The sequence below is a fragment of the Panthera onca genome, chromosome E3, assembly GCF_046562875.1.
Source record: "Panthera onca isolate mPanOnc1 chromosome E3, mPanOnc1 haplotype 2, whole genome shotgun sequence".
Lineage (NCBI taxonomy): Eukaryota > Metazoa > Chordata > Mammalia > Carnivora > Felidae > Panthera > Panthera onca.
In genome coordinates, this window is record NC_138354.1 from 17,263,432 (window position 1) to 17,407,610 (window position 144,179).

A 144,179-nucleotide genomic window follows, 5' to 3' on the forward strand; every position below is an offset into this window, starting at 1 on the left:
GTGGGGTGGCGTGGCCCGTCTGGGGTACTTGCACACTGCCAGGCTTGTGGTGCTGGGGATCTGGCGTATGAGCTGGGGTGGGTAGGCAAGGTGCACGGGGGGCAGGAGGGGCAGGCTTAGCTCGCTTCTCCTTAGGTGATCCACTTCAGGAGGGGCCCTGTGGCAGCGGGAGGGAGTCAGATCTGCTGCTGGAGGTTTGGCTCTGCAGAAGCACAGCGTTGGGTGTTTGCGCTGAGGGAGCAAGCTCCCTGGCAGGAAATGGTTCCCTTTGGGATTTTGGCTGGGGGATGGGCGGGGGAGATGGCGCTGGCGAGCGCCTTTGTTCCCCGTCAAACTGAGCTCTGTTGTCGCGGGGCTCGGCAACTCTCCCTCCCTTTGTCCTCCAGCCTTCCCAATTTCTGAGCAGAGCTGTTAACTTATGACGTCCCAGATGCTAAGTCATGCTTGCTGTCGGAACACACTTCGTCCGGCCCCTCCGCTTTTGCCAGCCAGACTCGGGGGCTCTGCTTGGCCGGCAGGCTGCCCCTCCGCCCCGGCTCCCCCCCCCACCAGTCCGTGGAGCGCGCACCGCCTCGCAGCCCTTCCTACCCTCTTCAGGGGGCCTCTAGTCTGCGCCTGGCTCCAGAGACTCCCCATTCTGCTAGTCTTCTGGTGGTTTTCTGGGTTATTTAGGCAGGTGTAGGTGGAATCGAAGTGATCAGCAGGACGTGCGGTGAGCCCAGCGTCCTCCTACACCGCCATCTTCTTTCCCTCTCAGGAAACAGACTCTTAAGAGAGTACAATGAGATAGTATCCGATGGGAGGTGGATGGGAGCATGGTTGGTTAAATAGGTGATGAGAATTTAGAGATGTACGTGTCATAAAGAGCACAGGGTGATACATGGAATTGTATACCTGCAAGTAATATAACTCTGCATATTAACGAACTGGAATTAAAGAAACAAAAACTAAGATACAGTGTAAAAAAAGGAAAAATTAAGTGAGGACCTAGCCAATTGTTTACTAGGTGAATTACATACAACTGACTTAAGGCACTCTTGCCATGCCTGCAGTGGGTTAATAGCTACCTTAAAGGAAGTTACAAGGTCCTCCAAGGCACAGAGCACAGAGATTCCTCCTCATGTAGCCTCCTCCTGCTACCTTGCATTCAGAAATACTTAGCAGTCGTTTTTCAGGCATTGAAGAAAAATTAGGATTAAAATATTTTAAAGATAAAGGAGGCTTAACAATGGAATATCAGTGGGAAATACTCTGTGCATGCCATCCTGGGCCTGTACTTGTGACATTCTTGATCCACCTCAAATACAGGTTCGTCTGTATGAATTCCTTGAACCACCACCCATCCTTTCTCTGTGCCCAGCACTATATCTTTATTAGTGACCATGGCAAAACATGATCTATGCCCACGTGGAGATCACTTCTAATGAGGAATACAGAAGTGAAAATGGGGGTCCATGTGGTTAGCAGGGATGGTGGGTAACAGCAACGGAGCATTTAAGAGACCTGAACTTCAAAGGAAACTTCTTCCAAAAGGAAAATTTGGTACATAGGTTTTGTAAAAGTAATTCATTAGAGCTTTTGGAAGTGTATTTTTATATTGAACAAAAGGTGTGTTATAATTTCCCTTGTGTGTTCATTCATAGACCAAAGAAATAAACTGGAGTGGACCAGGTATATGTCTGGCAATTTGTCTCACCAATTTATAGCACTTTGGCAGAAATCTTCTAGGCCTCTTTATTTTTTTAAGGGCTTCTGTAATCCTGTGGAAATCAAATCATTCTCTTTGGAAACCTGCATTGTGTCATCTTCTTTATCATCTTTCCTTTCTTTGATTAGGGACCAGCTTAACCAAACCAGGTGACATTTGGCACCAGCTTTCTGTGTTATTGGGAAAGACAAAATCAGGGTAGTGAAGGAAATAAAAATCCTGGTATTCAAAGACAATCGCAGCCTGTACTATTTTTCTACATATGACCATTATTTTCACAGAGTGGAATCACAATGTGAATTTGGATATTTGGTTTGGTTAGCTGTTGGTTTGTTGGTTTGTTTGTTTGTTTGTTTGTTTGTTTCATTTTAACAGGGAAACCCTGGTCCATATCCTTAAATATCCATTTATGTTGTTTTCCAATTTGCTTACTCATCATAGGGAATAAACTTCACGTGATGACAGTGCCGTAAATAGTACACAGAAATGAGAACAAGTAAGCATAGAAGGAGTGCTCTCTCACATTTTCCTTAAAAAAAATCATAACATAGGCACTGCACTAGTTTGCATTTCAGCCAGAAGTGCAAGAGTGTTCCCCTTTCTCCATAACCTCACCAACAACTGGTGTTTCATGTGTTGTTAATTTTACCCATTCTAACAGGTGTGAGGTGGTATGGCATCATGGTTTTGCTTTGCATTCCCTAATGATGAGTGATGTTGACCATCTTTCCACGTGTCTGTTGGCTGTGTAGAAGTCTTCTTTGGAAAAGTGTCTCTTCATGTCTTTTCCCAGTTCATAAGTGGGCTGTTTGGTTTTTTGGGTGTTGAGTTTGATATGTTGTTTCTAGATTTTGGATACTAACACTTTATCATATGCCATTTTCAAATATCTTCTCCCATTCCATAGGCAGGTTTAGTTCTTTTGATTGTTTCCTTCACTGTGCAAAAGCTTTTTATCTTGATAAGAATATCACTTAGACATCAAAATGCATGGAGTCTAGCCATTTGTAGCTATTTAGCTTTAACTAGAATGTATTATGCTAAGCAAAACGAGTCCATCTGAGAAAGACAAGTATACATTTTCATGCATATGTGAAATTTAACTTTCAGACTTTCAGCTTGGAAGTCTGGTGGTTTCCTTGTGATGGTGAGATATGTATTGCATTGGGCCCTTTTCAATTGGCTTTCACAATTATGTGGCAACCTCCAAACCTAGGGTGTGTCAAGGTGCCCACAGAGAATGCCCTTGGGTAGGCTACGCCAAAGTTTATAGGAGGATCCCACTTCCTGATGGGACAAGAGGACAGTAGGATAGATATAGCCATCCTCGATTTGACCCGTGCCCATTTGAATGCAGAACCTTGACTCACTTTGTTGTCATCCCTCACCGATGGATGTTTTTCTTACTTGGACTCAGTTCACACACTCTGCCTTCCAGCTGGGAGTCTGATCTAGTCCTTGTGACTGAGGGAGAGAATTTTACACAGGGCTCCTTATTGCTTACTTGAGTTTCAGAAGTATGTGGCCATCCTGGGGCCCAAGGCATTCGAAGGTGCTCAGGAGGCTTGTTTATGTGTAAGCTGAAGTAGACATTTGGGAGGGAACTGGTCTCCTTCTGGTCCAAGGGCAAATGAATTTAAGTTATCTCCTTTCCAGATTGATCCCAATTGCCATTGGAAAATCGAGTTTTGGCCTTCCTTGCACACATTCCCTTCCCCTTGCTGTTTTTCTGACAAAAATTCTGCCCTCCCCCCCCCCCCCCCTTGGAGCCATGGAGTCATAACCCACTAGGTGGCCGCAAATTCCCACTCTTGTCCTGTAATGAGTGAGAGCAACCAATATCTGCCATACCAAAGGATAGCTATCCTTTCATCCTTGAGGGCTTGCTGGTTAGCCTGCTGTTCTATGGAACATGAAGGAGAGCCAGCTTGCCTCACTGACCTGGATGAATGAGTGCCCTTCATTCTGAGAAGTAATTTGCACATGGGCATTATTGTCCAGAAGGTGGTCAACACAAGAAGGCCCCTTTCCAGGAATACAGAACAAAGTCCTTATTCTGGACTCCTGAGCAAGATCTGGCAGAACCCAATAGCTGCAGCTCACTGTTGCCTCCATAAACTGATGGAAAAACTGGGAGGGATAAAAACAGAAATCTCTGGCTTCTAAAGGAATTATGCAGGATTCCTTCTGCCTGGGCTCCCAGGTATATTCCTTCAGAGGGCTCTCATTGCCTAAGCCCATAGACATTTCATATTCTGGAAACAACCAGGTTGACAGGAGACTGTGCTGAGTTTTTCATTCTCAACATTCTCCAAATCCCATGTGTGTTGAAGAACTCATGCTGTCTGTGTCTCCATTTCTACAACTTAGCCCTTTCTTGGAAAAAATGGATTTGCATGGAATGTATTCAGAGCCAGTGTCTTAGAGTACTATCTTCTTTCAGCACAGGAGTCTGATGGTGTCCTTGAGGTGTTGAGATAGGTATTGCATTGGTCCCTTCTCAATTTGTTTTCAGAACTGTGTGCCAATTTTCAAAACTTGGCTGTGTGGAAGTGCCCAGCGAGAATGTTGTGATTAGGCTAAGCCTGGCGGTAGGGGAGTATACTGCCTCCTTTGTGGGACAAGAGGATGGAAGACAGCTATGAGCTTTATCAATTTGACACGTGGCCATTTGAATGCAGATCTTGGTACCAACTTGTCATTCCTAATCCACTGCTGCTTTTCTAACTTGGATGCAATTCACACTTCTAGACAATGGGCCTATCCACCCAGAAAACAGAGCTCAGCTCGGCGGGGAACAAAAGTACTGGCCAGCGCCATCTCCCTCGCCCATCCCCCAGCCAAAATTCCAAAGGGAACCAGTTGCCCTCATGGAACTTCTTGCCCCGGGCAAACGCCCAATGCTGTGCTCTTATGGATTCATCCCTCAGATGGGTCTGCCTGCCTCCCTCCCGGTGCTGCAGGGCCCCTACTGCAGGGGACCACTGACAGCAAAGCGAGCTAAGCCTGCCTCTCCTGCCGCTGTGAACTTTGTGGATCCACCCCGGCTAATACGCCAGATCCCATAGAAGCAGCATCACGAGACTGGCAGTGTGCAAGTAGCCCAGACAGAGGCCACATCACTCCACAGTGAGTCCCGCCCCTGGGAGAGGGGAAGAAAGGGACACACCAGTCTGACTGTGGCCCCAGTGGTGGGCTGGGGGCAGATATCAGGTCTGACTGCAGCCTCGCCCACCAACACAAGTTACTCCAGACAGCACAGTGCTGCAGTTCCGCACCACTCCAGGGACTATCCAAAATGACTAAACGGAAGAATTATCCTCAAAAGAAACTCCAGAAAGTAGCAACAGCTAACGAATTGACCAAAGAAGACTTAAGCAATATAACAGAACATGAATTTAAAATATTAGTCATAAAATTAACTGCTGGGCTTGAAAAAAGTATACAGGAGAGCAGAGAATCTATTGTTACAGAGATCAAGGGACTAAGAAATACTCAGGAGGAGCTGAAAAATGCCATAAGTGAGGTGCAAAATAAAATGGAGGTGACCACAGCTTGGATTGAAGAGGCAGAGGAGAGAATAGGTGAATTAGAAGATAAAATTATGGAAAAAGAGAGATAAAAAAATCCAGGAGTATGAGTGGAGAAGTAGAGAACTAAGTGATGCTATGAAACGCAACAATATCCGTATAATAGGGATTCCAGAGGAGGGAGAGAGAGAGAAAGGGGCTGAAGATGTACTTGAACAAATCATAGCTGAGAACTTCCTTGATCTGGGGAAGGAAAAAGGCATTGAAATCCAACAGGCACAGAGAACTCCCTTCAGACGTAACTTGAATCGATCTTCTGCATCACAAGTCATAGTGAAACTGGAGAAATACAAGGATAAAGAGAACATTCTGAAAGCAGCTACGGATAAACACGCTCTAACCTATAAAGGGAGACTGATAAGTCTAGTGACAGATCTATCTACTGAAACTTGGCACGCCAGAAAAGAATGGCAGGAAATCTTCAATGTGATGAACAGGAACAATATGCATCCAAGAATCCTTTATGCAGCAAGCCATCATTCAGATGGAAGGAGAGATAAAGGTCTTTCCAAACAAACAAAAACTGAAGGAAATCATCACCACTAAAACCAACCCTACAAGGAATCCTAAGGGGGATTCTGTAAGTGAAACGTTGCAAGGACCACAAAGTACCAGAGATATCACTACAAGCATGAAACCTACAGACATCACAATGACTCTAAACCCATATCTTTCTATAATAACACTGAATGTAAACAGACGAAATACTCCAACCAAAAGACATAGGGTATCAGAATGGATAAAAAAAAAAACATGACCCATCTATCTGCTGTCTACAAGAGACTTGTTTTAGACCTGAGAACACCCTCAGATTGAAAGTGAGGGGATGGAGAACTATCATGCTACTGGAAGCCAAAAGAAAGCTGGAGCAGCCATATCTATATCAAACTTGACTTTAAATTAAAGGCTGTAACAGATGAAGAAGGGCATTATATAATAACTGCAGGCTCTATCCATCAGGAAGAGCTAACAATTATAAATGTCTATGCGCCGAATACCGGAGCCCCCAAATATATAAAGCAATTGATCACAATCATAAACAACCTTATTGATAAGAATGTGGTAATTGCAGGGGACTTTAACACTCCACTTACAACAATGGATAGATCATCTAGACACAGGGTCAATAAGGAGACAAGGGCCCTGAATGCTACATTGGATCAGATGGACTTGACAGATATATTTAGAGCTCTTCATCCCAAAGTAACGGAATATACTTTCTACTCGAGTGCACATGGAACATTCTCCAAGAGAGATCACATACTGATAACCAACAAAGAAACTAATGGATAATAATACAATACTAATAGGAGACTTTAACACCCCAGTTACATGTCATCTAAACTGAAAACAAACAAGGAAACATGGCTTCGAATGACACACTGGTCCAGGTGGACTTAACAGGTATATTCAGATTGTTCCATCCTAAACACATTCTCTATAAGTGCACATGGGACATTCTCAGAACACGTCACATGTTAGGTCACAAAATAATCCCAAAACACTGAAGTCATTCCATGCACCTTTTCTGCCAACAGCACTATGAAACTAGAAGTCAGCCCAAGAAAAAAATCTGGAAAGACCACAAATATATGGAATAACATGTTACTAAACAATGAATATGTCAGTCAGGAGAAAAAAAGGAAAAAGGAAATTTAAAAGTGCATTGAAAAATCCAAAATCCATAAAGAACTTATGAAGCTCAACACCCCAAAACCAAATAATATAGTGAAGAAATGGGCAAAATACATGAATAGACACGTCTCCAGAGAAGACATCCAGATGGCCAACCGACACATGAAAAAATGCACAACATCACTCATCATCAGGAAAATGCAAATCAAAACGAAAGGAGATAGCATTTCACACCTGTCAGAATGGCTAACATTAGCAACTCAGGCGACAACAGATGTTGGCGTGGATGTGGAGAAAGAGGAACTCTCTTGCACTGTTGGTGGGAATGCAAACTGGTGCAGCCATTCTGTAGAACAGTATGGAGGTTCCTCATAAAATAAAAAATAGAACTACCCTACTACCCAGCAATTGCACTACTAGGTATTTATCCAAAGGATATAGGAGTGGTGATTCGAAGGGGAACATGCACCCCAATGTTTATAGAAGCACTATCAACAATAGCCAAAGTATAGAAAAAGCTTGAATGTCCATTGACTGGTGAATGGGTAAAGAAGATGTAGTGTATACTTACACAATGGAATACTACTGGGCGATCAAGAATAATGAAATTGTGCCACTTGCAACACCACGGATGGAATTAGAGTATACTGTGTTAAGCGAAATAAGTCAGTCAGAGAAAGAAAATATTATAGGCTATCACTCATACGTGGAATTTGAGAAGCACAAGAGGTGAACATAGGGGAAGGGAAGGAAAATATAAGACAAAAACACAGAGGGAGGCAAACCATAAGAGACTCTTAAGTACAGAGAATAAACTGAGGACTGCTGCAGGGGTGTTGGGTCAATAAGGGCGGATGGGCTAAATGGGTGATGGTCACTAAGGAAGGCACTTGTAAGGATGAGCACTGGGTGTTACATATAAGTGATGAATCACTGGGTTCTACTCCTGAAACCAATACAACACTGTACGTTAACTTCAATTTAATTGAATAAATTTTAAAAATAAAACAGAATAGAAAGCACAGAGATCCACACATACAAATTCAATTAATCTTCAACTAAGCAGGAAAGAATATCCATTGGGAAAAGACAGTCTCTTCAAAGAAGGGTGTTGGGAAAAGTGCACAGTATCATGCAAAAGAATGAATGTAAACCACTTCCTTACACCATACACTTAAATAAACAAAACATAGATTAAGGACCTAGATGTGAGACCCAAAGCCATAAAAATCCTAGAACACAGCACAGGTAGTAACTTCTTTGACATCAGCCATGAAAACTTCTTTCAATATATGTCCCCTGAGGCCAGAGAAACTAAAGCAAAAATAAATCTTGGGACTATATCGAGTAAAAAGCTTCTGCACAGTGAAGTAAAGAGTGAACAGTAAAAAGCAACTTATGGAATGGGAGAAGATATTTGCAAATGACCTATCTAATAAAGAGCTAATATCCAAAATACATAGAGAACTGATATATCATAAGGCCCAAACAACAAATAATCAAATTAAAAACTGGAAAGAAAACATGAACAGACATTTCTCCAAAGAAGACATACAGATGGTAACAGACACAGGAAAAATGCTTATCATCACTTACCATCAAGGAAATGCAAAACAAAACCACAATGAGAAACTACCTCACACCTGTCAGAATGGCAAAAATCAAAAATACAAGAAGCAATAAGTGTTGGCAAGGATGTGGAGAAAAGGAAACTGTTCTTGGAAATGCAAAGTGGTGAGGCCACCGTGTAAAACTATGTGGAATTTCCTCTAAAAGTTAAAAATACAATTACCTCATGATCCAGCATAGCACAACTGGGTATTTATCCAAGGAATAAAAGAACACAAATTCAAGAGGATGCATGCACATTGGCGCTCCTGGGCAGCTCAGTAAGTGAAGCGCCCAACTTCCCCCCAGGTCATGATCTCATGGTGTGTGAATTCAAGCCCCGCGTCAGGCTCTGTTCTGACAGCTCAGCGCCTGGAGCCTGCTTCAGATTCTGTGTCTCCCTCTCTCTCTGCCCCTCACCTGCTCTCTCACTCTATCTCTCTCTTTCAAAAATAAATAAACCTTAAATTTTTTAATGCACACCTGAACCAGTGTGTTTATAGCAGCATTGTTTACAATAACCAAGATATGGAAGCAGCCCAAGTATCCATAAATGGATGAATGGATAAAGAGGATGTGACATACATATGATGGAATACTATTCAGCCATAAGAAGGAATGCAATCTTTCCTTTTGCAAGGACCTGGATGGAGCTAGAGAGTATGATTCTAAGTGAAATATACCAGTCAAAAAAAGACAAATACCATATAATTCTACTCATACATGGGTTTAAGAAACAAACAAGCAAAGGGAAAAAATAAGAGAGAGAGAGAGAGAGAGAGTATAGACAATCAGGAAACAGACTCTTTTTTTTTAAGTTCATTTATTTTTTTTAATTTAACTTTATCTTTTTAAATTTTTTCAATATATGAAATATTGTCAAATTGGTTTCCTACAACACCCAGTGCTCATCCCAAAAGGTGCCCTCCTCAATACCCATCGCCCACCCTACCCTCCCTCCCACCCCCCATCAACCCTCCGTTTTTTTCTCAGTTTTTAACAGTCTCTTATGCTTTGGCTCCTTCCCACTCTAACCTCTTTTGTTTTTTCCTTCCCCTCCCCCATGGGTTTCTGTTAAGTTTCTCAGGATCCGCATAAGAGTGAAAATATATGGTATCTGTCTTTCTCTTTATGGCTTATTTCACTTAGCATCACACCCTCCAGTCCCATCCATGTTGCTACAAAGAGACATATTTCGTTCTTCCTCATTGCCACGTAGTACTCCATTGTGTATATAAACCACCCTTTCTTGATCCATTCATCAGTTGATGGACATTTCGGCTCTTTCCATAATTTGGCTATTGTTGAGAGTGCTGCTATAAACATTGGGGTACAAGTGCCCCTATGCATCAGTACTCCTGTATCCCTTGGGTAAATTCCTAGCAGTGCTATTGCTGGGTCATAGGGTAGGTCTATTTTTAATTTTCTGAGGAACCTCCACACTGCTTTCCAGAGCAGCTGCACCAAGTTGCATTCCCCCCAACAGTGCAAGAGGGTTTCCGTTTCTCCACATCTTCTCCAGCATCTACCGTCTCCTGATTTGTTCATTTTGGCCACTCTGACTGGCGTGAGGTGATATCTGAGTGTGGTTTTGATTTGTATTTTCCTGATAAGGAGCGACGGTGAGCATCTTTCCATGTGCCTGTTGGCCATCTGGATGTCTTCTTTAGAGAAGTGTCTATTCATGTTTTCTGCCCAAATCTTCACTGGGTTATTTGTTTTTCGGGTGTGGAGTTTGGTGAGCTCTTTATAGATTTTGGATACTAGCCCTTTGTCCGATATGGCATTTGCGAAGATCTTTTCCCGTTCCGTTGGTTGCCTTTTAGTTTTGTTGGTTGTTTCCTTTGCTGTGCAGAAGCTTTTTATCTTCATAAGGTGCCAGTGATTCACTTTTGCTTTTAATTCCCTTGCCTTTGGGGATGTGTCGAGTAAGAGATTGCTACGGCTGAGGTCAGAGAGGTCTTTTCCTGCTTTCTCCTCTAGGGTTTGGATGGTTTCCTGTCTCAAATTCAGGTCCTTTATCCATTTTGAGTTTATTTTTGTGAATGGTGTGAGAAAATGGCCTATTTTCAACCTTCTGCCTGTTGCTGTCAAGTTCTCCCAGCACCATTTGTAAAAGAGACTGTCTTTTATCCACTGGATGTTCTTTCCTGCTTTGTCAAAGATTAGTCGGCCATACGTTTGTGGGTCTAGTTCTGGGGTTTCTATTCTATTCCATTGGTCTATGTGTCTCTTTTTGTGCCAATACCATGCGGTCTGGATGATTACAGCTTTGTAGTAGAGGCGAAAGTCTGGGATTGTGATGTCTCCTGCTTTGGTCTTCTTCTTCAAAATGACTTTGGCTATTCGGGGCCTTTTGTGGTCCCATATGAATTTTAGGATTGCCTGTTCTAGTTTCGAGAAGAATGCTGGTGCAATTTTGATTGGGATTGCTTTGAATGTGTACATAGCTTTGGGTAATATTGACATTTTGACAATATTTATTCTTCCAATCCATGAGCAGGGAATGTCTTTCCATTTCTTTATATCTTCTTCAATTACCTTCATAAGCTTTCTATAGTTTTCAGCATACAGATCTTTTACATCTTTGGTTAGATTTATTTGTAGGTATTTTATGCTTCTTGGTGCAATTGTGAATGGGATCAGTTTCTTTATTTGTCTTTCTGTTGCTTCAATGTTAGTGTATAAGGATGCAACTGATTTTTGTACATTGATTTTGTATCCTGCAACTTTGCTGAATTCGTGTATCAGTTCCAGCAGACTTTTGGTGGAGTCTATTGGATTTTCCATGTATAATATGTCATCTGAAAAAAGCGAAAGCTTGACTTCATCTTTGCCAATTTTGATACCTTTGATTTCCTTTTGTTGTCTGATTGCTGATGCTAGAACTTCCAACACTATGTTAAACAACACTGGTGAGAGTGGGCATCCCTGTCGTGTTCCTGATCTCAGGGAAAAAGCTCTCAGTTTTTCCCCATTGAGGATGATGTTAGCTGTGGGCTTTTCATAAATGGCTTTTATGATCTTCAAGTATGTTCCTTCTATCCCGACTTTCTCAAGGGTTTTTATTAAGAAAAGGTGCTGGGAGGCGCCTGGGTGGCTCAGTCGGTTAAGCGGCCGACTTCGGCTCAGGTCACGATCTCGCGGTTCGTGAGTTCAAGCCCCGCGTCGGGCTCTGTGCTAACAGCTCAGAGCCTGGAGCCTGTTTCAGATTCCGTGCCTCCTGCTCTCTCTCTGACCCTCCCTTGTTCATGCTCTGTCTCTGTCTCAAAAATAAACGTTGAAAAAAAAAAAAAAAAAGAAAGGGTGCTGGATTTTGTCAAAGGCCTTTTCTGCATCGATTGACAGGATCATATGGTTCTTATCTTTTCTTTTATTGATGTGATGTATCACGTTGATTGATTTGCGAATGTTGAACCAGCCCTGCATCCCAGGAATGAATCCCAGTTGATCATGGTGAATAATTCTTTTTATATGCTGTTGAATTCTATTTGCTAGTATCTTATTGAGAATTTTTGCATCTATATTCATCAGGAATATTGGCCTGTAGTTCTCTTTTTTTACTGCGTCTCTGTCTGGTTTAGGAATCAAAGTAATACTGGCTTCGTAGAATGAGTCTGGAAGTTTTCCTTCCCTTTCTATTTCTTGGAATAGCTTGAGAAGGATAGGTATTATCTCTGCTTTAAACGTCTGGTAGAACTCCCCTGGGAAGCCATCTGGTCCTGGACTCTTATTTGTTGGGAGATTTTTGATAACCGATTCAATTTCTTCGCCGGTGATGGGTCTGTTCAAGCTTTCTATTTCCTCCTGATTGACTGTTGGAAGAGTGTGGGTGTTTAGGAATTTGTCCATTTCTTCCAGGTTGTCCAGTTCGTTGGCATACAATTTTTCATAGTATTCCCCGATAATTGCTTGTATCTCTGAGGGATTGGTTGTAATCATTCCATTTTCATTCCTGATTTTATCTATTTGGGTCATCTCCCTTTTCTTTTTGAGAAGCCTGGCTAGAGTTTTTTCGATTTTGTTTATTTTTTCAAAAAAACCAACTCTTGGTTTCGTTGATCTGCTCTACCGTTTCTTTAGATTCTATATTGTTTATTTGTGCTATGATCGTTATTATTTCTCTTCTGCTGGGTTTAGGCTGCCTTTGCTGTTCTGCTTCTATTTCCTTTAGGTGTGCTGTTAGATTTTGTATTTGGGATGTTTCTTGTTTCTTGAGATAGGCCTGGATTGCGAATGTATTTTCCTCTCAGGACTGCCTTCGCTGAATCCCAAAGCATTTGGATGGTTGTATTTTCATTTTCATTTGTTTCCACATATATTTTTAAATTTCTTCTCTAATTGCCCGGTTGACCCACTCATTCTTTAGTAGGGTGATCTTTAACCTGCATGCTTTTGGAGGTTTTCCAGACTTTTTCCTGTGGTTGATTTCAAGCTTCATAGCATTGTGGTCTGAAAGTTTGCATGGTATAATTTCAATTCTTGTATACTTATGAAGGGCTGTTTTGTGACCCAGTATATGATCTATCTTGGAGAATGTTCCATGTGCACTCGAGTAGAAAGTATATTCTGTTGCTTTGGGATGCAGAGTTCTAAATATATCTGTCAAGTCCATCTGATCCAATGTAGCCTTCAGGGCCCTTGTTCCTTTATTGACCGTGTGTCTAGATGATCTATCCTTTTCTGTAAGTGGGGTGTTAAAGTCCCCTGCAATTACCACATTCTTATCAATAAGGTTGCTTATGTTTATGAGTAATTGTTTTATATATTTGGGGGCTCCGGTATTCAGCGCATAGACATTTATAGTTGTTAGCTCTTCCTGATGGATAGACCCTGTCATTATTATATAATGCCCTTCTTCATCTCTTGTTACAGCCTTTCATTTAAAGTCTAGTTTGTCTGATATAAGTATGGCTACTCCAGCTTTCTTTTGGCTTCCAGTAGCATGAAAGATAGTTCTCCATCGCCTCACTCTCAATCTAAAGGTGTCCTCGGATCTAAAATGAGTCTCTTGTAGACAGCAAATAGATGGGTCTTGTTTTTTATCCATTCTGATACCCTATGTCTTTTGGTTGGCGCATGTAATCCATTTACATTCAGTGTTATTATAGAAAGATACGGGTTTAGAGTCACTGTGATGTCTGTATGTTTTATGCTTGTCTATGCTTTTATGTCTCTGGTACTTTGTCTCACAGGATCCCCCTTAGGATTTCTTGTAGGGCTGGTTTAGTGGTGACAAATTCCTTCAGTTTTTGTTTGGGAAGACCTTGATCTCTCCTTCTAGTCTAAATGACAGACTTGCTGGATAAAGGATTTTCGGCTGCATATTTTTTCTGTTCAGCACACTGAAGATCTCGTGCCAATTCTTTCTGGCCTGCCAAGTTTCAAAAGAGAGATCAGTCACGAGTCTTATAGGTCTCCCTTTATATGTGAGGGCACGTTTATCCCTTGCTGCTTTCAGAATTTTCTCTTTATCCTTGTATTTTGCCAGTTTCACTATGATATGTCGTGCAGAAGATCGATTCAAGTTACGTCTGAAGGGAGTTCTGTGTGCTTCTTGGATTTCAATGCCTTTTTCCTTCCCCAGTTCAGGGACGTTCTCGGCTATAATTTCTTCAAGTACCCCTTCAGCACCTTTCCCTCTCTCTTCCTCCTCTGGGATACCAATTATGCGTATATTATTTCTTTTTAGTGTCTCACTTAGTTCTCTAATTTTCCCCTCATACCTCATACTCCTGGATTTTTTTATCTCTCTTTTTCTCAGCTTCTTCTTTTTCCATAACTTTATCTTCTAGTTCACCTATTCTCTCCTCTGCCTCTTCAATCCGAGCCGTCGTCATTTCCATTTTGTTTTGCATTTCGTTTAAAGTGTTTTTCAGCTCCTCCTGACTGTTCTTTAGTCCCTTGATCTCTGTAGCAAGAGATTGTCTGCTGTCCTCTATACTGTTTTCAAGCCCAGCGATTAATTTTATGACTATTATTCTAAATTCACTTTCCGTTATATTATTTAAATCCTTTTTGATCAGTTCATTAGCTGTTATTTCCTGGAGATTCTTCTGAGGGGCATTCTTCCGTTTGGTCATTTTGGATAGTCCCTGGAGTGGTGCGGACCTGCAGGGCACTTCCCCTGTGCTGTGGTGTATAACTGGAGTTGGTGGGCGGGGCCGCAGTCAGACCTGATGTCTGCCCCCAGCCCACCACTGGGGCCCCAGTCAGACTGGTGTGTGCCTTCTCTTCCCCTCTCCTAGGTGCAGGATTCACTGTGGGGTGGCGTGGCCCGTCTGGGGTACTTGCACACTGCCAGGCTTGTGGTGCTGGGGATCTGGCGTATGAGCTGGGGTGGGTAGGCAAGGTGCACGGGGGGCAGGAGGGGCAGGCTTAGCTCGCTTCTCCTTAGGTGATCCACTTCAGGAGGGGCCCTGTGGCAGCGGGAGGGAGTCAGATCTGCTGCTGGAGGTTTGGCTCTGCAGAAGCACAGCGTTGGGTGTTTGCGCTGAGGGAGCAAGTTCCCTGGCAGGAAATGGTTCCCTTTGGGATTTTGGCTGGGGGATGGGCGGGGGAGATGGCGCTGGCGAGCGCCTTTGTTCCCCGTCAAACTGAGCTCTGTTGTCGCGGGGCTCGGCAACTCTCCCTCCCTTTGTCCTCCAGCCTTCCCAATTTCTGAGCAGAGCTGTTAACTTATGACGTCCCAGATGCTAAGTCATGCTTGCTGTCGGAACACACTTCGTCCGGCCCCTCCGCTTTTGCCAGCCAGACTCGGGGGCTCTGCTTGGCCGGCAGGCTGCCCCTCCGCCCCGGCTCCCCCCCCCACCAGTCCGTGGAGCGCGCACCGCCTCGCAGCCCTTCCTACCCTCTTCAGGGGGCCTCTAGTCTGCGCCTGGCTCCAGAGACTCCCCATTCTGCTAGTCTTCTGGTGGTTTTCTGGGTTATTTAGGCAGGTGTAGGTGGAATCGAAGTGATCAGCAGGACGTGCGGTGAGCCCAGCGTCCTCCTACACCGCCATCTTCTTTCCCTCTCAGGAAACAGACTCTTAAGAGAGTACAATGAGATAGTATCCGATGGGAGGTGGATGGGAGCATGGTTGGTTAAATAGGTGATGAGAATTTAGAGATGTACGTGTCATAAAGAGCACAGGGTGATACATGGAATTGTATACCTGCAAGTAATATAACTCTGCATATTAACGAACTGGAATTAAAGAAACAAAAACTAAGATACAGTGTAAAAAAAGGAAAAATTAAGTGAGGACCTAGCCAATTGTTTACTAGGTGAATTACATACAACTGACTTAAGGCACTCTTGCCATGCCTGCAGTGGGTTAATAGCTACCTTAAAGGAAGTTACAAGGTCCTCCAAGGCACAGAGCACAGAGATTCCTCCTCATGTAGCCTCCTCCTGCTACCTTGCATTCAGAAATACTTAGCAGTCGTTTTTCAGGCATTGAAGAAAAATTAGGATTAAAATATTTTAAAGATAAAGGAGGCTTAACAATGGAATATCAGTGGGAAATACTCTGTGCATGCCATCCTGGGCCTGTACTTGTGACATTCTTGATCCACCTCAAATACAGGTTCGTCTGTATGAATTCCTTGAACCACCACCCATCCTTTCTCTGTGCCCAGCACTATATCTTTATTAGTGACCATGGCAAAACATGATCTATGCCCACGTGGAGATCACTTCTAATGAGGAATACAGAAGTGAAAATGGGGGTCCATGTGGTTAGCAGGGATGGTGGGTAACAGCAACGGAGCATTTAAGAGACCTGAACTTCAAAGGAAACTTCTTCCAAAAGGAAAATTTGGTACATAGGTTTTGTAAAAGTAATTCATTAGAGCTTTTGGAAGTGTATTTTTATATTGAACAAAAGGTGTGTTATAATTTCCCTTGTGTGTTCATTCATAGACCAAAGAAATAAACTGGAGTGGACCAGGTATATGTCTGGCAATTTGTCTCACCAATTTATAGCACTTTGGCAGAAATCTTCTAGGCCTCTTTATTTTTTTAAGGGCTTCTGTAATCCTGTGGAAATCAAATCATTCTCTTTGGAAACCTGCATTGTGTCATCTTCTTTATCATCTTTCCTTTCTTTGATTAGGGACCAGCTTAACCAAACCAGGTGACATTTGGCACCAGCTTTCTGTGTTATTGGGAAAGACAAAATCAGGGTAGTGAAGGAAATAAAAATCCTGGTATTCAAAGACAATCGCAGCCTGTACTATTTTTCTACATATGACCATTATTTTCACAGAGTGGAATCACAATGTGAATTTGGATATTTGGTTTGGTTAGCTGTTGGTTTGTTGGTTTGTTTGTTTGTTTGTTTGTTTGTTTCATTTTAACAGGGAAACCCTGGTCCATATCCTTAAATATCCATTTATGTTGTTTTCCAATTTGCTTACTCATCATAGGGAATAAACTTCACGTGATGACAGTGCCGTAAATAGTACACAGAAATGAGAACAAGTAAGCATAGAAGGAGTGCTCTCTCACATTTTCCTTAAAAAAAATCATAACATAGGCACTGCACTAGTTTGCATTTCAGCCAGAAGTGCAAGAGTGTTCCCCTTTCTCCATAACCTCACCAACAACTGGTGTTTCATGTGTTGTTAATTTTACCCATTCTAACAGGTGTGAGGTGGTATGGCATCATGGTTTTGCTTTGCATTCCCTAATGATGAGTGATGTTGACCATCTTTCCACGTGTCTGTTGGCTGTGTAGAAGTCTTCTTTGGAAAAGTGTCTCTTCATGTCTTTTCCCAGTTCATAAGTGGGCTGTTTGGTTTTTTGGGTGTTGAGTTTGATATGTTGTTTCTAGATTTTGGATACTAACACTTTATCATATGCCATTTTCAAATATCTTCTCCCATTCCATAGGCAGGTTTAGTTCTTTTGATTGTTTCCTTCACTGTGCAAAAGCTTTTTATCTTGATAAGAATATCACTTAGACATCAAAATGCATGGAGTCTAGCCATTTGTAGCTATTTAGCTTTAACTAGAATGTATTATGCTAAGCAAAACGAGTCCATCTGAGAAAGACAAGTATACATTTTCATGCATATGTGAAATTTAACTTTCAGACTTTCAGCTTGGAAGTCTGGTGGTTTCCTTGTGATGGTGAGATATGTATTGCATTGGGCCCTTTTCAATTGGCTTTCACAATTATGTGGCAACCTCCAAACCTAGGGTGTGTCAAGGTGCCCACAGAGAATGCCCTTGGGTAGGCTACGCCAAAGTTTATAGGAGGATCCCACTTCCTGATGGGACAAGAGGACAGTAGGATAGATATAGCCATCCTCGATTTGACCCGTGCCCATTTGAATGCAGAACCTTGACTCACTTTGTTGTCATCCCTCACCGATGGATGTTTTTCTTACTTGGACTCAGTTCACACACTCTGCCTTCCAGCTGGGAGTCTGATCTAGTCCTTGTGACTGAGGGAGAGAATTTTACACAGGGCTCCTTATTGCTTACTTGAGTTTCAGAAGTATGTGGCCATCCTGGGGCCCAAGGCATTCGAAGGTGCTCAGGAGGCTTGTTTATGTGTAAGCTGAAGTAGACATTTGGGAGGGAACTGGTCTCCTTCTGGTCCAAGGGCAAATGAATTTAAGTTATCTCCTTTCCAGATTGATCCCAATTGCCATTGGAAAATCGAGTTTTGGCCTTCCTTGCACACATTCCCTTCCCCTTGCTGTTTTTCTGACAAAAATTCTGCCCTCCCCCCCCCCCCCCCCCTTGGAGCCATGGAGTCATAACCCACTAGGTGGCCGCAAATTCCCACTCTTGTCCTGTAATGAGTGAGAGCAACCAATATCTGCCATACCAAAGGATAGCTATCCTTTCATCCTTGAGGGCTTGCTGGTTAGCCTGCTGTTCTATGGAACATGAAGGAGAGCCAGCTTGCCTCACTGACCTGGATGAATGAGTGCCCTTCATTCTGAGAAGTAATTTGCACATGGGCATTATTGTCCAGAAGGTGGTCAACACAAGAAGGCCCCTTTCCAGGAATACAGAACAAAGTCCTTATTCTGGACTCCTGAGCAAGATCTGGCAGAACCCAATAGCTGCAGCTCACTGTTGCCTCCATAAACTGATGGAAAAACTGGGAGGGATAAAAACAGAAATCTCTGGCTTCTAAAGGAATTATGCAGGATTCCTTCTGCCTGGGCTCCCAGGTATATTCCTTCAGAGGGCTCTCATTGCCTAAGCCCATAGACATTTCATATTCTGGAAACAACCAGGTTGACAGGAGACTGTGCTGAGTTTTTCATTCTCAACATTCTCCAAATCCCATGTGTGTTGAAGAACTCATGCTGTCTGTGTCTCCATTTCTACAACTTAGCCCTTTCTTGGAAAAAATGGATTTGCATGGAATGTATTCAGAGCCAGTGTCTTAGAGTACTATCTTCTTTCAGCACAGGAGTCTGATGGTGTCCTTGAGGTGTTGAGATAGGTATTGCATTGGTCCCTTCTCAATTTGTTTTCAGAACTGTGTGCCAATTTTCAAAACTTGGCTGTGTGGAAGTGCCCAGCGAGAATGTTGTGATTAGGCTAAGCCTGGCGGTAGGGGAGTATACTGCCTCCTTTGTGGGACAAGAGGATGGAAGACAGCTATGAGCTTTATCAATTTGACACGTGGCCATTTGAATGCAGATCTTGGTACCAACTTGTCATTCCTAATCCACTGCTGCTTTTCTAACTTGGATGCAATTCACACTTCTAGACAATGGGCCTATCCACCCAGAAAACAGAGCTCAGCTCGGCGGGGAACAAAAGTACTGGCCAGCGCCATCTCCCTCGCCCATCCCCCAGCCAAAATTCCAAAGGGAACCAGTTGCCCTCATGGAACTTCTTGCCCCGGGCAAACGCCCAATGCTGTGCTCTTATGGATTCATCCCTCAGATGGGTCTGCCTGCCTCCCTCCCGGTGCTGCAGGGCCCCTACTGCAGGGGACCACTGACAGCAAAGCGAGCTAAGCCTGCCTCTCCTGCCGCTGTGAACTTTGTGGATCCACCCCGGCTAATACGCCAGATCCCATAGAAGCAGCATCACGAGACTGGCAGTGTGCAAGTAGCCCAGACAGAGGCCACATCACTCCACAGTGAGTCCCGCCCCTGGGAGAGGGGAAGAAAGGGACACACCAGTCTGACTGTGGCCCCAGTGGTGGGCTGGGGGCAGATATCAGGTCTGACTGCAGCCTCGCCCACCAACACAAGTTACTCCAGACAGCACAGTGCTGCAGTTCCGCACCACTCCAGGGACTATCCAAAATGACTAAACGGAAGAATTATCCTCAAAAGAAACTCCAGAAAGTAGCAACAGCTAACGAATTGACCAAAAAAGACTTAAGCAATATAACAGAACATGAATTTAAAATATTAGTCATAAAATTAACTGCTGGGCTTGAAAAAAGTATACAGGAGAGCAGAGAATCTATTGTTACAGAGATCAAGGGACTAAGAAATACTCAGGAGGAGCTGAAAAATGCCATAAGTGAGGTGCAAAATAAAATGGAGGTGACCACAGCTTGGATTGAAGAGGCAGAGGAGAGAATAGGTGAATTAGAAGATAAAATTATGGAAAAAGAGAGATAAAAAAATCCAGGAGTATGAGTGGAGAAGTAGAGAACTAAGTGATGCTATGAAACGCAACAATATCCGTATAATAGGGATTCCAGAGGAGGGAGAGAGAGAGAAAGGGGCTGAAGATGTACTTGAACAAATCATAGCTGAGAACTTCCTTGATCTGGGGAAGGAAAAAGGCATTGAAATCCAACAGGCACAGAGAACTCCCTTCAGACGTAACTTGAATCGATCTTCTGCATCACAAGTCATAGTGAAACTGGAGAAATACAAGGATAAAGAGAACATTCTGAAAGCAGCTACGGATAAACACGCTCTAACCTATAAAGGGAGACTGATAAGTCTAGTGACAGATCTATCTACTGAAACTTGGCACGCCAGAAAAGAATGGCAGGAAATCTTCAATGTGATGAACAGGAACAATATGCATCCAAGAATCCTTTATGCAGCAAGCCATCATTCAGATGGAAGGAGAGATAAAGGTCTTTCCAAACAAACAAAAACTGAAGGAAATCATCACCACTAAAACCAACCCTACAAGGAATCCTAAGGGGGATTCTGTAAGTGAAACGTTGCAAGGACCACAAAGTACCAGAGATATCACTACAAGCATGAAACCTACAGACATCACAATGACTCTAAACCCATATCTTTCTATAATAACACTGAATGTAAACAGACGAAATACTCCAACCAAAAGACATAGGGTATCAGAATGGATAAAAAAAAAAACATGACCCATCTATCTGCTGTCTACAAGAGACTTGTTTTAGACCTGAGAACACCCTCAGATTGAAAGTGAGGGGATGGAGAACTATCATGCTACTGGAAGCCAAAAGAAAGCTGGAGCAGCCATATCTATATCAAACTTGACTTTAAATTAAAGGCTGTAACAGATGAAGAAGGGCATTATATAATAACTGCAGGCTCTATCCATCAGGAAGAGCTAACAATTATAAATGTCTATGCGCCGAATACCGGAGCCCCCAAATATATAAAGCAATTGATCACAATCATAAACAACCTTATTGATAAGAATGTGGTAATTGCAGGGGACTTTAACACTCCACTTACAACAATGGATAGATCATCTAGACACAGGGTCAATAAGGAGACAAGGGCCCTGAATGCTACATTGGATCAGATGGACTTGACAGATATATTTAGAGCTCTTCATCCCAAAGTAACGGAATATACTTTCTACTCGAGTGCACATGGAACATTCTCCAAGAGAGATCACATACTGATAACCAACAAAGAAACTAATGGATAATAATACAATACTAATAGGAGACTTTAACACCCCAGTTACATGTCATCTAAACTGAAAACAAACAAGGAAACATGGCTTCGAATGACACACTGGTCCAGGTGGACTTAACAGGTATATTCAGATTGTTCCATCCTAAACACATTCTCTATAAGTGCACATGGGACATTCTCAGAACACGTCACATGTTAGGTCACAAAATAATCCCAAAACACTGAAGTCATTCCATGCACCTTTTCTGCCAACAGCACTATGAAACTAGAAGTCAGCCCAAGAAAAAAATCTGGAAAGACCACAAATATATGGAATAACATGTTACTAAACAATGAATATGTCAGTCAGGAGAAAAAAAGGAAAAAGGAAATTTAAAAGTGCATTGAAAAATCCAAAATCCATAAAGAACTTATGAAGCTCAACACCCCAAAACCAAATAATATAGTGAAGAAATGGGCAAAATACATGAATAGACACGTCTCCAGAGAAGACATCCAGATGGCCAACCGACACATGAAAAAATGCACAACATCACTCATCATCAGGAAAATGCAAATCAAAACGAAAGGAGATAGCATTTCACACCTGTCAGAATGGCTAACATTAGCAACTCAGGCGACAACAGATGTTGGCGTGGATGTGGAGAAAGAGGAACTCTCTTGCACTGTTGGTGGGAATGCAAACTGGTGCAGCCATTCTGTAGAACAGTATGGAGGTTCCTCATAAAATAAAAAATAGAACTACCCTACTACCCAGCAATTGCACTACTAGGTATTTATCCAAAGGATATAGGAGTGGTGATTCGAAGGGGAACATGCACCCCAATGTTTATAGAAGCACTATCAACAATAGCCAAAGTATAGAAAAAGCTTGAATGTCCATTGACTGGTGAATGGGTAAAGAAGATGTAGTGTATACTTACACAATGGAATACTACTGGGCGATCAAGAATAATGAAATTGTGCCACTTGCAACACCACGGATGGAATTAGAGTATACTGTGTTAAGCGAAATAAGTCAGTCAGAGAAAGAAAATATTATAGGCTATCACTCATACGTGGAATTTGAGAAGCACAAGAGGTGAACATAGGGGAAGGGAAGGAAAATATAAGACAAAAACACAGAGGGAGGCAAACCATAAGAGACTCTTAAGTACAGAGAATAAACTGAGGACTGCTGCAGGGGTGTTGGGTGGGCGGATGGGCTAAATGGGTGATGGTCACTAAGGAAGGCACTTGTAAGGATGAGCACTGGGTGTTACATATAAGTGATGAATCACTGGGTTCTACTCCTGAAACCAATACAACACTGTACGTTAACTTCAATTTAATTGAATAAATTTTAAAAATAAAACAGAATAGAAAGCACAGAGATCCACACATACAAATTCAATTAATCTTCAACTAAGCAGGAAAGAATATCCATTGGGAAAAGACAGTCTCTTCAAAGAAGGGTGTTGGGAAAAGTGCACAGTATCATGCAAAAGAATGAATGTAAACCACTTCCTTACACCATACACTTAAATAAACAAAACATAGATTAAGGACCTAGATGTGAGACCCAAAGCCATAAAAATCCTAGAACACAGCACAGGTAGTAACTTCTTTGACATCAGCCATGAAAACTTCTTTCAATATATGTCCCCTGAGGCCAGAGAAACTAAAGCAAAAATAAATCTTGGGACTATATCGAGTAAAAAGCTTCTGCACAGTGAAGTAAAGAGTGAACAGTAAAAAGCAACTTATGGAATGGGAGAAGATATTTGCAAATGACCTATCTAATAAAGAGCTAATATCCAAAATACATAGAGAACTGATATATCATAAGGCCCAAACAACAAATAATCAAATTAAAAACTGGAAAGAAAACATGAACAGACATTTCTCCAAAGAAGACATACAGATGGTAACAGACACAGGAAAAATGCTTATCATCACTTACCATCAAGGAAATGCAAAACAAAACCACAATGAGAAACTACCTCACACCTGTCAGAATGGCAAAAATCAAAAATACAAGAAGCAATAAGTGTTGGCAAGGATGTGGAGAAAAGGAAACTGTTCTTGGAAATGCAAAGTGGTGAGGCCACCGTGTAAAACTATGTGGAATTTCCTCTAAAAGTTAAAAATACAATTACCTCATGATCCAGCATAGCACAACTGGGTATTTATCCAAGGAATAAAAGAACACAAATTCAAGAGGATGCATGCACATTGGCGCTCCTGGGCAGCTCAGTAAGTGAAGCGCCCAACTTCCCCCCAGGTCATGATCTCATGGTGTGTGAATTCAAGCCCCGCGTCAGGCTCTGTTCTGACAGCTCAGCGCCTGGAGCCTGCTTCAGATTCTGTGTCTCCCTCTCTCTCTGCCCCTCACCTGCTCTCTCACTCTATCTCTCTCTTTCAAAAATAAATAAACCTTAAATTTTTTAATGCACACCTGAACCAGTGTGTTTATAGCAGCATTGTTTACAATAACCAAGATATGGAAGCAGCCCAAGTATCCATAAATGGATGAATGGATAAAGAGGATGTGACATACATATGATGGAATACTATTCAGCCATAAGAAGGAATGCAATCTTTCCTTTTGCAAGGACCTGGATGGAGCTAGAGAGTATGATTCTAAGTGAAATATACCAGTCAAAAAAAGACAAATACCATATAATTCTACTCATACATGGGTTTAAGAAACAAACAAGCAAAGGGAAAAAATAAGAGAGAGAGAGAGAGAGAGAGTATAGACAATCAGGAAACAGACTCTTTTTTTTTAAGTTCATTTATTTTTTTTAATTTAACTTTATCTTTTTAAATTTTTTCAATATATGAAATATTGTCAAATTGGTTTCCTACAACACCCAGTGCTCATCCCAAAAGGTGCCCTCCTCAATACCCATCGCCCACCCTACCCTCCCTCCCACCCCCCATCAACCCTCCGTTTTTTTCTCAGTTTTTAACAGTCTCTTATGCTTTGGCTCCTTCCCACTCTAACCTCTTTTGTTTTTTCCTTCCCCTCCCCCATGGGTTTCTGTTAAGTTTCTCAGGATCCGCATAAGAGTGAAAATATATGGTATCTGTCTTTCTCTTTATGGCTTATTTCACTTAGCATCACACCCTCCAGTCCCATCCATGTTGCTACAAAGAGACATATTTCGTTCTTCCTCATTGCCACGTAGTACTCCATTGTGTATATAAACCACCCTTTCTTGATCCATTCATCAGTTGATGGACATTTCGGCTCTTTCCATAATTTGGCTATTGTTGAGAGTGCTGCTATAAACATTGGGGTACAAGTGCCCCTATGCATCAGTACTCCTGTATCCCTTGGGTAAATTCCTAGCAGTGCTATTGCTGGGTCATAGGGTAGGTCTATTTTTAATTTTCTGAGGAACCTCCACACTGCTTTCCAGAGCAGCTGCACCAAGTTGCATTCCCCCCAACAGTGCAAGAGGGTTTCCGTTTCTCCACATCTTCTCCAGCATCTACCGTCTCCTGATTTGTTCATTTTGGCCACTCTGACTGGCGTGAGGTGATATCTGAGTGTGGTTTTGATTTGTATTTTCCTGATAAGGAGCGACGGTGAGCATCTTTCCATGTGCCTGTTGGCCATCTGGATGTCTTCTTTAGAGAAGTGTCTATTCATGTTTTCTGCCCAAATCTTCACTGGGTTATTTGTTTTTCGGGTGTGGAGTTTGGTGAGCTCTTTATAGATTTTGGATACTAGCCCTTTGTCCGATATGGCATTTGCGAAGATCTTTTCCCGTTCCGTTGGTTGCCTTTTAGTTTTGTTGGTTGTTTCCTTTGCTGTGCAGAAGCTTTTTATCTTCATAAGGTGCCAGTGATTCACTTTTGCTTTTAATTCCCTTGCCTTTGGGGATGTGTCGAGTAAGAGATTGCTACGGCTGAGGTCAGAGAGGTCTTTTCCTGCTTTCTCCTCTAGGGTTTGGATGGTTTCCTGTCTCAAATTCAGGTCCTTTATCCATTTTGAGTTTATTTTTGTGAATGGTGTGAGAAAATGGCCTATTTTCAACCTTCTGCCTGTTGCTGTCAAGTTCTCCCAGCACCATTTGTAAAAGAGACTGTCTTTTATCCACTGGATGTTCTTTCCTGCTTTGTCAAAGATTAGTCGGCCATACGTTTGTGGGTCTAGTTCTGGGGTTTCTATTCTATTCCATTGGTCTATGTGTCTCTTTTTGTGCCAATACCATGCGGTCTGGATGATTACAGCTTTGTAGTAGAGGCGAAAGTCTGGGATTGTGATGTCTCCTGCTTTGGTCTTCTTCTTCAAAATGACTTTGGCTATTCGGGGCCTTTTGTGGTCCCATATGAATTTTAGGATTGCCTGTTCTAGTTTCGAGAAGAATGCTGGTGCAATTTTGATTGGGATTGCTTTGAATGTGTACATAGCTTTGGGTAATATTGACATTTTGACAATATTTATTCTTCCAATCCATGAGCAGGGAATGTCTTTCCATTTCTTTATATCTTCTTCAATTACCTTCATAAGCTTTCTATAGTTTTCAGCATACAGATCTTTTACATCTTTGGTTAGATTTATTTGTAGGTATTTTATGCTTCTTGGTGCAATTGTGAATGGGATCAGTTTCTTTATTTGTCTTTCTGTTGCTTCAATGTTAGTGTATAAGGATGCAACTGATTTTTGTACATTGATTTTGTATCCTGCAACTTTGCTGAATTCGTGTATCAGTTCCAGCAGACTTTTGGTGGAGTCTATTGGATTTTCCATGTATAATATGTCATCTGAAAAAAGCGAAAGCTTGACTTCATCTTTGCCAATTTTGATACCTCTGATTTCCTTTTGTTGTCTGATTGCTGATGCTAGAACTTCCAACACTATGTTAAACAACACTGGTGAGAGTGGGCATCCCTGTCGTGTTCCTGATCTCAGGGAAAAAGCTCTCAGTTTTTCCCCATTGAGGATGATGTTAGCTGTGGGCTTTTCATAAATGGCTTTTATGATCTTCAAGTATGTTCCTTCTATCCCGACTTTCTCAAGGGTTTTTATTAAGAAAAGGTGCTGGGAGGCGCCTGGGTGGCTCAGTCGGTTAAGCGGCCGACTTCGGCTCAGGTCACGATCTCGCGGTTCGTGAGTTCAAGCCCCGCGTCGGGCTCTGTGCTAACAGCTCAGAGCCTGGAGCCTGTTTCAGATTCCGTGCCTCCTGCTCTCTCTCTGACCCTCCCTTGTTCATGCTCTGTCTCTGTCTCAAAAATAAACGTTGAAAAAAAAAAAAAAAAAAAAAGAAAGGGTGCTGGATTTTGTCAAAGGCCTTTTCTGCATCGATTGACAGGATCATATGGTTCTTATCTTTTCTTTTATTGATGTGATGTATCACGTTGATTGATTTGCGAATGTTGAACCAGCCCTGCATCCCAGGAATGAATCCCAGTTGATCATGGTGAATAATTCTTTTTATATGCTGTTGAATTCTATTTGCTAGTATCTTATTGAGAATTTTTGCATCTATATTCATCAGGAATATTGGCCTGTAGTTCTCTTTTTTTACTGCGTCTCTGTCTGGTTTAGGAATCAAAGTAATACTGGCTTCGTAGAATGAGTCTGGAAGTTTTCCTTCCCTTTCTATTTCTTGGAATAGCTTGAGAAGGATAGGTATTATCTCTGCTTTAAACGTCTGGTAGAACTCCCCTGGGAAGCCATCTGGTCCTGGACTCTTATTTGTTGGGAGATTTTTGATAACCGATTCAATTTCTTCGCCGGTGATGGGTCTGTTCAAGCTTTCTATTTCCTCCTGATTGACTGTTGGAAGAGTGTGGGTGTTTAGGAATTTGTCCATTTCTTCCAGGTTGTCCAGTTCGTTGGCATACAATTTTTCATAGTATTCCCCGATAATTGCTTGTATCTCTGAGGGATTGGTTGTAATCATTCCATTTTCATTCCTGATTTTATCTATTTGGGTCATCTCCCTTTTCTTTTTGAGAAGCCTGGCTAGAGTTTTTTCGATTTTGTTTATTTTTTCAAAAAAACCAACTCTTGGTTTCGTTGATCTGCTCTACCGTTTCTTTAGATTCTATATTGTTTATTTGTGCTATGATCGTTATTATTTCTCTTCTGCTGGGTTTAGGCTGCCTTTGCTGTTCTGCTTCTATTTCCTTTAGGTGTGCTGTTAGATTTTGTATTTGGGATGTTTCTTGTTTCTTGAGATAGGCCTGGATTGCGAATGTATTTTCCTCTCAGGACTGCCTTCGCTGAATCCCAAAGCATTTGGATGGTTGTATTTTCATTTTCATTTGTTTCCACATATATTTTTAAATTTCTTCTCTAATTGCCCGGTTGACCCACTCATTCTTTAGTAGGGTGATCTTTAACCTGCATGCTTTTGGAGGTTTTCCAGACTTTTTCCTGTGGTTGATTTCAAGCTTCATAGCATTGTGGTCTGAAAGTTTGCATGGTATAATTTCAATTCTTGTATACTTATGAAGGGCTGTTTTGTGACCCAGTATATGATCTATCTTGGAGAATGTTCCATGTGCACTCGAGTAGAAAGTATATTCTGTTGCTTTGGGATGCAGAGTTCTAAATATATCTGTCAAGTCCATCTGATCCAATGTAGCCTTCAGGGCCCTTGTTCCTTTATTGACCGTGTGTCTAGATGATCTATCCTTTTCTGTAAGTGGGGTGTTAAAGTCCCCTGCAATTACCACATTCTTATCAATAAGGTTGCTTATGTTTATGAGTAATTGTTTTATATATTTGGGGGCTCCGGTATTCAGCGCATAGACATTTATAGTTGTTAGCTCTTCCTGATGGATAGACCCTGTCATTATTATATAATGCCCTTCTTCATCTCTTGTTACAGCCTTTCATTTAAAGTCTAGTTTGTCTGATATAAGTATGGCTACTCCAGCTTTCTTTTGGCTTCCAGTAGCATGAAAGATAGTTCTCCATCGCCTCACTCTCAATCTAAAGGTGTCCTCGGATCTAAAATGAGTCTCTTGTAGACAGCAAATAGATGGGTCTTGTTTTTTATCCATTCTGATACCCTATGTCTTTTGGTTGGCGCATGTAATCCATTTACATTCAGTGTTATTATAGAAAGATACGGGTTTAGAGTCACTGTGATGTCTGTATGTTTTATGCTTGTCTATGCTTTTATGTCTCTGGTACTTTGTCTCACAGGATCCCCCTTAGGATTTCTTGTAGGGCTGGTTTAGTGGTGACAAATTCCTTCAGTTTTTGTTTGGGAAGACCTTGATCTCTCCTTCTAGTCTAAATGACAGACTTGCTGGATAAAGGATTTTCGGCTGCATATTTTTTCTGTTCAGCACACTGAAGATCTCGTGCCAATTCTTTCTGGCCTGCCAAGTTTCAAAAGAGAGATCAGTCACGAGTCTTATAGGTCTCCCTTTATATGTGAGGGCACGTTTATCCCTTGCTGCTTTCAGAATTTTCTCTTTATCCTTGTATTTTGCCAGTTTCACTATGATATGTCGTGCAGAAGATCGATTCAAGTTACGTCTGAAGGGAGTTCTGTGTGCTTCTTGGATTTCAATGCCTTTTTCCTTCCCCAGTTCAGGGACGTTCTCGGCTATAATTTCTTCAAGTACCCCTTCAGCACCTTTCCCTCTCTCTTCCTCCTCTGGGATACCAATTATGCGTATATTATTTCTTTTTAGTGTCTCACTTAGTTCTCTAATTTTCCCCTCATACCTCATACTCCTGGATTTTTTTATCTCTCTTTTTCTCAGCTTCTTCTTTTTCCATAACTTTATCTTCTAGTTCACCTATTCTCTCCTCTGCCTCTTCAATCCGAGCCGTCGTCATTTCCATTTTGTTTTGCATTTCGTTTAAAGTGTTTTTCAGCTCCTCCTGACTGTTCTTTAGTCCCTTGATCTCTGTAGCAAGAGATTGTCTGCTGTCCTCTATACTGTTTTCAAGCCCAGCGATTAATTTTATGACTATTATTCTAAATTCACTTTCCGTTATATTATTTAAATCCTTTTTGATCAGTTCATTAGCTGTTATTTCCTGGAGATTCTTCTGAGGGGCATTCTTCCGTTTGGTCATTTTGGATAGTCCCTGGAGTGGTGCGGACCTGCAGGGCACTTCCCCTGTGCTGTGGTGTATAACTGGAGTTGGTGGGCGGGGCCGCAGTCAGACCTGATGTCTGCCCCCAGCCCACCACTGGGGCCCCAGTCAGACTGGTGTGTGCCTTCTCTTCCCCTCTCCTAGGTGCAGGATTCACTGTGGGGTGGCGTGGCCCGTCTGGGGTACTTGCACACTGCCAGGCTTGTGGTGCTGGGGATCTGGCGTATGAGCTGGGGTGGGTAGGCAAGGTGCACGGGGGGCAGGAGGGGCAGGCTTAGCTCGCTTCTCCTTAGGTGATCCACTTCAGGAGGGGCCCTGTGGCAGCGGGAGGGAGTCAGATCTGCTGCTGGAGGTTTGGCTCTGCAGAAGCACAGCGTTGGGTGTTTGCGCTGAGGGAGCAAGTTCCCTGGCAGGAAATGGTTCCCTTTGGGATTTTGGCTGGGGGATGGGCGGGGGAGATGGCGCTGGCGAGCGCCTTTGTTCCCCGTCAAACTGAGCTCTGTTGTCGCGGGGCTCGGCAACTCTCCCTCCCTTTGTCCTCCAGCCTTCCCAATTTCTGAGCAGAGCTGTTAACTTATGACGTCCCAGATGCTAAGTCATGCTTGCTGTCGGAACACACTTCGTCCGGCCCCTCCGCTTTTGCCAGCCAGACTCGGGGGCTCTGCTTGGCCGGCAGGCTGCCCCTCCGCCCCGGCTCCCCCCCCCACCAGTCCGTGGAGCGCGCACCGCCTCGCAGCCCTTCCTACCCTCTTCAGGGGGCCTCTAGTCTGCGCCTGGCTCCAGAGACTCCCCATTCTGCTAGTCTTCTGGTGGTTTTCTGGGTTATTTAGGCAGGTGTAGGTGGAATCGAAGTGATCAGCAGGACGTGCGGTGAGCCCAGCGTCCTCCTACACCGCCATCTTCTTTCCCTCTCAGGAAACAGACTCTTAAGAGAGTACAATGAGATAGTATCCGATGGGAGGTGGATGGGAGCATGGTTGGTTAAATAGGTGATGAGAATTTAGAGATGTACGTGTCATAAAGAGCACAGGGTGATACATGGAATTGTATACCTGCAAGTAATATAACTCTGCATATTAACGAACTGGAATTAAAGAAACAAAAACTAAGATACAGTGTAAAAAAAGGAAAAATTAAGTGAGGACCTAGCCAATTGTTTACTAGGTGAATTACATACAACTGACTTAAGGCACTCTTGCCATGCCTGCAGTGGGTTAATAGCTACCTTAAAGGAAGTTACAAGGTCCTCCAAGGCACAGAGCACAGAGATTCCTCCTCATGTAGCCTCCTCCTGCTACCTTGCATTCAGAAATACTTAGCAGTCGTTTTTCAGGCATTGAAGAAAAATTAGGATTAAAATATTTTAAAGATAAAGGAGGCTTAACAATGGAATATCAGTGGGAAATACTCTGTGCATGCCATCCTGGGCCTGTACTTGTGACATTCTTGATCCACCTCAAATACAGGTTCGTCTGTATGAATTCCTTGAACCACCACCCATCCTTTCTCTGTGCCCAGCACTATATCTTTATTAGTGACCATGGCAAAACATGATCTATGCCCACGTGGAGATCACTTCTAATGAGGAATACAGAAGTGAAAATGGGGGTCCATGTGGTTAGCAGGGATGGTGGGTAACAGCAACGGAGCATTTAAGAGACCTGAACTTCAAAGGAAACTTCTTCCAAAAGGAAAATTTGGTACATAGGTTTTGTAAAAGTAATTCATTAGAGCTTTTGGAAGTGTATTTTTATATTGAACAAAAGGTGTGTTATAATTTCCCTTGTGTGTTCATTCATAGACCAAAGAAATAAACTGGAGTGGACCAGGTATATGTCTGGCAATTTGTCTCACCAATTTATAGCACTTTGGCAGAAATCTTCTAGGCCTCTTTATTTTTTTAAGGGCTTCTGTAATCCTGTGGAAATCAAATCATTCTCTTTGGAAACCTGCATTGTGTCATCTTCTTTATCATCTTTCCTTTCTTTGATTAGGGACCAGCTTAACCAAACCAGGTGACATTTGGCACCAGCTTTCTGTGTTATTGGGAAAGACAAAATCAGGGTAGTGAAGGAAATAAAAATCCTGGTATTCAAAGACAATCGCAGCCTGTACTATTTTTCTACATATGACCATTATTTTCACAGAGTGGAATCACAATGTGAATTTGGATATTTGGTTTGGTTAGCTGTTGGTTTGTTGGTTTGTTTGTTTGTTTGTTTGTTTGTTTCATTTTAACAGGGAAACCCTGGTCCATATCCTTAAATATCCATTTATGTTGTTTTCCAATTTGCTTACTCATCATAGGGAATAAACTTCACGTGATGACAGTGCCGTAAATAGTACACAGAAATGAGAACAAGTAAGCATAGAAGGAGTGCTCTCTCACATTTTCCTTAAAAAAAATCATAACATAGGCACTGCACTAGTTTGCATTTCAGCCAGAAGTGCAAGAGTGTTCCCCTTTCTCCATAACCTCACCAACAACTGGTGTTTCATGTGTTGTTAATTTTACCCATTCTAACAGGTGTGAGGTGGTATGGCATCATGGTTTTGCTTTGCATTCCCTAATGATGAGTGATGTTGACCATCTTTCCACGTGTCTGTTGGCTGTGTAGAAGTCTTCTTTGGAAAAGTGTCTCTTCATGTCTTTTCCCAGTTCATAAGTGGGCTGTTTGGTTTTTTGGGTGTTGAGTTTGATATGTTGTTTCTAGATTTTGGATACTAACACTTTATCATATGCCATTTTCAAATATCTTCTCCCATTCCATAGGCAGGTTTAGTTCTTTTGATTGTTTCCTTCACTGTGCAAAAGCTTTTTATCTTGATAAGAATATCACTTAGACATCAAAATGCATGGAGTCTAGCCATTTGTAGCTATTTAGCTTTAACTAGAATGTATTATGCTAAGCAAAACGAGTCCATCTGAGAAAGACAAGTATACATTTTCATGCATATGTGAAATTTAACTTTCAGACTTTCAGCTTGGAAGTCTGGTGGTTTCCTTGTGATGGTGAGATATGTATTGCATTGGGCCCTTTTCAATTGGCTTTCACAATTATGTGGCAACCTCCAAACCTAGGGTGTGTCAAGGTGCCCACAGAGAATGCCCTTGGGTAGGCTACGCCAAAGTTTATAGGAGGATCCCACTTCCTGATGGGACAAGAGGACAGTAGGATAGATATAGCCATCCTCGATTTGACCCGTGCCCATTTGAATGCAGAACCTTGACTCACTTTGTTGTCATCCCTCACCGATGGATGTTTTTCTTACTTGGACTCAGTTCACACACTCTGCCTTCCAGCTGGGAGTCTGATCTAGTCCTTGTGACTGAGGGAGAGAATTTTACACAGGGCTCCTTATTGCTTACTTGAGTTTCAGAAGTATGTGGCCATCCTGGGGCCCAAGGCATTCGAAGGTGCTCAGGAGGCTTGTTTATGTGTAAGCTGAAGTAGACATTTGGGAGGGAACTGGTCTCCTTCTGGTCCAAGGGCAAATGAATTTAAGTTATCTCCTTTCCAGATTGATCCCAATTGCCATTGGAAAATCGAGTTTTGGCCTTCCTTGCACACATTCCCTTCCCCTTGCTGTTTTTCTGACAAAAATTCTGCCCTCCCCCCCCCCCCCCCTTGGAGCCATGGAGTCATAACCCACTAGGTGGCCGCAAATTCCCACTCTTGTCCTGTAATGAGTGAGAGCAACCAATATCTGCCATACCAAAGGATAGCTATCCTTTCATCCTTGAGGGCTTGCTGGTTAGCCTGCTGTTCTATGGAACATGAAGGAGAGCCAGCTTGCCTCACTGACCTGGATGAATGAGTGCCCTTCATTCTGAGAAGTAATTTGCACATGGGCATTATTGTCCAGAAGGTGGTCAACACAAGAAGGCCCCTTTCCAGGAATACAGAACAAAGTCCTTATTCTGGACTCCTGAGCAAGATCTGGCAGAACCCAATAGCTGCAGCTCACTGTTGCCTCCATAAACTGATGGAAAAACTGGGAGGGATAAAAACAGAAATCTCTGGCTTCTAAAGGAATTATGCAGGATTCCTTCTGCCTGGGCTCCCAGGTATATTCCTTCAGAGGGCTCTCATTGCCTAAGCCCATAGACATTTCATATTCTGGAAACAACCAGGTTGACAGGAGACTGTGCTGAGTTTTTCATTCTCAACATTCTCCAAATCCCATGTGTGTTGAAGAACTCATGCTGTCTGTGTCTCCATTTCTACAACTTAGCCCTTTCTTGGAAAAAATGGATTTGCATGGAATGTATTCAGAGCCAGTGTCTTAGAGTACTATCTTCTTTCAGCACAGGAGTCTGATGGTGTCCTTGAGGTGTTGAGATAGGTATTGCATTGGTCCCTTCTCAATTTGTTTTCAGAACTGTGTGCCAATTTTCAAAACTTGGCTGTGTGGAAGTGCCCAGCGAGAATGTTGTGATTAGGCTAAGCCTGGCGGTAGGGGAGTATACTGCCTCCTTTGTGGGACAAGAGGATGGAAGACAGCTATGAGCTTTATCAATTTGACACGTGGCCATTTGAATGCAGATCTTGGTACCAACTTGTCATTCCTAATCCACTGCTGCTTTTCTAACTTGGATGCAATTCACACTTCTAGACAATGGGCCTATCCACCCAGAAAACAGAGCTCAGCTCGGCGGGGAACAAAAGTACTGGCCAGCGCCATCTCCCTCGCCCATCCCCCAGCCAAAATTCCAAAGGGAACCAGTTGCCCTCATGGAACTTCTTGCCCCGGGCAAACGCCCAATGCTGTGCTCTTATGGATTCATCCCTCAGATGGGTCTGCCTGCCTCCCTCCCGGTGCTGCAGGGCCCCTACTGCAGGGGACCACTGACAGCAAAGCGAGCTAAGCCTGCCTCTCCTGCCGCTGTGAACTTTGTGGATCCACCCCGGCTAATACGCCAGATCCCATAGAAGCAGCATCACGAGACTGGCAGTGTGCAAGTAGCCCAGACAGAGGCCACATCACTCCACAGTGAGTCCCGCCCCTGGGAGAGGGGAAGAAAGGGACACACCAGTCTGACTGTGGCCCCAGTGGTGGGCTGGGGGCAGATATCAGGTCTGACTGCAGCCTCGCCCACCAACACAAGTTACTCCAGACAGCACAGTGCTGCAGTTCCGCACCACTCCAGGGACTATCCAAAATGACTAAACGGAAGAATTATCCTCAAAAGAAACTCCAGAAAGTAGCAACAGCTAACGAATTGACCAAAAAAGACTTAAGCAATATAACAGAACATGAATTTAAAATATTAGTCATAAAATTAACTGCTGGGCTTGAAAAAAGTATACAGGAGAGCAGAGAATCTATTGTTACAGAGATCAAGGGACTAAGAAATACTCAGGAGGAGCTGAAAAATGCCATAAGTGAGGTGCAAAATAAAATGGAGGTGACCACAGCTTGGATTGAAGAGGCAGAGGAGAGAATAGGTGAATTAGAAGATAAAATTATGGAAAAAGAGAGATAAAAAAATCCAGGAGTATGAGTGGAGAAGTAGAGAACTAAGTGATGCTATGAAACGCAACAATATCCGTATAATAGGGATTCCAGAGGAGGGAGAGAGAGAGAAAGGGGCTGAAGATGTACTTGAACAAATCATAGCTGAGAACTTCCTTGATCTGGGGAAGGAAAAAGGCATTGAAATCCAACAGGCACAGAGAACTCCCTTCAGACGTAACTTGAATCGATCTTCTGCATCACAAGTCATAGTGAAACTGGAGAAATACAAGGATAAAGAGAACATTCTGAAAGCAGCTACGGATAAACACGCTCTAACCTATAAAGGGAGACTGATAAGTCTAGTGACAGATCTATCTACTGAAACTTGGCACGCCAGAAAAGAATGGCAGGAAATCTTCAATGTGATGAACAGGAACAATATGCATCCAAGAATCCTTTATGCAGCAAGCCATCATTCAGATGGAAGGAGAGATAAAGGTCTTTCCAAACAAACAAAAACTGAAGGAAATCATCACCACTAAAACCAACCCTACAAGGAATCCTAAGGGGGATTCTGTAAGTGAAACGTTGCAAGGACCACAAAGTACCAGAGATATCACTACAAGCATGAAACCTACAGACATCACAATGACTCTAAACCCATATCTTTCTATAATAACACTGAATGTAAACAGACGAAATACTCCAACCAAAAGACATAGGGTATCAGAATGGATAAAAAAAAAAACATGACCCATCTATCTGCTGTCTACAAGAGACTTGTTTTAGACCTGAGAACACCCTCAGATTGAAAGTGAGGGGATGGAGAACTATCATGCTACTGGAAGCCAAAAGAAAGCTGGAGCAGCCATATCTATATCAAACTTGACTTTAAATTAAAGGCTGTAACAGATGAAGAAGGGCATTATATAATAACTGCAGGCTCTATCCATCAGGAAGAGCTAACAATTATAAATGTCTATGCGCCGAATACCGGAGCCCCCAAATATATAAAGCAATTGATCACAATCATAAACAACCTTATTGATAAGAATGTGGTAATTGCAGGGGACTTTAACACTCCACTTACAACAATGGATAGATCATCTAGACACAGGGTCAATAAGGAGACAAGGGCCCTGAATGCTACATTGGATCAGATGGACTTGACAGATATATTTAGAGCTCTTCATCCCAAAGTAACGGAATATACTTTCTACTCGAGTGCACATGGAACATTCTCCAAGAGAGATCACATACTGATAACCAACAAAGAAACTAATGGATAATAATACAATACTAATAGGAGACTTTAACACCCCAGTTACATGTCATCTAAACTGAAAACAAACAAGGAAACATGGCTTCGAATGACACACTGGTCCAGGTGGACTTAACAGGTATATTCAGATTGTTCCATCCTAAACACATTCTCTATAAGTGCACATGGGACATTCTCAGAACACGTCACATGTTAGGTCACAAAATAATCCCAAAACACTGAAGTCATTCCATGCACCTTTTCTGCCAACAGCACTATGAAACTAGAAGTCAGCCCAAGAAAAAAATCTGGAAAGACCACAAATATATGGAATAACATGTTACTAAACAATGAATATGTCAGTCAGGAGAAAAAAAGGAAAAAGGAAATTTAAAAGTGCATTGAAAAATCCAAAATCCATAAAGAACTTATGAAGCTCAACACCCCAAAACCAAATAATATAGTGAAGAAATGGGCAAAATACATGAATAGACACGTCTCCAGAGAAGACATCCAGATGGCCAACCGACACATGAAAAAATGCACAACATCACTCATCATCAGGAAAATGCAAATCAAAACGAAAGGAGATAGCATTTCACACCTGTCAGAATGGCTAACATTAGCAACTCAGGCGACAACAGATGTTGGCGTGGATGTGGAGAAAGAGGAACTCTCTTGCACTGTTGGTGGGAATGCAAACTGGTGCAGCCATTCTGTAGAACAGTATGGAGGTTCCTCATAAAATAAAAAATAGAACTACCCTACTACCCAGCAATTGCACTACTAGGTATTTATCCAAAGGATATAGGAGTGGTGATTCGAAGGGGAACATGCACCCCAATGTTTATAGAAGCACTATCAACAATAGCCAAAGTATAGAAAAAGCTTGAATGTCCATTGACTGGTGAATGGGTAAAGAAGATGTAGTGTATACTTACACAATGGAATACTACTGGGCGATCAAGAATAATGAAATTGTGCCACTTGCAACACCACGGATGGAATTAGAGTATACTGTGTTAAGCGAAATAAGTCAGTCAGAGAAAGAAAATATTATAGGCTATCACTCATACGTGGAATTTGAGAAGCACAAGAGGTGAACATAGGGGAAGGGAAGGAAAATATAAGACAAAAACACAGAGGGAGGCAAACCATAAGAGACTCTTAAGTACAGAGAATAAACTGAGGACTGCTGCAGGGGTGTTGGGTGGGCGGATGGGCTAAATGGGTGATGGTCACTAAGGAAGGCACTTGTAAGGATGAGCACTGGGTGTTACATATAAGTGATGAATCACTGGGTTCTACTCCTGAAACCAATACAACACTGTACGTTAACTTCAATTTAATTGAATAAATTTTAAAAATAAAACAGAATAGAAAGCACAGAGATCCACACATACAAATTCAATTAATCTTCAACTAAGCAGGAAAGAATATCCATTGGGAAAAGACAGTCTCTTCAAAGAAGGGTGTTGGGAAAAGTGCACAGTATCATGCAAAAGAATGAATGTAAACCACTTCCTTACACCATACACTTAAATAAACAAAACATAGATTAAGGACCTAGATGTGAGACCCAAAGCCATAAAAATCCTAGAACACAGCACAGGTAGTAACTTCTTTGACATCAGCCATGAAAACTTCTTTCAATATATGTCCCCTGAGGCCAGAGAAACTAAAGCAAAAATAAATCTTGGGACTATATCGAGTAAAAAGCTTCTGCACAGTGAAGTAAAGAGTGAACAGTAAAAAGCAACTTATGGAATGGGAGAAGATATTTGCAAATGACCTATCTAATAAAGAGCTAATATCCAAAATACATAGAGAACTGATATATCATAAGGCCCAAACAACAAATAATCAAATTAAAAACTGGAAAGAAAACATGAACAGACATTTCTCCAAAGAAGACATACAGATGGTAACAGACACAGGAAAAATGCTTATCATCACTTACCATCAAGGAAATGCAAAACAAAACCACAATGAGAAACTACCTCACACCTGTCAGAATGGCAAAAATCAAAAATACAAGAAGCAATAAGTGTTGGCAAGGATGTGGAGAAAAGGAAACTGTTCTTGGAAATGCAAAGTGGTGAGGCCACCGTGTAAAACTATGTGGAATTTCCTCTAAAAGTTAAAAATACAATTACCTCATGATCCAGCATAGCACAACTGGGTATTTATCCAAGGAATAAAAGAACACAAATTCAAGAGGATGCATGCACATTGGCGCTCCTGGGCAGCTCAGTAAGTGAAGCGCCCAACTTCCCCCCAGGTCATGATCTCATGGTGTGTGAATTCAAGCCCCGCGTCAGGCTCTGTTCTGACAGCTCAGCGCCTGGAGCCTGCTTCAGATTCTGTGTCTCCCTCTCTCTCTGCCCCTCACCTGCTCTCTCACTCTATCTCTCTCTTTCAAAAATAAATAAACCTTAAATTTTTTAATGCACACCTGAACCAGTGTGTTTATAGCAGCATTGTTTACAATAACCAAGATATGGAAGCAGCCCAAGTATCCATAAATGGATGAATGGATAAAGAGGATGTGACATACATATGATGGAATACTATTCAGCCATAAGAAGGAATGCAATCTTTCCTTTTGCAAGGACCTGGATGGAGCTAGAGAGTATGATTCTAAGTGAAATATACCAGTCAAAAAAAGACAAATACCATATAATTCTACTCATACATGGGTTTAAGAAACAAACAAGCAAAGGGAAAAAATAAGAGAGAGAGAGAGAGAGAGAGAGAGAGAGAGAGTATAGACAATCAGGAAACAGACTCTTTTTTTTTAAGTTCATTTATTTTTTTTAATTTAACTTTATCTTTTTAAATTTTTTCAATATATGAAATATTGTCAAATTGGTTTCCTACAACACCCAGTGCTCATCCCAAAAGGTGCCCTCCTCAATACCCATCGCCCACCCTACCCTCCCTCCCACCCCCCATCAACCCTCCGTTTTTTTCTCAGTTTTTAACAGTCTCTTATGCTTTGGCTCCTTCCCACTCTAACCTCTTTTGTTTTTTCCTTCCCCTCCCCCATGGGTTTCTGTTAAGTTTCTCAGGATCCGCATAAGAGTGAAAATATATGGTATCTGTCTTTCTCTTTATGGCTTATTTCACTTAGCATCACACCCTCCAGTCCCATCCATGTTGCTACAAAGAGACATATTTCGTTCTTCCTCATTGCCACGTAGTACTCCATTGTGTATATAAACCACCCTTTCTTGATCCATTCATCAGTTGATGGACATTTCGGCTCTTTCCATAATTTGGCTATTGTTGAGAGTGCTGCTATAAACATTGGGGTACAAGTGCCCCTATGCATCAGTACTCCTGTATCCCTTGGGTAAATTCCTAGCAGTGCTATTGCTGGGTCATAGGGTAGGTCTATTTTTAATTTTCTGAGGAACCTCCACACTGCTTTCCAGAGCAGCTGCACCAAGTTGCATTCCCCCCAACAGTGCAAGAGGGTTTCCGTTTCTCCACATCTTCTCCAGCATCTACCGTCTCCTGATTTGTTCATTTTGGCCACTCTGACTGGCGTGAGGTGATATCTGAGTGTGGTTTTGATTTGTATTTTCCTGATAAGGAGCGACGGTGAGCATCTTTCCATGTGCCTGTTGGCCATCTGGATGTCTTCTTTAGAGAAGTGTCTATTCATGTTTTCTGCCCAAATCTTCACTGGGTTATTTGTTTTTCGGGTGTGGAGTTTGGTGAGCTCTTTATAGATTTTGGATACTAGCCCTTTGTCCGATATGGCATTTGCGAAGATCTTTTCCCGTTCCGTTGGTTGCCTTTTAGTTTTGTTGGTTGTTTCCTTTGCTGTGCAGAAGCTTTTTATCTTCATAAGGTGCCAGTGATTCACTTTTGCTTTTAATTCCCTTGCCTTTGGGGATGTGTCGAGTAAGAGATTGCTACGGCTGAGGTCAGAGAGGTCTTTTCCTGCTTTCTCCTCTAGGGTTTGGATGGTTTCCTGTCTCAAATTCAGGTCCTTTATCCATTTTGAGTTTATTTTTGTGAATGGTGTGAGAAAATGGCCTATTTTCAACCTTCTGCCTGTTGCTGTCAAGTTCTCCCAGCACCATTTGTAAAAGAGACTGTCTTTTATCCACTGGATGTTCTTTCCTGCTTTGTCAAAGATTAGTCGGCCATACGTTTGTGGGTCTAGTTCTGGGGTTTCTATTCTATTCCATTGGTCTATGTGTCTCTTTTTGTGCCAATACCATGCGGTCTGGATGATTACAGCTTTGTAGTAGAGGCGAAAGTCTGGGATTGTGATGTCTCCTGCTTTGGTCTTCTTCTTCAAAATGACTTTGGCTATTCGGGGCCTTTTGTGGTCCCATATGAATTTTAGGATTGCCTGTTCTAGTTTCGAGAAGAATGCTGGTGCAATTTTGATTGGGATTGCTTTGAATGTGTACATAGCTTTGGGTAATATTGACATTTTGACAATATTTATTCTTCCAATCCATGAGCAGGGAATGTCTTTCCATTTCTTTATATCTTCTTCAATTACCTTCATAAGCTTTCTATAGTTTTCAGCATACAGATCTTTTACATCTTTGGTTAGATTTATTTGTAGGTATTTTATGCTTCTTGGTGCAATTGTGAATGGGATCAGTTTCTTTATTTGTCTTTCTGTTGCTTCAATGTTAGTGTATAAGGATGCAACTGATTTTTGTACATTGATTTTGTATCCTGCAACTTTGCTGAATTCGTGTATCAGTTCCAGCAGACTTTTGGTGGAGTCTATTGGATTTTCCATGTATAATATGTCATCTGAAAAAAGCGAAAGCTTGACTTCATCTTTGCCAATTTTGATACCTTTGATTTCCTTTTGTTGTCTGATTGCTGATGCTAGAACTTCCAACACTATGTTAAACAACACTGGTGAGAGTGGGCATCCCTGTCGTGTTCCTGATCTCAGGGAAAAAGCTCTCAGTTTTTCCCCATTGAGGATGATGTTAGCTGTGGGCTTTTCATAAATGGCTTTTATGATCTTCAAGTATGTTCCTTCTATCCCGACTTTCTCAAGGGTTTTTATTAAGAAAAGGTGCTGGGAGGCGCCTGGGTGGCTCAGTCGGTTAAGCGGCCGACTTCGGCTCAGGTCACGATCTCGCGGTTCGTGAGTTCAAGCCCCGCGTCGGGCTCTGTGCTAACAGCTCAGAGCCTGGAGCCTGTTTCAGATTCCGTGCCTCCTGCTCTCTCTCTGACCCTCCCTTGTTCATGCTCTGTCTCTGTCTCAAAAATAAACGTTGAAAAAAAAAAAAAAAAAGAAAGGGTGCTGGATTTTGTCAAAGGCCTTTTCTGCATCGATTGACAGGATCATATGGTTCTTATCTTTTCTTTTATTGATGTGATGTATCACGTTGATTGATTTGCGAATGTTGAACCAGCCCTGCATCCCAGGAATGAATCCCAGTTGATCATGGTGAATAATTCTTTTTATATGCTGTTGAATTCTATTTGCTAGTATCTTATTGAGAATTTTTGCATCTATATTCATCAGGAATATTGGCCTGTAGTTCTCTTTTTTTACTGCGTCTCTGTCTGGTTTAGGAATCAAAGTAATACTGGCTTCGTAGAATGAGTCTGGAAGTTTTCCTTCCCTTTCTATTTCTTGGAATAGCTTGAGAAGGATAGGTATTATCTCTGCTTTAAACGTCTGGTAGAACTCCCCTGGGAAGCCATCTGGTCCTGGACTCTTATTTGTTGGGAGATTTTTGATAACCGATTCAATTTCTTCGCCGGTGATGGGTCTGTTCAAGCTTTCTATTTCCTCCTGATTGACTGTTGGAAGAGTGTGGGTGTTTAGGAATTTGTCCATTTCTTCCAGGTTGTCCAGTTCGTTGGCATACAATTTTTCATAGTATTCCCCGATAATTGCTTGTATCTCTGAGGGATTGGTTGTAATCATTCCATTTTCATTCCTGATTTTATCTATTTGGGTCATCTCCCTTTTCTTTTTGAGAAGCCTGGCTAGAGTTTTTTCGATTTTGTTTATTTTTTCAAAAAAACCAACTCTTGGTTTCGTTGATCTGCTCTACCGTTTCTTTAGATTCTATATTGTTTATTTGTGCTATGATCGTTATTATTTCTCTTCTGCTGGGTTTAGGCTGCCTTTGCTGTTCTGCTTCTATTTCCTTTAGGTGTGCTGTTAGATTTTGTATTTGGGATGTTTCTTGTTTCTTGAGATAGGCCTGGATTGCGAATGTATTTTCCTCTCAGGACTGCCTTCGCTGAATCCCAAAGCATTTGGATGGTTGTATTTTCATTTTCATTTCTTTCCACATATATTTTTAAATTTCTTCTCTAATTGCCCGGTTGACCCACTCATTCTTTAGTAGGGTGATCTTTAACCTGCATGCTTTTGGAGGTTTTCCAGACTTTTTCCTGTGGTTGATTTCAAGCTTCATAGCATTGTGGTCTGAAAGTTTGCATGGTATAATTTCAATTCTTGTATACTTATGAAGGGCTGTTTTGTGACCCAGTATATGATCTATCTTGGAGAATGTTCCATGTGCACTCGAGTAGAAAGTATATTCTGTTGCTTTGGGATGCAGAGTTCTAAATATATCTGTCAAGTCCATCTGATCCAATGTAGCCTTCAGGGCCCTTGTTCCTTTATTGACCGTGTGTCTAGATGATCTATCCTTTTCTGTAAGTGGGGTGTTAAAGTCCCCTGCAATTACCACATTCTTATCAATAAGGTTGCTTATGTTTATGAGTAATTGTTTTATATATTTGGGGGCTCCGGTATTCAGCGCATAGACATTTATAGTTGTTAGCTCTTCCTGATGGATAGACCCTGTCATTATTATATAATGCCCTTCTTCATCTCTTGTTACAGCCTTTCATTTAAAGTCTAGTTTGTCTGATATAAGTATGGCTACTCCAGCTTTCTTTTGGCTTCCAGTAGCATGAAAGATAGTTCTCCATCGCCTCACTCTCAATCTAAAGGTGTCCTCGGATCTAAAATGAGTCTCTTGTAGACAGCAAATAGATGGGTCTTGTTTTTTATCCATTCTGATACCCTATGTCTTTTGGTTGGCGCATGTAATCCATTTACATTCAGTGTTATTATAGAAAGATACGGGTTTAGAGTCACTGTGATGTCTGTATGTTTTATGCTTGTCTATGCTTTTATGTCTCTGGTACTTTGTCTCACAGGATCCCCCTTAGGATTTCTTGTAGGGCTGGTTTAGTGGTGACAAATTCCTTCAGTTTTTGTTTGGGAAGACCTTGATCTCTCCTTCTAGTCTAAATGACAGACTTGCTGGATAAAGGATTTTCGGCTGCATATTTTTTCTGTTCAGCACACTGAAGATCTCGTGCCAATTCTTTCTGGCCTGCCAAGTTTCAAAAGAGAGATCAGTCACGAGTCTTATAGGTCTCCCTTTATATGTGAGGGCACGTTTATCCCTTGCTGCTTTCAGAATTTTCTCTTTATCCTTGTATTTTGCCAGTTTCACTATGATATGTCGTGCAGAAGATCGATTCAAGTTACGTCTGAAGGGAGTTCTGTGTGCTTCTTGGATTTCAATGCCTTTTTCCTTCCCCAGTTCAGGGACGTTCTCGGCTATAATTTCTTCAAGTACCCCTTCAGCACCTTTCCCTCTCTCTTCCTCCTCTGGGATACCAATTATGCGTATATTATTTCTTTTTAGTGTCTCACTTAGTTCTCTAATTTTCCCCTCATACCTCATACTCCTGGATTTTTTTATCTCTCTTTTTCTCAGCTTCTTCTTTTTCCATAACTTTATCTTCTAGTTCACCTATTCTCTCCTCTGCCTCTTCAATCCGAGCCGTCGTCATTTCCATTTTGTTTTGCATTTCGTTTAAAGTGTTTTTCAGCTCCTCCTGACTGTTCTTTAGTCCCTTGATCTCTGTAGCAAGAGATTGTCTGCTGTCCTCTATACTGTTTTCAAGCCCAGCGATTAATTTTATGACTATTATTCTAAATTCACTTTCCGTTATATTATTTAAATCCTTTTTGATCAGTTCATTAGCTGTTATTTCCTGGAGATTCTTCTGAGGGGCATTCTTCCGTTTGGTCATTTTGGATAGTCCCTGGAGTGGTGCGGACCTGCAGGGCACTTCCCCTGTGCTGTGGTGTATAACTGGAGTTGGTGGGCGGGGCCGCAGTCAGACCTGATGTCTGCCCCCAGCCCACCACTGGGGCCCCAGTCAGACTGGTGTGTGCCTTCTCTTCCCCTCTCCTAGGTGCAGGATTCACTGTGGGGTGGCGTGGCCCGTCTGGGGTACTTGCACACTGCCAGGCTTGTGGTGCTGGGGATCTGGCGTATGAGCTGGGGTGGGTAGGCAAGGTGCACGGGGGGCAGGAGGGGCAGGCTTAGCTCGCTTCTCCTTAGGTGATCCACTTCAGGAGGGGCCCTGTGGCAGCGGGAGGGAGTCAGATCTGCTGCTGGAGGTTTGGCTCTGCAGAAGCACAGCGTTGGGTGTTTGCGCTGAGGGAGCAAGTTCCCTGGCAGGAAATGGTTCCCTTTGGGATTTTGGCTGGGGGATGGGCGGGGGAGATGGCGCTGGCGAGCGCCTTTGTTCCCCGTCAAACTGAGCTCTGTTGTCGCGGGGCTCGGCAACTCTCCCTCCCTTTGTCCTCCAGCCTTCCCAATTTCTGAGCAGAGCTGTTAACTTATGACGTCCCAGATGCTAAGTCATGCTTGCTGTCGGAACACACTTCGTCCGGCCCCTCCGCTTTTGCCAGCCAGACTCGGGGGCTCTGCTTGGCCGGCAGGCTGCCCCTCCGCCCCGGCTCCCCCCCCCACCAGTCCGTGGAGCGCGCACCGCCTCGCAGCCCTTCCTACCCTCTTCAGGGGGCCTCTAGTCTGCGCCTGGCTCCAGAGACTCCCCATTCTGCTAGTCTTCTGGTGGTTTTCTGGGTTATTTAGGCAGGTGTAGGTGGAATCGAAGTGATCAGCAGGACGTGCGGTGAGCCCAGCGTCCTCCTACACCGCCATCTTCTTTCCCTCTCAGGAAACAGACTCTTAAGAGAGTACAATGAGATAGTATCCGATGGGAGGTGGATGGGAGCATGGTTGGTTAAATAGGTGATGAGAATTTAGAGATGTACGTGTCATAAAGAGCACAGGGTGATACATGGAATTGTATACCTGCAAGTAATATAACTCTGCATATTAACGAACTGGAATTAAAGAAACAAAAACTAAGATACAGTGTAAAAAAAGGAAAAATTAAGTGAGGACCTAGCCAATTGTTTACTAGGTGAATTACATACAACTGACTTAAGGCACTCTTGCCATGCCTGCAGTGGGTTAATAGCTACCTTAAAGGAAGTTACAAGGTCCTCCAAGGCACAGAGCACAGAGATTCCTCCTCATGTAGCCTCCTCCTGCTACCTTGCATTCAGAAATACTTAGCAGTCGTTTTTCAGGCATTGAAGAAAAATTAGGATTAAAATATTTTAAAGATAAAGGAGGCTTAACAATGGAATATCAGTGGGAAATACTCTGTGCATGCCATCCTGGGCCTGTACTTGTGACATTCTTGATCCACCTCAAATACAGGTTCGTCTGTATGAATTCCTTGAACCACCACCCATCCTTTCTCTGTGCCCAGCACTATATCTTTATTAGTGACCATGGCAAAACATGATCTATGCCCACGTGGAGATCACTTCTAATGAGGAATACAGAAGTGAAAATGGGGGTCCATGTGGTTAGCAGGGATGGTGGGTAACAGCAACGGAGCATTTAAGAGACCTGAACTTCAAAGGAAACTTCTTCCAAAAGGAAAATTTGGTACATAGGTTTTGTAAAAGTAATTCATTAGAGCTTTTGGAAGTGTATTTTTATATTGAACAAAAGGTGTGTTATAATTTCCCTTGTGTGTTCATTCATAGACCAAAGAAATAAACTGGAGTGGACCAGGTATATGTCTGGCAATTTGTCTCACCAATTTATAGCACTTTGGCAGAAATCTTCTAGGCCTCTTTATTTTTTTAAGGGCTTCTGTAATCCTGTGGAAATCAAATCATTCTCTTTGGAAACCTGCATTGTGTCATCTTCTTTATCATCTTTCCTTTCTTTGATTAGGGACCAGCTTAACCAAACCAGGTGACATTTGGCACCAGCTTTCTGTGTTATTGGGAAAGACAAAATCAGGGTAGTGAAGGAAATAAAAATCCTGGTATTCAAAGACAATCGCAGCCTGTACTATTTTTCTACATATGACCATTATTTTCACAGAGTGGAATCACAATGTGAATTTGGATATTTGGTTTGGTTAGCTGTTGGTTTGTTGGTTTGTTTGTTTGTTTGTTTGTTTGTTTCATTTTAACAGGGAAACCCTGGTCCATATCCTTAAATATCCATTTATGTTGTTTTCCAATTTGCTTACTCATCATAGGGAATAAACTTCACGTGATGACAGTGCCGTAAATAGTACACAGAAATGAGAACAAGTAAGCATAGAAGGAGTGCTCTCTCACATTTTCCTTAAAAAAAATCATAACATAGGCACTGCACTAGTTTGCATTTCAGCCAGAAGTGCAAGAGTGTTCCCCTTTCTCCATAACCTCACCAACAACTGGTGTTTCATGTGTTGTTAATTTTACCCATTCTAACAGGTGTGAGGTGGTATGGCATCATGGTTTTGCTTTGCATTCCCTAATGATGAGTGATGTTGACCATCTTTCCACGTGTCTGTTGGCTGTGTAGAAGTCTTCTTTGGAAAAGTGTCTCTTCATGTCTTTTCCCAGTTCATAAGTGGGCTGTTTGGTTTTTTGGGTGTTGAGTTTGATATGTTGTTTCTAGATTTTGGATACTAACACTTTATCATATGCCATTTTCAAATATCTTCTCCCATTCCATAGGCAGGTTTAGTTCTTTTGATTGTTTCCTTCACTGTGCAAAAGCTTTTTATCTTGATAAGAATATCACTTAGACATCAAAATGCATGGAGTCTAGCCATTTGTAGCTATTTAGCTTTAACTAGAATGTATTATGCTAAGCAAAACGAGTCCATCTGAGAAAGACAAGTATACATTTTCATGCATATGTGAAATTTAACTTTCAGACTTTCAGCTTGGAAGTCTGGTGGTTTCCTTGTGATGGTGAGATATGTATTGCATTGGGCCCTTTTCAATTGGCTTTCACAATTATGTGGCAACCTCCAAACCTAGGGTGTGTCAAGGTGCCCACAGAGAATGCCCTTGGGTAGGCTACGCCAAAGTTTATAGGAGGATCCCACTTCCTGATGGGACAAGAGGACAGTAGGATAGATATAGCCATCCTCGATTTGACCCGTGCCCATTTGAATGCAGAACCTTGACTCACTTTGTTGTCATCCCTCACCGATGGATGTTTTTCTTACTTGGACTCAGTTCACACACTCTGCCTTCCAGCTGGGAGTCTGATCTAGTCCTTGTGACTGAGGGAGAGAATTTTACACAGGGCTCCTTATTGCTTACTTGAGTTTCAGAAGTATGTGGCCATCCTGGGGCCCAAGGCATTCGAAGGTGCTCAGGAGGCTTGTTTATGTGTAAGCTGAAGTAGACATTTGGGAGGGAACTGGTCTCCTTCTGGTCCAAGGGCAAATGAATTTAAGTTATCTCCTTTCCAGATTGATCCCAATTGCCATTGGAAAATCGAGTTTTGGCCTTCCTTGCACACATTCCCTTCCCCTTGCTGTTTTTCTGACAAAAATTCTGCCCTCCCCCCCCCCCCCCTTGGAGCCATGGAGTCATAACCCACTAGGTGGCCGCAAATTCCCACTCTTGTCCTGTAATGAGTGAGAGCAACCAATATCTGCCATACCAAAGGATAGCTATCCTTTCATCCTTGAGGGCTTGCTGGTTAGCCTGCTGTTCTATGGAACATGAAGGAGAGCCAGCTTGCCTCACTGACCTGGATGAATGAGTGCCCTTCATTCTGAGAAGTAATTTGCACATGGGCATTATTGTCCAGAAGGTGGTCAACACAAGAAGGCCCCTTTCCAGGAATACAGAACAAAGTCCTTATTCTGGACTCCTGAGCAAGATCTGGCAGAACCCAATAGCTGCAGCTCACTGTTGCCTCCATAAACTGATGGAAAAACTGGGAGGGATAAAAACAGAAATCTCTGGCTTCTAAAGGAATTATGCAGGATTCCTTCTGCCTGGGCTCCCAGGTATATTCCTTCAGAGGGCTCTCATTGCCTAAGCCCATAGACATTTCATATTCTGGAAACAACCAGGTTGACAGGAGACTGTGCTGAGTTTTTCATTCTCAACATTCTCCAAATCCCATGTGTGTTGAAGAACTCATGCTGTCTGTGTCTCCATTTCTACAACTTAGCCCTTTCTTGGAAAAAATGGATTTGCATGGAATGTATTCAGAGCCAGTGTCTTAGAGTACTATCTTCTTTCAGCACAGGAGTCTGATGGTGTCCTTGAGGTGTTGAGATAGGTATTGCATTGGTCCCTTCTCAATTTGTTTTCAGAACTGTGTGCCAATTTTCAAAACTTGGCTGTGTGGAAGTGCCCAGCGAGAATGTTGTGATTAGGCTAAGCCTGGCGGTAGGGGAGTATACTGCCTCCTTTGTGGGACAAGAGGATGGAAGACAGCTATGAGCTTTATCAATTTGACACGTGGCCATTTGAATGCAGATCTTGGTACCAACTTGTCATTCCTAATCCACTGCTGCTTTTCTAACTTGGATGCAATTCACACTTCTAGACAATGGGCCTATCCACCCAGAAAACAGAGCTCAGCTCGGCGGGGAACAAAAGTACTGGCCAGCGCCATCTCCCTCGCCCATCCCCCAGCCAAAATTCCAAAGGGAACCAGTTGCCCTCATGGAACTTCTTGCCCCGGGCAAACGCCCAATGCTGTGCTCTTATGGATTCATCCCTCAGATGGGTCTGCCTGCCTCCCTCCCGGTGCTGCAGGGCCCCTACTGCAGGGGACCACTGACAGCAAAGCGAGCTAAGCCTGCCTCTCCTGCCGCTGTGAACTTTGTGGATCCACCCCGGCTAATACGCCAGATCCCATAGAAGCAGCATCACGAGACTGGCAGTGTGCAAGTAGCCCAGACAGAGGCCACATCACTCCACAGTGAGTCCCGCCCCTGGGAGAGGGGAAGAAAGGGACACACCAGTCTGACTGTGGCCCCAGTGGTGGGCTGGGGGCAGATATCAGGTCTGACTGCAGCCTCGCCCACCAACACAAGTTACTCCAGACAGCACAGTGCTGCAGTTCCGCACCACTCCAGGGACTATCCAAAATGACTAAACGGAAGAATTATCCTCAAAAGAAACTCCAGAAAGTAGCAACAGCTAACGAATTGACCAAAAAAGACTTAAGCAATATAACAGAACATGAATTTAAAATATTAGTCATAAAATTAACTGCTGGGCTTGAAAAAAGTATACAGGAGAGCAGAGAATCTATTGTTACAGAGATCAAGGGACTAAGAAATACTCAGGAGGAGCTGAAAAATGCCATAAGTGAGGTGCAAAATAAAATGGAGGTGACCACAGCTTGGATTGAAGAGGCAGAGGAGAGAATAGGTGAATTAGAAGATAAAATTATGGAAAAAGAGAGATAAAAAAATCCAGGAGTATGAGTGGAGAAGTAGAGAACTAAGTGATGCTATGAAACGCAACAATATCCGTATAATAGGGATTCCAGAGGAGGGAGAGAGAGAGAAAGGGGCTGAAGATGTACTTGAACAAATCATAGCTGAGAACTTCCTTGATCTGGGGAAGGAAAAAGGCATTGAAATCCAACAGGCACAGAGAACTCCCTTCAGACGTAACTTGAATCGATCTTCTGCATCACAAGTCATAGTGAAACTGGAGAAATACAAGGATAAAGAGAACATTCTGAAAGCAGCTACGGATAAACACGCTCTAACCTATAAAGGGAGACTGATAAGTCTAGTGACAGATCTATCTACTGAAACTTGGCACGCCAGAAAAGAATGGCAGGAAATCTTCAATGTGATGAACAGGAACAATATGCATCCAAGAATCCTTTATGCAGCAAGCCATCATTCAGATGGAAGGAGAGATAAAGGTCTTTCCAAACAAACAAAAACTGAAGGAAATCATCACCACTAAAACCAACCCTACAAGGAATCCTAAGGGGGATTCTGTAAGTGAAACGTTGCAAGGACCACAAAGTACCAGAGATATCACTACAAGCATGAAACCTACAGACATCACAATGACTCTAAACCCATATCTTTCTATAATAACACTGAATGTAAACAGACGAAATACTCCAACCAAAAGACATAGGGTATCAGAATGGATAAAAAAAAAAACATGACCCATCTATCTGCTGTCTACAAGAGACTTGTTTTAGACCTGAGAACACCCTCAGATTGAAAGTGAGGGGATGGAGAACTATCATGCTACTGGAAGCCAAAAGAAAGCTGGAGCAGCCATATCTATATCAAACTTGACTTTAAATTAAAGGCTGTAACAGATGAAGAAGGGCATTATATAATAACTGCAGGCTCTATCCATCAGGAAGAGCTAACAATTATAAATGTCTATGCGCCGAATACCGGAGCCCCCAAATATATAAAGCAATTGATCACAATCATAAACAACCTTATTGATAAGAATGTGGTAATTGCAGGGGACTTTAACACTCCACTTACAACAATGGATAGATCATCTAGACACAGGGTCAATAAGGAGACAAGGGCCCTGAATGCTACATTGGATCAGATGGACTTGACAGATATATTTAGAGCTCTTCATCCCAAAGTAACGGAATATACTTTCTACTCGAGTGCACATGGAACATTCTCCAAGAGAGATCACATACTGATAACCAACAAAGAAACTAATGGATAATAATACAATACTAATAGGAGACTTTAACACCCCAGTTACATGTCATCTAAACTGAAAACAAACAAGGAAACATGGCTTCGAATGACACACTGGTCCAGGTGGACTTAACAGGTATATTCAGATTGTTCCATCCTAAACACATTCTCTATAAGTGCACATGGGACATTCTCAGAACACGTCACATGTTAGGTCACAAAATAATCCCAAAACACTGAAGTCATTCCATGCACCTTTTCTGCCAACAGCACTATGAAACTAGAAGTCAGCCCAAGAAAAAAATCTGGAAAGACCACAAATATATGGAATAACATGTTACTAAACAATGAATATGTCAGTCAGGAGAAAAAAAGGAAAAAGGAAATTTAAAAGTGCATTGAAAAATCCAAAATCCATAAAGAACTTATGAAGCTCAACACCCCAAAACCAAATAATATAGTGAAGAAATGGGCAAAATACATGAATAGACACGTCTCCAGAGAAGACATCCAGATGGCCAACCGACACATGAAAAAATGCACAACATCACTCATCATCAGGAAAATGCAAATCAAAACGAAAGGAGATAGCATTTCACACCTGTCAGAATGGCTAACATTAGCAACTCAGGCGACAACAGATGTTGGCGTGGATGTGGAGAAAGAGGAACTCTCTTGCACTGTTGGTGGGAATGCAAACTGGTGCAGCCATTCTGTAGAACAGTATGGAGGGTCCTCATAAAATAAAAAATAGAACTACCCTACTACCCAGCAATTGCACTACTAGGTATTTATCCAAAGGATATAGGAGTGGTGATTCGAAGGGGAACATGCACCCCAATGTTTATAGAAGCACTATCAACAATAGCCAAAGTATAGAAAAAGCTTGAATGTCCATTGACTGGTGAATGGGTAAAGAAGATGTAGTGTATACTTACACAATGGAATACTACTGGGCGATCAAGAATAATGAAATTGTGCCACTTGCAACACCACGGATGGAATTAGAGTATACTGTGTTAAGCGAAATAAGTCAGTCAGAGAAAGAAAATATTATAGGCTATCACTCATACGTGGAATTTGAGAAGCACAAGAGGTGAACATAGGGGAAGGGAAGGAAAATATAAGACAAAAACACAGAGGGAGGCAAACCATAAGAGACTCTTAAGTACAGAGAATAAACTGAGGACTGCTGCAGGGGTGTTGGGTGGGCGGATGGGCTAAATGGGTGATGGTCACTAAGGAAGGCACTTGTAAGGATGAGCACTGGGTGTTACATATAAGTGATGAATCACTGGGTTCTACTCCTGAAACCAATACAACACTGTACGTTAACTTCAATTTAATTGAATAAATTTTAAAAATAAAACAGAATAGAAAGCACAGAGATCCACACATACAAATTCAATTAATCTTCAACTAAGCAGGAAAGAATATCCATTGGGAAAAGACAGTCTCTTCAAAGAAGGGTGTTGGGAAAAGTGCACAGTATCATGCAAAAGAATGAATGTAAACCACTTCCTTACACCATACACTTAAATAAACAAAACATAGATTAAGGACCTAGATGTGAGACCCAAAGCCATAAAAATCCTAGAACACAGCACAGGTAGTAACTTCTTTGACATCAGCCATGAAAACTTCTTTCAATATATGTCCCCTGAGGCCAGAGAAACTAAAGCAAAAATAAATCTTGGGACTATATCGAGTAAAAAGCTTCTGCACAGTGAAGTAAAGAGTGAACAGTAAAAAGCAACTTATGGAATGGGAGAAGATATTTGCAAATGACCTATCTAATAAAGAGCTAATATCCAAAATACATAGAGAACTGATATATCATAAGGCCCAAACAACAAATAATCAAATTAAAAACTGGAAAGAAAACATGAACAGACATTTCTCCAAAGAAGACATACAGATGGTAACAGACACAGGAAAAATGCTTATCATCACTTACCATCAAGGAAATGCAAAACAAAACCACAATGAGAAACTACCTCACACCTGTCAGAATGGCAAAAATCAAAAATACAAGAAGCAATAAGTGTTGGCAAGGATGTGGAGAAAAGGAAACTGTTCTTGGAAATGCAAAGTGGTGAGGCCACCGTGTAAAACTATGTGGAATTTCCTCTAAAAGTTAAAAATACAATTACCTCATGATCCAGCATAGCACAACTGGGTATTTATCCAAGGAATAAAAGAACACAAATTCAAGAGGATGCATGCACATTGGCGCTCCTGGGCAGCTCAGTAAGTGAAGCGCCCAACTTCCCCCCAGGTCATGATCTCATGGTGTGTGAATTCAAGCCCCGCGTCAGGCTCTGTTCTGACAGCTCAGCGCCTGGAGCCTGCTTCAGATTCTGTGTCTCCCTCTCTCTCTGCCCCTCACCTGCTCTCTCACTCTATCTCTCTCTTTCAAAAATAAATAAACCTTAAATTTTTTAATGCACACATGAACCAGTGTGTTTATAGCAGCATTGTTTACAATAACCAAGATATGGAAGCAGCCCAAGTATCCATAAATGGATGAATGGATAAAGAGGATGTGACATACATATGATGGAATACTATTCAGCCATAAGAAGGAATGCAATCTTTCCTTTTGCAAGGACCTGGATGGAGCTAGAGAGTATGATTCTAAGTGAAATATACCAGTCAAAAAAAGACAAATACCATATAATTCTACTCATACATGGGTTTAAGAAACAAACAAGCAAAGGGAAAAAATAAGAGAGAGAGAGAGAGAGAGAGAGAGAGAGTATAGACAATCAGGAAACAGACTCTTTTTTTTTAAGTTCATTTATTTTTTTTAATTTAACTTTATCTTTTTAAATTTTTTCAATATATGAAATATTGTCAAATTGGTTTCCTACAACACCCAGTGCTCATCCCAAAAGGTGCCCTCCTCAATACCCATCGCCCACCCTACCCTCCCTCCCACCCCCCATCAACCCTCCGTTTTTTTCTCAGTTTTTAACAGTCTCTTATGCTTTGGCTCCTTCCCACTCTAACCTCTTTTGTTTTTTCCTTCCCCTCCCCCATGGGTTTCTGTTAAGTTTCTCAGGATCCGCATAAGAGTGAAAATATATGGTATCTGTCTTTCTCTTTATGGCTTATTTCACTTAGCATCACACCCTCCAGTCCCATCCATGTTGCTACAAAGAGACATATTTCGTTCTTCCTCATTGCCACGTAGTACTCCATTGTGTATATAAACCACCCTTTCTTGATCCATTCATCAGTTGATGGACATTTCGGCTCTTTCCATAATTTGGCTATTGTTGAGAGTGCTGCTATAAACATTGGGGTACAAGTGCCCCTATGCATCAGTACTCCTGTATCCCTTGGGTAAATTCCTAGCAGTGCTATTGCTGGGTCATAGGGTAGGTCTATTTTTAATTTTCTGAGGAACCTCCACACTGCTTTCCAGAGCAGCTGCACCAAGTTGCATTCCCCCCAACAGTGCAAGAGGGTTTCCGTTTCTCCACATCTTCTCCAGCATCTACCGTCTCCTGATTTGTTCATTTTGGCCACTCTGACTGGCGTGAGGTGATATCTGAGTGTGGTTTTGATTTGTATTTTCCTGATAAGGAGCGACGGTGAGCATCTTTCCATGTGCCTGTTGGCCATCTGGATGTCTTCTTTAGAGAAGTGTCTATTCATGTTTTCTGCCCAAATCTTCACTGGGTTATTTGTTTTTCGGGTGTGGAGTTTGGTGAGCTCTTTATAGATTTTGGATACTAGCCCTTTGTCCGATATGGCATTTGCGAAGATCTTTTCCCGTTCCGTTGGTTGCCTTTTAGTTTTGTTGGTTGTTTCCTTTGCTGTGCAGAAGCTTTTTATCTTCATAAGGTGCCAGTGATTCACTTTTGCTTTTAATTCCCTTGCCTTTGGGGATGTGTCGAGTAAGAGATTGCTACGGCTGAGGTCAGAGAGGTCTTTTCCTGCTTTCTCCTCTAGGGTTTGGATGGTTTCCTGTCTCAAATTCAGGTCCTTTATCCATTTTGAGTTTATTTTTGTGAATGGTGTGAGAAAATGGCCTATTTTCAACCTTCTGCCTGTTGCTGTCAAGTTCTCCCAGCACCATTTGTAAAAGAGACTGTCTTTTATCCACTGGATGTTCTTTCCTGCTTTGTCAAAGATTAGTCGGCCATACGTTTGTGGGTCTAGTTCTGGGGTTTCTATTCTATTCCATTGGTCTATGTGTCTCTTTTTGTGCCAATACCATGCGGTCTGGATGATTACAGCTTTGTAGTAGAGGCGAAAGTCTGGGATTGTGATGTCTCCTGCTTTGGTCTTCTTCTTCAAAATGACTTTGGCTATTCGGGGCCTTTTGTGGTCCCATATGAATTTTAGGATTGCCTGTTCTAGTTTCGAGAAGAATGCTGGTGCAATTTTGATTGGGATTGCTTTGAATGTGTACATAGCTTTGGGTAATATTGACATTTTGACAATATTTATTCTTCCAATCCATGAGCAGGGAATGTCTTTCCATTTCTTTATATCTTCTTCAATTACCTTCATAAGCTTTCTATAGTTTTCAGCATACAGATCTTTTACATCTTTGGTTAGATTTATTTGTAGGTATTTTATGCTTCTTGGTGCAATTGTGAATGGGATCAGTTTCTTTATTTGTCTTTCTGTTGCTTCAATGTTAGTGTATAAGGATGCAACTGATTTTTGTACATTGATTTTGTATCCTGCAACTTTGCTGAATTCATGTATCAGTTCCAGCAGACTTTTGGTGGAGTCTATTGGATTTTCCATGTATAATATGTCATCTGAAAAAAGCGAAAGCTTGACTTCATCTTTGCCAATTTTGATACCTTTGATTTCCTTTTGTTGTCTGATTGCTGATGCTAGAACTTCCAACACTATGTTAAACAACACTGGTGAGAGTGGGCATCCCTGTCGTGTTCCTGATCTCAGGGAAAAAGCTCTCAGTTTTTCCCCATTGAGGATGATGTTAGCTGTGGGCTTTTCATAAATGGCTTTTATGATCTTCAAGTATGTTCCTTCTATCCCGACTTTCTCAAGGGTTTTTATTAAGAAAAGGTGCTGGGAGGCGCCTGGGTGGCTCAGTCGGTTAAGCGGCCGACTTCGGCTCAGGTCACGATCTCGCGGTTCGTGAGTTCAAGCCCCGCGTCGGGCTCTGTGCTAACAGCTCAGAGCCTGGAGCCTGTTTCAGATTCCGTGCCTCCTGCTCTCTCTCTGACCCTCCCTTGTTCATGCTCTGTCTCTGTCTCAAAAATAAACGTTGAAAAAAAAAAAAAAAAAGAAAGGGTGCTGGATTTTGTCAAAGGCCTTTTCTGCATCGATTGACAGGATCATATGGTTCTTATCTTTTCTTTTATTGATGTGATGTATCACGTTGATTGATTTGCGAATGTTGAACCAGCCCTGCATCCCAGGAATGAATCCCAGTTGATCATGGTGAATAATTCTTTTTATATGCTGTTGAATTCTATTTGCTAGTATCTTATTGAGAATTTTTGCATCTATATTCATCAGGAATATTGGCCTGTAGTTCTCTTTTTTTACTGCGTCTCTGTCTGGTTTAGGAATCAAAGTAATACTGGCTTCGTAGAATGAGTCTGGAAGTTTTCCTTCCCTTTCTATTTCTTGGAATAGCTTGAGAAGGATAGGTATTATCTCTGCTTTAAACGTCTGGTAGAACTCCCCTGGGAAGCCATCTGGTCCTGGACTCTTATTTGTTGGGAGATTTTTGATAACCGATTCAATTTCTTCGCCGGTGATGGGTCTGTTCAAGCTTTCTATTTCCTCCTGATTGTTGGAAGAGTGTGGGTGTTTAGGAATTTGTCCATTTCTTCCAGGTTGTCCAGTTCGTTGGCATACAATTTTTCATAGTATTCCCCGATAATTGCTTGTATCTCTGAGGGATTGGTTGTAATCATTCCATTTTCATTCATGATTTTATCTATTTGGGTCATCTCCCTTTTCTTTTTGAGAAGCCTGGCTAGAGTTTTTTCGATTTTGTTTATTTTTTCAAAAAAACCAACTCTTGGTTTCGTTGATCTGCTCTACCGTTTCTTTAGATTCTATATTGTTTATTTGTGCTATGATCGTTATTATTTCTCTTCTGCTGGGTTTAGGCTGCCTTTGCTGTTCTGCTTCTATTTCCTTTAGGTGTGCTGTTAGATTTTGTATTTGGGATGTTTCTTGTTTCTTGAGATAGGCCTGGATTGCGAATGTATTTTCCTCTCAGGACTGCCTTCGCTGAATCCCAAAGCATTTGGATGGTTGTATTTTCATTTTCATTTGTTTCCACATATATTTTTAAATTTCTTCTCTAATTGCCCGGTTGACCCACTCATTCTTTAGTAGGGTGATCTTTAACCTGCATGCTTTTGGAGGTTTTCCAGACTTTTTCCTGTGGTTGATTTCAAGCTTCATAGCATTGTGGTCTGAAAGTTTGCATGGTATAATTTCAATTCTTGTATACTTATGAAGGGCTGTTTTGTGACCCAGTATATGATCTATCTTGGAGAATGTTCCATGTGCACTCGAGTAGAAAGTATATTCTGTTGCTTTGGGATGCAGAGTTCTAAATATATCTGTCAAGTCCATCTGATCCAATGTAGCCTTCAGGGCCCTTGTTCCTTTATTGACCGTGTGTCTAGATGATCTATCCTTTTCTGTAAGTGGGGTGTTAAAGTCCCCTGCAATTACCACATTCTTATCAATAAGGTTGCTTATGTTTATGAGTAATTGTTTTATATATTTGGGGGCTCCGGTATTCAGCGCATAGACATTTATAGTTGTTAGCTCTTCCTGATGGATAGACCCTGTCATTATTATATAATGCCCTTCTTCATCTCTTGTTACAGCCTTTCATTTAAAGTCTAGTTTGTCTGATATAAGTATGGCTACTCCAGCTTTCTTTTGGCTTCCAGTAGCATGAAAGATAGTTCTCCATCGCCTCACTCTCAATCTAAAGGTGTCCTCGGATCTAAAATGAGTCTCTTGTAGACAGCAAATAGATGGGTCTTGTTTTTTATCCATTCTGATACCCTATGTCTTTTGGTTGGCGCATGTAATCCATTTACATTCAGTGTTATTATAGAAAGATACGGGTTTAGAGTCACTGTGATGTCTGTATGTTTTATGCTTGTCTATGCTTTTATGTCTCTGGTACTTTGTCTCACAGGATCCCCCTTAGGATTTCTTGTAGGGCTGGTTTAGTGGTGACAAATTCCTTCAGTTTTTGTTTGGGAAGACCTTGATCTCTCCTTCTAGTCTAAATGACAGACTTGCTGGATAAAGGATTTTCGGCTGCATATTTTTTCTGTTCAGCACACTGAAGATCTCGTGCCAATTCTTTCTGGCCTGCCAAGTTTCAAAAGAGAGATCAGTCACGAGTCTTATAGGTCTCCCTTTATATGTGAGGGCACGTTTATCCCTTGCTGCTTTCAGAATTTTCTCTTTATCCTTGTATTTTGCCAGTTTCACTATGATATGTCGTGCAGAAGATCGATTCAAGTTACGTCTGAAGGGAGTTCTGTGTGCTTCTTGGATTTCAATGCCTTTTTCCTTCCCCAGTTCAGGGACGTTCTCGGCTATAATTTCTTCAAGTACCCCTTCAGCACCTTTCCCTCTCTCTTCCTCCTCTGGGATACCAATTATGCGTATATTATTTCTTTTTAGTGTCTCACTTAGTTCTCTAATTTTCCCCTCATACCTCATACTCCTGGATTTTTTTATCTCTCTTTTTCTCAGCTTCTTCTTTTTCCATAACTTTATCTTCTAGTTCACCTATTCTCTCCTCTGCCTCTTCAATCCGAGCCGTCGTCATTTCCATTTTGTTTTGCATTTCGTTTAAAGTGTTTTTCAGCTCCTCCTGACTGTTCTTTAGTCCCTTGATCTCTGTAGCAAGAGATTGTCTGCTGTCCTCTATACTGTTTTCAAGCCCAGCGATTAATTTTATGACTATTATTCTAAATTCACTTTCCGTTATATTATTTAAATCCTTTTTGATCAGTTCATTAGCTGTTATTTCCTGGAGATTCTTCTGAGGGGCATTCTTCCGTTTGGTCATTTTGGATAGTCCCTGGAGTGGTGCGGACCTGCAGGGCACTTCCCCTGTGCTGTGGTGTATAACTGGAGTTGGTGGGCGGGGCCGCAGTCAGACCTGATGTCTGCCCCCAGCCCACCACTGGGGCCCCAGTCAGACTGGTGTGTGCCTTCTCTTCCCCTCTCCTAGGTGCAGGATTCACTGTGGGGTGGCGTGGCCCGTCTGGGGTACTTGCACACTGCCAGGCTTGTGGTGCTGGGGATCTGGCGTATGAGCTGGGGTGGGTAGGCAAGGTGCACGGGGGGCAGGAGGGGCAGGCTTAGCTCGCTTCTCCTTAGGTGATCCACTTCAGGAGGGGCCCTGTGGCAGCGGGAGGGAGTCAGATCTGCTGCTGGAGGTTTGGCTCTGCAGAAGCACAGCGTTGGGTGTTTGCGCTGAGGGAGCAAGTTCCCTGGCAGGAAATGGTTCCCTTTGGGATTTTGGCTGGGGGATGGGCGGGGGAGATGGCGCTGGCGAGCGCCTTTGTTCCCCGTCAAACTGAGCTCTGTTGTCGCGGGGCTCGGCAACTCTCCCTCCCTTTGTCCTCCAGCCTTCCCAATTTCTGAGCAGAGCTGTTAACTTATGACCTCCCAGATGCTAAGTCATGCTTGCTGTCGGAACACACTTCGTCCGGCCCCTCCGCTTTTGCCAGCCAGACTCGGGGGCTCTGCTTGGCCGGCAGGCTGCCCCTCCGCCCCGGCTCCCCCCCCCACCAGTCCGTGGAGCGCGCACCGCCTCGCAGCCCTTCCTACCCTCTTCAGGGGGCCTCTAGTCTGCGCCTGGCTCCAGAGACTCCCCATTCTGCTAGTCTTCTGGTGGTTTTCTGGGTTATTTAGGCAGGTGTAGGTGGAATCGAAGTGATCAGCAGGACGTGCGGTGAGCCCAGCGTCCTCCTACACCGCCATCTTCTTTCCCTCTCAGGAAACAGACTCTTAAGAGAGTACAATGAGATAGTATCCGATGGGAGGTGGATGGGAGCATGGTTGGTTAAATAGGTGATGAGAATTTAGAGATGTACGTGTCATAAAGAGCACAGGGTGATACATGGAATTGTATACCTGCAAGTAATATAACTCTGCATATTAACGAACTGGAATTAAAGAAACAAAAACTAAGATACAGTGTAAAAAAAGGAAAAATTAAGTGAGGACCTAGCCAATTGTTTACTAGGTGAATTACATACAACTGACTTAAGGCACTCTTGCCATGCCTGCAGTGGGTTAATAGCTACCTTAAAGGAAGTTACAAGGTCCTCCAAGGCACAGAGCACAGAGATTCCTCCTCATGTAGCCTCCTCCTGCTACCTTGCATTCAGAAATACTTAGCAGTCGTTTTTCAGGCATTGAAGAAAAATTAGGATTAAAATATTTTAAAGATAAAGGAGGCTTAACAATGGAATATCAGTGGGAAATACTCTGTGCATGCCATCCTGGGCCTGTACTTGTGACATTCTTGATCCACCTCAAATACAGGTTCGTCTGTATGAATTCCTTGAACCACCACCCATCCTTTCTCTGTGCCCAGCACTATATCTTTATTAGTGACCATGGCAAAACATGATCTATGCCCACGTGGAGATCACTTCTAATGAGGAATACAGAAGTGAAAATGGGGGTCCATGTGGTTAGCAGGGATGGTGGGTAACAGCAACGGAGCATTTAAGAGACCTGAACTTCAAAGGAAACTTCTTCCAAAAGGAAAATTTGGTACATAGGTTTTGTAAAAGTAATTCATTAGAGCTTTTGGAAGTGTATTTTTATATTGAACAAAAGGTGTGTTATAATTTCCCTTGTGTGTTCATTCATAGACCAAAGAAATAAACTGGAGTGGACCAGGTATATGTCTGGCAATTTGTCTCACCAATTTATAGCACTTTGGCAGAAATCTTCTAGGCCTCTTTATTTTTTTAAGGGCTTCTGTAATCCTGTGGAAATCAAATCATTCTCTTTGGAAACCTGCATTGTGTCATCTTCTTTATCATCTTTCCTTTCTTTGATTAGGGACCAGCTTAACCAAACCAGGTGACATTTGGCACCAGCTTTCTGTGTTATTGGGAAAGACAAAATCAGGGTAGTGAAGGAAATAAAAATCCTGGTATTCAAAGACAATCGCAGCCTGTACTATTTTTCTACATATGACCATTATTTTCACAGAGTGGAATCACAATGTGAATTTGGATATTTGGTTTGGTTAGCTGTTGGTTTGTTGGTTTGTTTGTTTGTTTGTTTGTTTGTTTCATTTTAACAGGGAAACCCTGGTCCATATCCTTAAATATCCATTTATGTTGTTTTCCAATTTGCTTACTCATCATAGGGAATAAACTTCACGTGATGACAGTGCCGTAAATAGTACACAGAAATGAGAACAAGTAAGCATAGAAGGAGTGCTCTCTCACATTTTCCTTAAAAAAAATCATAACATAGGCACTGCACTAGTTTGCATTTCAGCCAGAAGTGCAAGAGTGTTCCCCTTTCTCCATAACCTCACCAACAACTGGTGTTTCATGTGTTGTTAATTTTACCCATTCTAACAGGTGTGAGGTGGTATGGCATCATGGTTTTGCTTTGCATTCCCTAATGATGAGTGATGTTGACCATCTTTCCACGTGTCTGTTGGCTGTGTAGAAGTCTTCTTTGGAAAAGTGTCTCTTCATGTCTTTTCCCAGTTCATAAGTGGGCTGTTTGGTTTTTTGGGTGTTGAGTTTGATATGTTGTTTCTAGATTTTGGATACTAACACTTTATCATATGCCATTTTCAAATATCTTCTCCCATTCCATAGGGCAGGTTTAGTTCTTTTGATTGTTTCCTTCACTGTGCAAAAGCTTTTTATCTTGATAAGAATATCACTTAGACATCAAAATGCATGGAGTCTAGCCATTTGTAGCTATTTAGCTTTAACTAGAATGTATTATGCTAAGCAAAACGAGTCCATCTGAGAAAGACAAGTATACATTTTCATGCATATGTGAAATTTAACTTTCAGACTTTCAGCTTGGAAGTCTGGTGGTTTCCTTGTGATGGTGAGATATGTATTGCATTGGGCCCTTTTCAATTGGCTTTCACAATTATGTGGCAACCTCCAAACCTAGGGTGTGTCAAGGTGCCCACAGAGAATGCCCTTGGGTAGGCTACGCCAAAGTTTATAGGAGGATCCCACTTCCTGATGGGACAAGAGGACAGTAGGATAGATATAGCCATCCTCGATTTGACCCGTGCCCATTTGAATGCAGAACCTTGACTCACTTTGTTGTCATCCCTCACCGATGGATGTTTTTCTTACTTGGACTCAGTTCACACACTCTGCCTTCCAGCTGGGAGTCTGATCTAGTCCTTGTGACTGAGGGAGAGAATTTTACACAGGGCTCCTTATTGCTTACTTGAGTTTCAGAAGTATGTGGCCATCCTGGGGCCCAAGGCATTCGAAGGTGCTCAGGAGGCTTGTTTATGTGTAAGCTGAAGTAGACATTTGGGAGGGAACTGGTCTCCTTCTGGTCCAAGGGCAAATGAATTTAAGTTATCTCCTTTCCAGATTGATCCCAATTGCCATTGGAAAATCGAGTTTTGGCCTTCCTTGCACACATTCCCTTCCCCTTGCTGTTTTTCTGACAAAAATTCTGCCCTCCCCCCCCCCCCCCTTGGAGCCATGGAGTCATAACCCACTAGGTGGCCGCAAATTCCCACTCTTGTCCTGTAATGAGTGAGAGCAACCAATATCTGCCATACCAAAGGATAGCTATCCTTTCATCCTTGAGGGCTTGCTGGTTAGCCTGCTGTTCTATGGAACATGAAGGAGAGCCAGCTTGCCTCACTGACCTGGATGAATGAGTGCCCTTCATTCTGAGAAGTAATTTGCACATGGGCATTATTGTCCAGAAGGTGGTCAACACAAGAAGGCCCCTTTCCAGGAATACAGAACAAAGTCCTTATTCTGGACTCCTGAGCAAGATCTGGCAGAACCCAATAGCTGCAGCTCACTGTTGCCTCCATAAACTGATGGAAAAACTGGGAGGGATAAAAACAGAAATCTCTGGCTTCTAAAGGAATTATGCAGGATTCCTTCTGCCTGGGCTCCCAGGTATATTCCTTCAGAGGGCTCTCATTGCCTAAGCCCATAGACATTTCATATTCTGGAAACAACCAGGTTGACAGGAGACTGTGCTGAGTTTTTCATTCTCAACATTCTCCAAATCCCATGTGTGTTGAAGAACTCATGCTGTCTGTGTCTCCATTTCTACAACTTAGCCCTTTCTTGGAAAAAATGGATTTGCATGGAATGTATTCAGAGCCAGTGTCTTAGAGTACTATCTTCTTTCAGCACAGGAGTCTGATGGTGTCCTTGAGGTGTTGAGATAGGTATTGCATTGGTCCCTTCTCAATTTGTTTTCAGAACTGTGTGCCAATTTTCAAAACTTGGCTGTGTGGAAGTGCCCAGCGAGAATGTTGTGATTAGGCTAAGCCTGGCGGTAGGGGAGTATACTGCCTCCTTTGTGGGACAAGAGGATGGAAGACAGCTATGAGCTTTATCAATTTGACACGTGGCCATTTGAATGCAGATCTTGGTACCAACTTGTCATTCCTAATCCACTGCTGCTTTTCTAACTTGGATGCAATTCACACTTCTAGACAATGGGCCTATCCACCCAGAAAACAGAGCTCAGCTCGGCGGGGAACAAAAGTACTGGCCAGCGCCATCTCCCTCGCCCATCCCCCAGCCAAAATTCCAAAGGGAACCAGTTGCCCTCATGGAACTTCTTGCCCCGGGCAAACGCCCAATGCTGTGCTCTTATGGATTCATCCCTCAGATGGGTCTGCCTGCCTCCCTCCCGGTGCTGCAGGGCCCCTACTGCAGGGGACCACTGACAGCAAAGCGAGCTAAGCCTGCCTCTCCTGCCGCTGTGAACTTTGTGGATCCACCCCGGCTAATACGCCAGATCCCATAGAAGCAGCATCACGAGACTGGCAGTGTGCAAGTAGCCCAGACAGAGGCCACATCACTCCACAGTGAGTCCCGCCCCTGGGAGAGGGGAAGAAAGGGACACACCAGTCTGACTGTGGCCCCAGTGGTGGGCTGGGGGCAGATATCAGGTCTGACTGCAGCCTCGCCCACCAACACAAGTTACTCCAGACAGCACAGTGCTGCAGTTCCGCACCACTCCAGGGACTATCCAAAATGACTAAACGGAAGAATTATCCTCAAAAGAAACTCCAGAAAGTAGCAACAGCTAACGAATTGACCAAAAAAGACTTAAGCAATATAACAGAACATGAATTTAAAATATTAGTCATAAAATTAACTGCTGGGCTTGAAAAAAGTATACAGGAGAGCAGAGAATCTATTGTTACAGAGATCAAGGGACTAAGAAATACTCAGGAGGAGCTGAAAAATGCCATAAGTGAGGTGCAAAATAAAATGGAGGTGACCACAGCTTGGATTGAAGAGGCAGAGGAGAGAATAGGTGAATTAGAAGATAAAATTATGGAAAAAGAGAGATAAAAAAATCCAGGAGTATGAGTGGAGAAGTAGAGAACTAAGTGATGCTATGAAACGCAACAATATCCGTATAATAGGGATTCCAGAGGAGGGAGAGAGAGAGAAAGGGGCTGAAGATGTACTTGAACAAATCATAGCTGAGAACTTCCTTGATCTGGGGAAGGAAAAAGGCATTGAAATCCAACAGGCACAGAGAACTCCCTTCAGACGTAACTTGAATCGATCTTCTGCATCACAAGTCATAGTGAAACTGGAGAAATACAAGGATAAAGAGAACATTCTGAAAGCAGCTACGGATAAACACGCTCTAACCTATAAAGGGAGACTGATAAGTCTAGTGACAGATCTATCTACTGAAACTTGGCACGCCAGAAAAGAATGGCAGGAAATCTTCAATGTGATGAACAGGAACAATATGCATCCAAGAATCCTTTATGCAGCAAGCCATCATTCAGATGGAAGGAGAGATAAAGGTCTTTCCAAACAAACAAAAACTGAAGGAAATCATCACCACTAAAACCAACCCTACAAGGAATCCTAAGGGGGATTCTGCAAGTGAAACGTTGCAAGGACCACAAAGTACCAGAGATATCACTACAAGCATGAAACCTACAGACATCACAATGACTCTAAACCCATATCTTTCTATAATAACACTGAATGTAAACAGACGAAATACTCCAACCAAAAGACATAGGGTATCAGAATGGATAAAAAAAAAAAACATGACCCATCTATCTGCTGTCTACAAGAGACTTGTTTTAGACCTGAGAACACCCTCAGATTGAAAGTGAGGGGATGGAGAACTATCATGCTACTGGAAGCCAAAAGAAAGCTGGAGCAGCCATATCTATATCAAACTTGACTTTAAATTAAAGGCTGTAACAGATGAAGAAGGGCATTATATAATAACTGCAGGCTCTATCCATCAGGAAGAGCTAACAATTATAAATGTCTATGCGCCGAATACCGGAGCCCCCAAATATATAAAGCAATTGATCACAATCATAAACAACCTTATTGATAAGAAGGTGGTAATTGCAGGGGACTTTAACACTCCACTTACAACAATGGATAGATCATCTAGACACAGGGTCAATAAGGAGACAAGGGCCCTGAATGCTACATTGGATCAGATGGACTTGACAGATATATTTAGAGCTCTTCATCCCAAAGTAACGGAATATACTTTCTACTCGAGTGCACATGGAACATTCTCCAAGAGAGATCACATACTGATAACCAACAAAGAAACTAATGGATAATAATACAATACTAATAGGAGACTTTAACACCCCAGTTACATGTCATCTAAACTGAAAACAAACAAGGAAACATGGCTTCGAATGACACACTGGTCCAGGTGGACTTAACAGGTATATTCAGATTGTTCCATCCTAAACACATTCTCTATAAGTGCACATGGGACATTCTCAGAACACGTCACATGTTAGGTCACAAAATAATCCCAAAACACTGAAGTCATTCCATGCACCTTTTCTGCCAACAGCACTATGAAACTAGAAGTCAGCCCAAGAAAAAAATCTGGAAAGACCACAAATATATGGAATAACATGTTACTAAACAATGAATATGTCAGTCAGGAGAAAAAAAGGAAAAAGGAAATTTAAAAGTGCATTGAAAAATCCAAAATCCATAAAGAACTTATGAAGCTCAACACCCCAAAACCAAATAATATAGTGAAGAAATGGGCAAAATACATGAATAGACACGTCTCCAGAGAAGACATCCAGATGGCCAACCGACACATGAAAAAATGCACAACATCACTCATCATCAGGAAAATGCAAATCAAAACGAAAGGAGATAGCATTTCACACCTGTCAGAATGGCTAACATTAGCAACTCAGGCGACAACAGATGTTGGCGTGGATGTGGAGAAAGAGGAACTCTCTTGCACTGTTGGTGGGAATGCAAACTGGTGCAGCCATTCTGTAGAACAGTATGGAGGGTCCTCATAAAATAAAAAATAGAACTACCCTACTACCCAGCAATTGCACTACTAGGTATTTATCCAAAGGATATAGGAGTGGTGATTCGAAGGGGAACATGCACCCCAATGTTTATAGAAGCACTATCAACAATAGCCAAAGTATAGAAAAAGCTTGAATGTCCATTGACTGGTGAATGGGTAAAGAAGATGTAGTGTATACTTACACAATGGAATACTACTGGGCGATCAAGAATAATGAAATTGTGCCACTTGCAACACCACGGATGGAATTAGAGTATACTGTGTTAAGCGAAATAAGTCAGTCAGAGAAAGAAAATATTATAGGCTATCACTCATACGTGGAATTTGAGAAGCACAAGAGGTGAACATAGGGGAAGGGAAGGAAAATATAAGACAAAAACACAGAGGGAGGCAAACCATAAGAGACTCTTAAGTACAGAGAATAAACTGAGGACTGCTGCAGGGGTGTTGGGTGGGCGGATGGGCTAAATGGGTGATGGTCACTAAGGAAGGCACTTGTAAGGATGAGCACTGGGTGTTACATATAAGTGATGAATCACTGGGTTCTACTCCTGAAACCAATACAACACTGTACGTTAACTTCAATTTAATTGAATAAATTTTAAAAATAAAACAGAATAGAAAGCACAGAGATCCACACATACAAATTCAATTAATCTTCAACTAAGCAGGAAAGAATATCCATTGGGAAAAGACAGTCTCTTCAAAGAAGGGTGTTGGGAAAAGTGCACAGTATCATCATGCAAAAGAATGAATGTAAACCACTTCCTTACACCATACACTTAAATAAACAAAACATAGATTAAGGACCTAGATGTGAGACCCAAAGCCATAAAAATCCTAGAACACAGCACAGGTAGTAACTTCTTTGACATCAGCCATGAAAACTTCTTTCAATATATGTCCCCTGAGGCCAGAGAAACTAAAGCAAAAATAAATCTTGGGACTATATCGAGTAAAAAGCTTCTGCACAGTGAAGTAAAGAGTGAACAGTAAAAAGCAACTTATGGAATGGGAGAAGATATTTGCAAATGACCTATCTAATAAAGAGCTAATATCCAAAATACATAGAGAACTGATATATCATAAGGCCCAAACAACAAATAATCAAATTAAAAACTGGAAAGAAAACATGAACAGACATTTCTCCAAAGAAGACATACAGATGGTAACAGACACAGGAAAAATGCTTATCATCACTTACCATCAAGGAAATGCAAAACAAAACCACAATGAGAAACTACCTCACACCTGTCAGAATGGCAAAAATCAAAAATACAAGAAGCAATAAGTGTTGGCAAGGATGTGGAGAAAAGGAAACTGTTCTTGGAAATGCAAAGTGGTGAGGCCACCGTGTAAAACTATGTGGAATTTCCTCTAAAAGTTAAAAATACAATTACCTCATGATCCAGCATAGCACAACTGGGTATTTATCCAAGGAATAAAAGAACACAAATTCAAGAGGATGCATGCACATTGGCGCTCCTGGGCAGCTCAGTAAGTGAAGCGCCCAACTTCCCCCCAGGTCATGATCTCATGGTGTGTGAATTCAAGCCCCGCGTCAGGCTCTGTTCTGACAGCTCAGCGCCTGGAGCCTGCTTCAGATTCTGTGTCTCCCTCTCTCTCTGCCCCTCACCTGCTCTCTCACTCTATCTCTCTCTTTCAAAAATAAATAAACCTTAAATTTTTTAATGCACACCTGAACCAGTGTGTTTATAGCAGCATTGTTTACAATAACCAAGATATGGAAGCAGCCCAAGTATCCATAAATGGATGAATGGATAAAGAGGATGTGACATACATATGATGGAATACTATTCAGCCATAAGAAGGAATGCAATCTTTCCTTTTGCAAGGACCTGGATGGAGCTAGAGAGTATGATTCTAAGTGAAATATACCAGTCAAAAAAAGACAAATACCATATAATTCTACTCATACATGGGTTTAAGAAACAAACAAGCAAAGGGAAAAAATAAGAGAGAGAGAGAGAGAGAGAGAGAGAGAGTATAGACAATCAGGAAACAGACTCTTTTTTTTTAAGTTCATTTATTTTTTTTAATTTAACTTTATCTTTTTAAATTTTTTCAATATATGAAATATTGTCAAATTGGTTTCCTACAACACCCAGTGCTCATCCCAAAAGGTGCCCTCCTCAATACCCATCGCCCACCCTACCCTCCCTCCCACCCCCCATCAACCCTCCGTTTTTTTCTCAGTTTTTAACAGTCTCTTATGCTTTGGCTCCTTCCCACTCTAACCTCTTTTGTTTTTTCCTTCCCCTCCCCCATGGGTTTCTGTTAAGTTTCTCAGGATCCGCATAAGAGTGAAAATATATGGTATCTGTCTTTCTCTTTATGGCTTATTTCACTTAGCATCACACCCTCCAGTCCCATCCATGTTGCTACAAAGAGACATATTTCGTTCTTCCTCATTGCCACGTAGTACTCCATTGTGTATATAAACCACCCTTTCTTGATCCATTCATCAGTTGATGGACATTTCGGCTCTTTCCATAATTTGGCTATTGTTGAGAGTGCTGCTATAAACATTGGGGTACAAGTGCCCCTATGCATCAGTACTCCTGTATCCCTTGGGTAAATTCCTAGCAGTGCTATTGCTGGGTCATAGGGTAGGTCTATTTTTAATTTTCTGAGGAACCTCCACACTGCTTTCCAGAGCAGCTGCACCAAGTTGCATTCCCCCCAACAGTGCAAGAGGGTTTCCGTTTCTCCACATCTTCTCCAGCATCTACCGTCTCCTGATTTGTTCATTTTGGCCACTCTGACTGGCGTGAGGTGATATCTGAGTGTGGTTTTGATTTGTATTTTCCTGATAAGGAGCGACGGTGAGCATCTTTCCATGTGCCTGTTGGCCATCTGGATGTCTTCTTTAGAGAAGTGTCTATTCATGTTTTCTGCCCAAATCTTCACTGGGTTATTTGTTTTTCGGGTGTGGAGTTTGGTGAGCTCTTTATAGATTTTGGATACTAGCCCTTTGTCCGATATGGCATTTGCGAAGATCTTTTCCCGTTCCGTTGGTTGCCTTTTAGTTTTGTTGGTTGTTTCCTTTGCTGTGCAGAAGCTTTTTATCTTCATAAGGTGCCAGTGATTCACTTTTGCTTTTAATTCCCTTGCCTTTGGGGATGTGTCGAGTAAGAGATTGCTACGGCTGAGGTCAGAGAGGTCTTTTCCTGCTTTCTCCTCTAGGGTTTGGATGGTTTCCTGTCTCAAATTCAGGTCCTTTATCCATTTTGAGTTTATTTTTGTGAATGGTGTGAGAAAATGGCCTATTTTCAACCTTCTGCCTGTTGCTGTCAAGTTCTCCCAGCACCATTTGTAAAAGAGACTGTCTTTTATCCACTGGATGTTCTTTCCTGCTTTGTCAAAGATTAGTCGGCCATACGTTTGTGGGTCTAGTTCTGGGGTTTCTATTCTATTCCATTGGTCTATGTGTCTCTTTTTGTGCCAATACCATGCGGTCTGGATGATTACAGCTTTGTAGTAGAGGCGAAAGTCTGGGATTGTGATGTCTCCTGCTTTGGTCTTCTTCTTCAAAATGACTTTGGCTATTCGGGGCCTTTTGTGGTCCCATATGAATTTTAGGATTGCCTGTTCTAGTTTCGAGAAGAATGCTGGTGCAATTTTGATTGGGATTGCTTTGAATGTGTACATAGCTTTGGGTAATATTGACATTTTGACAATATTTATTCTTCCAATCCATGAGCAGGGAATGTCTTTCCATTTCTTTATATCTTCTTCAATTACCTTCATAAGCTTTCTATAGTTTTCAGCATACAGATCTTTTACATCTTTGGTTAGATTTATTTGTAGGTATTTTATGCTTCTTGGTGCAATTGTGAATGGGATCAGTTTCTTTATTTGTCTTTCTGTTGCTTCAATGTTAGTGTATAAGGATGCAACTGATTTTTGTACATTGATTTTGTATCCTGCAACTTTGCTGAATTCATGTATCAGTTCCAGCAGACTTTTGGTGGAGTCTATTGGATTTTCCATGTATAATATGTCATCTGAAAAAAGCGAAAGCTTGACTTCATCTTTGCCAATTTTGATACCTTTGATTTCCTTTTGTTGTCTGATTGCTGATGCTAGAACTTCCAACACTATGTTAAACAACACTGGTGAGAGTGGGCATCCCTGTCGTGTTCCTGATCTCAGGGAAAAAGCTCTCAGTTTTTCCCCATTGAGGATGATGTTAGCTGTGGGCTTTTCATAAATGGCTTTTATGATCTTCAAGTATGTTCCTTCTATCCCGACTTTCTCAAGGGTTTTTATTAAGAAAAGGTGCTGGGAGGCGCCTGGGTGGCTCAGTCGGTTAAGCGGCCGACTTCGGCTCAGGTCACGATCTCGCGGTTCGTGAGTTCAAGCCCCGCGTCGGGCTCTGTGCTAACAGCTCAGAGCCTGGAGCCTGTTTCAGATTCCGTGCCTCCTGCTCTCTCTCTGACCCTCCCTTGTTCATGCTCTGTCTCTGTCTCAAAAATAAACGTTGAAAAAAAAAAAAAAAAAGAAAGGGTGCTGGATTTTGTCAAAGGCCTTTTCTGCATCGATTGACAGGATCATATGGTTCTTATCTTTTCTTTTATTGATGTGATGTATCACGTTGATTGATTTGCGAATGTTGAACCAGCCCTGCATCCCAGGAATGAATCCCAGTTGATCATGGTGAATAATTCTTTTTATATGCTGTTGAATTCTATTTGCTAGTATCTTATTGAGAATTTTTGCATCTATATTCATCAGGAATATTGGCCTGTAGTTCTCTTTTTTTACTGCGTCTCTGTCTGGTTTAGGAATCAAAGTAATACTGGCTTCGTAGAATGAGTCTGGAAGTTTTCCTTCCCTTTCTATTTCTTGGAATAGCTTGAGAAGGATAGGTATTATCTCTGCTTTAAACGTCTGGTAGAACTCCCCTGGGAAGCCATCTGGTCCTGGACTCTTATTTGTTGGGAGATTTTTGATAACCGATTCAATTTCTTCGCCGGTGATGGGTCTGTTCAAGCTTTCTATTTCCTCCTGATTGACTGTTGGAAGAGTGTGGGTGTTTAGGAATTTGTCCATTTCTTCCAGGTTGTCCAGTTCGTTGGCATACAATTTTTCATAGTATTCCCCGATAATTGCTTGTATCTCTGAGGGATTGGTTGTAATCATTCCATTTTCATTCATGATTTTATCTATTTGGGTCATCTCCCTTTTCTTTTTGAGAAGCCTGGCTAGAGTTTTTTCGATTTTGTTTATTTTTTCAAAAAAACCAACTCTTGGTTTCGTTGATCTGCTCTACCGTTTCTTTAGATTCTATATTGTTTATTTGTGCTATGATCGTTATTATTTCTCTTCTGCTGGGTTTAGGCTGCCTTTGCTGTTCTGCTTCTATTTCCTTTAGGTGTGCTGTTAGATTTTGTATTTGGGATGTTTCTTGTTTCTTGAGATAGGCCTGGATTGCGAATGTATTTTCCTCTCAGGACTGCCTTCGCTGAATCCCAAAGCATTTGGATGGTTGTATTTTCATTTTCATTTGTTTCCACATATATTTTTAAATTTCTTCTCTAATTGCCCGGTTGACCCACTCATTCTTTAGTAGGGTGATCTTTAACCTGCATGCTTTTGGAGGTTTTCCAGACTTTTTCCTGTGGTTGATTTCAAGCTTCATAGCATTGTGGTCTGAAAGTTTGCATGGTATAATTTCAATTCTTGTATACTTATGAAGGGCTGTTTTGTGACCCAGTATATGATCTATCTTGGAGAATGTTCCATGTGCACTCGAGTAGAAAGTATATTCTGTTGCTTTGGGATGCAGAGTTCTAAATATATCTGTCAAGTCCATCTGATCCAATGTAGCCTTCAGGGCCCTTGTTCCTTTATTGACCGTGTGTCTAGATGATCTATCCTTTTCTGTAAGTGGGGTGTTAAAGTCCCCTGCAATTACCACATTCTTATCAATAAGGTTGCTTATGTTTATGAGTAATTGTTTTATATATTTGGGGGCTCCGGTATTCAGCGCATAGACATTTATAGTTGTTAGCTCTTCCTGATGGATAGACCCTGTCATTATTATATAATGCCCTTCTTCATCTCTTGTTACAGCCTTTCATTTAAAGTCTAGTTTGTCTGATATAAGTATGGCTACTCCAGCTTTCTTTTGGCTTCCAGTAGCATGAAAGATAGTTCTCCATCGCCTCACTCTCAATCTAAAGGTGTCCTCGGATCTAAAATGAGTCTCTTGTAGACAGCAAATAGATGGGTCTTGTTTTTTATCCATTCTCATACCCTATGTCTTTTGGTTGGCGCATGTAATCCATTTACATTCAGTGTTATTATAGAAAGATACGGGTTTAGAGTCACTGTGATGTCTGTATGTTTTATGCTTGTCTATGCTTTTATGTCTCTGGTACTTTGTCTCACAGGATCCCCCTTAGGATTTCTTGTAGGGCTGGTTTAGTGGTGACAAATTCCTTCAGTTTTTGTTTGGGAAGACCTTGATCTCTCCTTCTAGTCTAAATGACAGACTTGCTGGATAAAGGATTTTCGGCTGCATATTTTTTCTGTTCAGCACACTGAAGATCTCGTGCCAATTCTTTCTGGCCTGCCAAGTTTCAAAAGAGAGATCAGTCACGAGTCTTATAGGTCTCCCTTTATATGTGAGGGCACGTTTATCCCTTGCTGCTTTCAGAATTTTCTCTTTATCCTTGTATTTTGCCAGTTTCACTATGATATGTCGTGCAGAAGATCGATTCAAGTTACGTCTGAAGGGAGTTCTGTGTGCTTCTTGGATTTCAATGCCTTTTTCCTTCCCCAGTTCAGGGACGTTCTCGGCTATAATTTCTTCAAGTACCCCTTCAGCACCTTTCCCTCTCTCTTCCTCCTCTGGGATACCAATTATGCGTATATTATTTCTTTTTAGTGTCTCACTTAGTTCTCTAATTTTCCCCTCATACCTCATACTCCTGGATTTTTTTATCTCTCTTTTTCTCAGCTTCTTCTTTTTCCATAACTTTATCTTCTAGTTCACCTATTCTCTCCTCTGCCTCTTCAATCCGAGCCGTCGTCATTTCCATTTTGTTTTGCATTTCGTTTAAAGTGTTTTTCAGCTCCTCCTGACTGTTCTTTAGTCCCTTGATCTCTGTAGCAAGAGATTGTCTGCTGTCCTCTATACTGTTTTCAAGCCCAGCGATTAATTTTATGACTATTATTCTAAATTCACTTTCCGTTATATTATTTAAATCCTTTTTGATCAGTTCATTAGCTGTTATTTCCTGGAGATTCTTCTGAGGGGCATTCTTCCGTTTGGTCATTTTGGATAGTCCCTGGAGTGGTGCGGACCTGCAGGGCACTTCCCCTGTGCTGTGGTGTATAACTGGAGTTGGTGGGCGGGGCCGCAGTCAGACCTGATGTCTGCCCCCAGCCCACCACTGGGGCCCCAGTCAGACTGGTGTGTGCCTTCTCTTCCCCTCTCCTAGGTGCAGGATTCACTGTGGGGTGGCGTGGCCCGTCTGGGGTACTTGCACACTGCCAGGCTTGTGGTGCTGGGGATCTGGCGTATGAGCTGGGGTGGGTAGGCAAGGTGCACGGGGGGCAGGAGGGGCAGGCTTAGCTCGCTTCTCCTTAGGTGATCCACTTCAGGAGGGGCCCTGTGGCAGCGGGAGGGAGTCAGATCTGCTGCTGGAGGTTTGGCTCTGCAGAAGCACAGCGTTGGGTGTTTGCGCTGAGGGAGCAAGTTCCCTGGCAGGAAATGGTTCCCTTTGGGATTTTGGCTGGGGGATGGGCGGGGGAGATGGCGCTGGCGAGCGCCTTTGTTCCCCGTCAAACTGAGCTCTGTTGTCGCGGGGCTCGGCAACTCTCCCTCCCTTTGTCCTCCAGCCTTCCCAATTTCTGAGCAGAGCTGTTAACTTATGACGTCCCAGATGCTAAGTCATGCTTGCTGTCGGAACACACTTCGTCCGGCCCCTCCGCTTTTGCCAGCCAGACTCGGGGGCTCTGCTTGGCCGGCAGGCTGCCCCTCCGCCCCGGCTCCCCCCCCCACCAGTCCGTGGAGCGCGCACCGCCTCGCAGCCCTTCCTACCCTCTTCAGGGGGCCTCTAGTCTGCGCCTGGCTCCAGAGACTCCCCATTCTGCTAGTCTTCTGGTGGTTTTCTGGGTTATTTAGGCAGGTGTAGGTGGAATCGAAGTGATCAGCAGGACGTGCGGTGAGCCCAGCGTCCTCCTACACCGCCATCTTCTTTCCCTCTCAGGAAACAGACTCTTAAGAGAGTACAATGAGATAGTATCCGATGGGAGGTGGATGGGAGCATGGTTGGTTAAATAGGTGATGAGAATTTAGAGATGTACGTGTCATAAAGAGCACAGGGTGATACATGGAATTGTATACCTGCAAGTAATATAACTCTGCATATTAACGAACTGGAATTAAAGAAACAAAAACTAAGATACAGTGTAAAAAAAGGAAAAATTAAGTGAGGACCTAGCCAATTGTTTACTAGGTGAATTACATACAACTGACTTAAGGCACTCTTGCCATGCCTGCAGTGGGTTAATAGCTACCTTAAAGGAAGTTACAAGGTCCTCCAAGGCACAGAGCACAGAGATTCCTCCTCATGTAGCCTCCTCCTGCTACCTTGCATTCAGAAATACTTAGCAGTCGTTTTTCAGGCATTGAAGAAAAATTAGGATTAAAATATTTTAAAGATAAAGGAGGCTTAACAATGGAATATCAGTGGGAAATACTCTGTGCATGCCATCCTGGGCCTGTACTTGTGACATTCTTGATCCACCTCAAATACAGGTTCGTCTGTATGAATTCCTTGAACCACCACCCATCCTTTCTCTGTGCCCAGCACTATATCTTTATTAGTGACCATGGCAAAACATGATCTATGCCCACGTGGAGATCACTTCTAATGAGGAATACAGAAGTGAAAATGGGGGTCCATGTGGTTAGCAGGGATGGTGGGTAACAGCAACGGAGCATTTAAGAGACCTGAACTTCAAAGGAAACTTCTTCCAAAAGGAAAATTTGGTACATAGGTTTTGTAAAAGTAATTCATTAGAGCTTTTGGAAGTGTATTTTTATATTGAACAAAAGGTGTGTTATAATTTCCCTTGTGTGTTCATTCATAGACCAAAGAAATAAACTGGAGTGGACCAGGTATATGTCTGGCAATTTGTCTCACCAATTTATAGCACTTTGGCAGAAATCTTCTAGGCCTCTTTATTTTTTTAAGGGCTTCTGTAATCCTGTGGAAATCAAATCATTCTCTTTGGAAACCTGCATTGTGTCATCTTCTTTATCATCTTTCCTTTCTTTGATTAGGGACCAGCTTAACCAAACCAGGTGACATTTGGCACCAGCTTTCTGTGTTATTGGGAAAGACAAAATCAGGGTAGTGAAGGAAATAAAAATCCTGGTATTCAAAGACAATCGCAGCCTGTACTATTTTTCTACATATGACCATTATTTTCACAGAGTGGAATCACAATGTGAATTTGGATATTTGGTTTGGTTAGCTGTTGGTTTGTTGGTTTGTTTGTTTGTTTGTTTGTTTGTTTCATTTTAACAGGGAAACCCTGGTCCATATCCTTAAATATCCATTTATGTTGTTTTCCAATTTGCTTACTCATCATAGGGAATAAACTTCACGTGATGACAGTGCCGTAAATAGTACACAGAAATGAGAACAAGTAAGCATAGAAGGAGTGCTCTCTCACATTTTCCTTAAAAAAAATCATAACATAGGCACTGCACTAGTTTGCATTTCAGCCAGAAGTGCAAGAGTGTTCCCCTTTCTCCATAACCTCACCAACAACTGGTGTTTCATGTGTTGTTAATTTTACCCATTCTAACAGGTGTGAGGTGGTATGGCATCATGGTTTTGCTTTGCATTCCCTAATGATGAGTGATGTTGACCATCTTTCCACGTGTCTGTTGGCTGTGTAGAAGTCTTCTTTGGAAAAGTGTCTCTTCATGTCTTTTCCCAGTTCATAAGTGGGCTGTTTGGTTTTTTGGGTGTTGAGTTTGATATGTTGTTTCTAGATTTTGGATACTAACACTTTATCATATGCCATTTTCAAATATCTTCTCCCATTCCATAGGCAGGTTTAGTTCTTTTGATTGTTTCCTTCACTGTGCAAAAGCTTTTTATCTTGATAAGAATATCACTTAGACATCAAAATGCATGGAGTCTAGCCATTTGTAGCTATTTAGCTTTAACTAGAATGTATTATGCTAAGCAAAACGAGTCCATCTGAGAAAGACAAGTATACATTTTCATGCATATGTGAAATTTAACTTTCAGACTTTCAGCTTGGAAGTCTGGTGGTTTCCTTGTGATGGTGAGATATGTATTGCATTGGGCCCTTTTCAATTGGCTTTCACAATTATGTGGCAACCTCCAAACCTAGGGTGTGTCAAGGTGCCCACAGAGAATGCCCTTGGGTAGGCTACGCCAAAGTTTATAGGAGGATCCCACTTCCTGATGGGACAAGAGGACAGTAGGATAGATATAGCCATCCTCGATTTGACCCGTGCCCATTTGAATGCAGAACCTTGACTCACTTTGTTGTCATCCCTCACCGATGGATGTTTTTCTTACTTGGACTCAGTTCACACACTCTGCCTTCCAGCTGGGAGTCTGATCTAGTCCTTGTGACTGAGGGAGAGAATTTTACACAGGGCTCCTTATTGCTTACTTGAGTTTCAGAAGTATGTGGCCATCCTGGGGCCCAAGGCATTCGAAGGTGCTCAGGAGGCTTGTTTATGTGTAAGCTGAAGTAGACATTTGGGAGGGAACTGGTCTCCTTCTGGTCCAAGGGCAAATGAATTTAAGTTATCTCCTTTCCAGATTGATCCCAATTGCCATTGGAAAATCGAGTTTTGGCCTTCCTTGCACACATTCCCTTCCCCTTGCTGTTTTTCTGACAAAAATTCTGCCCTCCCCCCCCCCCCCCCTTGGAGCCATGGAGTCATAACCCACTAGGTGGCCGCAAATTCCCACTCTTGTCCTGTAATGAGTGAGAGCAACCAATATCTGCCATACCAAAGGATAGCTATCCTTTCATCCTTGAGGGCTTGCTGGTTAGCCTGCTGTTCTATGGAACATGAAGGAGAGCCAGCTTGCCTCACTGACCTGGATGAATGAGTGCCCTTCATTCTGAGAAGTAATTTGCACATGGGCATTATTGTCCAGAAGGTGGTCAACACAAGAAGGCCCCTTTCCAGGAATACAGAACAAAGTCCTTATTCTGGACTCCTGAGCAAGATCTGGCAGAACCCAATAGCTGCAGCTCACTGTTGCCTCCATAAACTGATGGAAAAACTGGGAGGGATAAAAACAGAAATCTCTGGCTTCTAAAGGAATTATGCAGGATTCCTTCTGCCTGGGCTCCCAGGTATATTCCTTCAGAGGGCTCTCATTGCCTAAGCCCATAGACATTTCATATTCTGGAAACAACCAGGTTGACAGGAGACTGTGCTGAGTTTTTCATTCTCAACATTCTCCAAATCCCATGTGTGTTGAAGAACTCATGCTGTCTGTGTCTCCATTTCTACAACTTAGCCCTTTCTTGGAAAAAATGGATTTGCATGGAATGTATTCAGAGCCAGTGTCTTAGAGTACTATCTTCTTTCAGCACAGGAGTCTGATGGTGTCCTTGAGGTGTTGAGATAGGTATTGCATTGGTCCCTTCTCAATTTGTTTTCAGAACTGTGTGCCAATTTTCAAAACTTGGCTGTGTGGAAGTGCCCAGCGAGAATGTTGTGATTAGGCTAAGCCTGGCGGTAGGGGAGTATACTGCCTCCTTTGTGGGACAAGAGGATGGAAGACAGCTATGAGCTTTATCAATTTGACACGTGGCCATTTGAATGCAGATCTTGGTACCAACTTGTCATTCCTAATCCACTGCTGCTTTTCTAACTTGGATGCAATTCACACTTCTAGACAATGGGCCTATCCACCCAGAAAACAGAGCTCAGCTCGGCGGGGAACAAAAGTACTGGCCAGCGCCATCTCCCTCGCCCATCCCCCAGCCAAAATTCCAAAGGGAACCAGTTGCCCTCATGGAACTTCTTGCCCCGGGCAAACGCCCAATGCTGTGCTCTTATGGATTCATCCCTCAGATGGGTCTGCCTGCCTCCCTCCCGGTGCTGCAGGGCCCCTACTGCAGGGGACCACTGACAGCAAAGCGAGCTAAGCCTGCCTCTCCTGCCGCTGTGAACTTTGTGGATCCACCCCGGCTAATACGCCAGATCCCATAGAAGCAGCATCACGAGACTGGCAGTGTGCAAGTAGCCCAGACAGAGGCCACATCACTCCACAGTGAGTCCCGCCCCTGGGAGAGGGGAAGAAAGGGACACACCAGTCTGACTGTGGCCCCAGTGGTGGGCTGGGGGCAGATATCAGGTCTGACTGCAGCCTCGCCCACCAACACAAGTTACTCCAGACAGCACAGTGCTGCAGTTCCGCACCACTCCAGGGACTATCCAAAATGACTAAACGGAAGAATTATCCTCAAAAGAAACTCCAGAAAGTAGCAACAGCTAACGAATTGACCAAAAAAGACTTAAGCAATATAACAGAACATGAATTTAAAATATTAGTCATAAAATTAACTGCTGGGCTTGAAAAAAGTATACAGGAGAGCAGAGAATCTATTGTTACAGAGATCAAGGGACTAAGAAATACTCAGGAGGAGCTGAAAAATGCCATAAGTGAGGTGCAAAATAAAATGGAGGTGACCACAGCTTGGATTGAAGAGGCAGAGGAGAGAATAGGTGAATTAGAAGATAAAATTATGGAAAAAGAGAGATAAAAAAATCCAGGAGTATGAGTGGAGAAGTAGAGAACTAAGTGATGCTATGAAACGCAACAATATCCGTATAATAGGGATTCCAGAGGAGGGAGAGAGAGAGAAAGGGGCTGAAGATGTACTTGAACAAATCATAGCTGAGAACTTCCTTGATCTGGGGAAGGAAAAAGGCATTGAAATCCAACAGGCACAGAGAACTCCCTTCAGACGTAACTTGAATCGATCTTCTGCATCACAAGTCATAGTGAAACTGGAGAAATACAAGGATAAAGAGAACATTCTGAAAGCAGCTACGGATAAACACGCTCTAACCTATAAAGGGAGACTGATAAGTCTAGTGACAGATCTATCTACTGAAACTTGGCACGCCAGAAAAGAATGGCAGGAAATCTTCAATGTGATGAACAGGAACAATATGCATCCAAGAATCCTTTATGCAGCAAGCCATCATTCAGATGGAAGGAGAGATAAAGGTCTTTCCAAACAAACAAAAACTGAAGGAAATCATCACCACTAAAACCAACCCTACAAGGAATCCTAAGGGGGATTCTGTAAGTGAAACGTTGCAAGGACCACAAAGTACCAGAGATATCACTACAAGCATGAAACCTACAGACATCACAATGACTCTAAACCCATATCTTTCTATAATAACACTGAATGTAAACAGACGAAATACTCCAACCAAAAGACATAGGGTATCAGAATGGATAAAAAAAAAAAACATGACCCATCTATCTGCTGTCTACAAGAGACTTGTTTTAGACCTGAGAACACCCTCAGATTGAAAGTGAGGGGATGGAGAACTATCATGCTACTGGAAGCCAAAAGAAAGCTGGAGCAGCCATATCTATATCAAACTTGACTTTAAATTAAAGGCTGTAACAGATGAAGAAGGGCATTATATAATAACTGCAGGCTCTATCCATCAGGAAGAGCTAACAATTATAAATGTCTATGCGCCGAATACCGGAGCCCCCAAATATATAAAGCAATTGATCACAATCATAAACAACCTTATTGATAAGAAGGTGGTAATTGCAGGGGACTTTAACACTCCACTTACAACAATGGATAGATCATCTAGACACAGGGTCAATAAGGAGACAAGGGCCCTGAATGCTACATTGGATCAGATGGACTTGACAGATATATTTAGAGCTCTTCATCCCAAAGTAACGGAATATACTTTCTACTCGAGTGCACATGGAACATTCTCCAAGAGAGATCACATACTGATAACCAACAAAGAAACTAATGGATAATAATACAATACTAATAGGAGACTTTAACACCCCAGTTACATGTCATCTAAACTGAAAACAAACAAGGAAACATGGCTTCGAATGACACACTGGTCCAGGTGGACTTAACAGGTATATTCAGATTGTTCCATCCTAAACACATTCTCTATAAGTGCACATGGGACATTCTCAGAACACGTCACATGTTAGGTCACAAAATAATCCCAAAACACTGAAGTCATTCCATGCACCTTTTCTGCCAACAGCACTATGAAACTAGAAGTCAGCCCAAGAAAAAAATCTGGAAAGACCACAAATATATGGAATAACATGTTACTAAACAATGAATATGTCAGTCAGGAGAAAAAAAGGAAAAAGGAAATTTAAAAGTGCATTGAAAAATCCAAAATCCATAAAGAACTTATGAAGCTCAACACCCCAAAACCAAATAATATAGTGAAGAAATGGGCAAAATACATGAATAGACACGTCTCCAGAGAAGACATCCAGATGGCCAACCGACACATGAAAAAATGCACAACATCACTCATCATCAGGAAAATGCAAATCAAAACGAAAGGAGATAGCATTTCACACCTGTCAGAATGGCTAACATTAGCAACTCAGGCGACAACAGATGTTGGCGTGGATGTGGAGAAAGAGGAACTCTCTTGCACTGTTGGTGGGAATGCAAACTGGTGCAGCCATTCTGTAGAACAGTATGGAGGGTCCTCATAAAATAAAAAATAGAACTACCCTACTACCCAGCAATTGCACTACTAGGTATTTATCCAAAGGATATAGGAGTGGTGATTCGAAGGGGAACATGCACCCCAATGTTTATAGAAGCACTATCAACAATAGCCAAAGTATAGAAAAAGCTTGAATGTCCATTGACTGGTGAATGGGTAAAGAAGATGTAGTGTATACTTACACAATGGAATACTACTGGGCGATCAAGAATAATGAAATTGTGCCACTTGCAACACCACGGATGGAATTAGAGTATACTGTGTTAAGCGAAATAAGTCAGTCAGAGAAAGAAAATATTATAGGCTATCACTCATACGTGGAATTTGAGAAGCACAAGAGGTGAACATAGGGGAAGGGAAGGAAAATATAAGACAAAAACACAGAGGGAGGCAAACCATAAGAGACTCTTAAGTACAGAGAATAAACTGAGGACTGCTGCAGGGGTGTTGGGTGGGCGGATGGGCTAAATGGGTGATGGTCACTAAGGAAGGCACTTGTAAGGATGAGCACTGGGTGTTACATATAAGTGATGAATCACTGGGTTCTACTCCTGAAACCAATACAACACTGTACGTTAACTTCAATTTAATTGAATAAATTTTAAAAATAAAACAGAATAGAAAGCACAGAGATCCACACATACAAATTCAATTAATCTTCAACTAAGCAGGAAAGAATATCCATTGGGAAAAGACAGTCTCTTCAAAGAAGGGTGTTGGGAAAAGTGCACAGTATCATGCAAAAGAATGAATGTAAACCACTTCCTTACACCATACACTTAAATAAACAAAACATAGATTAAGGACCTAGATGTGAGACCCAAAGCCATAAAAATCCTAGAACACAGCACAGGTAGTAACTTCTTTGACATCAGCCATGAAAACTTCTTTCAATATATGTCCCCTGAGGCCAGAGAAACTAAAGCAAAAATAAATCTTGGGACTATATCGAGTAAAAAGCTTCTGCACAGTGAAGTAAAGAGTGAACAGTAAAAAGCAACTTATGGAATGGGAGAAGATATTTGCAAATGACCTATCTAATAAAGAGCTAATATCCAAAATACATAGAGAACTGATATATCATAAGGCCCAAACAACAAATAATCAAATTAAAAACTGGAAAGAAAACATGAACAGACATTTCTCCAAAGAAGACATACAGATGGTAACAGACACAGGAAAAATGCTTATCATCACTTACCATCAAGGAAATGCAAAACAAAACCACAATGAGAAACTACCTCACACCTGTCAGAATGGCAAAAATCAAAAATACAAGAAGCAATAAGTGTTGGCAAGGATGTGGAGAAAAGGAAACTGTTCTTGGAAATGCAAAGTGGTGAGGCCACCGTGTAAAACTATGTGGAATTTCCTCTAAAAGTTAAAAATACAATTACCTCATGATCCAGCATAGCACAACTGGGTATTTATCCAAGGAATAAAAGAACACAAATTCAAGAGGATGCATGCACATTGGCGCTCCTGGGCAGCTCAGTAAGTGAAGCGCCCAACTTCCCCCCAGGTCATGATCTCATGGTGTGTGAATTCAAGCCCCGCGTCAGGCTCTGTTCTGACAGCTCAGCGCCTGGAGCCTGCTTCAGATTCTGTGTCTCCCTCTCTCTCTGCCCCTCACCTGCTCTCTCACTCTATCTCTCTCTTTCAAAAATAAATAAACCTTAAATTTTTTAATGCACACATGAACCAGTGTGTTTATAGCAGCATTGTTTACAATAACCAAGATATGGAAGCAGCCCAAGTATCCATAAATGGATGAATGGATAAAGAGGATGTGACATACATATGATGGAATACTATTCAGCCATAAGAAGGAATGCAATCTTTCCTTTTGCAAGGACCTGGATGGAGCTAGAGAGTATGATTCTAAGTGAAATATACCAGTCAAAAAAAGACAAATACCATATAATTCTACTCATACATGGGTTTAAGAAACAAACAAGCAAAGGGAAAAAATAAGAGAGAGAGAGAGAGAGAGAGAGAGAGAGAGAGAGTATAGACAATCAGGAAACAGACTCTTTTTTTTTAAGTTCATTTATTTTTTTTAATTTAACTTTATCTTTTTAAATTTTTTCAATATATGAAATATTGTCAAATTGGTTTCCTACAACACCCAGTGCTCATCCCAAAAGGTGCCCTCCTCAATACCCATCGCCCACCCTACCCTCCCTCCCACCCCCCATCAACCCTCCGTTTTTTTCTCAGTTTTTAACAGTCTCTTATGCTTTGGCTCCTTCCCACTCTAACCTCTTTTGTTTTTTCCTTCCCCTCCCCCATGGGTTTCTGTTAAGTTTCTCAGGATCCGCATAAGAGTGAAAATATATGGTATCTGTCTTTCTCTTTATGGCTTATTTCACTTAGCATCACACCCTCCAGTCCCATCCATGTTGCTACAAAGAGACATATTTCGTTCTTCCTCATTGCCACGTAGTACTCCATTGTGTATATAAACCACCCTTTCTTGATCCATTCATCAGTTGATGGACATTTCGGCTCTTTCCATAATTTGGCTATTGTTGAGAGTGCTGCTATAAACATTGGGGTACAAGTGCCCCTATGCATCAGTACTCCTGTATCCCTTGGGTAAATTCCTAGCAGTGCTATTGCTGGGTCATAGGGTAGGTCTATTTTTAATTTTCTGAGGAACCTCCACACTGCTTTCCAGAGCAGCTGCACCAAGTTGCATTCCCCCCAACAGTGCAAGAGGGTTTCCGTTTCTCCACATCTTCTCCAGCATCTACCGTCTCCTGATTTGTTCATTTTGGCCACTCTGACTGGCGTGAGGTGATATCTGAGTGTGGTTTTGATTTGTATTTTCCTGATAAGGAGCGACGGTGAGCATCTTTCCATGTGCCTGTTGGCCATCTGGATGTCTTCTTTAGAGAAGTGTCTATTCATGTTTTCTGCCCAAATCTTCACTGGGTTATTTGTTTTTCGGGTGTGGAGTTTGGTGAGCTCTTTATAGATTTTGGATACTAGCCCTTTGTCCGATATGGCATTTGCGAAGATCTTTTCCCGTTCCGTTGGTTGCCTTTTAGTTTTGTTGGTTGTTTCCTTTGCTGTGCAGAAGCTTTTTATCTTCATAAGGTGCCAGTGATTCACTTTTGCTTTTAATTCCCTTGCCTTTGGGGATGTGTCGAGTAAGAGATTGCTACGGCTGAGGTCAGAGAGGTCTTTTCCTGCTTTCTCCTCTAGGGTTTGGATGGTTTCCTGTCTCAAATTCAGGTCCTTTATCCATTTTGAGTTTATTTTTGTGAATGGTGTGAGAAAATGGCCTATTTTCAACCTTCTGCCTGTTGCTGTCAAGTTCTCCCAGCACCATTTGTAAAAGAGACTGTCTTTTATCCACTGGATGTTCTTTCCTGCTTTGTCAAAGATTAGTCGGCCATACGTTTGTGGGTCTAGTTCTGGGGTTTCTATTCTATTCCATTGGTCTATGTGTCTCTTTTTGTGCCAATACCATGCGGTCTGGATGATTACAGCTTTGTAGTAGAGGCGAAAGTCTGGGATTGTGATGTCTCCTGCTTTGGTCTTCTTCTTCAAAATGACTTTGGCTATTCGGGGCCTTTTGTGGTCCCATATGAATTTTAGGATTGCCTGTTCTAGTTTCGAGAAGAATGCTGGTGCAATTTTGATTGGGATTGCTTTGAATGTGTACATAGCTTTGGGTAATATTGACATTTTGACAATATTTATTCTTCCAATCCATGAGCAGGGAATGTCTTTCCATTTCTTTATATCTTCTTCAATTACCTTCATAAGCTTTCTATAGTTTTCAGCATACAGATCTTTTACATCTTTGGTTAGATTTATTTGTAGGTATTTTATGCTTCTTGGTGCAATTGTGAATGGGATCAGTTTCTTTATTTGTCTTTCTGTTGCTTCAATGTTAGTGTATAAGGATGCAACTGATTTTTGTACATTGATTTTGTATCCTGCAACTTTGCTGAATTCATGTATCAGTTCCAGCAGACTTTTGGTGGAGTCTATTGGATTTTCCATGTATAATATGTCATCTGAAAAAAGCGAAAGCTTGACTTCATCTTTGCCAATTTTGATACCTTTGATTTCCTTTTGTTGTCTGATTGCTGATGCTAGAACTTCCAACACTATGTTAAACAACACTGGTGAGAGTGGGCATCCCTGTCGTGTTCCTGATCTCAGGGAAAAAGCTCTCAGTTTTTCCCCATTGAGGATGATGTTAGCTGTGGGCTTTTCATAAATGGCTTTTATGATCTTCAAGTATGTTCCTTCTATCCCGACTTTCTCAAGGGTTTTTATTAAGAAAAGGTGCTGGGAGGCGCCTGGGTGGCTCAGTCGGTTAAGCGGCCGACTTCGGCTCAGGTCACGATCTCGCGGTTCGTGAGTTCAAGCCCCGCGTCGGGCTCTGTGCTAACAGCTCAGAGCCTGGAGCCTGTTTCAGATTCCGTGCCTCCTGCTCTCTCTCTGACCCTCCCTTGTTCATGCTCTGTCTCTGTCTCAAAAATAAACGTTGAAAAAAAAAAAAAAAAAGAAAGGGTGCTGGATTTTGTCAAAGGCCTTTTCTGCATCGATTGACAGGATCATATGGTTCTTATCTTTTCTTTTATTGATGTGATGTATCACGTTGATTGATTTGCGAATGTTGAACCAGCCCTGCATCCCAGGAATGAATCCCAGTTGATCATGGTGAATAATTCTTTTTATATGCTGTTGAATTCTATTTGCTAGTATCTTATTGAGAATTTTTGCATCTATATTCATCAGGAATATTGGCCTGTAGTTCTCTTTTTTTACTGCGTCTCTGTCTGGTTTAGGAATCAAAGTAATACTGGCTTCGTAGAATGAGTCTGGAAGTTTTCCTTCCCTTTCTATTTCTTGGAATAGCTTGAGAAGGATAGGTATTATCTCTGCTTTAAACGTCTGGTAGAACTCCCCTGGGAAGCCATCTGGTCCTGGACTCTTATTTGTTGGGAGATTTTTGATAACCGATTCAATTTCTTCGCCGGTGATGGGTCTGTTCAAGCTTTCTATTTCCTCCTGATTGACTGTTGGAAGAGTGTGGGTGTTTAGGAATTTGTCCATTTCTTCCAGGTTGTCCAGTTCGTTGGCATACAATTTTTCATAGTATTCCCCGATAATTGCTTGTATCTCTGAGGGATTGGTTGTAATCATTCCATTTTCATTCATGATTTTATCTATTTGGGTCATCTCCCTTTTCTTTTTGAGAAGCCTGGCTAGAGTTTTTTCGATTTTGTTTATTTTTTCAAAAAAACCAACTCTTGGTTTCGTTGATCTGCTCTACCGTTTCTTTAGATTCTATATTGTTTATTTGTGCTATGATCGTTATTATTTCTCTTCTGCTGGGTTTAGGCTGCCTTTGCTGTTCTGCTTCTATTTCCTTTAGGTGTGCTGTTAGATTTTGTATTTGGGATGTTTCTTGTTTCTTGAGATAGGCCTGGATTGCGAATGTATTTTCCTCTCAGGACTGCCTTCGCTGAATCCCAAAGCATTTGGATGGTTGTATTTTCATTTTCATTTGTTTCCACATATATTTTTAAATTTCTTCTCTAATTGCCCGGTTGACCCACTCATTCTTTAGTAGGGTGATCTTTAACCTGCATGCTTTTGGAGGTTTTCCAGACTTTTTCCTGTGGTTGATTTCAAGCTTCATAGCATTGTGGTCTGAAAGTTTGCATGGTATAATTTCAATTCTTGTATACTTATGAAGGGCTGTTTTGTGACCCAGTATATGATCTATCTTGGAGAATGTTCCATGTGCACTCGAGTAGAAAGTATATTCTGTTGCTTTGGGATGCAGAGTTCTAAATATATCTGTCAAGTCCATCTGATCCAATGTAGCCTTCAGGGCCCTTGTTCCTTTATTGACCGTGTGTCTAGATGATCTATCCTTTTCTGTAAGTGGGGTGTTAAAGTCCCCTGCAATTACCACATTCTTATCAATAAGGTTGCTTATGTTTATGAGTAATTGTTTTATATATTTGGGGGCTCCGGTATTCAGCGCATAGACATTTATAGTTGTTAGCTCTTCCTGATGGATAGACCCTGTCATTATTATATAATGCCCTTCTTCATCTCTTGTTACAGCCTTTCATTTAAAGTCTAGTTTGTCTGATATAAGTATGGCTACTCCAGCTTTCTTTTGGCTTCCAGTAGCATGAAAGATAGTTCTCCATCGCCTCACTCTCAATCTAAAGGTGTCCTCGGATCTAAAATGAGTCTCTTGTAGACAGCAAATAGATGGGTCTTGTTTTTTATCCATTCTCATACCCTATGTCTTTTGGTTGGCGCATGTAATCCATTTACATTCAGTGTTATTATAGAAAGATACGGGTTTAGAGTCACTGTGATGTCTGTATGTTTTATGCTTGTCTATGCTTTTATGTCTCTGGTACTTTGTCTCACAGGATCCCCCTTAGGATTTCTTGTAGGGCTGGTTTAGTGGTGACAAATTCCTTCAGTTTTTGTTTGGGAAGACCTTGATCTCTCCTTCTAGTCTAAATGACAGACTTGCTGGATAAAGGATTTTCGGCTGCATATTTTTTCTGTTCAGCACACTGAAGATCTCGTGCCAATTCTTTCTGGCCTGCCAAGTTTCAAAAGAGAGATCAGTCACGAGTCTTATAGGTCTCCCTTTATATGTGAGGGCACGTTTATCCCTTGCTGCTTTCAGAATTTTCTCTTTATCCTTGTATTTTGCCAGTTTCACTATGATATGTCGTGCAGAAGATCGATTCAAGTTACGTCTGAAGGGAGTTCTGTGTGCTTCTTGGATTTCAATGCCTTTTTCCTTCCCCAGTTCAGGGACGTTCTCGGCTATAATTTCTTCAAGTACCCCTTCAGCACCTTTCCCTCTCTCTTCCTCCTCTGGGATACCAATTATGCGTATATTATTTCTTTTTAGTGTCTCACTTAGTTCTCTAATTTTCCCCTCATACCTCATACTCCTGGATTTTTTTATCTCTCTTTTTCTCAGCTTCTTCTTTTTCCATAACTTTATCTTCTAGTTCACCTATTCTCTCCTCTGCCTCTTCAATCCGAGCCGTCGTCATTTCCATTTTGTTTTGCATTTCGTTTACAGTGTTTTTCAGCTCCTCCTGACTGTTCTTTAGTCCCTTGATCTCTGTAGCAAGAGATTGTCTGCTGTCCTCTATACTGTTTTCAAGCCCAGCGATTAATTTTATGACTATTATTCTAAATTCACTTTCCGTTATATTATTTAAATCCTTTTTGATCAGTTCATTAGCTGTTATTTCCTGGAGATTCTTCTGAGGGGCATTCTTCCGTTTGGTCATTTTGGATAGTCCCTGGAGTGGTGCGGACCTGCAGGGCACTTCCCCTGTGCTGTGGTGTATAACTGGAGTTGGTGGGCGGGGCCGCAGTCAGACCTGATGTCTGCCCCCAGCCCACCACTGGGGCCCCAGTCAGACTGGTGTGTGCCTTCTCTTCCCCTCTCCTAGGTGCAGGATTCACTGTGGGGTGGCGTGGCCCGTCTGGGGTACTTGCACACTGCCAGGCTTGTGGTGCTGGGGATCTGGCGTATGAGCTGGGGTGGGTAGGCAAGGTGCACGGGGGGCAGGAGGGGCAGGCTTAGCTCGCTTCTCCTTAGGTGATCCACTTCAGGAGGGGCCCTGTGGCAGCGGGAGGGAGTCAGATCTGCTGCTGGAGGTTTGGCTCTGCAGAAGCACAGCGTTGGGTGTTTGCGCTGAGGGAGCAAGTTCCCTGGCAGGAAATGGTTCCCTTTGGGATTTTGGCTGGGGGATGGGCGGGGGAGATGGCGCTGGCGAGCGCCTTTGTTCCCCGTCAAACTGAGCTCTGTTGTCGCGGGGCTCGGCAACTCTCCCTCCCTTTGTCCTCCAGCCTTCCCAATTTCTGAGCAGAGCTGTTAACTTATGACGTCCCAGATGCTAAGTCATGCTTGCTGTCGGAACACACTTCGTCCGGCCCCTCCGCTTTTGCCAGCCAGACTCGGGGGCTCTGCTTGGCCGGCAGGCTGCCCCTCCGCCCCGGCTCCCCCCCCCACCAGTCCGTGGAGCGCGCACCGCCTCGCAGCCCTTCCTACCCTCTTCAGGGGGCCTCTAGTCTGCGCCTGGCTCCAGAGACTCCCCATTCTGCTAGTCTTCTGGTGGTTTTCTGGGTTATTTAGGCAGGTGTAGGTGGAATCGAAGTGATCAGCAGGACGTGCGGTGAGCCCAGCGTCCTCCTACACCGCCATCTTCTTTCCCTCTCAGGAAACAGACTCTTAAGAGAGTACAATGAGATAGTATCCGATGGGAGGTGGATGGGAGCATGGTTGGTTAAATAGGTGATGAGAATTTAGAGATGTACGTGTCATAAAGAGCACAGGGTGATACATGGAATTGTATACCTGCAAGTAATATAACTCTGCATATTAACGAACTGGAATTAAAGAAACAAAAACTAAGATACAGTGTAAAAAAAGGAAAAATTAAGTGAGGACCTAGCCAATTGTTTACTAGGTGAATTACATACAACTGACTTAAGGCACTCTTGCCATGCCTGCAGTGGGTTAATAGCTACCTTAAAGGAAGTTACAAGGTCCTCCAAGGCACAGAGCACAGAGATTCCTCCTCATGTAGCCTCCTCCTGCTACCTTGCATTCAGAAATACTTAGCAGTCGTTTTTCAGGCATTGAAGAAAAATTAGGATTAAAATATTTTAAAGATAAAGGAGGCTTAACAATGGAATATCAGTGGGAAATACTCTGTGCATGCCATCCTGGGCCTGTACTTGTGACATTCTTGATCCACCTCAAATACAGGTTCGTCTGTATGAATTCCTTGAACCACCACCCATCCTTTCTCTGTGCCCAGCACTATATCTTTATTAGTGACCATGGCAAAACATGATCTATGCCCACGTGGAGATCACTTCTAATGAGGAATACAGAAGTGAAAATGGGGGTCCATGTGGTTAGCAGGGATGGTGGGTAACAGCAACGGAGCATTTAAGAGACCTGAACTTCAAAGGAAACTTCTTCCAAAAGGAAAATTTGGTACATAGGTTTTGTAAAAGTAATTCATTAGAGCTTTTGGAAGTGTATTTTTATATTGAACAAAAGGTGTGTTATAATTTCCCTTGTGTGTTCATTCATAGACCAAAGAAATAAACTGGAGTGGACCAGGTATATGTCTGGCAATTTGTCTCACCAATTTATAGCACTTTGGCAGAAATCTTCTAGGCCTCTTTATTTTTTTAAGGGCTTCTGTAATCCTGTGGAAATCAAATCATTCTCTTTGGAAACCTGCATTGTGTCATCTTCTTTATCATCTTTCCTTTCTTTGATTAGGGACCAGCTTAACCAAACCAGGTGACATTTGGCACCAGCTTTCTGTGTTATTGGGAAAGACAAAATCAGGGTAGTGAAGGAAATAAAAATCCTGGTATTCAAAGACAATCGCAGCCTGTACTATTTTTCTACATATGACCATTATTTTCACAGAGTGGAATCACAATGTGAATTTGGATATTTGGTTTGGTTAGCTGTTGGTTTGTTGGTTTGTTTGTTTGTTTGTTTGTTTGTTTCATTTTAACAGGGAAACCCTGGTCCATATCCTTAAATATCCATTTATGTTGTTTTCCAATTTGCTTACTCATCATAGGGAATAAACTTCACGTGATGACAGTGCCGTAAATAGTACACAGAAATGAGAACAAGTAAGCATAGAAGGAGTGCTCTCTCACATTTTCCTTAAAAAAAATCATAACATAGGCACTGCACTAGTTTGCATTTCAGCCAGAAGTGCAAGAGTGTTCCCCTTTCTCCATAACCTCACCAACAACTGGTGTTTCATGTGTTGTTAATTTTACCCATTCTAACAGGTGTGAGGTGGTATGGCATCATGGTTTTGCTTTGCATTCCCTAATGATGAGTGATGTTGACCATCTTTCCACGTGTCTGTTGGCTGTGTAGAAGTCTTCTTTGGAAAAGTGTCTCTTCATGTCTTTTCCCAGTTCATAAGTGGGCTGTTTGGTTTTTTGGGTGTTGAGTTTGATATGTTGTTTCTAGATTTTGGATACTAACACTTTATCATATGCCATTTTCAAATATCTTCTCCCATTCCATAGGCAGGTTTAGTTCTTTTGATTGTTTCCTTCACTGTGCAAAAGCTTTTTATCTTGATAAGAATATCACTTAGACATCAAAATGCATGGAGTCTAGCCATTTGTAGCTATTTAGCTTTAACTAGAATGTATTATGCTAAGCAAAACGAGTCCATCTGAGAAAGACAAGTACACATTTTCATGCATATGTGAAATTTAACTTTCAGACTTTCAGCTTGGAAGTCTGGTGGTTTCCTTGTGATGGTGAGATATGTATTGCATTGGGCCCTTTTCAATTGGCTTTCACAATTATGTGGCAACCTCCAAACCTAGGGTGTGTCAAGGTGCCCACAGAGAATGCCCTTGGGTAGGCTACGCCAAAGTTTATAGGAGGATCCCACTTCCTGATGGGACAAGAGGACAGTAGGATAGATATAGCCATCCTCGATTTGACCCGTGCCCATTTGAATGCAGAACCTTGACTCACTTTGTTGTCATCCCTCACCGATGGATGTTTTTCTTACTTGGACTCAGTTCACACACTCTGCCTTCCAGCTGGGAGTCTGATCTAGTCCTTGTGACTGAGGGAGAGAATTTTACACAGGGCTCCTTATTGCTTACTTGAGTTTCAGAAGTATGTGGCCATCCTGGGGCCCAAGGCATTCGAAGGTGCTCAGGAGGCTTGTTTATGTGTAAGCTGAAGTAGACATTTGGGAGGGAACTGGTCTCCTTCTGGTCCAAGGGCAAATGAATTTAAGTTATCTCCTTTCCAGATTGATCCCAATTGCCATTGGAAAATCGAGTTTTGGCCTTCCTTGCACACATTCCCTTCCCCTTGCTGTTTTTCTGACAAAAATTCTGCCCTCCCCCCCCCCCCCCCTTGGAGCCATGGAGTCATAACCCACTAGGTGGCCGCAAATTCCCACTCTTGTCCTGTAATGAGTGAGAGCAACCAATATCTGCCATACCAAAGGATAGCTATCCTTTCATCCTTGAGGGCTTGCTGGTTAGCCTGCTGTTCTATGGAACATGAAGGAGAGCCAGCTTGCCTCACTGACCTGGATGAATGAGTGCCCTTCATTCTGAGAAGTAATTTGCACATGGGCATTATTGTCCAGAAGGTGGTCAACACAAGAAGGCCCCTTTCCAGGAATACAGAACAAAGTCCTTATTCTGGACTCCTGAGCAAGATCTGGCAGAACCCAATAGCTGCAGCTCACTGTTGCCTCCATAAACTGATGGAAAAACTGGGAGGGATAAAAACAGAAATCTCTGGCTTCTAAAGGAATTATGCAGGATTCCTTCTGCCTGGGCTCCCAGGTATATTCCTTCAGAGGGCTCTCATTGCCTAAGCCCATAGACATTTCATATTCTGGAAACAACCAGGTTGACAGGAGACTGTGCTGAGTTTTTCATTCTCAACATTCTCCAAATCCCATGTGTGTTGAAGAACTCATGCTGTCTGTGTCTCCATTTCTACAACTTAGCCCTTTCTTGGAAAAAATGGATTTGCATGGAATGTATTCAGAGCCAGTGTCTTAGAGTACTATCTTCTTTCAGCACAGGAGTCTGATGGTGTCCTTGAGGTGTTGAGATAGGTATTGCATTGGTCCCTTCTCAATTTGTTTTCAGAACTGTGTGCCAATTTTCAAAACTTGGCTGTGTGGAAGTGCCCAGCGAGAATGTTGTGATTAGGCTAAGCCTGGCGGTAGGGGAGTATACTGCCTCCTTTGTGGGACAAGAGGATGGAAGACAGCTATGAGCTTTATCAATTTGACACGTGGCCATTTGAATGCAGATCTTGGTACCAACTTGTCATTCCTAATCCACTGCTGCTTTTCTAACTTGGATGCAATTCACACTTCTAGACAATGGGCCTATCCACCCAGAAAACAGAGCTCAGCTCGGCGGGGAACAAAAGTACTGGCCAGCGCCATCTCCCTCGCCCATCCCCCAGCCAAAATTCCAAAGGGAACCAGTTGCCCTCATGGAACTTCTTGCCCCGGGCAAACGCCCAATGCTGTGCTCTTATGGATTCATCCCTCAGATGGGTCTGCCTGCCTCCCTCCCGGTGCTGCAGGGCCCCTACTGCAGGGGACCACTGACAGCAAAGCGAGCTAAGCCTGCCTCTCCTGCCGCTGTGAACTTTGTGGATCCACCCCGGCTAATACGCCAGATCCCATAGAAGCAGCATCACGAGACTGGCAGTGTGCAAGTAGCCCAGACAGAGGCCACATCACTCCACAGTGAGTCCCGCCCCTGGGAGAGGGGAAGAAAGGGACACACCAGTCTGACTGTGGCCCCAGTGGTGGGCTGGGGGCAGATATCAGGTCTGACTGCAGCCTCGCCCACCAACACAAGTTACTCCAGACAGCACAGTGCTGCAGTTCCGCACCACTCCAGGGACTATCCAAAATGACTAAACGGAAGAATTATCCTCAAAAGAAACTCCAGAAAGTAGCAACAGCTAACGAATTGACCAAAAAAGACTTAAGCAATATAACAGAACATGAATTTAAAATATTAGTCATAAAATTAACTGCTGGGCTTGAAAAAAGTATACAGGAGAGCAGAGAATCTATTGTTACAGAGATCAAGGGACTAAGAAATACTCAGGAGGAGCTGAAAAATGCCATAAGTGAGGTGCAAAATAAAATGGAGGTGACCACAGCTTGGATTGAAGAGGCAGAGGAGAGAATAGGTGAATTAGAAGATAAAATTATGGAAAAAGAGAGATAAAAAAATCCAGGAGTATGAGTGGAGAAGTAGAGAACTAAGTGATGCTATGAAACGCAACAATATCCGTATAATAGGGATTCCAGAGGAGGGAGAGAGAGAGAAAGGGGCTGAAGATGTACTTGAACAAATCATAGCTGAGAACTTCCTTGATCTGGGGAAGGAAAAAGGCATTGAAATCCAACAGGCACAGAGAACTCCCTTCAGACGTAACTTGAATCGATCTTCTGCATCACAAGTCATAGTGAAACTGGAGAAATACAAGGATAAAGAGAACATTCTGAAAGCAGCTACGGATAAACACGCTCTAACCTATAAAGGGAGACTGATAAGTCTAGTGACAGATCTATCTACTGAAACTTGGCACGCCAGAAAAGAATGGCAGGAAATCTTCAATGTGATGAACAGGAACAATATGCATCCAAGAATCCTTTATGCAGCAAGCCATCATTCAGATGGAAGGAGAGATAAAGGTCTTTCCAAACAAACAAAAACTGAAGGAAATCATCACCACTAAAACCAACCCTACAAGGAATCCTAAGGGGGATTCTGCAAGTGAAACGTTGCAAGGACCACAAAGTACCAGAGATATCACTACAAGCATGAAACCTACAGACATCACAATGACTCTAAACCCATATCTTTCTATAATAACACTGAATGTAAACAGACGAAATACTCCAACCAAAAGACATAGGGTATCAGAATGGATAAAAAAAAAAAACATGACCCATCTATCTGCTGTCTACAAGAGACTTGTTTTAGACCTGAGAACACCCTCAGATTGAAAGTGAGGGGATGGAGAACTATCATGCTACTGGAAGCCAAAAGAAAGCTGGAGCAGCCATATCTATATCAAACTTGACTTTAAATTAAAGGCTGTAACAGATGAAGAAGGGCATTATATAATAACTGCAGGCTCTATCCATCAGGAAGAGCTAACAATTATAAATGTCTATGCGCCGAATACCGGAGCCCCCAAATATATAAAGCAATTGATCACAATCATAAACAACCTTATTGATAAGAAGGTGGTAATTGCAGGGGACTTTAACACTCCACTTACAACAATGGATAGATCATCTAGACACAGGGTCAATAAGGAGACAAGGGCCCTGAATGCTACATTGGATCAGATGGACTTGACAGATATATTTAGAGCTCTTCATCCCAAAGTAACGGAATATACTTTCTACTCGAGTGCACATGGAACATTCTCCAAGAGAGATCACATACTGATAACCAACAAAGAAACTAATGGATAATAATACAATACTAATAGGAGACTTTAACACCCCAGTTACATGTCATCTAAACTGAAAACAAACAAGGAAACATGGCTTCGAATGACACACTGGTCCAGGTGGACTTAACAGGTATATTCAGATTGTTCCATCCTAAACACATTCTCTATAAGTGCACATGGGACATTCTCAGAACACGTCACATGTTAGGTCACAAAATAATCCCAAAACACTGAAGTCATTCCATGCACCTTTTCTGCCAACAGCACTATGAAACTAGAAGTCAGCCCAAGAAAAAAATCTGGAAAGACCACAAATATATGGAATAACATGTTACTAAACAATGAATATGTCAGTCAGGAGAAAAAAAGGAAAAAGGAAATTTAAAAGTGCATTGAAAAATCCAAAATCCATAAAGAACTTATGAAGCTCAACACCCCAAAACCAAATAATATAGTGAAGAAATGGGCAAAATACATGAATAGACACGTCTCCAGAGAAGACATCCAGATGGCCAACCGACACATGAAAAAATGCACAACATCACTCATCATCAGGAAAATGCAAATCAAAACGAAAGGAGATAGCATTTCACACCTGTCAGAATGGCTAACATTAGCAACTCAGGCGACAACAGATGTTGGCGTGGATGTGGAGAAAGAGGAACTCTCTTGCACTGTTGGTGGGAATGCAAACTGGTGCAGCCATTCTGTAGAACAGTATGGAGGGTCCTCATAAAATAAAAAATAGAACTACCCTACTACCCAGCAATTGCACTACTAGGTATTTATCCAAAGGATATAGGAGTGGTGATTCGAAGGGGAACATGCACCCCAATGTTTATAGAAGCACTATCAACAATAGCCAAAGTATAGAAAAAGCTTGAATGTCCATTGACTGGTGAATGGGTAAAGAAGATGTAGTGTATACTTACACAATGGAATACTACTGGGCGATCAAGAATAATGAAATTGTGCCACTTGCAACACCACGGATGGAATTAGAGTATACTGTGTTAAGCGAAATAAGTCAGTCAGAGAAAGAAAATATTATAGGCTATCACTCATACGTGGAATTTGAGAAGCACAAGAGGTGAACATAGGGGAAGGGAAGGAAAATATAAGACAAAAACACAGAGGGAGGCAAACCATAAGAGACTCTTAAGTACAGAGAATAAACTGAGGACTGCTGCAGGGGTGTTGGGTGGGCGGATGGGCTAAATGGGTGATGGTCACTAAGGAAGGCACTTGTAAGGATGAGCACTGGGTGTTACATATAAGTGATGAATCACTGGGTTCTACTCCTGAAACCAATACAACACTGTACGTTAACTTCAATTTAATTGAATAAATTTTAAAAATAAAACAGAATAGAAAGCACAGAGATCCACACATACAAATTCAATTAATCTTCAACTAAGCAGGAAAGAATATCCATTGGGAAAAGACAGTCTCTTCAAAGAAGGGTGTTGGGAAAAGTGCACAGTATCATGCAAAAGAATGAATGTAAACCACTTCCTTACACCATACACTTAAATAAACAAAACATAGATTAAGGACCTAGATGTGAGACCCAAAGCCATAAAAATCCTAGAACACAGCACAGGTAGTAACTTCTTTGACATCAGCCATGAAAACTTCTTTCAATATATGTCCCCTGAGGCCAGAGAAACTAAAGCAAAAATAAATCTTGGGACTATATCGAGTAAAAAGCTTCTGCACAGTGAAGTAAAGAGTGAACAGTAAAAAGCAACTTATGGAATGGGAGAAGATATTTGCAAATGACCTATCTAATAAAGAGCTAATATCCAAAATACATAGAGAACTGATATATCATAAGGCCCAAACAACAAATAATCAAATTAAAAACTGGAAAGAAAACATGAACAGACATTTCTCCAAAGAAGACATACAGATGGTAACAGACACAGGAAAAATGCTTATCATCACTTACCATCAAGGAAATGCAAAACAAAACCACAATGAGAAACTACCTCACACCTGTCAGAATGGCAAAAATCAAAAATACAAGAAGCAATAAGTGTTGGCAAGGATGTGGAGAAAAGGAAACTGTTCTTGGAAATGCAAAGTGGTGAGGCCACCGTGTAAAACTATGTGGAATTTCCTCTAAAAGTTAAAAATACAATTACCTCATGATCCAGCATAGCACAACTGGGTATTTATCCAAGGAATAAAAGAACACAAATTCAAGAGGATGCATGCACATTGGCGCTCCTGGGCAGCTCAGTAAGTGAAGCGCCCAACTTCCCCCCAGGTCATGATCTCATGGTGTGTGAATTCAAGCCCCGCGTCAGGCTCTGTTCTGACAGCTCAGCGCCTGGAGCCTGCTTCAGATTCTGTGTCTCCCTCTCTCTCTGCCCCTCACCTGCTCTCTCACTCTATCTCTCTCTTTCAAAAATAAATAAACCTTAAATTTTTTAATGCACACCTGAACCAGTGTGTTTATAGCAGCATTGTTTACAATAACCAAGATATGGAAGCAGCCCAAGTATCCATAAATGGATGAATGGATAAAGAGGATGTGACATACATATGATGGAATACTATTCAGCCATAAGAAGGAATGCAATCTTTCCTTTTGCAAGGACCTGGATGGAGCTAGAGAGTATGATTCTAAGTGAAATATACCAGTCAAAAAAAGACAAATACCATATAATTCTACTCATACATGGGTTTAAGAAACAAACAAGCAAAGGGAAAAAATAAGAGAGAGAGAGAGAGAGAGAGAGAGAGAGAGAGTATAGACAATCAGGAAACAGACTCTTTTTTTTTAAGTTCATTTATTTTTTTTAATTTAACTTTATCTTTTTAAATTTTTTCAATATATGAAATATTGTCAAATTGGTTTCCTACAACACCCAGTGCTCATCCCAAAAGGTGCCCTCCTCAATACCCATCGCCCACCCTACCCTCCCTCCCACCCCCCATCAACCCTCCGTTTTTTTCTCAGTTTTTAACAGTCTCTTATGCTTTGGCTCCTTCCCACTCTAACCTCTTTTGTTTTTTCCTTCCCCTCCCCCATGGGTTTCTGTTAAGTTTCTCAGGATCCGCATAAGAGTGAAAATATATGGTATCTGTCTTTCTCTTTATGGCTTATTTCACTTAGCATCACACCCTCCAGTCCCATCCATGTTGCTACAAAGAGACATATTTCGTTCTTCCTCATTGCCACGTAGTACTCCATTGTGTATATAAACCACCCTTTCTTGATCCATTCATCAGTTGATGGACATTTCGGCTCTTTCCATAATTTGGCTATTGTTGAGAGTGCTGCTATAAACATTGGGGTACAAGTGCCCCTATGCATCAGTACTCCTGTATCCCTTGGGTAAATTCCTAGCAGTGCTATTGCTGGGTCATAGGGTAGGTCTATTTTTAATTTTCTGAGGAACCTCCACACTGCTTTCCAGAGCAGCTGCACCAAGTTGCATTCCCCCCAACAGTGCAAGAGGGTTTCCGTTTCTCCACATCTTCTCCAGCATCTACCGTCTCCTGATTTGTTCATTTTGGCCACTCTGACTGGCGTGAGGTGATATCTGAGTGTGGTTTTGATTTGTATTTTCCTGATAAGGAGCGACGGTGAGCATCTTTCCATGTGCCTGTTGGCCATCTGGATGTCTTCTTTAGAGAAGTGTCTATTCATGTTTTCTGCCCAAATCTTCACTGGGTTATTTGTTTTTCGGGTGTGGAGTTTGGTGAGCTCTTTATAGATTTTGGATACTAGCCCTTTGTCCGATATGGCATTTGCGAAGATCTTTTCCCGTTCCGTTGGTTGCCTTTTAGTTTTGTTGGTTGTTTCCTTTGCTGTGCAGAAGCTTTTTATCTTCATAAGGTGCCAGTGATTCACTTTTGCTTTTAATTCCCTTGCCTTTGGGGATGTGTCGAGTAAGAGATTGCTACGGCTGAGGTCAGAGAGGTCTTTTCCTGCTTTCTCCTCTAGGGTTTGGATGGTTTCCTGTCTCAAATTCAGGTCCTTTATCCATTTTGAGTTTATTTTTGTGAATGGTGTGAGAAAATGGCCTATTTTCAACCTTCTGCCTGTTGCTGTCAAGTTCTCCCAGCACCATTTGTAAAAGAGACTGTCTTTTATCCACTGGATGTTCTTTCCTGCTTTGTCAAAGATTAGTCGGCCATACGTTTGTGGGTCTAGTTCTGGGGTTTCTATTCTATTCCATTGGTCTATGTGTCTCTTTTTGTGCCAATACCATGCGGTCTGGATGATTACAGCTTTGTAGTAGAGGCGAAAGTCTGGGATTGTGATGTCTCCTGCTTTGGTCTTCTTCTTCAAAATGACTTTGGCTATTCGGGGCCTTTTGTGGTCCCATATGAATTTTAGGATTGCCTGTTCTAGTTTCGAGAAGAATGCTGGTGCAATTTTGATTGGGATTGCTTTGAATGTGTACATAGCTTTGGGTAATATTGACATTTTGACAATATTTATTCTTCCAATCCATGAGCAGGGAATGTCTTTCCATTTCTTTATATCTTCTTCAATTACCTTCATAAGCTTTCTATAGTTTTCAGCATACAGATCTTTTACATCTTTGGTTAGATTTATTTGTAGGTATTTTATGCTTCTTGGTGCAATTGTGAATGGGATCAGTTTCTTTATTTGTCTTTCTGTTGCTTCAATGTTAGTGTATAAGGATGCAACTGATTTTTGTACATTGATTTTGTATCCTGCAACTTTGCTGAATTCATGTATCAGTTCCAGCAGACTTTTGGTGGAGTCTATTGGATTTTCCATGTATAATATGTCATCTGAAAAAAGCGAAAGCTTGACTTCATCTTTGCCAATTTTGATACCTTTGATTTCCTTTTGTTGTCTGATTGCTGATGCTAGAACTTCCAACACTATGTTAAACAACACTGGTGAGAGTGGGCATCCCTGTCGTGTTCCTGATCTCAGGGAAAAAGCTCTCAGTTTTTCCCCATTGAGGATGATGTTAGCTGTGGGCTTTTCATAAATGGCTTTTATGATCTTCAAGTATGTTCCTTCTATCCCGACTTTCTCAAGGGTTTTTATTAAGAAAAGGTGCTGGGAGGCGCCTGGGTGGCTCAGTCGGTTAAGCGGCCGACTTCGGCTCAGGTCACGATCTCGCGGTTCGTGAGTTCAAGCCCCGCGTCGGGCTCTGTGCTAACAGCTCAGAGCCTGGAGCCTGTTTCAGATTCCGTGCCTCCTGCTCTCTCTCTGACCCTCCCTTGTTCATGCTCTGTCTCTGTCTCAAAAATAAACGTTGAAAAAAAAAAAAAAAAAAGAAAGGGTGCTGGATTTTGTCAAAGGCCTTTTCTGCATCGATTGACAGGATCATATGGTTCTTATCTTTTCTTTTATTGATGTGATGTATCACGTTGATTGATTTGCGAATGTTGAACCAGCCCTGCATCCCAGGAATGAATCCCAGTTGATCATGGTGAATAATTCTTTTTATATGCTGTTGAATTCTATTTGCTAGTATCTTATTGAGAATTTTTGCATCTATATTCATCAGGAATATTGGCCTGTAGTTCTCTTTTTTTACTGCGTCTCTGTCTGGTTTAGGAATCAAAGTAATACTGGCTTCGTAGAATGAGTCTGGAAGTTTTCCTTCCCTTTCTATTTCTTGGAATAGCTTGAGAAGGATAGGTATTATCTCTGCTTTAAACGTCTGGTAGAACTCCCCTGGGAAGCCATCTGGTCCTGGACTCTTATTTGTTGGGAGATTTTTGATAACCGATTCAATTTCTTCGCCGGTGATGGGTCTGTTCAAGCTTTCTATTTCCTCCTGATTGACTGTTGGAAGAGTGTGGGTGTTTAGGAATTTGTCCATTTCTTCCAGGTTGTCCAGTTCGTTGGCATACAATTTTTCATAGTATTCCCCGATAATTGCTTGTATCTCTGAGGGATTGGTTGTAATCATTCCATTTTCATTCATGATTTTATCTATTTGGGTCATCTCCCTTTTCTTTTTGAGAAGCCTGGCTAGAGTTTTTTCGATTTTGTTTATTTTTTCAAAAAAACCAACTCTTGGTTTCGTTGATCTGCTCTACCGTTTCTTTAGATTCTATATTGTTTATTTGTGCTATGATCGTTATTATTTCTCTTCTGCTGGGTTTAGGCTGCCTTTGCTGTTCTGCTTCTATTTCCTTTAGGTGTGCTGTTAGATTTTGTATTTGGGATGTTTCTTGTTTCTTGAGATAGGCCTGGATTGCGAATGTATTTTCCTCTCAGGACTGCCTTCGCTGAATCCCAAAGCATTTGGATGGTTGTATTTTCATTTTCATTTGTTTCCACATATATTTTTAAATTTCTTCTCTAATTGCCCGGTTGACCCACTCATTCTTTAGTAGGGTGATCTTTAACCTGCATGCTTTTGGAGGTTTTCCAGACTTTTTCCTGTGGTTGATTTCAAGCTTCATAGCATTGTGGTCTGAAAGTTTGCATGGTATAATTTCAATTCTTGTATACTTATGAAGGGCTGTTTTGTGACCCAGTATATGATCTATCTTGGAGAATGTTCCATGTGCACTCGAGTAGAAAGTATATTCTGTTGCTTTGGGATGCAGAGTTCTAAATATATCTGTCAAGTCCATCTGATCCAATGTAGCCTTCAGGGCCCTTGTTCCTTTATTGACCGTGTGTCTAGATGATCTATCCTTTTCTGTAAGTGGGGTGTTAAAGTCCCCTGCAATTACCACATTCTTATCAATAAGGTTGCTTATGTTTATGAGTAATTGTTTTATATATTTGGGGGCTCCGGTATTCAGCGCATAGACATTTATAGTTGTTAGCTCTTCCTGATGGATAGACCCTGTCATTATTATATAATGCCCTTCTTCATCTCTTGTTACAGCCTTTCATTTAAAGTCTAGTTTGTCTGATATAAGTATGGCTACTCCAGCTTTCTTTTGGCTTCCAGTAGCATGAAAGATAGTTCTCCATCGCCTCACTCTCAATCTAAAGGTGTCCTCGGATCTAAAATGAGTCTCTTGTAGACAGCAAATAGATGGGTCTTGTTTTTTATCCATTCTCATACCCTATGTCTTTTGGTTGGCGCATGTAATCCATTTACATTCAGTGTTATTATAGAAAGATACGGGTTTAGAGTCACTGTGATGTCTGTATGTTTTATGCTTGTCTATGCTTTTATGTCTCTGGTACTTTGTCTCACAGGATCCCCCTTAGGATTTCTTGTAGGGCTGGTTTAGTGGTGACAAATTCCTTCAGTTTTTGTTTGGGAAGACCTTGATCTCTCCTTCTAGTCTAAATGACAGACTTGCTGGATAAAGGATTTTCGGCTGCATATTTTTTCTGTTCAGCACACTGAAGATCTCGTGCCAATTCTTTCTGGCCTGCCAAGTTTCAAAAGAGAGATCAGTCACGAGTCTTATAGGTCTCCCTTTATATGTGAGGGCACGTTTATCCCTTGCTGCTTTCAGAATTTTCTCTTTATCCTTGTATTTTGCCAGTTTCACTATGATATGTCGTGCAGAAGATCGATTCAAGTTACGTCTGAAGGGAGTTCTGTGTGCTTCTTGGATTTCAATGCCTTTTTCCTTCCCCAGTTCAGGGACGTTCTCGGCTATAATTTCTTCAAGTACCCCTTCAGCACCTTTCCCTCTCTCTTCCTCCTCTGGGATACCAATTATGCGTATATTATTTCTTTTTAGTGTCTCACTTAGTTCTCTAATTTTCCCCTCATACCTCATACTCCTGGATTTTTTTATCTCTCTTTTTCTCAGCTTCTTCTTTTTCCATAACTTTATCTTCTAGTTCACCTATTCTCTCCTCTGCCTCTTCAATCCGAGCCGTCGTCATTTCCATTTTGTTTTGCATTTCGTTTAAAGTGTTTTTCAGCTCCTCCTGACTGTTCTTTAGTCCCTTGATCTCTGTAGCAAGAGATTGTCTGCTGTCCTCTATACTGTTTTCAAGCCCAGCGATTAATTTTATGACTATTATTCTAAATTCACTTTCCGTTATATTATTTAAATCCTTTTTGATCAGTTCATTAGCTGTTATTTCCTGGAGATTCTTCTGAGGGGCATTCTTCCGTTTGGTCATTTTGGATAGTCCCTGGAGTGGTGCGGACCTGCAGGGCACTTCCCCTGTGCTGTGGTGTATAACTGGAGTTGGTGGGCGGGGCCGCAGTCAGACCTGATGTCTGCCCCCAGCCCACCACTGGGGCCCCAGTCAGACTGGTGTGTGCCTTCTCTTCCCCTCTCCTAGGTGCAGGATTCACTGTGGGGTGGCGTGGCCCGTCTGGGGTACTTGCACACTGCCAGGCTTGTGGTGCTGGGGATCTGGCGTATGAGCTGGGGTGGGTAGGCAAGGTGCACGGGGGGCAGGAGGGGCAGGCTTAGCTCGCTTCTCCTTAGGTGATCCACTTCAGGAGGGGCCCTGTGGCAGCGGGAGGGAGTCAGATCTGCTGCTGGAGGTTTGGCTCTGCAGAAGCACAGCGTTGGGTGTTTGCGCTGAGGGAGCAAGTTCCCTGGCAGGAAATGGTTCCCTTTGGGATTTTGGCTGGGGGATGGGCGGGGGAGATGGCGCTGGCGAGCGCCTTTGTTCCCCGTCAAACTGAGCTCTGTTGTCGCGGGGCTCGGCAACTCTCCCTCCCTTTGTCCTCCAGCCTTCCCAATTTCTGAGCAGAGCTGTTAACTTATGACGTCCCAGATGCTAAGTCATGCTTGCTGTCGGAACACACTTCGTCCGGCCCCTCCGCTTTTGCCAGCCAGACTCGGGGGCTCTGCTTGGCCGGCAGGCTGCCCCTCCGCCCCGGCTCCCCCCCCCACCAGTCCGTGGAGCGCGCACCGCCTCGCAGCCCTTCCTACCCTCTTCAGGGGGCCTCTAGTCTGCGCCTGGCTCCAGAGACTCCCCATTCTGCTAGTCTTCTGGTGGTTTTCTGGGTTATTTAGGCAGGTGTAGGTGGAATCGAAGTGATCAGCAGGACGTGCGGTGAGCCCAGCGTCCTCCTACACCGCCATCTTCTTTCCCTCTCAGGAAACAGACTCTTAAGAGAGTACAATGAGATGGTATCCGATGGGAGGTGGATGGGAGCATGGTTGGTTAAATAGGTGATGAGAATTTAGAGATGTACGTGTCATAAAGAGCACAGGGTGATACATGGAATTGTATACCTGCAAGTAATATAACTCTGCATATTAACGAACTGGAATTAAAGAAACAAAAACTAAGATACAGTGTAAAAAAAGGAAAAATTAAGTGAGGACCTAGCCAATTGTTTACTAGGTGAATTACATACAACTGACTTAAGGCACTCTTGCCATGCCTGCAGTGGGTTAATAGCTACCTTAAAGGAAGTTACAAGGTCCTCCAAGGCACAGAGCACAGAGATTCCTCCTCATGTAGCCTCCTCCTGCTACCTTGCATTCAGAAATACTTAGCAGTCGTTTTTCAGGCATTGAAGAAAAATTAGGATTAAAATATTTTAAAGATAAAGGAGGCTTAACAATGGAATATCAGTGGGAAATACTCTGTGCATGCCATCCTGGGCCTGTACTTGTGACATTCTTGATCCACCTCAAATACAGGTTCGTCTGTATGAATTCCTTGAACCACCACCCATCCTTTCTCTGTGCCCAGCACTATATCTTTATTAGTGACCATGGCAAAACATGATCTATGCCCACGTGGAGATCACTTCTAATGAGGAATACAGAAGTGAAAATGGGGGTCCATGTGGTTAGCAGGGATGGTGGGTAACAGCAACGGAGCATTTAAGAGACCTGAACTTCAAAGGAAACTTCTTCCAAAAGGAAAATTTGGTACATAGGTTTTGTAAAAGTAATTCATTAGAGCTTTTGGAAGTGTATTTTTATATTGAACAAAAGGTGTGTTATAATTTCCCTTGTGTGTTCATTCATAGACCAAAGAAATAAACTGGAGTGGACCAGGTATATGTCTGGCAATTTGTCTCACCAATTTATAGCACTTTGGCAGAAATCTTCTAGGCCTCTTTATTTTTTTAAGGGCTTCTGTAATCCTGTGGAAATCAAATCATTCTCTTTGGAAACCTGCATTGTGTCATCTTCTTTATCATCTTTCCTTTCTTTGATTAGGGACCAGCTTAACCAAACCAGGTGACATTTGGCACCAGCTTTCTGTGTTATTGGGAAAGACAAAATCAGGGTAGTGAAGGAAATAAAAATCCTGGTATTCAAAGACAATCGCAGCCTGTACTATTTTTCTACATATGACCATTATTTTCACAGAGTGGAATCACAATGTGAATTTGGATATTTGGTTTGGTTAGCTGTTGGTTTGTTGGTTTGTTTGTTTGTTTGTTTGTTTGTTTCATTTTAACAGGGAAACCCTGGTCCATATCCTTAAATATCCATTTATGTTGTTTTCCAATTTGCTTACTCATCATAGGGAATAAACTTCACGTGATGACAGTGCCGTAAATAGTACACAGAAATGAGAACAAGTAAGCATAGAAGGAGTGCTCTCTCACATTTTCCTTAAAAAAAATCATAACATAGGCACTGCACTAGTTTGCATTTCAGCCAGAAGTGCAAGAGTGTTCCCCTTTCTCCATAACCTCACCAACAACTGGTGTTTCATGTGTTGTTAATTTTACCCATTCTAACAGGTGTGAGGTGGTATGGCATCATGGTTTTGCTTTGCATTCCCTAATGATGAGTGATGTTGACCATCTTTCCACGTGTCTGTTGGCTGTGTAGAAGTCTTCTTTGGAAAAGTGTCTCTTCATGTCTTTTCCCAGTTCATAAGTGGGCTGTTTGGTTTTTTGGGTGTTGAGTTTGATATGTTGTTTCTAGATTTTGGATACTAACACTTTATCATATGCCATTTTCAAATATCTTCTCCCATTCCATAGGCAGGTTTAGTTCTTTTGATTGTTTCCTTCACTGTGCAAAAGCTTTTTATCTTGATAAGAATATCACTTAGACATCAAAATGCATGGAGTCTAGCCATTTGTAGCTATTTAGCTTTAACTAGAATGTATTATGCTAAGCAAAACGAGTCCATCTGAGAAAGACAAGTATACATTTTCATGCATATGTGAAATTTAACTTTCAGACTTTCAGCTTGGAAGTCTGGTGGTTTCCTTGTGATGGTGAGATATGTATTGCATTGGGCCCTTTTCAATTGGCTTTCACAATTATGTGGCAACCTCCAAACCTAGGGTGTGTCAAGGTGCCCACAGAGAATGCCCTTGGGTAGGCTACGCCAAAGTTTATAGGAGGATCCCACTTCCTGATGGGACAAGAGGACAGTAGGATAGATATAGCCATCCTCGATTTGACCCGTGCCCATTTGAATGCAGAACCTTGACTCACTTTGTTGTCATCCCTCACCGATGGATGTTTTTCTTACTTGGACTCAGTTCACACACTCTGCCTTCCAGCTGGGAGTCTGATCTAGTCCTTGTGACTGAGGGAGAGAATTTTACACAGGGCTCCTTATTGCTTACTTGAGTTTCAGAAGTATGTGGCCATCCTGGGGCCCAAGGCATTCGAAGGTGCTCAGGAGGCTTGTTTATGTGTAAGCTGAAGTAGACATTTGGGAGGGAACTGGTCTCCTTCTGGTCCAAGGGCAAATGAATTTAAGTTATCTCCTTTCCAGATTGATCCCAATTGCCATTGGAAAATCGAGTTTTGGCCTTCCTTGCACACATTCCCTTCCCCTTGCTGTTTTTCTGACAAAAATTCTGCCCTCCCCCCCCCCCCCCCCCTTGGAGCCATGGAGTCATAACCCACTAGGTGGCCGCAAATTCCCACTCTTGTCCTGTAATGAGTGAGAGCAACCAATATCTGCCATACCAAAGGATAGCTATCCTTTCATCCTTGAGGGCTTGCTGGTTAGCCTGCTGTTCTATGGAACATGAAGGAGAGCCAGCTTGCCTCACTGACCTGGATGAATGAGTGCCCTTCATTCTGAGAAGTAATTTGCACATGGGCATTATTGTCCAGAAGGTGGTCAACACAAGAAGGCCCCTTTCCAGGAATACAGAACAAAGTCCTTATTCTGGACTCCTGAGCAAGATCTGGCAGAACCCAATAGCTGCAGCTCACTGTTGCCTCCATAAACTGATGGAAAAACTGGGAGGGATAAAAACAGAAATCTCTGGCTTCTAAAGGAATTATGCAGGATTCCTTCTGCCTGGGCTCCCAGGTATATTCCTTCAGAGGGCTCTCATTGCCTAAGCCCATAGACATTTCATATTCTGGAAACAACCAGGTTGACAGGAGACTGTGCTGAGTTTTTCATTCTCAACATTCTCCAAATCCCATGTGTGTTGAAGAACTCATGCTGTCTGTGTCTCCATTTCTACAACTTAGCCCTTTCTTGGAAAAAATGGATTTGCATGGAATGTATTCAGAGCCAGTGTCTTAGAGTACTATCTTCTTTCAGCACAGGAGTCTGATGGTGTCCTTGAGGTGTTGAGATAGGTATTGCATTGGTCCCTTCTCAATTTGTTTTCAGAACTGTGTGCCAATTTTCAAAACTTGGCTGTGTGGAAGTGCCCAGCGAGAATGTTGTGATTAGGCTAAGCCTGGCGGTAGGGGAGTATACTGCCTCCTTTGTGGGACAAGAGGATGGAAGACAGCTATGAGCTTTATCAATTTGACACGTGGCCATTTGAATGCAGATCTTGGTACCAACTTGTCATTCCTAATCCACTGCTGCTTTTCTAACTTGGATGCAATTCACACTTCTAGACAATGGGCCTATCCACCCAGAAAACAGAGCTCAGCTCGGCGGGGAACAAAAGTACTGGCCAGCGCCATCTCCCTCGCCCATCCCCCAGCCAAAATTCCAAAGGGAACCAGTTGCCCTCATGGAACTTCTTGCCCCGGGCAAACGCCCAATGCTGTGCTCTTATGGATTCATCCCTCAGATGGGTCTGCCTGCCTCCCTCCCGGTGCTGCAGGGCCCCTACTGCAGGGGACCACTGACAGCAAAGCGAGCTAAGCCTGCCTCTCCTGCCGCTGTGAACTTTGTGGATCCACCCCGGCTAATACGCCAGATCCCATAGAAGCAGCATCACGAGACTGGCAGTGTGCAAGTAGCCCAGACAGAGGCCACATCACTCCACAGTGAGTCCCGCCCCTGGGAGAGGGGAAGAAAGGGACACACCAGTCTGACTGTGGCCCCAGTGGTGGGCTGGGGGCAGATATCAGGTCTGACTGCAGCCTCGCCCACCAACACAAGTTACTCCAGACAGCACAGTGCTGCAGTTCCGCACCACTCCAGGGACTATCCAAAATGACTAAACGGAAGAATTATCCTCAAAAGAAACTCCAGAAAGTAGCAACAGCTAACGAATTGACCAAAAAAGACTTAAGCAATATAACAGAACATGAATTTAAAATATTAGTCATAAAATTAACTGCTGGGCTTGAAAAAAGTATACAGGAGAGCAGAGAATCTATTGTTACAGAGATCAAGGGACTAAGAAATACTCAGGAGGAGCTGAAAAATGCCATAAGTGAGGTGCAAAATAAAATGGAGGTGACCACAGCTTGGATTGAAGAGGCAGAGGAGAGAATAGGTGAATTAGAAGATAAAATTATGGAAAAAGAGAGATAAAAAAATCCAGGAGTATGAGTGGAGAAGTAGAGAACTAAGTGATGCTATGAAACGCAACAATATCCGTATAATAGGGATTCCAGAGGAGGGAGAGAGAGAGAAAGGGGCTGAAGATGTACTTGAACAAATCATAGCTGAGAACTTCCTTGATCTGGGGAAGGAAAAAGGCATTGAAATCCAACAGGCACAGAGAACTCCCTTCAGACGTAACTTGAATCGATCTTCTGCATCACAAGTCATAGTGAAACTGGAGAAATACAAGGATAAAGAGAACATTCTGAAAGCAGCTACGGATAAACACGCTCTAACCTATAAAGGGAGACTGATAAGTCTAGTGACAGATCTATCTACTGAAACTTGGCACGCCAGAAAAGAATGGCAGGAAATCTTCAATGTGATGAACAGGAACAATATGCATCCAAGAATCCTTTATGCAGCAAGCCATCATTCAGATGGAAGGAGAGATAAAGGTCTTTCCAAACAAACAAAAACTGAAGGAAATCATCACCACTAAAACCAACCCTACAAGGAATCCTAAGGGGGATTCTGTAAGTGAAACGTTGCAAGGACCACAAAGTACCAGAGATATCACTACAAGCATGAAACCTACAGACATCACAATGACTCTAAACCCATATCTTTCTATAATAACACTGAATGTAAACAGACGAAATACTCCAACCAAAAGACATAGGGTATCAGAATGGATAAAAAAAAAAAACATGACCCATCTATCTGCTGTCTACAAGAGACTTGTTTTAGACCTGAGAACACCCTCAGATTGAAAGTGAGGGGATGGAGAACTATCATGCTACTGGAAGCCAAAAGAAAGCTGGAGCAGCCATATCTATATCAAACTTGACTTTAAATTAAAGGCTGTAACAGATGAAGAAGGGCATTATATAATAACTGCAGGCTCTATCCATCAGGAAGAGCTAACAATTATAAATGTCTATGCGCCGAATACCGGAGCCCCCAAATATATAAAGCAATTGATCACAATCATAAACAACCTTATTGATAAGAAGGTGGTAATTGCAGGGGACTTTAACACTCCACTTACAACAATGGATAGATCATCTAGACACAGGGTCAATAAGGAGACAAGGGCCCTGAATGCTACATTGGATCAGATGGACTTGACAGATATATTTAGAGCTCTTCATCCCAAAGTAACGGAATATACTTTCTACTCGAGTGCACATGGAACATTCTCCAAGAGAGATCACATACTGATAACCAACAAAGAAACTAATGGATAATAATACAATACTAATAGGAGACTTTAACACCCCAGTTACATGTCATCTAAACTGAAAACAAACAAGGAAACATGGCTTCGAATGACACACTGGTCCAGGTGGACTTAACAGGTATATTCAGATTGTTCCATCCTAAACACATTCTCTATAAGTGCACATGGGACATTCTCAGAACACGTCACATGTTAGGTCACAAAATAATCCCAAAACACTGAAGTCATTCCATGCACCTTTTCTGCCAACAGCACTATGAAACTAGAAGTCAGCCCAAGAAAAAAATCTGGAAAGACCACAAATATATGGAATAACATGTTACTAAACAATGAATATGTCAGTCAGGAGAAAAAAAGGAAAAAGGAAATTTAAAAGTGCATTGAAAAATCCAAAATCCATAAAGAACTTATGAAGCTCAACACCCCAAAACCAAATAATATAGTGAAGAAATGGGCAAAATACATGAATAGACACGTCTCCAGAGAAGACATCCAGATGGCCAACCGACACATGAAAAAATGCACAACATCACTCATCATCAGGAAAATGCAAATCAAAACGAAAGGAGATAGCATTTCACACCTGTCAGAATGGCTAACATTAGCAACTCAGGCGACAACAGATGTTGGCGTGGATGTGGAGAAAGAGGAACTCTCTTGCACTGTTGGTGGGAATGCAAACTGGTGCAGCCATTCTGTAGAACAGTATGGAGGGTCCTCATAAAATAAAAAATAGAACTACCCTACTACCCAGCAATTGCACTACTAGGTATTTATCCAAAGGATATAGGAGTGGTGATTCGAAGGGGAACATGCACCCCAATGTTTATAGAAGCACTATCAACAATAGCCAAAGTATAGAAAAAGCTTGAATGTCCATTGACTGGTGAATGGGTAAAGAAGATGTAGTGTATACTTACACAATGGAATACTACTGGGCGATCAAGAATAATGAAATTGTGCCACTTGCAACACCACGGATGGAATTAGAGTATACTGTGTTAAGCGAAATAAGTCAGTCAGAGAAAGAAAATATTATAGGCTATCACTCATACGTGGAATTTGAGAAGCACAAGAGGTGAACATAGGGGAAGGGAAGGAAAATATAAGACAAAAACACAGAGGGAGGCAAACCATAAGAGACTCTTAAGTACAGAGAATAAACTGAGGACTGCTGCAGGGGTGTTGGGTGGGCGGATGGGCTAAATGGGTGATGGTCACTAAGGAAGGCACTTGTAAGGATGAGCACTGGGTGTTACATATAAGTGATGAATCACTGGGTTCTACTCCTGAAACCAATACAACACTGTACGTTAACTTCAATTTAATTGAATAAATTTTAAAAATAAAACAGAATAGAAAGCACAGAGATCCACACATACAAATTCAATTAATCTTCAACTAAGCAGGAAAGAATATCCATTGGGAAAAGACAGTCTCTTCAAAGAAGGGTGTTGGGAAAAGTGCACAGTATCATGCAAAAGAATGAATGTAAACCACTTCCTTACACCATACACTTAAATAAACAAAACATAGATTAAGGACCTAGATGTGAGACCCAAAGCCATAAAAATCCTAGAACACAGCACAGGTAGTAACTTCTTTGACATCAGCCATGAAAACTTCTTTCAATATATGTCCCCTGAGGCCAGAGAAACTAAAGCAAAAATAAATCTTGGGACTATATCGAGTAAAAAGCTTCTGCACAGTGAAGTAAAGAGTGAACAGTAAAAAGCAACTTATGGAATGGGAGAAGATATTTGCAAATGACCTATCTAATAAAGAGCTAATATCCAAAATACATAGAGAACTGATATATCATAAGGCCCAAACAACAAATAATCAAATTAAAAACTGGAAAGAAAACATGAACAGACATTTCTCCAAAGAAGACATACAGATGGTAACAGACACAGGAAAAATGCTTATCATCACTTACCATCAAGGAAATGCAAAACAAAACCACAATGAGAAACTACCTCACACCTGTCAGAATGGCAAAAATCAAAAATACAAGAAGCAATAAGTGTTGGCAAGGATGTGGAGAAAAGGAAACTGTTCTTGGAAATGCAAAGTGGTGAGGCCACCGTGTAAAACTATGTGGAATTTCCTCTAAAAGTTAAAAATACAATTACCTCATGATCCAGCATAGCACAACTGGGTATTTATCCAAGGAATAAAAGAACACAAATTCAAGAGGATGCATGCACATTGGCGCTCCTGGGCAGCTCAGTAAGTGAAGCGCCCAACTTCCCCCCAGGTCATGATCTCATGGTGTGTGAATTCAAGCCCCGCGTCAGGCTCTGTTCTGACAGCTCAGCGCCTGGAGCCTGCTTCAGATTCTGTGTCTCCCTCTCTCTCTGCCCCTCACCTGCTCTCTCACTCTATCTCTCTCTTTCAAAAATAAATAAACCTTAAATTTTTTAATGCACACATGAACCAGTGTGTTTATAGCAGCATTGTTTACAATAACCAAGATATGGAAGCAGCCCAAGTATCCATAAATGGATGAATGGATAAAGAGGATGTGACATACATATGATGGAATACTATTCAGCCATAAGAAGGAATGCAATCTTTCCTTTTGCAAGGACCTGGATGGAGCTAGAGAGTATGATTCTAAGTGAAATATACCAGTCAAAAAAAGACAAATACCATATAATTCTACTCATACATGGGTTTAAGAAACAAACAAGCAAAGGGAAAAAATAAGAGAGAGAGAGAGAGAGAGAGAGAGAGAGAGAGAGTATAGACAATCAGGAAACAGACTCTTTTTTTTTAAGTTCATTTATTTTTTTTAATTTAACTTTATCTTTTTAAATTTTTTCAATATATGAAATATTGTCAAATTGGTTTCCTACAACACCCAGTGCTCATCCCAAAAGGTGCCCTCCTCAATACCCATCGCCCACCCTACCCTCCCTCCCACCCCCCATCAACCCTCCGTTTTTTTCTCAGTTTTTAACAGTCTCTTATGCTTTGGCTCCTTCCCACTCTAACCTCTTTTGTTTTTTCCTTCCCCTCCCCCATGGGTTTCTGTTAAGTTTCTCAGGATCCGCATAAGAGTGAAAATATATGGTATCTGTCTTTCTCTTTATGGCTTATTTCACTTAGCATCACACCCTCCAGTCCCATCCATGTTGCTACAAAGAGACATATTTCGTTCTTCCTCATTGCCACGTAGTACTCCATTGTGTATATAAACCACCCTTTCTTGATCCATTCATCAGTTGATGGACATTTCGGCTCTTTCCATAATTTGGCTATTGTTGAGAGTGCTGCTATAAACATTGGGGTACAAGTGCCCCTATGCATCAGTACTCCTGTATCCCTTGGGTAAATTCCTAGCAGTGCTATTGCTGGGTCATAGGGTAGGTCTATTTTTAATTTTCTGAGGAACCTCCACACTGCTTTCCAGAGCAGCTGCACCAAGTTGCATTCCCCCCAACAGTGCAAGAGGGTTTCCGTTTCTCCACATCTTCTCCAGCATCTACCGTCTCCTGATTTGTTCATTTTGGCCACTCTGACTGGCGTGAGGTGATATCTGAGTGTGGTTTTGATTTGTATTTTCCTGATAAGGAGCGACGGTGAGCATCTTTCCATGTGCCTGTTGGCCATCTGGATGTCTTCTTTAGAGAAGTGTCTATTCATGTTTTCTGCCCAAATCTTCACTGGGTTATTTGTTTTTCGGGTGTGGAGTTTGGTGAGCTCTTTATAGATTTTGGATACTAGCCCTTTGTCCGATATGGCATTTGCGAAGATCTTTTCCCGTTCCGTTGGTTGCCTTTTAGTTTTGTTGGTTGTTTCCTTTGCTGTGCAGAAGCTTTTTATCTTCATAAGGTGCCAGTGATTCACTTTTGCTTTTAATTCCCTTGCCTTTGGGGATGTGTCGAGTAAGAGATTGCTACGGCTGAGGTCAGAGAGGTCTTTTCCTGCTTTCTCCTCTAGGGTTTGGATGGTTTCCTGTCTCAAATTCAGGTCCTTTATCCATTTTGAGTTTATTTTTGTGAATGGTGTGAGAAAATGGCCTATTTTCAACCTTCTGCCTGTTGCTGTCAAGTTCTCCCAGCACCATTTGTAAAAGAGACTGTCTTTTATCCACTGGATGTTCTTTCCTGCTTTGTCAAAGATTAGTCGGCCATACGTTTGTGGGTCTAGTTCTGGGGTTTCTATTCTATTCCATTGGTCTATGTGTCTCTTTTTGTGCCAATACCATGCGGTCTGGATGATTACAGCTTTGTAGTAGAGGCGAAAGTCTGGGATTGTGATGTCTCCTGCTTTGGTCTTCTTCTTCAAAATGACTTTGGCTATTCGGGGCCTTTTGTGGTCCCATATGAATTTTAGGATTGCCTGTTCTAGTTTCGAGAAGAATGCTGGTGCAATTTTGATTGGGATTGCTTTGAATGTGTACATAGCTTTGGGTAATATTGACATTTTGACAATATTTATTCTTCCAATCCATGAGCAGGGAATGTCTTTCCATTTCTTTATATCTTCTTCAATTACCTTCATAAGCTTTCTATAGTTTTCAGCATACAGATCTTTTACATCTTTGGTTAGATTTATTTGTAGGTATTTTATGCTTCTTGGTGCAATTGTGAATGGGATCAGTTTCTTTATTTGTCTTTCTGTTGCTTCAATGTTAGTGTATAAGGATGCAACTGATTTTTGTACATTGATTTTGTATCCTGCAACTTTGCTGAATTCATGTATCAGTTCCAGCAGACTTTTGGTGGAGTCTATTGGATTTTCCATGTATAATATGTCATCTGAAAAAAGCGAAAGCTTGACTTCATCTTTGCCAATTTTGATACCTTTGATTTCCTTTTGTTGTCTGATTGCTGATGCTAGAACTTCCAACACTATGTTAAACAACACTGGTGAGAGTGGGCATCCCTGTCGTGTTCCTGATCTCAGGGAAAAAGCTCTCAGTTTTTCCCCATTGAGGATGATGTTAGCTGTGGGCTTTTCATAAATGGCTTTTATGATCTTCAAGTATGTTCCTTCTATCCCGACTTTCTCAAGGGTTTTTATTAAGAAAAGGTGCTGGGAGGCGCCTGGGTGGCTCAGTCGGTTAAGCGGCCGACTTCGGCTCAGGTCACGATCTCGCGGTTCGTGAGTTCAAGCCCCGCGTCGGGCTCTGTGCTAACAGCTCAGAGCCTGGAGCCTGTTTCAGATTCCGTGCCTCCTGCTCTCTCTCTGACCCTCCCTTGTTCATGCTCTGTCTCTGTCTCAAAAATAAACGTTGAAAAAAAAAAAAAAAAGAAAGGGTGCTGGATTTTGTCAAAGGCCTTTTCTGCATCGATTGACAGGATCATATGGTTCTTATCTTTTCTTTTATTGATGTGATGTATCACGTTGATTGATTTGCGAATGTTGAACCAGCCCTGCATCCCAGGAATGAATCCCAGTTGATCATGGTGAATAATTCTTTTTATATGCTGTTGAATTCTATTTGCTAGTATCTTATTGAGAATTTTTGCATCTATATTCATCAGGAATATTGGCCTGTAGTTCTCTTTTTTTACTGCGTCTCTGTCTGGTTTAGGAATCAAAGTAATACTGGCTTCGTAGAATGAGTCTGGAAGTTTTCCTTCCCTTTCTATTTCTTGGAATAGCTTGAGAAGGATAGGTATTATCTCTGCTTTAAACGTCTGGTAGAACTCCCCTGGGAAGCCATCTGGTCCTGGACTCTTATTTGTTGGGAGATTTTTGATAACCGATTCAATTTCTTCGCCGGTGATGGGTCTGTTCAAGCTTTCTATTTCCTCCTGATTGACTGTTGGAAGAGTGTGGGTGTTTAGGAATTTGTCCATTTCTTCCAGGTTGTCCAGTTCGTTGGCATACAATTTTTCATAGTATTCCCCGATAATTGCTTGTATCTCTGAGGGATTGGTTGTAATCATTCCATTTTCATTCATGATTTTATCTATTTGGGTCATCTCCCTTTTCTTTTTGAGAAGCCTGGCTAGAGTTTTTTCGATTTTGTTTATTTTTTCAAAAAAACCAACTCTTGGTTTCGTTGATCTGCTCTACCGTTTCTTTAGATTCTATATTGTTTATTTGTGCTATGATCGTTATTATTTCTCTTCTGCTGGGTTTAGGCTGCCTTTGCTGTTCTGCTTCTATTTCCTTTAGGTGTGCTGTTAGATTTTGTATTTGGGATGTTTCTTGTTTCTTGAGATAGGCCTGGATTGCGAATGTATTTTCCTCTCAGGACTGCCTTCGCTGAATCCCAAAGCATTTGGATGGTTGTATTTTCATTTTCATTTGTTTCCACATATATTTTTAAATTTCTTCTCTAATTGCCCGGTTGACCCACTCATTCTTTAGTAGGGTGATCTTTAACCTGCATGCTTTTGGAGGTTTTCCAGACTTTTTCCTGTGGTTGATTTCAAGCTTCATAGCATTGTGGTCTGAAAGTTTGCATGGTATAATTTCAATTCTTGTATACTTATGAAGGGCTGTTTTGTGACCCAGTATATGATCTATCTTGGAGAATGTTCCATGTGCACTCGAGTAGAAAGTATATTCTGTTGCTTTGGGATGCAGAGTTCTAAATATATCTGTCAAGTCCATCTGATCCAATGTAGCCTTCAGGGCCCTTGTTCCTTTATTGACCGTGTGTCTAGATGATCTATCCTTTTCTGTAAGTGGGGTGTTAAAGTCCCCTGCAATTACCACATTCTTATCAATAAGGTTGCTTATGTTTATGAGTAATTGTTTTATATATTTGGGGGCTCCGGTATTCAGCGCATAGACATTTATAGTTGTTAGCTCTTCCTGATGGATAGACCCTGTCATTATTATATAATGCCCTTCTTCATCTCTTGTTACAGCCTTTCATTTAAAGTCTAGTTTGTCTGATATAAGTATGGCTACTCCAGCTTTCTTTTGGCTTCCAGTAGCATGAAAGATAGTTCTCCATCGCCTCACTCTCAATCTAAAGGTGTCCTCGGATCTAAAATGAGTCTCTTGTAGACAGCAAATAGATGGGTCTTGTTTTTTATCCATTCTGATACCCTATGTCTTTTGGTTGGCGCATGTAATCCATTTACATTCAGTGTTATTATAGAAAGATACGGGTTTAGAGTCACTGTGATGTCTGTATGTTTTATGCTTGTCTATGCTTTTATGTCTCTGGTACTTTGTCTCACAGGATCCCCCTTAGGATTTCTTGTAGGGCTGGTTTAGTGGTGACAAATTCCTTCAGTTTTTGTTTGGGAAGACCTTGATCTCTCCTTCTAGTCTAAATGACAGACTTGCTGGATAAAGGATTTTCGGCTGCATATTTTTTCTGTTCAGCACACTGAAGATCTCGTGCCAATTCTTTCTGGCCTGCCAAGTTTCAAAAGAGAGATCAGTCACGAGTCTTATAGGTCTCCCTTTATATGTGAGGGCACGTTTATCCCTTGCTGCTTTCAGAATTTTCTCTTTATCCTTGTATTTTGCCAGTTTCACTATGATATGTCGTGCAGAAGATCGATTCAAGTTACGTCTGAAGGGAGTTCTGTGTGCTTCTTGGATTTCAATGCCTTTTTCCTTCCCCAGTTCAGGGACGTTCTCGGCTATAATTTCTTCAAGTACCCCTTCAGCACCTTTCCCTCTCTCTTCCTCCTCTGGGATACCAATTATGCGTATATTATTTCTTTTTAGTGTCTCACTTAGTTCTCTAATTTTCCCCTCATACCTCATACTCCTGGATTTTTTTATCTCTCTTTTTCTCAGCTTCTTCTTTTTCCATAACTTTATCTTCTAGTTCACCTATTCTCTCCTCTGCCTCTTCAATCCGAGCCGTCGTCATTTCCATTTTGTTTTGCATTTCGTTTAAAGTGTTTTTCAGCTCCTCCTGACTGTTCTTTAGTCCCTTGATCTCTGTAGCAAGAGATTGTCTGCTGTCCTCTATACTGTTTTCAAGCCCAGCGATTAATTTTATGACTATTATTCTAAATTCACTTTCCGTTATATTATTTAAATCCTTTTTGATCAGTTCATTAGCTGTTATTTCCTGGAGATTCTTCTGAGGGGCATTCTTCCGTTTGGTCATTTTGGATAGTCCCTGGAGTGGTGCGGACCTGCAGGGCACTTCCCCTGTGCTGTGGTGTATAACTGGAGTTGGTGGGCGGGGCCGCAGTCAGACCTGATGTCTGCCCCCAGCCCACCACTGGGGCCCCAGTCAGACTGGTGTGTGCCTTCTCTTCCCCTCTCCTAGGTGCAGGATTCACTGTGGGGTGGCGTGGCCCGTCTGGGGTACTTGCACACTGCCAGGCTTGTGGTGCTGGGGATCTGGCGTATGAGCTGGGGTGGGTAGGCAAGGTGCACGGGGGGCAGGAGGGGCAGGCTTAGCTCGCTTCTCCTTAGGTGATCCACTTCAGGAGGGGCCCTGTGGCAGCGGGAGGGAGTCAGATCTGCTGCTGGAGGTTTGGCTCTGCAGAAGCACAGCGTTGGGTGTTTGCGCTGAGGGAGCAAGTTCCCTGGCAGGAAATGGTTCCCTTTGGGATTTTGGCTGGGGGATGGGCGGGGGAGATGGCGCTGGCGAGCGCCTTTGTTCCCCGTCAAACTGAGCTCTGTTGTCGCGGGGCTCGGCAACTCTCCCTCCCTTTGTCCTCCAGCCTTCCCAATTTCTGAGCAGAGCTGTTAACTTATGACGTCCCAGATGCTAAGTCATGCTTGCTGTCGGAACACACTTCGTCCGGCCCCTCCGCTTTTGCCAGCCAGACTCGGGGGCTCTGCTTGGCCGGCAGGCTGCCCCTCCGCCCCGGCTCCCCCCCCCACCAGTCCGTGGAGCGCGCACCGCCTCGCAGCCCTTCCTACCCTCTTCAGGGGGCCTCTAGTCTGCGCCTGGCTCCAGAGACTCCCCATTCTGCTAGTCTTCTGGTGGTTTTCTGGGTTATTTAGGCAGGTGTAGGTGGAATCGAAGTGATCAGCAGGACGTGCGGTGAGCCCAGCGTCCTCCTACACCGCCATCTTCTTTCCCTCTCAGGAAACAGACTCTTAAGAGAGTACAATGAGATAGTATCCGATGGGAGGTGGATGGGAGCATGGTTGGTTAAATAGGTGATGAGAATTTAGAGATGTACGTGTCATAAAGAGCACAGGGTGATACATGGAATTGTATACCTGCAAGTAATATAACTCTGCATATTAACGAACTGGAATTAAAGAAACAAAAACTAAGATACAGTGTAAAAAAAGGAAAAATTAAGTGAGGACCTAGCCAATTGTTTACTAGGTGAATTACATACAACTGACTTAAGGCACTCTTGCCATGCCTGCAGTGGGTTAATAGCTACCTTAAAGGAAGTTACAAGGTCCTCCAAGGCACAGAGCACAGAGATTCCTCCTCATGTAGCCTCCTCCTGCTACCTTGCATTCAGAAATACTTAGCAGTCGTTTTTCAGGCATTGAAGAAAAATTAGGATTAAAATATTTTAAAGATAAAGGAGGCTTAACAATGGAATATCAGTGGGAAATACTCTGTGCATGCCATCCTGGGCCTGTACTTGTGACATTCTTGATCCACCTCAAATACAGGTTCGTCTGTATGAATTCCTTGAACCACCACCCATCCTTTCTCTGTGCCCAGCACTATATCTTTATTAGTGACCATGGCAAAACATGATCTATGCCCACGTGGAGATCACTTCTAATGAGGAATACAGAAGTGAAAATGGGGGTCCATGTGGTTAGCAGGGATGGTGGGTAACAGCAACGGAGCATTTAAGAGACCTGAACTTCAAAGGAAACTTCTTCCAAAAGGAAAATTTGGTACATAGGTTTTGTAAAAGTAATTCATTAGAGCTTTTGGAAGTGTATTTTTATATTGAACAAAAGGTGTGTTATAATTTCCCTTGTGTGTTCATTCATAGACCAAAGAAATAAACTGGAGTGGACCAGGTATATGTCTGGCAATTTGTCTCACCAATTTATAGCACTTTGGCAGAAATCTTCTAGGCCTCTTTATTTTTTTAAGGGCTTCTGTAATCCTGTGGAAATCAAATCATTCTCTTTGGAAACCTGCATTGTGTCATCTTCTTTATCATCTTTCCTTTCTTTGATTAGGGACCAGCTTAACCAAACCAGGTGACATTTGGCACCAGCTTTCTGTGTTATTGGGAAAGACAAAATCAGGGTAGTGAAGGAAATAAAAATCCTGGTATTCAAAGACAATCGCAGCCTGTACTATTTTTCTACATATGACCATTATTTTCACAGAGTGGAATCACAATGTGAATTTGGATATTTGGTTTGGTTAGCTGTTGGTTTGTTGGTTTGTTTGTTTGTTTGTTTGTTTGTTTCATTTTAACAGGGAAACCCTGGTCCATATCCTTAAATATCCATTTATGTTGTTTTCCAATTTGCTTACTCATCATAGGGAATAAACTTCACGTGATGACAGTGCCGTAAATAGTACACAGAAATGAGAACAAGTAAGCATAGAAGGAGTGCTCTCTCACATTTTCCTTAAAAAAAATCATAACATAGGCACTGCACTAGTTTGCATTTCAGCCAGAAGTGCAAGAGTGTTCCCCTTTCTCCATAACCTCACCAACAACTGGTGTTTCATGTGTTGTTAATTTTACCCATTCTAACAGGTGTGAGGTGGTATGGCATCATGGTTTTGCTTTGCATTCCCTAATGATGAGTGATGTTGACCATCTTTCCACGTGTCTGTTGGCTGTGTAGAAGTCTTCTTTGGAAAAGTGTCTCTTCATGTCTTTTCCCAGTTCATAAGTGGGCTGTTTGGTTTTTTGGGTGTTGAGTTTGATATGTTGTTTCTAGATTTTGGATACTAACACTTTATCATATGCCATTTTCAAATATCTTCTCCCATTCCATAGGCAGGTTTAGTTCTTTTGATTGTTTCCTTCACTGTGCAAAAGCTTTTTATCTTGATAAGAATATCACTTAGACATCAAAATGCATGGAGTCTAGCCATTTGTAGCTATTTAGCTTTAACTAGAATGTATTATGCTAAGCAAAACGAGTCCATCTGAGAAAGACAAGTATACATTTTCATGCATATGTGAAATTTAACTTTCAGACTTTCAGCTTGGAAGTCTGGTGGTTTCCTTGTGATGGTGAGATATGTATTGCATTGGGCCCTTTTCAATTGGCTTTCACAATTATGTGGCAACCTCCAAACCTAGGGTGTGTCAAGGTGCCCACAGAGAATGCCCTTGGGTAGGCTACGCCAAAGTTTATAGGAGGATCCCACTTCCTGATGGGACAAGAGGACAGTAGGATAGATATAGCCATCCTCGATTTGACCCGTGCCCATTTGAATGCAGAACCTTGACTCACTTTGTTGTCATCCCTCACCGATGGATGTTTTTCTTACTTGGACTCAGTTCACACACTCTGCCTTCCAGCTGGGAGTCTGATCTAGTCCTTGTGACTGAGGGAGAGAATTTTACACAGGGCTCCTTATTGCTTACTTGAGTTTCAGAAGTATGTGGCCATCCTGGGGCCCAAGGCATTCGAAGGTGCTCAGGAGGCTTGTTTATGTGTAAGCTGAAGTAGACATTTGGGAGGGAACTGGTCTCCTTCTGGTCCAAGGGCAAATGAATTTAAGTTATCTCCTTTCCAGATTGATCCCAATTGCCATTGGAAAATCGAGTTTTGGCCTTCCTTGCACACATTCCCTTCCCCTTGCTGTTTTTCTGACAAAAATTCTGCCCTCCCCCCCCCCCCCTTGGAGCCATGGAGTCATAACCCACTAGGTGGCCGCAAATTCCCACTCTTGTCCTGTAATGAGTGAGAGCAACCAATATCTGCCATACCAAAGGATAGCTATCCTTTCATCCTTGAGGGCTTGCTGGTTAGCCTGCTGTTCTATGGAACATGAAGGAGAGCCAGCTTGCCTCACTGACCTGGATGAATGAGTGCCCTTCATTCTGAGAAGTAATTTGCACATGGGCATTATTGTCCAGAAGGTGGTCAACACAAGAAGGCCCCTTTCCAGGAATACAGAACAAAGTCCTTATTCTGGACTCCTGAGCAAGATCTGGCAGAACCCAATAGCTGCAGCTCACTGTTGCCTCCATAAACTGATGGAAAAACTGGGAGGGATAAAAACAGAAATCTCTGGCTTCTAAAGGAATTATGCAGGATTCCTTCTGCCTGGGCTCCCAGGTATATTCCTTCAGAGGGCTCTCATTGCCTAAGCCCATAGACATTTCATATTCTGGAAACAACCAGGTTGACAGGAGACTGTGCTGAGTTTTTCATTCTCAACATTCTCCAAATCCCATGTGTGTTGAAGAACTCATGCTGTCTGTGTCTCCATTTCTACAACTTAGCCCTTTCTTGGAAAAAATGGATTTGCATGGAATGTATTCAGAGCCAGTGTCTTAGAGTACTATCTTCTTTCAGCACAGGAGTCTGATGGTGTCCTTGAGGTGTTGAGATAGGTATTGCATTGGTCCCTTCTCAATTTGTTTTCAGAACTGTGTGCCAATTTTCAAAACTTGGCTGTGTGGAAGTGCCCAGCGAGAATGTTGTGATTAGGCTAAGCCTGGCGGTAGGGGAGTATACTGCCTCCTTTGTGGGACAAGAGGATGGAAGACAGCTATGAGCTTTATCAATTTGACACGTGGCCATTTGAATGCAGATCTTGGTACCAACTTGTCATTCCTAATCCACTGCTGCTTTTCTAACTTGGATGCAATTCACACTTCTAGACAATGGGCCTATCCACCCAGAAAACAGAGCTCAGCTCGGCGGGGAACAAAAGTACTGGCCAGCGCCATCTCCCTCGCCCATCCCCCAGCCAAAATTCCAAAGGGAACCAGTTGCCCTCATGGAACTTCTTGCCCCGGGCAAACGCCCAATGCTGTGCTCTTATGGATTCATCCCTCAGATGGGTCTGCCTGCCTCCCTCCCGGTGCTGCAGGGCCCCTACTGCAGGGGACCACTGACAGCAAAGCGAGCTAAGCCTGCCTCTCCTGCCGCTGTGAACTTTGTGGATCCACCCCGGCTAATACGCCAGATCCCATAGAAGCAGCATCACGAGACTGGCAGTGTGCAAGTAGCCCAGACAGAGGCCACATCACTCCACAGTGAGTCCCGCCCCTGGGAGAGGGGAAGAAAGGGACACACCAGTCTGACTGTGGCCCCAGTGGTGGGCTGGGGGCAGATATCAGGTCTGACTGCAGCCTCGCCCACCAACACAAGTTACTCCAGACAGCACAGTGCTGCAGTTCCGCACCACTCCAGGGACTATCCAAAATGACTAAACGGAAGAATTATCCTCAAAAGAAACTCCAGAAAGTAGCAACAGCTAACGAATTGACCAAAAAAGACTTAAGCAATATAACAGAACATGAATTTAAAATATTAGTCATAAAATTAACTGCTGGGCTTGAAAAAAGTATACAGGAGAGCAGAGAATCTATTGTTACAGAGATCAAGGGACTAAGAAATACTCAGGAGGAGCTGAAAAATGCCATAAGTGAGGTGCAAAATAAAATGGAGGTGACCACAGCTTGGATTGAAGAGGCAGAGGAGAGAATAGGTGAATTAGAAGATAAAATTATGGAAAAAGAGAGATAAAAAAATCCAGGAGTATGAGTGGAGAAGTAGAGAACTAAGTGATGCTATGAAACGCAACAATATCCGTATAATAGGGATTCCAGAGGAGGGAGAGAGAGAGAAAGGGGCTGAAGATGTACTTGAACAAATCATAGCTGAGAACTTCCTTGATCTGGGGAAGGAAAAAGGCATTGAAATCCAACAGGCACAGAGAACTCCCTTCAGACGTAACTTGAATCGATCTTCTGCATCACAAGTCATAGTGAAACTGGAGAAATACAAGGATAAAGAGAACATTCTGAAAGCAGCTACGGATAAACACGCTCTAACCTATAAAGGGAGACTGATAAGTCTAGTGACAGATCTATCTACTGAAACTTGGCACGCCAGAAAAGAATGGCAGGAAATCTTCAATGTGATGAACAGGAACAATATGCATCCAAGAATCCTTTATGCAGCAAGCCATCATTCAGATGGAAGGAGAGATAAAGGTCTTTCCAAACAAACAAAAACTGAAGGAAATCATCACCACTAAAACCAACCCTACAAGGAATCCTAAGGGGGATTCTGTAAGTGAAACGTTGCAAGGACCACAAAGTACCAGAGATATCACTACAAGCATGAAACCTACAGACATCACAATGACTCTAAACCCATATCTTTCTATAATAACACTGAATGTAAACAGACGAAATACTCCAACCAAAAGACATAGGGTATCAGAATGGATAAAAAAAAAAACATGACCCATCTATCTGCTGTCTACAAGAGACTTGTTTTAGACCTGAGAACACCCTCAGATTGAAAGTGAGGGGATGGAGAACTATCATGCTACTGGAAGCCAAAAGAAAGCTGGAGCAGCCATATCTATATCAAACTTGACTTTAAATTAAAGGCTGTAACAGATGAAGAAGGGCATTATATAATAACTGCAGGCTCTATCCATCAGGAAGAGCTAACAATTATAAATGTCTATGCGCCGAATACCGGAGCCCCCAAATATATAAAGCAATTGATCACAATCATAAACAACCTTATTGATAAGAATGTGGTAATTGCAGGGGACTTTAACACTCCACTTACAACAATGGATAGATCATCTAGACACAGGGTCAATAAGGAGACAAGGGCCCTGAATGCTACATTGGATCAGATGGACTTGACAGATATATTTAGAGCTCTTCATCCCAAAGTAACGGAATATACTTTCTACTCGAGTGCACATGGAACATTCTCCAAGAGAGATCACATACTGATAACCAACAAAGAAACTAATGGATAATAATACAATACTAATAGGAGACTTTAACACCCCAGTTACATGTCATCTAAACTGAAAACAAACAAGGAAACATGGCTTCGAATGACACACTGGTCCAGGTGGACTTAACAGGTATATTCAGATTGTTCCATCCTAAACACATTCTCTATAAGTGCACATGGGACATTCTCAGAACACGTCACATGTTAGGTCACAAAATAATCCCAAAACACTGAAGTCATTCCATGCACCTTTTCTGCCAACAGCACTATGAAACTAGAAGTCAGCCCAAGAAAAAAATCTGGAAAGACCACAAATATATGGAATAACATGTTACTAAACAATGAATATGTCAGTCAGGAGAAAAAAAGGAAAAAGGAAATTTAAAAGTGCATTGAAAAATCCAAAATCCATAAAGAACTTATGAAGCTCAACACCCCAAAACCAAATAATATAGTGAAGAAATGGGCAAAATACATGAATAGACACGTCTCCAGAGAAGACATCCAGATGGCCAACCGACACATGAAAAAATGCACAACATCACTCATCATCAGGAAAATGCAAATCAAAACGAAAGGAGATAGCATTTCACACCTGTCAGAATGGCTAACATTAGCAACTCAGGCGACAACAGATGTTGGCGTGGATGTGGAGAAAGAGGAACTCTCTTGCACTGTTGGTGGGAATGCAAACTGGTGCAGCCATTCTGTAGAACAGTATGGAGGGTCCTCATAAAATAAAAAATAGAACTACCCTACTACCCAGCAATTGCACTACTAGGTATTTATCCAAAGGATATAGGAGTGGTGATTCGAAGGGGAACATGCACCCCAATGTTTATAGAAGCACTATCAACAATAGCCAAAGTATAGAAAAAGCTTGAATGTCCATTGACTGGTGAATGGGTAAAGAAGATGTAGTGTATACTTACACAATGGAATACTACTGGGCGATCAAGAATAATGAAATTGTGCCACTTGCAACACCACGGATGGAATTAGAGTATACTGTGTTAAGCGAAATAAGTCAGTCAGAGAAAGAAAATATTATAGGCTATCACTCATACGTGGAATTTGAGAAGCACAAGAGGTGAACATAGGGGAAGGGAAGGAAAATATAAGACAAAAACACAGAGGGAGGCAAACCATAAGAGACTCTTAAGTACAGAGAATAAACTGAGGACTGCTGCAGGGGTGTTGGGTGGGCGGATGGGCTAAATGGGTGATGGTCACTAAGGAAGGCACTTGTAAGGATGAGCACTGGGTGTTACATATAAGTGATGAATCACTGGGTTCTACTCCTGAAACCAATACAACACTGTACGTTAACTTCAATTTAATTGAATAAATTTTAAAAATAAAACAGAATAGAAAGCACAGAGATCCACACATACAAATTCAATTAATCTTCAACTAAGCAGGAAAGAATATCCATTGGGAAAAGACAGTCTCTTCAAAGAAGGGTGTTGGGAAAAGTGCACAGTATCATGCAAAAGAATGAATGTAAACCACTTCCTTACACCATACACTTAAATAAACAAAACATAGATTAAGGACCTAGATGTGAGACCCAAAGCCATAAAAATCCTAGAACACAGCACAGGTAGTAACTTCTTTGACATCAGCCATGAAAACTTCTTTCAATATATGTCCCCTGAGGCCAGAGAAACTAAAGCAAAAATAAATCTTGGGACTATATCGAGTAAAAAGCTTCTGCACAGTGAAGTAAAGAGTGAACAGTAAAAAGCAACTTATGGAATGGGAGAAGATATTTGCAAATGACCTATCTAATAAAGAGCTAATATCCAAAATACATAGAGAACTGATATATCATAAGGCCCAAACAACAAATAATCAAATTAAAAACTGGAAAGAAAACATGAACAGACATTTCTCCAAAGAAGACATACAGATGGTAACAGACACAGGAAAAATGCTTATCATCACTTACCATCAAGGAAATGCAAAACAAAACCACAATGAGAAACTACCTCACACCTGTCAGAATGGCAAAAATCAAAAATACAAGAAGCAATAAGTGTTGGCAAGGATGTGGAGAAAAGGAAACTGTTCTTGGAAATGCAAAGTGGTGAGGCCACCGTGTAAAACTATGTGGAATTTCCTCTAAAAGTTAAAAATACAATTACCTCATGATCCAGCATAGCACAACTGGGTATTTATCCAAGGAATAAAAGAACACAAATTCAAGAGGATGCATGCACATTGGCGCTCCTGGGCAGCTCAGTAAGTGAAGCGCCCAACTTCCCCCCAGGTCATGATCTCATGGTGTGTGAATTCAAGCCCCGCGTCAGGCTCTGTTCTGACAGCTCAGCGCCTGGAGCCTGCTTCAGATTCTGTGTCTCCCTCTCTCTCTGCCCCTCACCTGCTCTCTCACTCTATCTCTCTCTTTCAAAAATAAATAAACCTTAAATTTTTTAATGCACACATGAACCAGTGTGTTTATAGCAGCATTGTTTACAATAACCAAGATATGGAAGCAGCCCAAGTATCCATAAATGGATGAATGGATAAAGAGGATGTGACATACATATGATGGAATACTATTCAGCCATAAGAAGGAATGCAATCTTTCCTTTTGCAAGGACCTGGATGGAGCTAGAGAGTATGATTCTAAGTGAAATATACCAGTCAAAAAAAGACAAATACCATATAATTCTACTCATACATGGGTTTAAGAAACAAACAAGCAAAGGGAAAAAATAAGAGAGAGAGAGAGAGAGAGAGAGAGAGAGTATAGACAATCAGGAAACAGACTCTTTTTTTTTAAGTTCATTTATTTTTTTTAATTTAACTTTATCTTTTTAAATTTTTTCAATATATGAAATATTGTCAAATTGGTTTCCTACAACACCCAGTGCTCATCCCAAAAGGTGCCCTCCTCAATACCCATCGCCCACCCTACCCTCCCTCCCACCCCCCATCAACCCTCCGTTTTTTTCTCAGTTTTTAACAGTCTCTTATGCTTTGGCTCCTTCCCACTCTAACCTCTTTTGTTTTTTCCTTCCCCTCCCCCATGGGTTTCTGTTAAGTTTCTCAGGATCCGCATAAGAGTGAAAATATATGGTATCTGTCTTTCTCTTTATGGCTTATTTCACTTAGCATCACACCCTCCAGTCCCATCCATGTTGCTACAAAGAGACATATTTCGTTCTTCCTCATTGCCACGTAGTACTCCATTGTGTATATAAACCACCCTTTCTTGATCCATTCATCAGTTGATGGACATTTCGGCTCTTTCCATAATTTGGCTATTGTTGAGAGTGCTGCTATAAACATTGGGGTACAAGTGCCCCTATGCATCAGTACTCCTGTATCCCTTGGGTAAATTCCTAGCAGTGCTATTGCTGGGTCATAGGGTAGGTCTATTTTTAATTTTCTGAGGAACCTCCACACTGCTTTCCAGAGCAGCTGCACCAAGTTGCATTCCCCCCAACAGTGCAAGAGGGTTTCCGTTTCTCCACATCTTCTCCAGCATCTACCGTCTCCTGATTTGTTCATTTTGGCCACTCTGACTGGCGTGAGGTGATATCTGAGTGTGGTTTTGATTTGTATTTTCCTGATAAGGAGCGACGGTGAGCATCTTTCCATGTGCCTGTTGGCCATCTGGATGTCTTCTTTAGAGAAGTGTCTATTCATGTTTTCTGCCCAAATCTTCACTGGGTTATTTGTTTTTCGGGTGTGGAGTTTGGTGAGCTCTTTATAGATTTTGGATACTAGCCCTTTGTCCGATATGGCATTTGCGAAGATCTTTTCCCGTTCCGTTGGTTGCCTTTTAGTTTTGTTGGTTGTTTCCTTTGCTGTGCAGAAGCTTTTTATCTTCATAAGGTGCCAGTGATTCACTTTTGCTTTTAATTCCCTTGCCTTTGGGGATGTGTCGAGTAAGAGATTGCTACGGCTGAGGTCAGAGAGGTCTTTTCCTGCTTTCTCCTCTAGGGTTTGGATGGTTTCCTGTCTCAAATTCAGGTCCTTTATCCATTTTGAGTTTATTTTTGTGAATGGTGTGAGAAAATGGCCTATTTTCAACCTTCTGCCTGTTGCTGTCAAGTTCTCCCAGCACCATTTGTAAAAGAGACTGTCTTTTATCCACTGGATGTTCTTTCCTGCTTTGTCAAAGATTAGTCGGCCATACGTTTGTGGGTCTAGTTCTGGGGTTTCTATTCTATTCCATTGGTCTATGTGTCTCTTTTTGTGCCAATACCATGCGGTCTGGATGATTACAGCTTTGTAGTAGAGGCGAAAGTCTGGGATTGTGATGTCTCCTGCTTTGGTCTTCTTCTTCAAAATGACTTTGGCTATTCGGGGCCTTTTGTGGTCCCATATGAATTTTAGGATTGCCTGTTCTAGTTTCGAGAAGAATGCTGGTGCAATTTTGATTGGGATTGCTTTGAATGTGTACATAGCTTTGGGTAATATTGACATTTTGACAATATTTATTCTTCCAATCCATGAGCAGGGAATGTCTTTCCATTTCTTTATATCTTCTTCAATTACCTTCATAAGCTTTCTATAGTTTTCAGCATACAGATCTTTTACATCTTTGGTTAGATTTATTTGTAGGTATTTTATGCTTCTTGGTGCAATTGTGAATGGGATCAGTTTCTTTATTTGTCTTTCTGTTGCTTCAATGTTAGTGTATAAGGATGCAACTGATTTTTGTACATTGATTTTGTATCCTGCAACTTTGCTGAATTCATGTATCAGTTCCAGCAGACTTTTGGTGGAGTCTATTGGATTTTCCATGTATAATATGTCATCTGAAAAAAGCGAAAGCTTGACTTCATCTTTGCCAATTTTGATACCTTTGATTTCCTTTTGTTGTCTGATTGCTGATGCTAGAACTTCCAACACTATGTTAAACAACACTGGTGAGAGTGGGCATCCCTGTCGTGTTCCTGATCTCAGGGAAAAAGCTCTCAGTTTTTCCCCATTGAGGATGATGTTAGCTGTGGGCTTTTCATAAATGGCTTTTATGATCTTCAAGTATGTTCCTTCTATCCCGACTTTCTCAAGGGTTTTTATTAAGAAAAGGTGCTGGGAGGCGCCTGGGTGGCTCAGTCGGTTAAGCGGCCGACTTCGGCTCAGGTCACGATCTCGCGGTTCGTGAGTTCAAGCCCCGCGTCGGGCTCTGTGCTAACAGCTCAGAGCCTGGAGCCTGTTTCAGATTCCGTGCCTCCTGCTCTCTCTCTGACCCTCCCTTGTTCATGCTCTGTCTCTGTCTCAAAAATAAACGTTGAAAAAAAAAAAAAAAAAGAAAGGGTGCTGGATTTTGTCAAAGGCCTTTTCTGCATCGATTGACAGGATCATATGGTTCTTATCTTTTCTTTTATTGATGTGATGTATCACGTTGATTGATTTGCGAATGTTGAACCAGCCCTGCATCCCAGGAATGAATCCCAGTTGATCATGGTGAATAATTCTTTTTATATGCTGTTGAATTCTATTTGCTAGTATCTTATTGAGAATTTTTGCATCTATATTCATCAGGAATATTGGCCTGTAGTTCTCTTTTTTTACTGCGTCTCTGTCTGGTTTAGGAATCAAAGTAATACTGGCTTCGTAGAATGAGTCTGGAAGTTTTCCTTCCCTTTCTATTTCTTGGAATAGCTTGAGAAGGATAGGTATTATCTCTGCTTTAAACGTCTGGTAGAACTCCCCTGGGAAGCCATCTGGTCCTGGACTCTTATTTGTTGGGAGATTTTTGATAACCGATTCAATTTCTTCGCCGGTGATGGGTCTGTTCAAGCTTTCTATTTCCTCCTGATTGTTGGAAGAGTGTGGGTGTTTAGGAATTTGTCCATTTCTTCCAGGTTGTCCAGTTCGTTGGCATACAATTTTTCATAGTATTCCCCGATAATTGCTTGTATCTCTGAGGGATTGGTTGTAATCATTCCATTTTCATTCATGATTTTATCTATTTGGGTCATCTCCCTTTTCTTTTTGAGAAGCCTGGCTAGAGTTTTTTCGATTTTGTTTATTTTTTCAAAAAAACCAACTCTTGGTTTCGTTGATCTGCTCTACCGTTTCTTTAGATTCTATATTGTTTATTTGTGCTATGATCGTTATTATTTCTCTTCTGCTGGGTTTAGGCTGCCTTTGCTGTTCTGCTTCTATTTCCTTTAGGTGTGCTGTTAGATTTTGTATTTGGGATGTTTCTTGTTTCTTGAGATAGGCCTGGATTGCGAATGTATTTTCCTCTCAGGACTGCCTTCGCTGAATCCCAAAGCATTTGGATGGTTGTATTTTCATTTTCATTTGTTTCCACATATATTTTTAAATTTCTTCTCTAATTGCCCGGTTGACCCACTCATTCTTTAGTAGGGTGATCTTTAACCTGCATGCTTTTGGAGGTTTTCCAGACTTTTTCCTGTGGTTGATTTCAAGCTTCATAGCATTGTGGTCTGAAAGTTTGCATGGTATAATTTCAATTCTTGTATACTTATGAAGGGCTGTTTTGTGACCCAGTATATGATCTATCTTGGAGAATGTTCCATGTGCACTCGAGTAGAAAGTATATTCTGTTGCTTTGGGATGCAGAGTTCTAAATATATCTGTCAAGTCCATCTGATCCAATGTAGCCTTCAGGGCCCTTGTTCCTTTATTGACCGTGTGTCTAGATGATCTATCCTTTTCTGTAAGTGGGGTGTTAAAGTCCCCTGCAATTACCACATTCTTATCAATAAGGTTGCTTATGTTTATGAGTAATTGTTTTATATATTTGGGGGCTCCGGTATTCAGCGCATAGACATTTATAGTTGTTAGCTCTTCCTGATGGATAGACCCTGTCATTATTATATAATGCCCTTCTTCATCTCTTGTTACAGCCTTTCATTTAAAGTCTAGTTTGTCTGATATAAGTATGGCTACTCCAGCTTTCTTTTGGCTTCCAGTAGCATGAAAGATAGTTCTCCATCGCCTCACTCTCAATCTAAAGGTGTCCTCGGATCTAAAATGAGTCTCTTGTAGACAGCAAATAGATGGGTCTTGTTTTTTATCCATTCTGATACCCTATGTCTTTTGGTTGGCGCATGTAATCCATTTACATTCAGTGTTATTATAGAAAGATACGGGTTTAGAGTCACTGTGATGTCTGTATGTTTTATGCTTGTCTATGCTTTTATGTCTCTGGTACTTTGTCTCACAGGATCCCCCTTAGGATTTCTTGTAGGGCTGGTTTAGTGGTGACAAATTCCTTCAGTTTTTGTTTGGGAAGACCTTGATCTCTCCTTCTAGTCTAAATGACAGACTTGCTGGATAAAGGATTTTCGGCTGCATATTTTTTCTGTTCAGCACACTGAAGATCTCGTGCCAATTCTTTCTGGCCTGCCAAGTTTCAAAAGAGAGATCAGTCACGAGTCTTATAGGTCTCCCTTTATATGTGAGGGCACGTTTATCCCTTGCTGCTTTCAGAATTTTCTCTTTATCCTTGTATTTTGCCAGTTTCACTATGATATGTCGTGCAGAAGATCGATTCAAGTTACGTCTGAAGGGAGTTCTGTGTGCTTCTTGGATTTCAATGCCTTTTTCCTTCCCCAGTTCAGGGACGTTCTCGGCTATAATTTCTTCAAGTACCCCTTCAGCACCTTTCCCTCTCTCTTCCTCCTCTGGGATACCAATTATGCGTATATTATTTCTTTTTAGTGTCTCACTTAGTTCTCTAATTTTCCCCTCATACCTCATACTCCTGGATTTTTTTATCTCTCTTTTTCTCAGCTTCTTCTTTTTCCATAACTTTATCTTCTAGTTCACCTATTCTCTCCTCTGCCTCTTCAATCCGAGCCGTCGTCATTTCCATTTTGTTTTGCATTTCGTTTAAAGTGTTTTTCAGCTCCTCCTGACTGTTCTTTAGTCCCTTGATCTCTGTAGCAAGAGATTGTCTGCTGTCCTCTATACTGTTTTCAAGCCCAGCGATTAATTTTATGACTATTATTCTAAATTCACTTTCCGTTATATTATTTAAATCCTTTTTGATCAGTTCATTAGCTGTTATTTCCTGGAGATTCTTCTGAGGGGCATTCTTCCGTTTGGTCATTTTGGATAGTCCCTGGAGTGGTGCGGACCTGCAGGGCACTTCCCCTGTGCTGTGGTGTATAACTGGAGTTGGTGGGCGGGGCCGCAGTCAGACCTGATGTCTGCCCCCAGCCCACCACTGGGGCCCCAGTCAGACTGGTGTGTGCCTTCTCTTCCCCTCTCCTAGGTGCAGGATTCACTGTGGGGTGGCGTGGCCCGTCTGGGGTACTTGCACACTGCCAGGCTTGTGGTGCTGGGGATCTGGCGTATGAGCTGGGGTGGGTAGGCAAGGTGCACGGGGGGCAGGAGGGGCAGGCTTAGCTCGCTTCTCCTTAGGTGATCCACTTCAGGAGGGGCCCTGTGGCAGCGGGAGGGAGTCAGATCTGCTGCTGGAGGTTTGGCTCTGCAGAAGCACAGCGTTGGGTGTTTGCGCTGAGGGAGCAAGTTCCCTGGCAGGAAATGGTTCCCTTTGGGATTTTGGCTGGGGGATGGGCGGGGGAGATGGCGCTGGCGAGCGCCTTTGTTCCCCGTCAAACTGAGCTCTGTTGTCGCGGGGCTCGGCAACTCTCCCTCCCTTTGTCCTCCAGCCTTCCCAATTTCTGAGCAGAGCTGTTAACTTATGACGTCCCAGATGCTAAGTCATGCTTGCTGTCGGAACACACTTCGTCCGGCCCCTCCGCTTTTGCCAGCCAGACTCGGGGGCTCTGCTTGGCCGGCAGGCTGCCCCTCCGCCCCGGCTCCCCCCCCCACCAGTCCGTGGAGCGCGCACCGCCTCGCAGCCCTTCCTACCCTCTTCAGGGGGCCTCTAGTCTGCGCCTGGCTCCAGAGACTCCCCATTCTGCTAGTCTTCTGGTGGTTTTCTGGGTTATTTAGGCAGGTGTAGGTGGAATCGAAGTGATCAGCAGGACGTGCGGTGAGCCCAGCGTCCTCCTACACCGCCATCTTCTTTCCCTCTCAGGAAACAGACTCTTAAGAGAGTACAATGAGATAGTATCCGATGGGAGGTGGATGGGAGCATGGTTGGTTAAATAGGTGATGAGAATTTAGAGATGTACGTGTCATAAAGAGCACAGGGTGATACATGGAATTGTATACCTGCAAGTAATATAACTCTGCATATTAACGAACTGGAATTAAAGAAACAAAAACTAAGATACAGTGTAAAAAAAGGAAAAATTAAGTGAGGACCTAGCCAATTGTTTACTAGGTGAATTACATACAACTGACTTAAGGCACTCTTGCCATGCCTGCAGTGGGTTAATAGCTACCTTAAAGGAAGTTACAAGGTCCTCCAAGGCACAGAGCACAGAGATTCCTCCTCATGTAGCCTCCTCCTGCTACCTTGCATTCAGAAATACTTAGCAGTCGTTTTTCAGGCATTGAAGAAAAATTAGGATTAAAATATTTTAAAGATAAAGGAGGCTTAACAATGGAATATCAGTGGGAAATACTCTGTGCATGCCATCCTGGGCCTGTACTTGTGACATTCTTGATCCACCTCAAATACAGGTTCGTCTGTATGAATTCCTTGAACCACCACCCATCCTTTCTCTGTGCCCAGCACTATATCTTTATTAGTGACCATGGCAAAACATGATCTATGCCCACGTGGAGATCACTTCTAATGAGGAATACAGAAGTGAAAATGGGGGTCCATGTGGTTAGCAGGGATGGTGGGTAACAGCAACGGAGCATTTAAGAGACCTGAACTTCAAAGGAAACTTCTTCCAAAAGGAAAATTTGGTACATAGGTTTTGTAAAAGTAATTCATTAGAGCTTTTGGAAGTGTATTTTTATATTGAACAAAAGGTGTGTTATAATTTCCCTTGTGTGTTCATTCATAGACCAAAGAAATAAACTGGAGTGGACCAGGTATATGTCTGGCAATTTGTCTCACCAATTTATAGCACTTTGGCAGAAATCTTCTAGGCCTCTTTATTTTTTTAAGGGCTTCTGTAATCCTGTGGAAATCAAATCATTCTCTTTGGAAACCTGCATTGTGTCATCTTCTTTATCATCTTTCCTTTCTTTGATTAGGGACCAGCTTAACCAAACCAGGTGACATTTGGCACCAGCTTTCTGTGTTATTGGGAAAGACAAAATCAGGGTAGTGAAGGAAATAAAAATCCTGGTATTCAAAGACAATCGCAGCCTGTACTATTTTTCTACATATGACCATTATTTTCACAGAGTGGAATCACAATGTGAATTTGGATATTTGGTTTGGTTAGCTGTTGGTTTGTTGGTTTGTTTGTTTGTTTGTTTGTTTGTTTCATTTTAACAGGGAAACCCTGGTCCATATCCTTAAATATCCATTTATGTTGTTTTCCAATTTGCTTACTCATCATAGGGAATAAACTTCACGTGATGACAGTGCCGTAAATAGTACACAGAAATGAGAACAAGTAAGCATAGAAGGAGTGCTCTCTCACATTTTCCTTAAAAAAAATCATAACATAGGCACTGCACTAGTTTGCATTTCAGCCAGAAGTGCAAGAGTGTTCCCCTTTCTCCATAACCTCACCAACAACTGGTGTTTCATGTGTTGTTAATTTTACCCATTCTAACAGGTGTGAGGTGGTATGGCATCATGGTTTTGCTTTGCATTCCCTAATGATGAGTGATGTTGACCATCTTTCCACGTGTCTGTTGGCTGTGTAGAAGTCTTCTTTGGAAAAGTGTCTCTTCATGTCTTTTCCCAGTTCATAAGTGGGCTGTTTGGTTTTTTGGGTGTTGAGTTTGATATGTTGTTTCTAGATTTTGGATACTAACACTTTATCATATGCCATTTTCAAATATCTTCTCCCATTCCATAGGCAGGTTTAGTTCTTTTGATTGTTTCCTTCACTGTGCAAAAGCTTTTTATCTTGATAAGAATATCACTTAGACATCAAAATGCATGGAGTCTAGCCATTTGTAGCTATTTAGCTTTAACTAGAATGTATTATGCTAAGCAAAACGAGTCCATCTGAGAAAGACAAGTATACATTTTCATGCATATGTGAAATTTAACTTTCAGACTTTCAGCTTGGAAGTCTGGTGGTTTCCTTGTGATGGTGAGATATGTATTGCATTGGGCCCTTTTCAATTGGCTTTCACAATTATGTGGCAACCTCCAAACCTAGGGTGTGTCAAGGTGCCCACAGAGAATGCCCTTGGGTAGGCTACGCCAAAGTTTATAGGAGGATCCCACTTCCTGATGGGACAAGAGGACAGTAGGATAGATATAGCCATCCTCGATTTGACCCGTGCCCATTTGAATGCAGAACCTTGACTCACTTTGTTGTCATCCCTCACCGATGGATGTTTTTCTTACTTGGACTCAGTTCACACACTCTGCCTTCCAGCTGGGAGTCTGATCTAGTCCTTGTGACTGAGGGAGAGAATTTTACACAGGGCTCCTTATTGCTTACTTGAGTTTCAGAAGTATGTGGCCATCCTGGGGCCCAAGGCATTCGAAGGTGCTCAGGAGGCTTGTTTATGTGTAAGCTGAAGTAGACATTTGGGAGGGAACTGGTCTCCTTCTGGTCCAAGGGCAAATGAATTTAAGTTATCTCCTTTCCAGATTGATCCCAATTGCCATTGGAAAATCGAGTTTTGGCCTTCCTTGCACACATTCCCTTCCCCTTGCTGTTTTTCTGACAAAAATTCTGCCCTCCCCCCCCCCCCCCTTGGAGCCATGGAGTCATAACCCACTAGGTGGCCGCAAATTCCCACTCTTGTCCTGTAATGAGTGAGAGCAACCAATATCTGCCATACCAAAGGATAGCTATCCTTTCATCCTTGAGGGCTTGCTGGTTAGCCTGCTGTTCTATGGAACATGAAGGAGAGCCAGCTTGCCTCACTGACCTGGATGAATGAGTGCCCTTCATTCTGAGAAGTAATTTGCACATGGGCATTATTGTCCAGAAGGTGGTCAACACAAGAAGGCCCCTTTCCAGGAATACAGAACAAAGTCCTTATTCTGGACTCCTGAGCAAGATCTGGCAGAACCCAATAGCTGCAGCTCACTGTTGCCTCCATAAACTGATGGAAAAACTGGGAGGGATAAAAACAGAAATCTCTGGCTTCTAAAGGAATTATGCAGGATTCCTTCTGCCTGGGCTCCCAGGTATATTCCTTCAGAGGGCTCTCATTGCCTAAGCCCATAGACATTTCATATTCTGGAAACAACCAGGTTGACAGGAGACTGTGCTGAGTTTTTCATTCTCAACATTCTCCAAATCCCATGTGTGTTGAAGAACTCATGCTGTCTGTGTCTCCATTTCTACAACTTAGCCCTTTCTTGGAAAAAATGGATTTGCATGGAATGTATTCAGAGCCAGTGTCTTAGAGTACTATCTTCTTTCAGCACAGGAGTCTGATGGTGTCCTTGAGGTGTTGAGATAGGTATTGCATTGGTCCCTTCTCAATTTGTTTTCAGAACTGTGTGCCAATTTTCAAAACTTGGCTGTGTGGAAGTGCCCAGCGAGAATGTTGTGATTAGGCTAAGCCTGGCGGTAGGGGAGTATACTGCCTCCTTTGTGGGACAAGAGGATGGAAGACAGCTATGAGCTTTATCAATTTGACACGTGGCCATTTGAATGCAGATCTTGGTACCAACTTGTCATTCCTAATCCACTGCTGCTTTTCTAACTTGGATGCAATTCACACTTCTAGACAATGGGCCTATCCACCCAGAAAACAGAGCTCAGCTCGGCGGGGAACAAAAGTACTGGCCAGCGCCATCTCCCTCGCCCATCCCCCAGCCAAAATTCCAAAGGGAACCAGTTGCCCTCATGGAACTTCTTGCCCCGGGCAAACGCCCAATGCTGTGCTCTTATGGATTCATCCCTCAGATGGGTCTGCCTGCCTCCCTCCCGGTGCTGCAGGGCCCCTACTGCAGGGGACCACTGACAGCAAAGCGAGCTAAGCCTGCCTCTCCTGCCGCTGTGAACTTTGTGGATCCACCCCGGCTAATACGCCAGATCCCATAGAAGCAGCATCACGAGACTGGCAGTGTGCAAGTAGCCCAGACAGAGGCCACATCACTCCACAGTGAGTCCCGCCCCTGGGAGAGGGGAAGAAAGGGACACACCAGTCTGACTGTGGCCCCAGTGGTGGGCTGGGGGCAGATATCAGGTCTGACTGCAGCCTCGCCCACCAACACAAGTTACTCCAGACAGCACAGTGCTGCAGTTCCGCACCACTCCAGGGACTATCCAAAATGACTAAACGGAAGAATTATCCTCAAAAGAAACTCCAGAAAGTAGCAACAGCTAACGAATTGACCAAAAAAGACTTAAGCAATATAACAGAACATGAATTTAAAATATTAGTCATAAAATTAACTGCTGGGCTTGAAAAAAGTATACAGGAGAGCAGAGAATCTATTGTTACAGAGATCAAGGGACTAAGAAATACTCAGGAGGAGCTGAAAAATGCCATAAGTGAGGTGCAAAATAAAATGGAGGTGACCACAGCTTGGATTGAAGAGGCAGAGGAGAGAATAGGTGAATTAGAAGATAAAATTATGGAAAAAGAGAGATAAAAAAATCCAGGAGTATGAGTGGAGAAGTAGAGAACTAAGTGATGCTATGAAACGCAACAATATCCGTATAATAGGGATTCCAGAGGAGGGAGAGAGAGAGAAAGGGGCTGAAGATGTACTTGAACAAATCATAGCTGAGAACTTCCTTGATCTGGGGAAGGAAAAAGGCATTGAAATCCAACAGGCACAGAGAACTCCCTTCAGACGTAACTTGAATCGATCTTCTGCATCACAAGTCATAGTGAAACTGGAGAAATACAAGGATAAAGAGAACATTCTGAAAGCAGCTACGGATAAACACGCTCTAACCTATAAAGGGAGACTGATAAGTCTAGTGACAGATCTATCTACTGAAACTTGGCACGCCAGAAAAGAATGGCAGGAAATCTTCAATGTGATGAACAGGAACAATATGCATCCAAGAATCCTTTATGCAGCAAGCCATCATTCAGATGGAAGGAGAGATAAAGGTCTTTCCAAACAAACAAAAACTGAAGGAAATCATCACCACTAAAACCAACCCTACAAGGAATCCTAAGGGGGATTCTGCAAGTGAAACGTTGCAAGGACCACAAAGTACCAGAGATATCACTACAAGCATGAAACCTACAGACATCACAATGACTCTAAACCCATATCTTTCTATAATAACACTGAATGTAAACAGACGAAATACTCCAACCAAAAGACATAGGGTATCAGAATGGATAAAAAAAAAAAACATGACCCATCTATCTGCTGTCTACAAGAGACTTGTTTTAGACCTGAGAACACCCTCAGATTGAAAGTGAGGGGATGGAGAACTATCATGCTACTGGAAGCCAAAAGAAAGCTGGAGCAGCCATATCTATATCAAACTTGACTTTAAATTAAAGGCTGTAACAGATGAAGAAGGGCATTATATAATAACTGCAGGCTCTATCCATCAGGAAGAGCTAACAATTATAAATGTCTATGCGCCGAATACCGGAGCCCCCAAATATATAAAGCAATTGATCACAATCATAAACAACCTTATTGATAAGAAGGTGGTAATTGCAGGGGACTTTAACACTCCACTTACAACAATGGATAGATCATCTAGACACAGGGTCAATAAGGAGACAAGGGCCCTGAATGCTACATTGGATCAGATGGACTTGACAGATATATTTAGAGCTCTTCATCCCAAAGTAACGGAATATACTTTCTACTCGAGTGCACATGGAACATTCTCCAAGAGAGATCACATACTGATAACCAACAAAGAAACTAATGGATAATAATACAATACTAATAGGAGACTTTAACACCCCAGTTACATGTCATCTAAACTGAAAACAAACAAGGAAACATGGCTTCGAATGACACACTGGTCCAGGTGGACTTAACAGGTATATTCAGATTGTTCCATCCTAAACACATTCTCTATAAGTGCACATGGGACATTCTCAGAACACGTCACATGTTAGGTCACAAAATAATCCCAAAACACTGAAGTCATTCCATGCACCTTTTCTGCCAACAGCACTATGAAACTAGAAGTCAGCCCAAGAAAAAAATCTGGAAAGACCACAAATATATGGAATAACATGTTACTAAACAATGAATATGTCAGTCAGGAGAAAAAAAGGAAAAAGGAAATTTAAAAGTGCATTGAAAAATCCAAAATCCATAAAGAACTTATGAAGCTCAACACCCCAAAACCAAATAATATAGTGAAGAAATGGGCAAAATACATGAATAGACACGTCTCCAGAGAAGACATCCAGATGGCCAACCGACACATGAAAAAATGCACAACATCACTCATCATCAGGAAAATGCAAATCAAAACGAAAGGAGATAGCATTTCACACCTGTCAGAATGGCTAACATTAGCAACTCAGGCGACAACAGATGTTGGCGTGGATGTGGAGAAAGAGGAACTCTCTTGCACTGTTGGTGGGAATGCAAACTGGTGCAGCCATTCTGTAGAACAGTATGGAGGGTCCTCATAAAATAAAAAATAGAACTACCCTACTACCCAGCAATTGCACTACTAGGTATTTATCCAAAGGATATAGGAGTGGTGATTCGAAGGGGAACATGCACCCCAATGTTTATAGAAGCACTATCAACAATAGCCAAAGTATAGAAAAAGCTTGAATGTCCATTGACTGGTGAATGGGTAAAGAAGATGTAGTGTATACTTACACAATGGAATACTACTGGGCGATCAAGAATAATGAAATTGTGCCACTTGCAACACCACGGATGGAATTAGAGTATACTGTGTTAAGCGAAATAAGTCAGTCAGAGAAAGAAAATATTATAGGCTATCACTCATACGTGGAATTTGAGAAGCACAAGAGGTGAACATAGGGGAAGGGAAGGAAAATATAAGACAAAAACACAGAGGGAGGCAAACCATAAGAGACTCTTAAGTACAGAGAATAAACTGAGGACTGCTGCAGGGGTGTTGGGTGGGCGGATGGGCTAAATGGGTGATGGTCACTAAGGAAGGCACTTGTAAGGATGAGCACTGGGTGTTACATATAAGTGATGAATCACTGGGTTCTACTCCTGAAACCAATACAACACTGTACGTTAACTTCAATTTAATTGAATAAATTTTAAAAATAAAACAGAATAGAAAGCACAGAGATCCACACATACAAATTCAATTAATCTTCAACTAAGCAGGAAAGAATATCCATTGGGAAAAGACAGTCTCTTCAAAGAAGGGTGTTGGGAAAAGTGCACAGTATCATGCAAAAGAATGAATGTAAACCACTTCCTTACACCATACACTTAAATAAACAAAACATAGATTAAGGACCTAGATGTGAGACCCAAAGCCATAAAAATCCTAGAACACAGCACAGGTAGTAACTTCTTTGACATCAGCCATGAAAACTTCTTTCAATATATGTCCCCTGAGGCCAGAGAAACTAAAGCAAAAATAAATCTTGGGACTATATCGAGTAAAAAGCTTCTGCACAGTGAAGTAAAGAGTGAACAGTAAAAAGCAACTTATGGAATGGGAGAAGATATTTGCAAATGACCTATCTAATAAAGAGCTAATATCCAAAATACATAGAGAACTGATATATCATAAGGCCCAAACAACAAATAATCAAATTAAAAACTGGAAAGAAAACATGAACAGACATTTCTCCAAAGAAGACATACAGATGGTAACAGACACAGGAAAAATGCTTATCATCACTTACCATCAAGGAAATGCAAAACAAAACCACAATGAGAAACTACCTCACACCTGTCAGAATGGCAAAAATCAAAAATACAAGAAGCAATAAGTGTTGGCAAGGATGTGGAGAAAAGGAAACTGTTCTTGGAAATGCAAAGTGGTGAGGCCACCGTGTAAAACTATGTGGAATTTCCTCTAAAAGTTAAAAATACAATTACCTCATGATCCAGCATAGCACAACTGGGTATTTATCCAAGGAATAAAAGAACACAAATTCAAGAGGATGCATGCACATTGGCGCTCCTGGGCAGCTCAGTAAGTGAAGCGCCCAACTTCCCCCCAGGTCATGATCTCATGGTGTGTGAATTCAAGCCCCGCGTCAGGCTCTGTTCTGACAGCTCAGCGCCTGGAGCCTGCTTCAGATTCTGTGTCTCCCTCTCTCTCTGCCCCTCACCTGCTCTCTCACTCTATCTCTCTCTTTCAAAAATAAATAAACCTTAAATTTTTTAATGCACACCTGAACCAGTGTGTTTATAGCAGCATTGTTTACAATAACCAAGATATGGAAGCAGCCCAAGTATCCATAAATGGATGAATGGATAAAGAGGATGTGACATACATATGATGGAATACTATTCAGCCATAAGAAGGAATGCAATCTTTCCTTTTGCAAGGACCTGGATGGAGCTAGAGAGTATGATTCTAAGTGAAATATACCAGTCAAAAAAAGACAAATACCATATAATTCTACTCATACATGGGTTTAAGAAACAAACAAGCAAAGGGAAAAAATAAGAGAGAGAGAGAGAGAGAGAGAGAGAGAGAGAGAGTATAGACAATCAGGAAACAGACTCTTTTTTTTTAAGTTCATTTATTTTTTTTAATTTAACTTTATCTTTTTAAATTTTTTCAATATATGAAATATTGTCAAATTGGTTTCCTACAACACCCAGTGCTCATCCCAAAAGGTGCCCTCCTCAATACCCATCGCCCACCCTACCCTCCCTCCCACCCCCCATCAACCCTCCGTTTTTTTCTCAGTTTTTAACAGTCTCTTATGCTTTGGCTCCTTCCCACTCTAACCTCTTTTGTTTTTTCCTTCCCCTCCCCCATGGGTTTCTGTTAAGTTTCTCAGGATCCGCATAAGAGTGAAAATATATGGTATCTGTCTTTCTCTTTATGGCTTATTTCACTTAGCATCACACCCTCCAGTCCCATCCATGTTGCTACAAAGAGACATATTTCGTTCTTCCTCATTGCCACGTAGTACTCCATTGTGTATATAAACCACCCTTTCTTGATCCATTCATCAGTTGATGGACATTTCGGCTCTTTCCATAATTTGGCTATTGTTGAGAGTGCTGCTATAAACATTGGGGTACAAGTGCCCCTATGCATCAGTACTCCTGTATCCCTTGGGTAAATTCCTAGCAGTGCTATTGCTGGGTCATAGGGTAGGTCTATTTTTAATTTTCTGAGGAACCTCCACACTGCTTTCCAGAGCAGCTGCACCAAGTTGCATTCCCCCCAACAGTGCAAGAGGGTTTCCGTTTCTCCACATCTTCTCCAGCATCTACCGTCTCCTGATTTGTTCATTTTGGCCACTCTGACTGGCGTGAGGTGATATCTGAGTGTGGTTTTGATTTGTATTTTCCTGATAAGGAGCGACGGTGAGCATCTTTCCATGTGCCTGTTGGCCATCTGGATGTCTTCTTTAGAGAAGTGTCTATTCATGTTTTCTGCCCAAATCTTCACTGGGTTATTTGTTTTTCGGGTGTGGAGTTTGGTGAGCTCTTTATAGATTTTGGATACTAGCCCTTTGTCCGATATGGCATTTGCGAAGATCTTTTCCCGTTCCGTTGGTTGCCTTTTAGTTTTGTTGGTTGTTTCCTTTGCTGTGCAGAAGCTTTTTATCTTCATAAGGTGCCAGTGATTCACTTTTGCTTTTAATTCCCTTGCCTTTGGGGATGTGTCGAGTAAGAGATTGCTACGGCTGAGGTCAGAGAGGTCTTTTCCTGCTTTCTCCTCTAGGGTTTGGATGGTTTCCTGTCTCAAATTCAGGTCCTTTATCCATTTTGAGTTTATTTTTGTGAATGGTGTGAGAAAATGGCCTATTTTCAACCTTCTGCCTGTTGCTGTCAAGTTCTCCCAGCACCATTTGTAAAAGAGACTGTCTTTTATCCACTGGATGTTCTTTCCTGCTTTGTCAAAGATTAGTCGGCCATACGTTTGTGGGTCTAGTTCTGGGGTTTCTATTCTATTCCATTGGTCTATGTGTCTCTTTTTGTGCCAATACCATGCGGTCTGGATGATTACAGCTTTGTAGTAGAGGCGAAAGTCTGGGATTGTGATGTCTCCTGCTTTGGTCTTCTTCTTCAAAATGACTTTGGCTATTCGGGGCCTTTTGTGGTCCCATATG